Below are 142,413 nucleotides of genomic sequence, written 5' to 3'. Positions count from 1 at the left end.
TCTTCTTCGAGTGATAAATCAAAGAAATTGCAGAAATAAAAAGTGGGGACCGAAAGTGCTGCCATCTATTGTTTCTACTCATTTTTGTTCGTGATTTCAGCTGAATTTATCATTCAGTTTTTAGCACTTGGGATTGCGGTAGGGAAATAATATCAAATTTACCTCTTAAACATTAAGAGTTCACTCATTGCTAAAGAAATAAGAGCTATCCTTTGCTCCTTTCTAAGTGTTGACGTTAGAAGCTTGGCCTACGGCAAAAATATTAACTATTGAACTAAGACAGATAGATTTTTGTTTTTGAAGGCAGTCGTTAGCTCTTAATTAGCTGATCAAAGCATAGGTCATCCATTTTTTGGTAGAAAAATTCCTTCATGAGATATACCAGTTTGAAATTTTGAAGGGGTTGATAACTGCAATAGTAAGGTACACACTGAAACCAAAATTAGGCCGATACAGAAATAGTATAAAATATGCCTCTTAAACTTAAAAAGTTCTCCTATTGCTAAAGAAATTAGAGTTTATCCTTAACTTTTTTCTAAGTGATTTACGTTAGAAACTTGGCCTATTACAAAAAAGTTAATTTTGAACTAAGACAGATAGATTTTTTTGACGGCAGTCGATAGCTCTTGGTGAGTTGATCAAAGTATATGCCATCCATTTTAGGTAGAAAAATTTCTTGATTAGATATACCAGTTTGAAAGTTTAAGGGGGTTGACAACTTCAGTAGTAAGGTACACACTGAAACCAAAAATAGGCCGATACCAATTGTGAGACATATAGGGGAGCTTTAAGCAACAGTCAGCTGTTAGCTCATAATCATCTTCCACAGTGAGGGGTTCGAAGCTTTTGCTAGTTGGTATATCTAATATTTGTTTCCGGTGTATTTGAGGATAAGACCAATTTGTTTCCAGCGGTAAGACATGTAGGGGAGTTGCAAGTAATAATCGGCTGTTAGGCTAGAATCATCTTCAGCAATGAGAGGTTCGAAACTTTTTCTAATTGTAATGAGGGGTTTTCAACATTTGTGACTTGGTGTACCTAGCATTTATTTTAAGATGCTTACAGATTAACAACTTCAGCATTTAATCGAAGCGAGGAAACAAAACCAAAGTGTTGCTCTCGCAACACTTTACTCGGTAAAGCAGAAAAAAAATTGCCGCAACACCTAACGTTGCCCATGCAACGTAGATCTAGTTTAGTCTTACAATACAATCCAAGCAAAGGCGAACAGAAATACAACGTATATCCTAGCAATCCCCATTGAAATGCACACAAGCAAAGTAGGGTTTCACAGTAAATTGCACAAGGGACTTATCAATTTTCCAATTTCTTTGGCTTTTAAAATCGTATAAAATTCAGTTTTTACATATTCATATAGATTTTTTTTGGAATTTATTATTTTTCCTTTTTTATTGAGAGTAATATTCAATATAAAATACGAAAAACTTTTTGAAAAATAAGTGAATAATTAAAAATAGATGATATTCTTAGATGCAACTATACTTGGGATTCCCAAGATGGATAGAATAAAGTCAGTATTTCAAAATTCCATTGGGGGAAAAGGGAATGATTGAATGTAATCAAACTTCTACAAGGGGCTTAAACATTACATGAAGTAATAATCAATCTGATTTTGTCAGGATTCCACCATGGTATTTTAGGACTCTCTCAGAGTAACTGCCTGTGTTCCAGCGGTCAATGATCGTGAAGTCAGCTCTGTATTGTCTTTCAAATTAGAAAAGAAAAATGCTTAAGCTCTATATCGCATTCCCAGCATCAAGGAGAACTAAAGACAGGTAGGCTATAGTTTCAAAGTTATAGAACCAAATCAAAAGGTTTTTTTTCAAACTTTATTTTGATTCTGCTTCATTCAATAGTATGTTAAACTGGTGCCTAAATAAAGCTTTAAAAGGAAAATTACAAATTTGAAGTAACCTGTTTAAACAGTATTTGAATTAGGGTACCGATAAACAATTCACCAACTGATTTCATATATAATTGGAAAAATCTAGTTTTCAACGCTTCCTCTAGTATTTGATAGCAAATATACCCTTGGTAACCTAGAGGACTTAGTTGAGAATCAGGATATACTATTTAATGTCATTTTTAAGCTAATTCTAGGGGCTTGTATATAACTTAGCTTGCAAAATATACTGCTTTGATTTAAATTTACCGCCCGAGTTCCTTAATGTGTGATCCTTAAGGCTCTGGGCTTCTTATTACACTTACTTATAACTGAAATGACGCATTCAAGAATAACCAAATGACAGCGTTAAGAATAAGCCCAAATTATGTTATCAAGAAATGTTTCTTACAGGAAGAATTGCGGAGAAAATGAAACTGGTTTAAAATAATTATGTACAAAAATATTCACAAACAGGTCTAGAAATCTCTAATTTCTCTCCTGAACTACCCACATCCTCTTTCTGACCTGGGATTTTATACCCTCTTTCAAAGCTGGTAAATCTACTATTATTTATAGTTTAAATACTTTGTTATCTTAGTTTGCCTCGGCACGTACCACCTTTACAGCTTGAATCTGTTACATTATGATGTTCTGTTTTAAAATATTATTTAGGACAGATTGATCTATTTGGGTCTGTTATTTTAACTTTAAAATGTTATTTACTTTCTAGACTAACTGGCTCATTGTGAGACAGATGTTCTGAAATACTTGAGAATGTATTTAAAGTTTCTGTCTAGAAAATAAAAAAAACTCTTATCTTACTTTTTGTGGGGGAGAAGTTGTCATGGAAAGTTTAGAGAAGCCTTTTCTTTATTCGAAATAGGTTTCATTGCTCCTTTTAAGATTCAAAATTGATTTAAGGGTAAGGAGATCCATCCCCTATTATGTTCTGCTCAGCTGTTTGTCTCAGTAATATATCCAATAAATTTTGCAATTTTGTTGTGAATAGTCAAAATATCTAATATCTATGTCCCTCAGCTCTGGTACTAATGCCACTGCTGTTATTGCCATTTTGACTCTATCAAGTATTACATAAAAAAAACTAGTTTTTCTAACTGAAAGTAAGGAGCGACATTAAAACTTAAAACGAACAGAAATTACTCCGTATATGAAATGGGTTGTCCCCTCCGCAATCCCTCGCTCTTTATGCTAAAGCTTTTAATTGTTTTAAAAAGCAGAATTGTGGTAAAGAGTCAAACTTTAGCGTAAAGAGCGAAGGATTGCGGAGGGGTCAATCCATTTCATATACGGAGTAATCTCTGTTAGTTTCAAGTTTTAATGTCGCTCCTTACTTTCAGTTAGAAAAACTAGTTTTTTTATGTAATTTCTGAACGTTTTTGAATTAATGCATGTTTGATTGGCTCTCCACACATAAATTATTAAAATGAAATCTACATTTTAATTCCTTTTTTGGCTAAATGGCTTTCTCTTACTTCTGATCAGACGATTTTGAGAAATAAGGGATGGGGAAGGAGGCCTAGGTGCCATGCAATTTTTTGGTTACACAAAAAGGCAACTATAAATTTTTATTTTTAACGAATTTTTTTATTAGTAAAAAATATACGTAACTTAAGAATTAACTTACGTAACAAACTTTTATATTCTTAAATTTTTATTATGTATATGAGGGGGTTTGTACCCTCGTTAGTACCTCGCTCTTTACACTAAATCGTAAGTTTTGTGCCGATTCTTTAAGAATGACCCCTGAATCAGAAAGGCCGTAGAATAAATAGTTGAAACTACTAAAAATACTATAGCATAAGGAGAGAGGTATTTATCTCCTCCTAAGCACCTCGCTCTTTATGCTAAAGTATTTTTAGAACCCCTCATATGCGTAATAATCTCTGTTCGTTTTAAGTTTCAATGCGACTCCTTACTTTCAATTGAAAAAACTTTTCCATGTTTATTTTTTCATTGTTTTTTTATATAGTAATTTTAGAGAATCCTGCGCCCTTTTCATTGAATTTTTCTTCCCCCATGACATATTTCTCCAAGGGAAGCTTCTACCAAATTGCCCCCTTCCCTCAACCCCACCCCCAAAACCCCAAAAAAATCCCCTGAAAACAACTGTACATTTCCCAATAACCATTATTATATGTAAACACTGGTCGAAGTTTGTAACTTGCAGCCCCTCCCCCAGGGACTATGGGGGAGTAAGTCATTCCCAAAGACATAGTTATTATGGTTTTTGACTATGCGGAACAAAATGGCTATCTCAAAATTTTGATCTGTTGACTTTGGAGAAAAATGAGCGTGGGAGGGGGCCTAGGTGCCCTCCAATTTTTTGGTCACTTAAAAAGGGCACTAGAACTTTTCATCTCCGTTAGAATGAGCCCTCTTGCAACATTCTAGGACCACTTGTTCGATACGATGACCCCTGGGGAAAAGAAAAAAAAACAAACAAATAAACACGCACCCGTGATTTGTCTTCTGGCAAAAAATACGAAATTCCACATTTTTGTAGATAGGAGCTTAAAAATTTTGCTATGGGGTTCTGATACGCCGAATGCGATGGTGTGATTTTCGTTAAGATTCTGTGACTTTTAGGGGGTGTTTTCCCTATTTTCTAAAATAAGACAAATTTTCTCAGGCTCTTAACTTTTGATGACACAGACCAAATTTGATGAAACTTATATATTTAAAATCAGTATGAAAATCCGATTCTTTTGATGTATATTTTAGCATCAAAATTCCGTTATTTAGAGTTTCGTTTACTATTGAGCCGGGTCGCTCCTTACTACAGTTCGTTACCTCGAACTGTTTGATTGATATTTTTACTATTGTTACTACTTCAATTGCTGCTACTGCTACTACTACTGCCACTGAAACTTCTACTACTACTACTGCGACTAGGACTACTACTGCTACTACTTCTATTACTACTACTACTACTGTCACTAGTACTACTGCTGCTATTTCTACTTCTACTACTGCTAATACCACTGATAGTACTGCTACTACTGCTATAACTGCAACTACTACTACTTTTGCTGTTACTAGTACTACTAGTACTAATGGTAAAAGTATTGCTTGAGTATTTTCAGGGGATATTTGGCGGGATTTTGAACCAAGTCAAAACACATTTCGTGCATGCAGGGTGACAAAAGGGTGCAAAAAAATATAAGGAACGGCTGAGTGTGTTAGGTTGTAACACTTTGAATGCGTTGAAGTGGAGGGTGTTGAACAAACCAAAAAACATAATTTGCATACTGTTAGTACTACTTCTACTTTTACTAAGACTGCTCCCATTACCACCACTATTACTACCGCAACTACTACCGCTATTGCTATCAAGATTCACGGTATTAAGATAAATCGTCTAGGGAATGTAGACGAGGATGTTGCACCGAATCCAACCACTTTGTTTACATGCAATTGAGTCAAAAGACTTGTCAGCTATTTATCATGAGTGGCTTAGGGTACAAAGTTTGAAGTCCTAGGGCATGCCGAGGGGGATGCTGAACTGGCCATAGAATAATATGTACTTACTGCTACTACTTCTAATATTGCTCTACTAACCTCATTTCTTACCTTAATCACAGTATCCTCTGAAATAGCACTAGTCACTTTGGTGTATTTTTCTGGTACATCAAACAAAATAAAGCCTTCGCTAAAGCTCTTCTGACACCTGAATCAAACGCTTGATCATAATCTATAAAACTGAGGACTAAAGCTGTTTGATGGCTCAGGTATTTCCCAATCATTAAGCTAAGAGTCGAAAGTTGGTTGTCACATCCTACCTTCTACGACACCACTGTTCTTCTCTTAAGACTTTGTCTACAGCAAATCTAAATGTCAAAAATATCATCATACTAAGCAATTTACTATCTAGAGAAACCATGAATAAAGAAGGTATGAATATTAGTATATATATTGAGCTCTCAATCCACATTCATTTTTTTCAGTTATCTCTGTTATGAAGGTGATTTTTCTTCTTGTTTTCGATATACTGAGATATAAAAACACATAAATAGAAATAAGCATTGTTTTCATTAGAGTGTAAATTATGTTCTGGTTTTTAGAAGACTTGAAGAGGGTCAGCCCTAATCTTCATAATTTTCTGCTCGTTTTGTGTTTCATTCGTTTATTGATTGTAATTAATGTTCGCTTTGGGTTTCATTTATTCATTGGTGGTACTTTAAGGCAGTTTTACGCTTCAATAAATATTGGACTTTATTTCTGTTCATCTTTGATTAAATTTCACTCTTTAATTTTCTTTTAAATCTCTTTTGTGATTTTTGTTTTTTTTTACTAATTCATGGATATACTGATATCCATGGTGCAGTTCAAGTTTTTAATGTTTGTAAGAATCAGCAAACACAAAATAAAATTAGCTTCATGAGCAAGGTGCAATTTGAGATTATATTTACGGAATATTTAAAAAAAAGTTTAAAGAAAGATTTCATATTTACACATAAAATTTCTATTTTTCAAGAGAAGCCACCATAGATTGCAATAAGCAAAGAAAAAATAAAACTAAAATTTTGCTTTCTTAACACTTTTGGGTGAAGCCAACCAAAGAACGATCCAAAACTTGGCTCCATGTCAATAAAAATATGATTTTCTTTCGATAATAAAATTCAGCCTCGATTTATTTTCAACCAAAAAGGATGAAATGTAGTTTGAATCTTTTGAAAAATATCCGGTATATTCGGTAATACTCGGTAATACTATATAATATCGGTAAAACTAATAATATTCGGTAATACTCTTCAATCAGTGAAACACTAGTAACACTGTAGGTTGAAGAGTGTGGCTAAAGAAAAGGATGCCATCCCCTCCACCTCTTTTATATGCAAATTCTAACATCAGTTTTTTGATATCATTGGAAGACATCCTATTTTTCGCATTAATCTCATCATTTTCTGTAAAATTTTATATTGAAAATCGGCTCCCACGACAAATCAAAGATCTATTGATTAGTCTAGCTCAGTATCTCATATTTTATACGACTAACAGCATAATTACAATATTTCTTTTATTGCTAAGATATGATACATCATTTTATTTCACTAAAAGAAATAGTTGGAAGACCTAGCTTTTAACGGAAATACTGTTTTTTAAGATCTTTAATGTTTTAAGAAACCATTTTTTTTTATAATATCCAGGCTTTAATGAAAACTTTATTTTTCTACCACCCCCTTTTTAATATTCGCACCAAATGAGTAATTATGAACCACAATTTAAAAATAAATAGATATAGAAACAAGTGGATAGTTTTCATGTTCGTTTGGATTGAAATGCACAAAAAACACCCGATGTATAGTAAATATATCGTAATGTATCTTTTAGTAATCTTTTAGTATCTTTTATGTTATGTTTTAGTAAAAATGTTATGCGTTTCAAATCAATTAAATGTCCTTTATTTCTTGATATATTTATTTTAGAGAAGGTAAAATAAAATAAAATGAAATTCAATTGTTAAACGAATTCGGATTAATTGAAGACACAATTTTACAAAGTATATGAGCAGTCACAGAAACAATATTTACATTGATAGTTAAATATTGCATAATAGCTAATACAAAGAAAGGCGTCATTAATGAATTAAAATTCTTTATTATCTAAATATGCTGATAAAGCTGTGAGGCTAAGCATTAACTTAAAAGTTCTTTTATCTACGAATAATGATCAATATTACTGAGAAAGTGTGAGCTAGATTATGAAAAAATATTTTATTCCAAGGGCGTTACTATAGGCTTAAGGAGGAACGAGGATAAAAGGGATTAACAGCAATTTAGTGTTTTTTATTCTTAATTTTCTCGACTATTTGTACTGAAGGTAAACAAAAATAGGTTTTATCCTTTGGATTGACAAAACGGATGGTTCTACAAAATTTTTCGAAAGGTAGTGTGAGAACATTTGCGACATTTTTAAAATATTAAAATTCATAGACTGGGGGAAGCAGATTTCATAATGAGTGTACAGAAAGGATTAGATTGGAGACACGCTTAAGCAGTCACCAAACACTGTTTCATAAACACCAAGTTGAATCCTCTGATGATCAGACTATAATATCATTTCTCATACTTTACCTAAGACCTCACCTCTCACCCCTAAAAAAAAAGCTTCCCCCGATAAATGAATATTGATAATAAATTAATGAATAACCGAGAATGTCATCAAAAGCGTGACGTATCGTGGGCTTCGCGAATAAGTACATTTGGAGTAACCCTACCAATAAGCGAAGGGGGTTGGCAAGTTAGTAAAGCATATATATATATATATATATATATATATATATATATATATATATATATATATATATATATATATCTATATAAAAATAAGTTGTCTGTCTGTCTGTGGATGTGTGGATCAGGTGACGTCACCTGAAAAAACTGGATCAGGTGACGTCAAAACTGAAAAAACTAAAAAAAGGCAAAAACTACAAAAAAAACTAAAAACTAATAAAAAAAATAAAAAAGCTAAAAAACTAAAAAAACTAAAAAAAGGCAAAAACTGCAAAAAAAAACTAAAAACTAATAAAAAAGCTAAAAAACTAAAAAAAGGCAAAAACTACAAAAAAAACTAAAAACTAATAAAAAAAATAAAAAAGCTAAAAAACTAAAAAAACTAAAAAAACTAAAAAAAGGTAAAAAACTAAAAAAACTAAAAACTAAAAAAAACTAAAAAAAAAGGAAAAAACTGAAAAATAAGCTAAAATAAAGGTAAAAACCAATAAAAAACTAAAAAAAAAATGAAAAAACTAAAAAAAGGCAAACACTACAAAAAAAACTAAAAACTAATAAAAAAAGTAAAAAAGCTAAAAAACTAAAAAAACTAAAAAAAGGTAAAAAACTAAAAAAAATAAAAAATAAAAAAAAAACTAAAAAAAAGGAAAAAACTGAAAAATAAGCTAAAATAAAGGTAAAAACCAATAAAAAACTAAAAAGAAAAAAAGGAAAAAACTAAAAAAAAATTTCATCTAAAAAACTAAAAAAAAACTAAAAAAGGTAAAAACTAAAAGAACTAAAAAAGAAAAAAATAAATGACGACACTCAAAGAGAAAGCGACCAGGACAAAAGGAATGTTCGATTAGCAATCAACAAAGCACCGGGACACAGGGAGTATAAATGACGACCAGGACATAAGTAAAAAAAAAAACTAACAAAACTAAAAAGAAGGTAAAAACTAAAAAAAAGCTAAAAAGAAAAAAAAAACTAAAAACTAATAAAAAAACTAAAAAATCTAAAAATCTAAATAAACTAAAAAAGAAAAAAAAGGAAAAAAATAAAGGAGAAAAACAAAACTAAAAAACGAATGTATATACAGACCGGGACACCGGGATACAAATGACGACCGGGACACAGGGAATATAAATGACGACCGGGACACAGGGACGCAACTACAACGGGGACACCGGGGGAAACAGGGGGATATAAATGACGACCGGGACACCGGGACAGGGAATGGTCGATTAGCAATCACCATCAACAAAGCTCAAGGGCAATCATTAGAATCATGAGGTATAGATCTGAATACAGATTGTTTTCCCATGGACCATTATATGTTGCATGTTCAAGAGTCGGTAAACCTGACAATCTATTTATATGCAAAGACCATGGGACAGCAAAGAATGTTGTATATTCGCAAGTTTTACGTAGTTAAAACCATATATATATATATATATATATATATATATATATATATATATATATATATATATATATATATATATATATATATATATATATATATATATCACAGGTGGGGCATAGGGACACAACTACAATGGCGCGTAACTATTATGGCGCGTAACGACTTACGCGAAGCGCCCCCACCAACTAGGTGTTGGGGTGGCGCGAAGCGCCACCCCAACAGCTAGTATATATATATATCTATCTTCTATATATATAAAAATAAGTTGTCTGTCTGTCTGTGGATGGATCAGGTGACGTCACCTGAAAAAACTGGATCAGGTGACGTCAAAACTGAAAAAACTAAAAAAAGGCAAAAACTACAAAAAAAACTAAAAACTAATAAAAAAAATAAAAAAGCTAAAAAACTAAAAAAACTAAAAAAAGGCAAAAACTACAAAAAAAACTAAAAACTAATAAAAAAGCTAAAAAACTAAAAAAACTAAAAAAAAGGCAAAAACTACAAAAAAAACTAAAAACTAATAAAAAAAATAAAAAAGCTAAAAAACTAAAAAAACTAAAAAAACTAAAAAAAGGTAAAAAACTAAAAAAACTAAAAACTAAAAAAAACTAAAAAAAAGGAAAGAACTGAAAAATAAGCTAAAATAAAGGTAAAAACCAATAAAAAACTAAAAAAAAAAACTGAAAAAACTAAAAAAAGGCAAAAACTACAAAAAAAAACTAAAAACTAATAAAAAAAGTAAAAAAGCTAAAAAACTAAAAAAACTAAAAAAACTAAAAAAAGGTAAAAAACTAAAAAAAATAAAAAATAAAAAAAAACTAAAAAAAAGGAAAAAACTGAAAAATAAGCTAAAATAAAGGTAAAAACCAATAAAAAACTAAAAAGAAAAAAAGGAAAAAACTAAAAAAAATTTTCATCTAAAAAACTAAAAAAAACTAAAAAAGGTAAAAACTAAAAGAACTAAAAAAGAAAAAAATAAATGACGAAACTCAAAGAGAAAGCGACCAGGACAAAAGGAATGTTCGATTAGCAATCAACAAAGCACCGGGACACAGGGAGTATAAATGACGACCAGGACATAAGTAAAAAAAAAATTAACAAAACTAAAAAGAAGGTAAAAACTACAAAAAAACTAAAAAGAAAAAAAACTAAAAACTAATAAAAAAACTAAAAAATCTAAAAATCTAAATAAACTAAAAAAGAAAAAAAAAGGAAAAAAATAAAGGAGAAAAACAAAACTAAAAAACGAATGTATATACAGACCGGTACACCGGGATACAAATGACGACCGGGACACAGGGAATATAAATGACGACCGGGACACAGGGACACAACTACAACGGGGACACCGGGGGAAACAGGGGGATGTAAATGACGACCGGGACAGGGAATGGTCGATTAGCAATCACCATCAACAAAGCTCAAGGGCAATCATTAGAATCATGAGGTATAGATCTGAATACAGATTGTTTTCCCATGGACCATTATATGTTGCATGTTCAAGAGTCGGTAAACCTGACAATCTATTTATATGCAAAGACAATGGGACAGCAAAGAATGTTGTATATTCGCAAGTTTTACGTAGTTAAAACCATATATATATATATATATATATATATATATATATATATATATATATATATATATATATATATATATATATATATATATATATATATATATATATCTATATTCACAGGTGGGACATAGGGACACAACTACAATGGCGCGTAACTATTATGGCGCGTAACGACTTACGCGCGCGGGGGGGCTTGGGGGGGGGGGGGCGCGAAGCGCCCTCACCAACTAGGTGTTGGGGTGGCGCTATATATATATATATATATATATATATATATATATATATATATATATATATCTATATTCACAGGTGGGACATAGGGACACAACTACAATGGCGCGTAACTAATATGGCGCGTAACGACTTACGCGCGCGGGGGGGCTTGGGGGGGGGGGGCGCGAAGCGCCCCCACCAACTAGGTGTTGGGGTGGTGCGAAGCGCCACCCCAACAGCTATATATATATATATATATATATATATATATATATATATATATATATATATATATATATATATATATATATATATATATATATATATATATATATATAAATATATATAATATCTTTATAAACAACCAATAATTGTATATTTATTTATATAGGTACATATATATTTTATTCTCGAAAACGGCTTCATATTTTCCTGGGTAAATTGGCATCTTGGTATATTGCCTGCCTAAAAAACGATTTAGACAGGTCAAAAGTTTGAGAAAAATCGTCAAGAGCCTTAATTTCTGAACAAAAGACTGTATATGTGAGTAACATATTACAATAATGTTGTCATATCTGTCACACTTATGCGGAAATATTGAAGATTTCATATAAATTGCCTAAATAACAAAAACTGGGTATTGCAAAATTATTTGTGTATATTTCAACAAGGAATTACAACAATTTCAAAACCTTAAAAAAGAAAACCAAAAGTTTGAAGCTTAGTAGAAATCACTTTTTGAAATCGGACTTGATGTAGTAACCAAATATATTTGAATAGACTGCACTATGAAAAGAGATTAAATTGCGGAAAAAGCAAAAAAAACAGATAATTGCAGAAACAGTTGTCGATATTTTAACAAGGGATTACAACAGTTCAAAAAACTTTAAGAAAGAAAAACAAAAGATTGATGAATTATATTATTCCCCCCCCCCATCACATGAGTGAATAAGTCGTAATTATATCTATGATGCATACGACTTTTCAAATTGATAGTATTTAATACATGAAAAAAAGTTGAAATTTTTTAAGTTCAGTTCAGAATCACTAAAGTTATTATATAAATCACAATTTTTAGTTTACATTTTGTCCTCTAGACATTATGAAACTGCTTCAAACGCCTTCTTTGTTCTTCACTATCATATTTTTATTCTTTATGGTCCTCCTTCTTGCGTGTCTTTAAACCGCATATTTCTTTGTTCTTCGCTGTGATTTTTGACTCATTGTAATTTTTGCTACCACTTATCTTTTAACCGCATAGTTCTTTGTTCTTCACTTTCGGTTTTGACATTTGTAACTGTAGTTTTCTCAAATATTCAAACCGCATATTTCTTTGTCCTTTATTTTTGTTTATCATTACTTCAGACATTTTTTCAATACCTTTTGCCTTAGCTGCTTGGAACTGTTTTGCCATATTTGGGAGGCACTGTTTACTTTCTGGAAGACACCCCTGGAAACTACCCCGCGGAAAATACCCCCTTGGGAAAAAATGTGAAAACCCTTAAAAATCAAGCCTAGAAAATGCTCCTCGTAGAAAATATCCCCCCACGGAAAATATATCTCTACTAAAATATCTCTACTGAAAATGCCCCCTCGGAATATGCCCCCTGAAAATGACTGGCTGGTTTTAAGTCACTTTGGCTTTTAAAAAAAAGGACTTAAACTCTCAATATCTGATCTAATAATCACCCTCCAAAGTTTTTGCGACCAAGGAGAGGAGGTATAGACGAGGAAGTGGGAGCTTCCGTCCTATACAAAGAAATTCTGCTTCTTTTGGAGTTTTATGTCACTCTTTACTTTTATAATAGTAGTTTAGACCAGAAATATTTCCAGAAATTATGAGGGAGTAAAAATCAATTTTAAGTTTGTGATATTTTTCTAAAATAAAATTTACCCACTCTCCCCCAGTAACAAAGGCCCTGGCCACGGCCCTTTGGATTATAGATCAGTTTCTACATCAACCTTCCTCTGGTCTTTCCCTTAGAACTAATTCTGTATTTCTATGAAGGCTTAATGAGAGCTGGGGCTTTTATGGCATTAGAATGCATCCTTCGAGGTATACCCTTTCCTTTCTAACTACAAAAAAATCATAGAAACCCATTGTAGAAGTTTTAGTGTCTTTTTAAGTTTCGTTTTTTGTCCATTGCTTACAGTTAGTATTTGCTATTGGGAAAACATAATTTCATTAGGAAACACACATTTACTATTAGGAAACATTTTTTGCAGTGGAATTTTGAGCAGGGCGAGGGGGATTGTCAGGGGTAACTTTCAACGAGGAAAAAATTTTGGGAAGAATTTCTTTTCAGTGTGGATCAAATTCACTGGAAATATTTTTTCATTAAAAACTGTGGGTATTGACCCCACATCCAGGGTTGTAACCAGAACTGTTTTTGAGGGGTTACAAAAGGACTTTTGAGGGGTTACAAAAACGCATCAAAAATGTGAAATAAATCCTTAATTACTATTTTTAAGCTCTCTTGACTTAGGAGAATATTTTTGGTCTAAGCCTTATCAGAAATGTAAAGAATAGCATTTAAAATCCCAAATTAGCAGAATTTATTCTGTATAGGAGGGTGGCTGTCCCTTCCTCATTCCCACATCCACATCATGATCGCCAAAACTTTGGGGGCTTCTCATTACATCAGAAACTGAGAGCTATAGTCACTATTATAAATCAAAAGTAAATGGAGACCAGTCTGCCACAAGGAGTAATTTCTTGGGAGGGGGAGTTGTATTTTCCGTAGAAGTCTTTTCCACAGGGGGTACCTTCATTGGGGGTATTTTTCAGAAGGGTTTTTTCCTAGGGGAGAGTGGGAATTTCCAACGGGTAGGTATTTTCTGGTGGAGGTATTATCCGCGGGGAGAATGCGTTATTTTCCTGGGAGTATTTTTCTAGGATGGGTTTTTTCTATGGTGGGACATTTTCCGGGGGGGGGGACCTGACCCCTTGATAGTGTAGGCTGTTCATTTTTCACCTGTTGTAAATTTACACTAATCAGAAATATTTGTACGACTCGGGGGTCAAAGAAATTACAACAAAGCTTCTAGGTTCTCAAGTCAAAACAATTGAAAATTGTTGCACAATTTTTATTCAAACAAATCGCAACAAACCTACGTTTCTGATAAGTAGATAGCGATGGGAAGAGTGGTGAATATAGGAGGGGTTTGAGGTCGATTCATACTTCCGACACTAGAGGATGAAAATCATTGGGAGTTTTTGCTTAAACATTTCTGCCTTTCTATCTATATATGAAACCTTTTTGGGAGGGAGCAGGAGGGAGGACATCCAAAAAACTACATATTTTTTTTGTGTTTTCAATGATACTACGTGAAAATATGTGTATAGTTTTGGTTCAGACAAGGTGTTGCCTACCTACAATACCATTTCAATTGAATTACAGAGAAAGATAGAGAGAGGGTTGGTAGAGAGGCCATTGGCCAATTTTAGTCATACAGTCCTGTAGTTGAAAATATTTTTGTTATTCTGCTAGTATTTCCACCTCTATCTGCCCTTACAGTATGGGGAGTAGGTGTAATTTTGGAACTTTTAGCCCGCTTTGGTTTTTTTATTCTACAGTTTTAAAACGCTTATTTTATTTTGGTATAGAAAGATGAAACATTTTTATCTTTTTGAAAAGAGCTGTGACGGGAGGAGTGGCGGTTGGAGGAAAGAGGTAAAAACTGAAGGGCTGACCTTGTGGCTCTTGCTTATATTGCACCAAACCGCAAACTGGGTAATTATTTGGTCCTTGCACCAAATATTTACCCAGCTTTTTATCACGGTTTTCTCTTATGCTTCCAACCAAAAACTAGGCCTATGTGCAAGCCAGGGGTGGCGAGGGCTCCCAAACCGTATAGTTTTCGTGTTGCTCCGCGAAACTCCCATGTTTTGTATGCATAATTCGATTGTTCTTTTTTGCTATTTTATCCGTTTTCTTTTGGACTCATCCAGGTTTTGGATTTTGCTGCAATAATTACCCCGACAGGTTTAGGGGTGCTAATTAAGGGGGCAGGTGTATTTATACCCTATTTTCTTACCTTCTCCCCGAAGAAGAAAAAAAATTCTAAGTACTTTCACTGAAAAATGCCTTTTCGGCATTTTCATTGGAGAGACAGAAAAATCAACAAATTAGCCCCCACCCCCATCCCCCCTCCTAGACTTTTGTGAAACGATTCAATTAATAAAGATAAAGAATAAAAAAATTTGATCATGTTTGAGCACTCACGAAGATAAATCAGTGAAGCGAAAGCACATTTTTAACATAGAATTATAGGGAAGAAATTTCTCTTTTTCTGTTTGATACACTGCGACTGATATAATTTATTCAAAGAGACTGTATATTTTAAGTTTAATTGAACTTATTAAACCAAGTCTCTGAAAAAAGATGTTTACAATCTTGGTTCCCTGTAATATCTTCAACGAGATTATCCTAACCTTAACGTTACATACATAAAGTTTATCTTAAGCTTTTAGGATTTTCCTGTTAGTGTTCTTATCTTCTTTTTTTTCAAATTAATAAATCAAAAAGATCAGATAGTGAGGAAGTTTCGTAATTTAGGAATTGTTGGACAGTTAAAAGTAAACAGGTGATAATCATAAAAAAATAAAATAGTGGTTATCAAGTATCTCTTGATTATGCATGATTGATCTTTTCGTGAGATGTGAGATTATTTTCATTGGTTTATACTATTTTATGTTTAGATTAGTCTTGTCTTAAAATTGTAAAAGGGTCTCAGTCTTTTGAAACATATTGATTTATTTCTCGCTAAAGCCTTTTTTTTAGAAGGTCCTCTGTCTTCTCTGCAAAGGTATCCCAAATAAAGGTAATATCTTCACAAAGGGGAACCCTTAAATCTTCATTTGGGGAAGCTTAAATTTCAAGGAGCAATAAAGGTTCCAATTACTGCATCATCAGTTCCATTTTAAAAGATTTTTGCACCACTTTTTCAAAATGTAACTAATTTATTGTATTTTTTTTTTATCTATCGACTACTTTATTGTATTTTCAACTCCATTTCCTGCATTTTTGGGGATACTTGTATTTTGGTATTCACATTGACAGTTAAGGTCACGAAAAGTTGCTTCATTTTATACCTTTTTTATACGCAAGATTTTTTTTTTTAACAGAAACCTTTTTTTGTAAGCTCAGATCTATTTTGTGGATTTTTGTTCATCTTTGTTGGAACTGCTAGTAATAATTCCAACTTTTTCGGGCCCATTTCTGTTGACACAGCTTTTTCTTAAACAAGTGTGGTTCTGTCTTCTCTTTTTCACTTTTACCGAGATTCTCGACTACTTTTCTTGCAATCTAGGCTCCATTTTATGGATCCTGGTGACACCTCTTGGAACGCTCGGTGAAAATTCTTGTTATCTTTGCTCAATGAGTGCAACCTTGAACAAGCCAATTTTCACATTGGGAACGTTTTGGAATTTTAGCTTGATCTATTTTTTATGCATATAAAGATTCCAAAGTTGTCATTATCGGACACAAATAGTGGAATCTCAGTCCCCCTAACAAATGTCTTCAAAATAGCAATTTTGCCGGGAGAATTTAATAAAAAATCTCGTTCCCATCAAGCCAAGGCTAATCAAACAGTTCGTGGTAACGAACTGTAAGTAAGCAGCAACCCGGTTTAATAGTAACCGAAGGTCTAAAAATGGAATTTGAATACCAATACTTATATCAAAACAATTGGCTTATTATAATGTTTTTAAATTTTCATTAAGTTTAGTCTCACCAGTTACGGCTACGAGCATGAGAAATTTTGCATGATTTTCGAATAAAGGGGGAATCACCCCGCCTAAAATCGTAGAATCGCAATGAAAATCACAACATCAGATTTAGCATGTCAAAAACCCCTACTGCAGAGGTTTCAAGCTCCTTTGTACAAAAATGTGGAATTTTGTATTTTTGCCAGAAAAGAGATCGCGGATGCTTGTTTATTTGTTGTTTTTTTTCCAGGATGATCTTATCAACCTAATAGTACTAAATATCGTGAGAACCCTAATTCAAACGGAAATTAAGGGTTCAAGTGCTCTTTTTAAGGTGCTGAAAAGATTGGAGGGCAACTAGGCCCAACCCCCGCACTTTTTCTCCAAAATCGTCCAATCAAAATTCTGAGACATCCATTTTGTTCATCATAGTTGAAAGGCCAAATAACTATGTCTTTGGCTATAGAATGACCCTCTCTCGCACAGCCCCAGAGAAAATGTCTTAAGTTATAAGATTTGCCCATTGTTTGCGCATAGTATTTGTTATTGGAAAGCATGCATACATTTTATTTTGGGAGGGGACGGATTTTTCGCTGAGTGTTTTTCCACGGGGGAATTTCCCATGGGGAGAGAAGCTTCTAGGGGGCGAACTTGCCAGTGGAAATTATCCACAGGGGGAATTTGCAAGAATTCCAATTCAAAATTCTTGTTATATGTCTTGCTTTCTCTTTTCCGTCTCAACTTTCCGCGTGGAGTTGCTAAGGGTAATTGCCCAGGGCAGATTTTCTTCGGGACTTAATTTTTTAGAGGATATTTCTGTGGGGAGGGTATTTCTCTGTAGAGATGGGCCAGCTTTTCTGGAATTATTTAAAAAAAGATCAGCGATTAAATATAAAACAACAAGTTTTTCAACAGAAAGTAAAGAGCAACATTGAAACTTAAAACGAAGAGAAATTAATACGCATATGAAGGGGGTTCCCTCCTCCTCAATACCTCATTCTTGTTTTCCACTAGAGTCTGAATTTTGTCCCAATTCTTAAAGAACGACTCCTGAAATACAAGGGTCGTTTAACTATAACAATAAGAAGCTTTTTTAAAAGTACTGGAGAACTTTAGCGTAACAAGTGAGGTGTTGAGGAGGAGGCAACCCCCTTTATATCCAAAATAATATCTCTTTGTTTTAAGTTTTAATATTGCTCCTTAATTTTAGTGGAAAAAAATCCAGCAATCCTGAAATGCTGGCATAAGCCCTTTTCAGGATTGCTTAAAAATGATGTCATTTGCACTTGTTGATAAATAGTCTTTCATCCATCCATTTATCCACCCTAGGGCAAAACTATGGTAGATAGTCATAGAACTAAGGGATGATCGAGATTTTTGGGTTGACTCCTGACCATGTCTCAGGGGTGGATAAAGAAATAAATATTGGCGGGATACTGGACCAAGGACGCTATTGTAATTCTAAATTCTTGCTTCAACCTGCCGAAGACCATAGGTAGGCGTGCCTTATTTACCTCTCATTCCAGGCAATCTAACGGTCCTCTATAAATTTTAATTCTTGGTCAACCTGCCTGAGACTCTTGGTGGGTGTGCCTTTCTAATACATAGCAAACAAGTATTGGCTCAATAAGAGAGTCATACTTACTCCCACAGCCATTAAACCATTTAACCCTACACTTGGAAAACTATAGGTTCTATGACTATCTTAGTTCTATGAATACCCACCTTAGTTCTTCTGCCCAGGGAATGACGCATGGACGGATAATAGATAGACTAATCTGTTAACAAATGAACCAACATCATTTTTATACAATCCTAATACGGGGATTAATACCAGATTTGCCTCTCACTCAATCGGACTATCAGTTTTGGTTTTTTCTACGATGAGCCATGGCTTGATGCCCACAAATACTTGATTTTAATTCAGTTTTTTCTGACACTTATTGCGGATGGGCCCAATTTGACTTTAGCCGCTTTTCTTCTATCATTCGGAGCAAGTTTACGGTCCTATGTCAATTCTAAATTCTTGGCTCAACCTGCCTAAGACCACAGATAGGTGTGCCTTGTTTACCTCTCATTCCAGGTAATCTAACGGTCCTGTGTCAATTTTTAATTCTTGGTCAACCTACCTAAGACTCTGCGCAGGCGTGCCTTTCTAAAAGCTAAGAGACAAGTATTGGTCCAATAAGAGAGTTATACTTATTCCCACCGATTATCCTTGCCATTTAACCAAACACTTGGAAAACTATATGTTCTATGAATATCTTAGTTTTTTGACTATCTGCCATATTTTATTATGTCCTAGGAATGACGCTTGGACGGATAGTAGATAAACATATCTATTAACAAATGAAATAACATAATTTTTTGTAATCCTAATAAGGGGATTGATGCTAGATTTGCCACTCACTCAATAGAAGTATCTATCTTGGCTTTTTTCTATAATTAACCATGGCTTGACGCCCACAACTGCTTGATTTTATTTCAATGAGGTGTGAAAAATCGAACAAAAAGAAAAGAAAACACCATACTAGAGCACCTGAGTCATTCTCCGAGATTTTCTCATGGCAAAAGAATTTATTACATCTTCTGTTTTCGGCAGTTCGTCCTTGTATACTTGCATAAACAACAGCGCCTCTAACCTCTCCTCTGATGTTGTGCTTCTGAGTGCAGAATACGTTATTTCGACCTTGGAGAAAATTCTTTCTGCCTCGCAGGTTGAAACTGGAAGCGTTGTAAGGATTTTGAGCAATGCAAAGATTGTCGGGAAAATCTGTTCCTGACTGCTGTTGAAAGCCAAAATGGCCGTCTTCGGCTTCTCCGTTGCTATTTTCGGCCAGTGGCTCTTCCAGATCTGGAATTCCATTTTTAAATTTGTAAGTTTGCCACTTGGAAGGTCCTTGTACTTCTCGTACCCTTTCTTTCGATCGTTCCAATTCTTGCTACGGACAATGGTCGGAATAAGTAATAAAAGTTTAGCCGCATTAGCATAATGGGAGCTATATCTTTCCGAGAAATCAAGGAGAATGGCATCCACGTTAGGGATGAATACCACGATCTTGTAGTGGATCTCTGGATCCAGATTCGGTACTCCCGTTCGGTGCACAGAGCACGAGACTATGCGTGGTTGGACGACTTTCATGGCAACATCAATTTTTTTGCCATGTTCTTGACCTCCTTACAGGGAGACTGGAACTCGGTTTCTGCTCGGGCTCATATTTTCTCTAATGTTGTTTTGACGCTGCTTATAAGTTCTAAGGTTCTCAAAAGATCACCGTCCTTTTTTTGAAGTGACTCTGTCAATGATTTCATTAGAGAAGTAAAATTCAAGCAGATCAGTCTAATCATAGTGTCTGATTTCTCAATGGAAGAAAATAGTAGGTAAGGTTTACTGCTGGTCTCTCGGTCCAGCCAGACTTCTATTTCATTTCATTCAGAGTGGAAATAATAGACGAAAAGGAATCCCATAACCAACTAATTGCCTCATACCACTCTACAAATCTTGTGGTACAAAGACCAATGAAGGTCTCAGCTCTATCGATATTTGACATTACGTGTTTCTTCAGGAGCCTTCGTCGTTTGGCAATCGAGCTGAAATGGGAGATGATTTCTCGTATGACATCTTGCCTATTCCGTAGAATTGGGGCAGAAACTCTCTTTGAGCACCGAAAATTAGTGGCATGGCTTACACAATGAAAATAATCTGCACGTTGGTAACTGCGTTTTATTTCGCCAGCAGCCCAATTTACCAAAATTGACATGCTAGTGGCATTCTTTTAAACTTGGCCGATGCACCTTGTGATGTCTAAGCTGGATTTGGTGACCTAACTTAGAAGTAGTCTGCCGAGGCTTTTGCTGTCTAGCCTTTCAACGAAAATTTTGGCTGGTGTTGGCCTTTTCCTCTTCACCGAGCCTCGACAAGGTTTGAAAGGTGTCAACTACGGTAATATGATCTTCTGGGATAACAAACAAATACAACGTAGAAACAATAGGGAAAGTTTTTTCAAGACAATGGAAATTATTTATGTAGATATTTCGGCCCTATGTCCAAGGGCCGTCTTCAGCACAATACAATACTATATATATATATAAAAGAACTTACATCAAATTGTGAGAATTAAAACTGAATATAAAAACACTTATTAAAACAATTTTTTTTTAAAAATATAGCCCTAGCATCCTTACTTCAGCGAAGTTCAACCAGGACTGGCGAAAAGAATGAAATGAAGAAATATAAACTCATTCAAACTAAAGAGAATAAAATGATTAGATGCAATTTCTTAAAGCTAATCTTGCTTGTTTAGCAGCCTGTCTCAAAGGCCTTTTCGTAGTTGGTTCAGTACTATTATAAATTGGTTTAGTAAAATATTTTGTTAGATCATTTTTAATTAAATTTGAGTATAAAGAATTTAGTGAGTATTCCCCCAAGTCCCTGTTCAAAGAAATATTTTTATTGATTTTGAGATTAATTTCAATTGATTCTCGAACCACCTTTTTTATTCCCAAATCATTACTAATGAGTGAAGAGTTTTCAAAAAGTATCATGTGGGACGGATTATTAAAAATATGCCAACCTAGAGCAGAATCAAAGGAATTGTTGGAACCATTTGAAATTAAGGCCTTGTCTATGTCATTTTTTTGCTGATGTAACCTTTTGTCTAGATTCTGATGGGTCCTGCCGACATAGTATTTTCCGCAATCACAGGGTATTTGATAGACCCCTCTTTGGCGAGTAACTGGGGTCTTATCTTTACCCGAATTTAAGAAATTGATGATTTTAAAATTATTAGTAAAAACTACGTACAGATTATTTTTTGTGCAAATATTTTTTAATTTTGTTGTAATCTTTGGGATATACGGAAGATAGACAATATTTGAGGGCTTATCAATAGCCTCACATTGTGAAGTATCTTCTTCGATTTTACAAGAATGTCTTTTTATTCTACGGCTAATTATTTTATTTACAAAAGGAATGGGGTATCCATTACCAAAAAGAATATCTCTGATAAAATTTATTTCTGCATTTATATATGAATGGGAGCAAATATTTAGGGCACGATCAATGAGGGAAATTACAACTGCACTTTTAACTTGTGGGGGGTGATTTGAATTAAAGTGAAGATATCTATTGTTTTGTGTTGGCTTTCGATATATAGTAAAATCCAGTTCATCAGCTTTACGAATAATTAATACATCTAAAAACGGTAGTTTATTTTCAATTTCAACTTCAAGGGTGAACTGCAAATTTCGGTCATAAGTGTTAAGATGATCTAAGAAGCCCCGAAGTTCAGCTTCCCCATAATTCCAAAGTGAAATTACGTCATCCATATAACGACCCCAATAGACATGTTTTAGAAAATAAGAATTCAATGCCCAATTCTCAAGATTCTCGACGTAAATATTTGCTAGTAGCCCAGATAAAGGTGCCCCCATGGGTAATCCATTTTTTTGCTGATAAAAAGAATCGCGAAATTGAAAATACATAGAAAACTTATTACAAATTTTAACAAGAGTCATTAAAACTTCACAATCAATTCCTGTCGCTGAAGTCTCGATCAAGTGGTAATAACGTAAACCTTTTCCGATTTGTAAACATAACGACCTGCAACTACCATGAGTCCCCTTGTCTGTCTATCACTAGATTCTTGCGTTTCCAGATACATTATCTATAAGCCTTTGAAGCAGTAAATCACCCCCATGAGCACGATACCGAAGTAGCTGACGGAAATTACCATCATTTTCTGCTGCGACTACATTAGGGCCCAGATTACCGAGCTTGCCATCGTCCCGGTGGCCGCAAAGGGTTATATTCTTTCAGAGTTTCATTTTCTCAGTGTCCAAGGCATTCATGACATCTTGATGGTCTTGCTTGAACAAAGCTAAAAGTGCTTCAGTTCTAGACTGGTAATTGATATGATACTGTGACTTTGAATGTTGTGTAAGTGCACCATCTTTTTCAGTCAGATTTGAGTAGTCCTTCAGTGGTTTTAAGACGAGCCGACGAATTTTTTGCCCACCACTCCAACTCCCAAACACATCCGACCACCCTCTGTTGCTACTGAAGATTCTTGTTATGACACGAAGACTACACCAAAGTCCCTCGTGTTCTTGGTGACGGCTCACCGCAAGCCAGAAAAACCGGGCAAGAAGCTCAATGTTAAGTCAATGAGTAAAAGATAAACGGAAAAGATAAAGTTCCAAGAAATATACAACAGGGGGTATACAAAATTCCATGCTCTTGTGGTAAATTTTATGTAGGTAGAACACAGCAGAATTTAAAAAATAGGCTACAGCAACACAAATATGCGATAGATTGCTCGCTAAGACAAAATAAAAAACCTGATACTTTTGAATCCGCTATAGCTGGTCACGTGTATAAATTTCCTCATCATAGTATTTTATTTGATCAGACAAAAATTATTGATAAGTCTGTGGGACTTTTACAAAGTTTCAGAGAAATTATAGAAATAAAAAAGATTATCTCTGGGGGTATTAGTATCGATAGAGATGAGGGGGAATTTAAAATAAATTCAATTTATAATAGTTTAATTAAAGACCAGTCAAAAACTTCAATGAGTATTGATTTGCATAATTGTCCTGAAACAAGTAATAACCTTGCGAACGGAGGTCAAAGCATGGTCAATGCTGTAAGAAGTCAACGGACGGCAGCTAAAATAGCAAATGAAAAAATCCATTCAATTTATAATTCATAATTGTGTTTCATTAACCTGTAAGATTTTGATTGGATTTGGGGGTTGGGTGACCTCTTTTTCGTATTGTTACAAGTATTTATATTTTTCATTTTTGATAGATCCCCATTTATACAGCGATTGTGGCAGAGGAAAGTGCCAATAGAAACAATTATTGCAGTTTTTTCTAAAGTTACAGTCAATTGCGGGAGTGTTTGTTTTAAAAATGTGAGTTCTTGTTTCTTTTATATTTGATTGTTTATATTTTTAGTTTGGTTTAGTTGTCGTGGCATTTTTAAAATGTCTTAAAAATAGTCTTAAATTGTTGTAATTTTTTCCCTTTTTGTTTTTTTTTTCCCGTTGAGAAAGGCTCCCGGAGGTGGGGCCGAAATTTTCGGAGTATTTTTATTTTTTGTTAGTTAAAGTATAGTTTTTATTTTATTTTGTTGTCACTGCTTTATTTAAAAAAATTAAACCCGTTTTTTCTTCAATTATTTGTTTCGTATATTTGCCATTTAATTAGTCATAAAACTAAAATTAATAATTTATTTGAGGGAGAGGGGGTAGGGGCCGTACAAATAATCCCCTTCGCATAAATTAATGTTGTAAATTACCTCATCATACCCCAATCAATAACGCCTAGAAACCGTTTCCTAAATTGACGGGAAATTAAGAAAAAAAATAAAGAAAAAATCTGCCAAAAAAAGAAACAAAGAAAACACAATCTGAATATGAAGATTATATGATTCATTATATGTGATTCATTTTTCCCAAAAAACAAGGTTTATCTTATAATTTTATGACGAAATGATTCAAGCAGTTTTATGTCTAAATCTCTATCAGATCAAAAGCAAAATCTTGGACGCGGAGGCCATTGGATCAAGGGTAAAAACGTGACTCGAGGTGGGCACCAAATTGACAAGTTTATTTTGGAGAAGATTAAAAAGAATAAAATAAGGGTGCCAGAAGTATCTTGAGGGGAGGGTCACCCCCGGTGCCAGAAGTATCTTGAGGGGAGGGTCACCCCCCCCTCCGACTCCGTGGGTCTGTTCCTGGCCTAGATTGCTTTTAACTCTTTCATTCATTTAATTTCAACCAAATTAGCTATATAATTAAAATAAATAGATAAATATATTTTTTCACACAAAAGCACTATTGGGCCATTCACTATTTAATTAGTCACAAAACTAAAGCTAAGGAGTTTTTTGAGGGGAGAGGGGATTTATTATTAGTCGACATTTACCTTTCGATTTCTGGATATTTTACTAAAATATCGGGTAATATGCTTCGATCTCCTTCCACATTCAGCCATCATTCTTCGTCTCTTATCCATTCTATGTTCGTTTCCAGATTTTTTTTCTTTTTATTCATATTTAACTTTTAGCTACAAAGATACTTTTCAATTTAACTTCAGATCGTAAATTGACAAATAACTATAACTTCTGGTGTTACTGTTCGTTTATCTGGCAATAAGAAGAAAAACTGATTAATCAAAACATGAGTTTCTATGTTCATAAAATAAAGGGAAGCTAGTAGCAATCAATGATCTTTATGCCAATTTTGCAGATTTATACTGAACCGGCTGAATATTAATAATTTTTGATCGTTTTAAATTTCAACTTTACTCTTTACGTTCATAAAAAAGTTTGTTTTTTTGTTGTTAATTGGGTAAGTAAGCTACGAATAATTGACCAACTTGACAAGTTTACTTAAAAAAAGAGTAAAAAACAGAAAAAAGAACGGAATGGGAATGAGGGTGCCATAAAAGCAGGACACTCCCCTGGATCCGCCCTCGCAATGTCTACTGAACCTATGCAAAACGTGGGGCTGAATTCACTTGGAGTCACAGGCAAACAATTGAACTAAGCTTAATAAGCTTGCTCACTTAGAGTCTCAGGCGGACTACTGTGTTTTAGGATTATCGAAAGGAAGGGGGAGGGAGAATTTTTCAATGCAGGAATTTCAGGGCTGGTTCTTAACGTAATACCTTAAGCTAGGTATTCGCTGCATATGTGATCAAAATATCTGTAGTTTTGTACCTTTTTTTACTATCTAAATAAATGGATTTATCCCCATTTGAAAATTTATTTGTTCAGGGCTGGGAGAATTAGCCAGACATTGTGCAATGCAATCTTGGCGATAATTGTGAATTCTGGACTTGGACCAAAAAAGGTCCAAACGTGAAAAAATAGACCGCCTATCAGCAACAAGTTTGCTAATAGAAGACTGTCCTTCTCTGCGAAGGGCTATAGATAAAAGTAAGAACTATAAGGACCAAAACTTTCTCCTTTTGGCTTTTTTTTCAATTGTGACTCGAAGAATTCACAAGACAAAAGCAACAAGAAAGTAAAAAAACCGAGTTTTTGGCTTTGATTCTATCGGTGCAAACTCTAATGATTGCAATATATACAATTTTATATTTGACATAGTCATGATACTTTTTACTTTGATCTTTACGGGCAAAAATCATGTCAAACAAGAAAATAAAGTACTTGTCGAATTGGCAATATACTGAAAGGCTATATATGTTACTTTTCAACTTTTATTTTACCTTTCAAACTTAGTATAACATTTCTGATTCCTCTATTTTGAGAAAATTATCAGCCTAAATATTTTTCCATTCGTTAACCTCGCAATTACAACCTATAGCATACTTTCCAATGGTAAAACTTATGTATCCATGGACAAAGACTTTTTGTTATCTCCGATTGACTGTGGAAGAAAGTAGGCTTGAATATAAAAAAATAAAGTATCACAGAAAATAATATACAATAAAAATGTTGTTTTTTTATACTGTTCTTAAATGTCACTGCTAGTGAATTGGTCTGATGTATCATGGTATCTTTGAGTTTCTTTATATTTCGATGGACTGATTTCCCCTTAAGTCCTTTTACAAATTATATTGAATACTAGGTGATGAAAACTATGTTAAAAATAACACACACAAGATAAAACCATAATCACTACAATAAATGACCTAAATATCCCAATCTAACACGTAAAATCCAAACAAATTATCAACAACCGTAAAGCTATATCAACTGTTCTTTTGGCCAAAAAAGTGTTTAAACTCGTGAGTTTCATTTACGAAAAAAAACAAGTACTAAAGGTTCTAATCGTAAAACTTGGTGACCCATAAAAAGACTCATCTAAAACTGATATCATGGTTTTTCCTTGACCTGTTTTGCTCAGAGACAAGGACAAACTTCAAATGACCCTATAGCCCTAAAGCTACAAAAGGAACTTGGATGGGAAAACTTTGAGCTGACTATAGTGCTGACTTTCCGCAAATTGACTTCCATCTCTTTGTCGAATTCAAAGTTACCCTTACGAGCAGACTTGCAAACTTACAGGAGAAGTTCTTTATCAATTGGCAAGTTCTGTCTCATGTATAGTATGCAAGCCCCCTCGATTATGACCAGTTATTAAATCTTACCCCTATTTTACAAAATAAACACCTGGGAATGGTAGAACTTTCCTAGTTATTTTCTGGAGAAGAAACTAACATTCTTGGGTCAATTTGAACCTTTCATTTTTAGCTAGTCATCTATATTAAGACCCATTTCTGTAATTTATGTCAAATTCCTTATCTTGTCTGGAAAAGACTCTTTGAGGATGATTTACAAAAAAAAAATATTCTTATCTTATTTATTATCGTTTTAATGTCAAATATGTAGCTCCTACTATTAATTTTATGATTCAAGATAAGAGGCAAAAAAAGTGATAAATAGCAATAGCTTGTTAGTCGATTTTTTTGAATTCTTGAAATATGTCAACAATATACAAACTGTTGATAATATTTGGCTTCCTAGTTTATGTTGCCTTGTGCAAAAAGAATAAAATATCGATTGTAAATGGTGGCTATAAGGATGTTATTATTAGCATTGCAGATAATGTTGTAGTTTCTGATGAGGAAAATTTCATCGAACAGCTAAAGGTATTTTGTTTTCCTATTTTTTTCTCAAGAGATTAACAGTGCTGCCTTGATAATAAACCCAATTTGGTGATAATATTGTTTATAATATCAAACAGGTGGAAAGTTTTGTTTTTTTGTTCAACGATGTTCTTAGGAAAGGAGTTTGGAAAGAACGGTTCGTGAAACATGCATAGTATGTGTAGTATTTTAGTATGACTCAATGCTATTTATTATATCTTAAAATTTAGCACATTTTTTGGTTTGCAAGCAAATTTATTGTTTGATTTTTTTTGTATAAAATAAGAAATAAAGATTGTTTCAAACTTAACAAAACGTGGAACCTTGAGTTTGAGACTAAACGGTTTATAAAGTACTTGTAACTTTAAACTGGAGCCTTTATTCACATTGCCATGCTTAGGACCACCACCACTCGAACATGCATAGGGCGGCAAATCGTAGATCGAAAGCTTAATCTGCCTTTTCCCTACAGCCAAAGTTCTCTCCCAAAGATCCCACCAGCTTTCACTCCTTCTCAAGGATTCAGTCAAAGTTATTTTAGCCTTCCTGACTTGCAAGAGCCATGGGGAACTCAGCTGCACACATCATGTAGCTGCCTGCCATCACCCAGTTGCACCATGTGACCTCAGTACGTCCAGCGCCGTCTGGGGATATTTTCTAGAATAGGTGTTTAGTTAGTACCGCTGCATATTTCCTTGTTGGTGATTTTTCTGTCCAGTGTGAAGTCAACCTTGCACATGAATATTTTATGGAAAAATCTACCTGTTTTTACTTAAAAATCAAACATCAAAATTTCACCTTTTTCTAACTCCTGGAGTAATAAACACCGGTAAAATAATACACTGAAATAGAAAGATGTTCAAGATAAGTACAAATAAAAGTGTTTTGTCCGTCCGTCTGTTTCTCTCTCTCTCTCTCTCTCTCTCTCTCTCTCTCTCTCTCTCTCTCTCTCTCTCTCTCTCTCTCTCTCTCTCTCTCACTTTCTCTCTCTTTCTCTCTCTCTCTCTTTCTTTTTTCTTTCTTTCTTCCTTTGTCTCTTTCTCTCCGTCTCTTCCTCTCTTTCTTTTTTTCTCTCTCTCTCGCTTTCTCCTTCCCGTTTTACTATATCACTCCCTCTGTCTTTTGATAATTACAATTGTAAAATTTAAACAACAATCTTTGTTTTTCTGTCTTCTTTTCTGTTATTATGTAAAAATTTTCAAAAGAGTGTTGCAAAAAAGTATAGAGCAAAATCAAAACATGAAGCAGTTAGATATAAATCATACGATAAGTCAAACTAAAAATCAACAGATATTACCATGCTTGAATAAGTGAAACTCAGACGAACAGAAATTATAACAAATAATCAACCAGAATGTACAATTATAACGTATTATTATATAAGTCACAGGCAACGCAGTAGCGTTGCCTCTAGTAAAGGCCACAAGGCTCCGATGTCTTTCATTTATTTATTTAGTGTTTTTCCCAGAGGCACTTCATATGGAAGGGGTGGTCTTATAATTTTCGAAGGAGGCTCATTTGATTTAAAATTGGAAGTTCTAGTGCCATTTTTAAGAGTCAAAAGTGATCGGAGGGCAACTAGCCGTCCCGTGCCCTTTTTTCCCCAAATGCTTCTGATAAAAATTTTGGGATAGAAATTTTGTTAAAAATATTCAAAGATCACATGTAAAAAAAACTCCAAGGACTAAACAACTCCCTAAAACCCGGGGTTATTCGTTACAAGTTTTGCTCTGGGGATATATATATGGTTATTATACAAAGGATGCACGTAGAAACTTCAAAAGGGGCTCATTTGAATGGAAATTGAAAGTTTTAGTTCACTTTTTAAGAATCAAAAGAGATTGGAGGGCAACAACCCCCAGAGTGATGTAAATTTGGCCCGTTGGTATCTTAAGTTTTTATGGAGGGGGGTTTAAACCTAAAGGGGGATCACTTGATTGGAAATTGAAAGTATAGTTCCTTTTTAAGAGTGAATGGAGGGCATCTACACCCCATCTACCCTTTTTTCCCCAAATGCATCCGATCAAAAATTTTAGATAGCCATTTTATTTGAAATAGTGAAACGAACAGACAACAAAAACTTCGGGGTCAGCATAACCTCCCATAGCCCGGGGGAAGGGTTGTAACTTATATCCAAAGGGCTTACAAGTTTCTTATGGAAGAGGTTGTCGCATAAGCTTCGGAGGAGACTCAAATGATTAGAAATTGAAAGTTCTAGTTTTCTTTTTGTGAGTCAAAAGTGATCGGATGGCAACTAGCCCCCTCCCCTCGTTCTTTTATCTCCAAATGCATCTGATAAAAATTTCAGATAGTCATTTTGCTCAAAATACACCAAAGATCATATAGCGAAAATTCTGGGGTTAAAACCCAAACACAAACCCAGGGCTATTGTTGTAAATTATGTTCCTGGGGCAAATATATGTGGAAGATGTGGTCGTATAAACTTTGAAGGCAGCTTATTCGATTTGAAATTGATAGCTCTTGTCACATTTTTAAGAATCACAAGGACCTGGAGGAAAACTAGCCCCTCCCCCTGCCCTTTTTTCCCCAAAATCCGTCCGATTGAAATTTTTAGATATCCATTTTGTTAAAATAAGTTCAAAATCAGATAACAAAATTCCAAGGTCAACAGAACCCTCAAGAACCACGGGGTAAGTGTTTTAAGCTATTCCCAGGGGGCATTTAAGGTTTTTATGATAGTGTTTTTAAAATAGTTAAAAAATCAGATAAGCTTTACTCCCACCCTACTAGATAAAAAGACACTAACGAAATTTTATTTCAAAGCTTATGGGAGATTTCCCTTTGTTCTTCCATTGCCTGATACCGCTTTGTTGAAAAACCGTATCAACGGTAAATCATAGCAGCTGACCCTGGTCCTTCCTGTCCGCCCCCCCCCCCTCACTGAATTGTTTTCAACCGATATTTGATTCCAAAATATGGGAGTTGATCTCTGGCCATCACTTTATCTTCCCTCCCCCAACAAAAAAAATACTTATCAACGATTCTTTATTCCAAAATAATCAGAGCTGACCCCCTGTTCTCTCTCCATGGCCCTACCACTCCCTCCAAAAAATTAACTTATCAGTGATCTTTTATTCTGAAAATAATAGGAGCTAATTCCTGGCCCTTCCTCCGTGGCCCAGCCCCCCACAAAAAGAACACTTATTGATGATATTTTATTCAAAATTTATGGAAATTCACCCCTGGCCCTCCATTGCCCCACCATACCTCCTATAAAAACTATAAGAGATACTTTATTCTAAAACTTATGGGACCTGACCCCTGACCCTCCATGGCCAGATCCTTCTCCTCCCAAAAAAATTATCGATGATAAATCATGGGAGTCAACCCCTAGTCCTCCTTTTATGGGCCGACCCTCTCCCCCCAAAAAATAGAGATATTTTAAACCAAATAGAGGAGCTGACCCTTGACTCTCCCTCTACCCTCCCCCCCCAAAAAAAACTTATTAACGATATTCTATTCCAAAGATTTTGGGAGCTGACCTCTCACCCTTTATGGCCCGATCAACCTCCTCTAACAAAAATATCAATGATAAATCAAGGGAGCTAACCCCTAGTCCTCCCTTTATGGTCCGACCTCCCACCCCCCTAAGAAAATTGTAGAAAAAATTGGTGATGTGTTATCCTGAAAATCATGGAAGCTGACCCCTGGCCTAACTTCCATGGACTAACCCCCTCCCCCTACCCCCCCCAAAATTCATTTACCAATAAAATTTTGCAAAACAAGCGAAATTTAAATATAGGAGAGTTATATTTTTTCTCCTTCTCTCACTGTAAGTCAAACATCTAGTGCGTCATTGGCGCTCCACCGAAAACACACTATATTACAAGGATTTTCTTTTGTACTTATTACAACATTGAAATAACAGCAAAATTGTATTAAAATTAAATTTCGCACTAATGAGCTTTCCGCAATTAATATCATAATTTATCAAATGTTCAGTTTAATTTTATTAGTTTTTCCCATGGCTCTTAAACCCAAATGTAGTTTCATTGTAAACAAGAGTAGATACTGCCCCCTTCCCTAATGGTAAAAGTATCAAGTCTACTGCATCATTGGTGCTTCACTGAAAACGAATGGTATGACGAACATTTCATTTTCAGTTATTACAGCATTGAAAATGAAAATAAAAATTACACTGAAATAAAATCTTGAACTGATAATCTTTCAACAGATGATACATTATCTGTAAAATATTCAGTTTGATTCTATTAGTACATTCCAAGACTGTTCAAAACTCGTACAATTTTCAATAAAGCACTAACGACACAGTAAATTTTAGACTTTTACAGTGAGAGAAGGAGGCAATCCCCAAATTCTTCTTTGTAGTGATTCTTGTCCGTTTCAAGCTTGATTTGCATATTCAATTTAAAATTCATTCTTTCTATGATTTATATATTCATTTCTACTGACGCTAATTGAATGTTTGTTTGCTATGATATTTATTTAATTTCTGGTCGTTTTAAGTTTAATTTATGCTTCAATACCAAAATATGCTTGTTTGTTTTAAGCTTGATCTGCCTATTTAAATTAAGCTTTACCCGTTTCAAGATTTATTTATTCATTTATATTAGTACCCGTTGTATGTTCTTTTACTATGATTGTTTATTTAATTTCTGTTCGTTTTGGTTTTTATTTATTCTTTAGTAGTAATATCTGATAGTTTCAGTTTTGAATTTTCGATGGTTTCTATTTTTTCCGATCTTAAGTTTATGATGGCTTTTACTATTCTTTGAAAAACTTCTTTTTCGGAATTTTTTTTTTTTTAGAAATATAATAAAAGGGCAGCTACCGCCTCTTTCAGCTATCAAGAGGTTAGGGCGTAGTTTTGTGTGTTTTAGCGAAAACGATATTTATTTCAAATATATGGCTTAGTTCTTAAGAACATCAACAAAAATAAAAATACAAGAAAATCGTATTGCCAATCAAGGCTAAAAAACAGAAAAGGAATTTCTCCATAACATATAGGTTTAAGACTATTAATAATTTTGAAGGAATACAAGTGAAAGGAAGAAGTCACTGAATTGTCATAGCTAAATTTTGAGCTAATGAGACTGTATTGCTTGTCAAAATATACAATTACATAATAATGTAAACTGTGTAGTGTAGACTATGAGTCTATATGTAGACTATGTAGAATATAATGTAGACTATGAGTTTCAAGAAGTCATTTCTTGACAAAAATTGAAAAACCCAAAAAAACTTTAAAACACGAGTTCGTAATAAAATGAATTTCAAGCTGATCAAAAAAGGAATGACCCATCTAGAGGTTGAATTTTTAAAATACCTGTTCCCGTAGCTTGTTCTAGCAGTTTAGAAACCTCAAGGGATGCCCTTCCGCCCAGGTCCTCCTGAGTGTAAATTTTAAGGAATTCAGAAAGAAAAAACATTTTTTTTTTGTTTTCGGAAAAAAACTTTTTTCTTTTAAACCAGGTTAAATGGCTCAAGGAATTAAGAATGTAAGCTTCAAGCTGAAACAAAAATAAAATAAAACTTGGGTCCCTATCAGAGTCTCTCGAGTAAAAGCTGTGAGCATCTTTAACCACGCTTTCTTCAGATATTTTTGGAATGCTGTCCAAATAAAAATGTTACCTATATTTTATTAAGGTTAATCAATATCCTAAGTAAATACTTTCCTTTACTTAAAGAAATGAATGATTACCAAATGGGAAAACGTTCAGTAATCCCATCACATAAGATCAAATAAATGCGAAGAGCATGGAGAGATGGGTGCTTCCGACTTAAGTTTGTACCCTTCTATATTTTTTTAGTATCCTTGTTGGTAAAAGGTGACGAATGGTTAAATTTCGCAGGCTAGTTTCCTCGATAGCAAGGGGAAATGTTCTCGAGGCAGGGATGATCTCAGTGAGGTCATCATGGTTGAAGCCACAAATTCGTTCTAGGTCAGATTTAATGCTATCAAGCCGGGATTTCGTATGGCTGCAACGGCGCCTTGCCATCTAAGGGACTTACATAAGACAGTTTCAGACAAAAGTATCAGGCGGTCATCAATATGTGCTTCCCTACCTTAAGAGATGGCAAAGGTGGCTGATGGTGCCTCATGCATATAGGGTCAGAAGAATTGAGCGGTCGAAATGTAGTTTTCTTTTAACCGATTAATTTACTGTTATATTTGTAAAATGCCAAACAACAACACAGTATAACAGAAAAGAAGTAATATGTTGCTCTTAGGGTGTAACGGGTTTAGATGTGTCATCGTCCCTTTATTGTCACGAGGTTGGACAAATAAATAATATCAGTGACCAATCAAAGGCAACAACTGGTCAACTACTTAATCCCTTCCGGCTGTTTATGTATCGACTTTAGATGATCTCATGCAAATTTTACTGATACTTGCTTTACAAAAAAAAGGCGAATAAAGATGTGAAATTTAACGGTAAATGGAACATTTGATATTTATAAAAAGAATACACAAGTATATTTATTGCATTCTGTTGGCAAACTCGTTCTTTCATCTTTGGTCCAATGCAAGGTAGAAAAAAAATAGTTAACACTCGTTTATATATTTTATACTTAACTTCACGATTTCGCTACGTAACGCAAGATGTCACTGGGTTTTTTTCTCGGGGACAGACTTTAGCCTATTTTTATGAGCTTAAACTTCACCTACAAATTTACAAATGAGAGTGCTGAATTGCTTTCATCAAGTACGTAGTAAGCATCTGTCAAATTAAAATTACAAAACAAAAAACAATGTGCGAAAGGGAAGGAGACACAAACAGAAGATTTACACAATGAATGTTCAGTGAATATTATGAATTGTAGAAGCTATTAGCAGATCATTGTGCAAAGAATCGTGAATTAATCATTCCAATTTTTGCTGTATTAAAAGCAAAATGTCTAAATGCTAAAGCCCTTTTGTCAGGCATTGTAGTCATTCTCATGACGCTTACCTTTTTTTGACGGAAATCATTTGCATCGTAAACATTCTTTAACATACACATCTTTTGTTCTTACAGGGATTAATAGGAAGTGCTTCAGAAAAACTGAACAAGGCAACACAAAATCAAGTATATTTTGACGAGATCACTATTTCTTTACCACCGAATTGGAGCCTCGGATCAAACAATACTGCGTCCAGCGCGTAAGTTGCTACCAATTAACGGCTACACACGTAGTAAATTTTTTTCTGGAGGGAGCCTGAGATGGAGGGAGAAATTTGCAAAATTTAAAACATACAAAATTGATAAAACCTAAGAAAAATTATGAAGAAAACGAACACGTTTGGATGTTTTAGAGACAGTTCTGATCACTTGCCCCCCCCCCTAAACTGTGTATAACCAACAAATGCACATAAAACTGAATTAGTGCTTCAGTTGCTATTTAAACAAAATCAGCTATTGTTCGTTTCAACACATTCAGAAAATATTTTAAAGCCAGCTACAAATTTGTATGGACTTGGTATTGCCAAAGCTTAGAGTTTTTTTTTTTTTTTTAATACTTTTTGTCCAAACCAACATCCCTTTTTTGAGCAGTCTTTCATAAAGAATCAGAACAAAAATTTAAACTTTAGCGTAGAGAAGGAGGGAGGAGGAGGGGGCAGACCCCCTCATATGCATAATATTTATATCTGTTTTAAGTTTTAATGCTCCTTGCTTTGTCTAAGAGGGTAAGGGTTCGAATCCTAATTTACCAAATTATTTAGTTTGGGAAGGGGGTCAGTGACGTGACTCTGTAAGCCTAGCCAGAGTCGACCCAGCTCTAAATAGGTACCTGGAGGAATCTGGGGAAGGTAAACAGGAAGGGTGTGCGAAAGCAAAGGATGGTTGGCCCCCATCCCCCAATTGCACTTCCCAGTTGAAGGGCCAAGAAACGGAGATCAGAACCACCGGTAGGGACTATAAAGTCTAATGCCGCATTCTTCTCCTTTTTTTTTAATGTTGCTCCTTGCTTTCAGTTGAAAATTTTGTTATTTAGTTTCTGACTGTTTTTAAATCATTCCCTTCCCTACCACCTCCGCTTAGCATTTCCTCTGTAAAGCTTCCCCAGAAAATTTTCTCTTCAATTTAAATTCTCCCTGTGGAAAAGCTTCCCCCGCCCTGCAAAAATACCCAAAAATCATCATATGTTTTCTAATAACAAATGCTGTATGTAGACAATATGGACAATTTGCGTAGCTACAGCCTTTTCTCAGGGACTTTTGAGGGTCATCTCATAACCAAATGGTATATTTATTGAACTTTTCGACTATGTTGTATCAAATAGTCATCTTAAAAATTTTAGCAGATATCTTTGAAAAAAAAAAACACGCGAGTGAGGGGGGCTAGTTGCCTTCCATTCTATTTGGTCACTTAAAAAGGGAAATACAATTTTGATTTCCGTTCAAATGAGCTACTTGTCGATATTCGATGACCATTGGTGCGGCACGGTAACCCCTGGGAAAAAAACAACAAATAAACACGCATTCTTAATTTTTCTTTTGGAAAAAAACACAAAATTACGCATTTTTGTGTATTGGAGATCGACATCTCTTGAGTAGCGTTATCTAATATGCTGAATCTAATGGGGTAATTTTCATTAAGCTATCTAAAAATTTTGGAGGGTCTCCCCCTTTTTCGAAAACCCGACAAATTTTCTCACGTTCGTAACTTTTGTAGGTAATCTAAAGTTATATATTCGGGATCAGTACAAAAAGACAATTTCATTGGTGTATCTATTGTGATCAAAATTCCGTTACTTAGTGTTTAGATTGCTATTGGGCAGAGTCGCACGCTAACAGTCTGTTACCACGGACTGTTTGATTATAGTCTGAAAAAATAGCTATAACGTTCTTTCAATTGATCAGGAATATTTTTATGTTAGAGAATCTTAAATAGGTTCTTTTCCTTAAGAGCAATGAAAGATACAAAAAATGTAATAAATGCTAGATATTTTAGATGGGTTTAAGAAACCCTAAGATATTCTACATTTAGTGTAAAAGAATTTCAAAAATTAAAACGGAGAGACTACAGGAACTACTTTTGGGCATTTTCTCTGAATTGGTGAACCAAATTTTTTGAAAAAACTTGGTAAATTTCAGGGAAATCTCTGAAATCCAAGGCAAATCTGAAATATTGATTGAATTATTGGTAATTTTTGCAATTATTTTAGTCCAAACCTGTTATCAATAAATATTTAGATAGTAATTTCAGCGTAGTTAAGGTAAGACAATTAGAGTATCTGTTTAGATATTCTAGGCTAGGACTTTTATAATTTGAACAAAAATTGTACCTATTGCTGACTTCAAAATATTAAGGGACCAATAAAATCTAGTTATTAGAAATAGGTAATATAAAGTAGATAATACTATACAATTGACTAAAGTCTAGGTTATACTGTGACACTGCGAGTCAGTCTTCGTACGGCAGCACCACGAAAAATGATGCAAAAAGAACCTTGAAATACTAATCGCACTTATTTAATGAGAGAGGGAAATAAAAAAAAGACAGAAGATTTCCATCAGTGAAGTTTCTTTCAAATAATCTTGTGGCTTAATAGCTTTCGGGTTTTTACTGTCTAAGAACTTCGCACAGGAACTAGGGAGAGCCAATCAGGTTTCAAAAGAAGGGTTTATTTGACATCTATATCAGACATGTACTTTAGGTTTAATTTGAAAGACTTTCAAACACACATGTCAATACAATACAATGCACAAATACAATGTCACAGATGTTAGCCAATGAAATCGAAGCAGTTTTGCAATATATTTATAAATTTTTACTATCTCTTTTTCTATACAGACTCAGCAAACTAATGCTTATCTGTCCTTAATTAAAGTGACTGTTCAGCATACGCAAACTAAAGCAAACATTTAATTTGTTATGTTACCTTTGCCTTAAGTTATTAAGAAACATTTTTTGATGCCCTCTTTTAGAACCGAATTTGAAAATGCCAATATTCGGGTCGTCAATGCTGAAGACAGTCCGCTTGGTGATGGTCCCTGGACTTCACATTCTGGACTCTGTGGAATGCAAGGGGATTACATATCAATGACGAAGGAATTTGTTGAAGGAGATGATCAATTTGTTCAGACATTTGGGAGTAAAGGTATGATCCCTGTTTTAGTTTTTTTATTGGTCATACATTCTTTCAAACACTACTTTATGATACTGCTCTATATCTTTAATTAAAAAAAGAAAAGAAACATGTTTTTTGGTAAATACAAAGATAACTTTTATTATTTTTATTATTATTTTAGAAAAGTAACAAAAAGAAAAACAGGGAAAATTCGTTGGTTTAAAATAAAGTAAATTTTTCAAATAAATTGACTTACCAATCTTTGAATGGATGTCTAAATTTTAAGAACACATGTCATAATATATTCTAAATGTGATTTTTCAAATGACATAATATACAGATTTATAGGTTGTAAAACCGGGTATTTGGCCAAAATGCCTTTGCAAAAAAACTACTGAAACAAAAATAATAAAAAAAGATGAACAATACGCTTGAATGAAAAAAGAATTACACCTATAAAGGTTGGATAGTTATAGCATTTAAAAATTTAAAGCAAGCATTCATTACCAAATATTCGAACGCTAAGTTCGATGGCTTATGGCCATTGAATAAAAAAAGAAATTCTCAAATAGAAAGTAAAGCGAAACTTAAACGATCAGAAAGTATTCTGTTTGTGAGGGGGATGTCCCTCCTCAGCCCCCAATTCTTATGCTAAAAATTTAGCTATTGGCCCAATTCCCAAAGCCTATTGATCTGGACACAAATTATTTTTAAAAAACTTAAGAGCAAGGGATTGAGGAGGTGGCCTCCTCCATTTATGGAATCATTTGTGGTTTATTTCAAGTTGTAATGTTGCAACTTACCTTGCATTTGAGAAAACTATTTTTTTTTATTTAACTTCTATTCTTTTCAATAGTATACCCAGGGTTAACCTAAATTTGACCGACTCAAGCCCGACTCCTTAAATAGAAATTTTACTTTCCTCGGAAACATTTCTGTCCCCCTCTCCCCAATACAAAAAAAAATCATATTCCATATTTTTCTCAAGCCTCAATGAGAGTTAATAAGTTTGGGCATTAAAATGCACTCGTTGATGCATCAAGCACCTCCCCCTACCAACACAATGACCAATCACCCAACATTCATAATAGCTGATACACATTCATACATCAGTGTACATGAATTTTATAAAGCATGAAGCAAAGCAATTTAGTATGACGTCCAAAAATAAATGTCAGAGACATGTATCTACTGTAAGAAGGGTGTAATCACCCCACAGCACTCTTATTCAAGCTTAGTCTAAATAAAAGGAGGTTAGAGATTATTTACTATCGTCCCCACACCCATTTTTGTACTTCTCTGGAGGCTCAAAGAAAGTTGAAGAATTTGGATGTGGAAATTTTGGTTAAAAATAAATAAATAAGCATGCATCCGTGATTTTTTCTTCTGTAAAAAATGCTAAATTCCATGTTTTGTATAAAAAAATATTGTGACCTCTGTAATAGAGTTCAATGATATGATGAATTTTATGGTTTACTTTCCATCAAAATCACATGCCTTTTGAGTGATCTTACCCTTTTTTTGAAAATCTAGTAAATTTTCTCAGTTTCGTAGCTGTTGTTTGGCGGATTTATACTTCATAAATTTTAAGTTTTTAAACTTCGCCTAAAAAGCCAATTCTTTGGATTTATTAACTGCTCTGAAAATTATTTTATTGGACTTAGGCGTGCAGTGTCAACACCTTTGTATTTAGATTATATTTTTAGCTTAATTTAGCTTATGTGACCTAACATAACCTCCTGACGTTTACTCGCGTCAAGAGATTCTTAACCAAACCTAACCTGGCAACTTGATTTTAATTCCATATAACCTTGATTTTAAACCTAACTTAACTATAAGGCTTTGGCCACTTGTTTGCTTATCATTCTAAGCGATTCAATGATTCTGTGTCGATCTTAAATCCTTCGTCAACCTGCCAGAGACTCTAGGTGGGCATGTCTTTCCAAAAGCTGACACACAAGTATCTGTCCAATAAGAGAATTTTACTTACTCCTGTTGTTTACCCCTGCCATTCAACAAAGCACCTGGAAAACTATAGGTCTCGCCGTTCGCCTGCGAGTCCAGGGAACTTGTTGGTTATGTGTCAATCTCATGACACGGTGTTCCACCAGAGATTACAAGTGGCCAAGCCTATTAGGGTTAAGTCACTTGTTCACCTGTGAGTCCAAGCAAATTCAGTCCCCTATTTTGCATACAAGTCCAGTGGACATTGTCCGTCACGAGTCAACCCTAAATCAATTCGATCTTTTATCCCTTAGTTTTATAACTATCTACCTTTGTTCTGCCCTAGGAATGATGTATGGACGGATGGATGATAGACCTAACCTAACCTCACAGGGACTATCTACCTTGTCTTTTTCTAGAATCAGAAATGTCTTGATGAAAGCAACTACTCAATTTCAATTAAATCTACTTGATTTTAATTTAACTGGGTTAGGCTTATCGTTAGGTTTAACTTTTATGTGATATGTATGATCTTTTCTCAGAATACCATATGTATTTTTGAGAATAAATAAACAAGAGCAACTTCATACTTTATATCGAATTAGGTGGTGGAAAAGAGTTTTTTCTAAAAATCGCTTGTTTTATTGAAATCATGATAGAGGAGTTCAAAGATACTGGAGATGAATGTTACATAGAAATCATTGGGCATTGTGAATGTCTTCAGCAGCAATCACAGAATCAAAATCAGTGTTGTTTCCTAGCCAACGAACCAGCAACTGTCTGTTACCCCTGTGAGTTTGACTATTTAATATCTTTTCAATCTGATACATTCCATCGTTTTTAACTTATTGTAATTTATACTCATAACAAGAGCTAAGAGCTAGTATGGCACTTGTGACGAGGCCAGAAGAGCCAAGAGCTCGTATGGTATGAGCTCTAATAAAATTCTAAGAATCAATAGTTTGACCTAAAAGGAAAATCAGAGGCTTAATGTCGATTGGGATTTAAAATAAGAGCTTTGAGTCATGATGTTTTTCTAAATATCAAAACTTGTGATGATCAGGTGATCTGATTAAGATCCGATCACCCACTCGTGTGTTATAAATACCTCAATTTTTCTAATTTTTCCTCTCCCTTCAGCCCCCCCCCCCCGATGGTTGAATCAGGGAAATCGACTCTATCAAGTCAATTTGTACAGCTCCCTGACACGCCTACCAATTTGCATCGTCCTAGCACGTCCAAAAGCACCAAACTCGCCAAACCACTGAACCCCACCCCCTAACTCCCCCCGAGAGAGTGAATCCAGTACGGTTACGTTAATTACGTATCTATGACATTTGCTTTTTCTACCCACCAAGCTTCATCCTGATTCCTCTATTCTAAGCGTTTTCCGAGATTTCCGATTTCTTCCTCCAGCTCCCTCCAATTTCAACAGATCTGGTCGGGATTTGAAATAAGAGCTCTGAGACATGAGCTCCTTCTAAATATCAAATTTCATTAAGATCCGGTACGTTCTTAAGTTAAAAATAGCTCAATTTTTTTATTTTTTCCAAATTAACATCCCCAGCTCCTCCAAAGAGAACGGATCCGCTCCAATTATGTCATTCACGTATCTAGAACTTTTGCTTATTCTTCCCATTAAGTTTCATCCCAATCTCTCTACTCTAAGCGTTTTCCAAGATTTCTGTTTCCCCCCTCCAAAATCTTATGTCCCCGGATCCAATTCAAGTCGAAAATGGAGTATTTGAAACATAAGATATTTCTATATATTAAAGATCCGATTACCTATTCGTAAGATAAAGATACCCCAATTTTCAAGCTTTCCAAGAATTCCGGGTTCCCCCTCCAACTCCCCCCAATGTCACAGGATCTGATCGAAAGTTAAAATAAAAACTCTAAAGCACAAGATTCTTCTAAATATCAAATTTTATTAAGATCCCATCACCCGTTCGTAAGTTACAAATACCTCATTTTTTCTAATTTTCCCAAATTATTCCCCCCCCCCCGCCCAAAGACAGTGGAACCGGTCCAGTTATGTCAGTCACGTACCTTGGACTGCTTTTTATTCTTCCCACCCAGTTTCATCCTGATCTCTCCGCTTTAAGCAATTTTCCAAGAATTCCGGTTCCCCCAGCTGCCCCCTCCCCAATGAAGCTGGATCCAGTCGAAATTAAAATAAGAGATCTGAGTTACGAGACCCTTCTAAATATTAAGTTTCATTAAGATCCGATCACTTCTTCGTAAGTTAAAAATACGTCTATTTTTCTTTTTTTCAGAATTAAGCCCCCCCCCCAATTACCCCAAATGGAGCGGATACATTCCAATTATTTCAATCACGTATATAGGACTTCTGCTTATTTTTCCCACCAAGTTCAAACCCGATTCCTCCAGTCTAAGTGTTTTCCAAGATTTTAGGCTCCCTCTCCTAAACTCCACCCAATTTCACCAGATCTAGTTGGGATTTAAAATAAGAGCTTTGAGACACAATATCCTTCTCAATATCAAATTTCAATGAGATCCGATTGCCCGTTCGTAAGTTAAAAATGCCTCATTTTTACCAATTTTTCAGAACTAGCCCTCCCCCCCCAGTTTCCCAAAACAGAGCATATATGTTCCGGTTATATCAATTACGTATCTAGGGCTTCTGCTTATTTTTCCCATTAAGTTTCATTCTGATCACTCTACTCTAAGCGTTTTGCAAGATTTTTGGTTCTCCCCCCTCCAACTCCCCCCAATGTCACCGGATCTGGTCAAGATTTAAAATAAGACCTCTGAGACACAGTATCCCTCCAAATCTTAAATTTCATTAAGATCCCATTCCCTTTTCGTAAGTTAAAAATACTTCATTTTTTCTATTTTTCCGAATAAACTAGCCCCCTACTCCCCCCCCCAGATTGTCAAGTTTAGAAAAAGACTATGTCTAATTTAATTTGGACTGGTTCCTGATACGCCTGACAAATTCCATCATCCTAACTTACCTGGAAGTGCCTAAAGTAGCAACACCGGGACAGATCGACAGACCGATAGACAGACCGACAGAATTTGCGATCGCTATATGTCACTTGGCTAATACCAAGTGCCATAAAAACCACCAAGAATCTCTTTTCTTTCATATCACGTACAAGATACATTACAGAATCAGTGTCTAAGACTTTTGACACACTAAAAAGCTCATCAGACCATAAATAATTCTCTTTTTAAAAGATATTAATAGTTAAATTTATTCAAACTGTATCATCAACATTGAATTTCTTCATTTTCACTTGCCTTTCAGGGAAATATTGTTTAAGAAAAACTTCAAGTGTATCATGGTCCCCCGATGAACTACCAGAGAACTAATATTGGACAGAGATTGATGAGGACGCTGATTATTAATTAATATGATCCTATATAAATCATGAATAAAAGCAGCAGTATTTTTCAATGCAGGATGTTTTGAGATTCAGAGTTGAACAGTTCTCATCAATCGTTCAGCCTATCCGCCTTTATTGTACGATGACTATGATAGAGCACAGTATTATATTTCATTATAACCTTTTTTGCATGTGGATTAACAAGTCCACTACCTTGATCTTTTTGAGTTTTCATATAATAATCTTGTTCAAAGATAAATTCAAGAGCAATAGAAACTTCATCACCTTTCTAGAGTCTTTGACTCTAGAACCACGTCTAGAGTCAAAAGATCTGCTTGTAATGTATGCAATGGGAAAGAGGCTTTAGTTATTCGATAATGGCTACCGAGAACTCTATGATCCCGTTGAAAAGTGTAACTTGGTTACCTCTGTAAATGCTCTCTTTCTAGCTTATTTTGAAGCCCAGTGAATTTAGCCAGTGTTGTAACAGAGCTTTAGCTTCCAGATTCACTAATTTCGTAAACTCTCATAAGCTCGTTTCAAAAATTGAGCCATTTTGAACAGAAACACGTAGTGAAGTGTCAACTACCCTTTTGGATACTAACAGGTTATGCACTGGTATTAAGACGACTTCTCTTGGAGCTTTTTAATAACGAGTCATCATCGACACATGGTGTGCTAGTATTTTCTGAAAATGAATTAAAATCATCTTTTGATATTTGACTATGTTCCTTTAATCGAAATAAAGTATATTAATTGACAATAAGACTTGTTGGCAAATTTAATGAGTTTAAATATTTATAAAATGACTGTCAAATGATGCAAGTCTCTTACGATTTGCAATCAAATCCGATATCAAACCAATCAGATTGTATGTCTTGCCTTGGATTATATCCTCATCCTTTTTACCATCATTTTGTACATGTTCGCTGGGTGCGACATAGGTCTAGAGTCTTATACGCTGCTCACGATACGATTGTGGTAATCGGTTTGCAACACTTCCCAAAACCTTAGACAATGACAAATCTTCTTTTTCTTGTTTTGGTTGTGATGTTGGCTATAAATTTTGAAGTTGGAAACGATCAATGAAATTCACTTTGAGAAGTCTTTCTTGGTAGGGCTTATACCTGTTTACACCTCGAAGGGTAACTTGAAGCAAAAGCGATTTTTCGTCGTCAGCAATTTTAATAAATTATTAATCATTATTAATAAATTTACTAAGAATGTTTTCAAAGTGCTCTATTGGTGAAAGGATGAGTTCTATTGGTGTCAGCTTGCAGGGTTTAACCATTTTTAGAAAATAATTTTTACGTGTTCCGGAATTATTGGCAGTAACAACTTAAAAAAAAATCTACTGCCAACGTGATGAACCTCTTCTCATATAAAACTCTTCCCCTTATTTTTGAATCCCAGGGCACATACAAGGAACGATCTTGCCATGTCTGCTGCTCAACTGCTTTTGGTAGTTGTATATTGCCTTCAGTTAAATTTAAACAAACCTCTGATAGTAGACTTTTGTTTTAGTTTGGTAGTGTGCCGAGAGTAGAAACTTAGATTCACCGGGATATACTTGTTCGTTTAAAGTTATGAGGGAAGTTGAATCATGAACAGCCCTGTTGATGGTATACTAATTAGAAATCAAAGCTAGTGTTCTCATATATTTGCTCCAACAAAAGAGATTGTGAAGAATGATGGACGCGGAAATTTTTTCATGATGAGATAGAGCTGTGAAAAACTGTAAAATCTCCCGAGACCATTCTTCAATACATTGAGCTAAATCCTCTATAATCAACCACAGGTTCGGTTCAATAATGTTAAACATGTCAAGTCTCTGTATGAATTTTGAGTCTGGTAGAAATAGGCTTTATTTTATTATAGGACTAATGTGACATGCTATAGCAATAGTAGATATTTTTCGGATTTTCTAAAAATTTTATTACGATTTTGAATTATTTTCGTTAAAAGTTTCGTTGTGCCAGAAATTGATGGCCCGCAAAGAAACTTTCAGAAATGGTTTTAAGTTGATACACATTACTCTTCTCGTTGTCAAAATTCGACTAACCTAAATTAACCTCAATTTGTTGAATAAATACTAATTCCCCATGTTCAAAAACACAAAAAATAAAATACATGTTTTCTATAATTACAATAAATGCAAAACATTTTTTAAACAGCATGTGTACATAAGCACTGGATAAACAACATATTTGCATAAAATAATCACTAGAGAATTAAACATTAGAAGCACTGGAAAAACCAAAACAATACATTTACAAAAATAGGCACTTAAGTATTAAAAGCACTTACAAAAAAGTCATCCTCAACCACTGTGGGTGGTGGTGGCCACTGCGGTGGTTGAAGGTCGGTTTCCGGTCCGGTCTGGTTGTGGCGGGCACAGGATGCAAGTAAATTCATAGTACATTATTGGATACTTTATAAAACAGCAACGATTCCGACTTGCGCCAAAATATAAAAACACCGCTGAGATAGGGACTGACAACAACCTTTTGGGATGGACCCTCCTCCCACCAACTATTAAATTTTCTCCAGATCGAAATATTTTGCTTTTACAAAGAACAAATTCGGAGCATCAAGCAAACCGTGGGAAATCAAGTCCCTCCTCGTCTTAGATTTTAGAAATAATAACTTATTTGGGGCCTGGCACTTCACTAGCTCTGGATAAATGGACTCAGTACCAATTGGTTTAGTCAATTCGAGAGCTAATATACATACCATTTTCCAAATCGTTCAACAGATTTTCTGTCATGACTTTTAACAGGAATGAAGCAGTGTATGCATAATACACTTGTACTTTCCCCTCCCCTGGCCAATGGAGCTTACAAACATTGTAGTTAGATTCCAACATGAGTTTCTTTGAAATTTTCAAAACAACCCAGCCAGCAGCAATGTTTTATTTAAAAAGACACTTCTCTTTTTCGTATGTAAAAGGACCATATTGGAATCTATGATGGTGAACGATGTAAAGTTCGAATCGGCAAAGATTCGAGCATATTCTCTTGGGTTGGTTACAATGTCACAACGACTCCTATTGCACACACTCCTCCAAATTTTACCGAAGGCTCAATTTCAAATAAGTTTAAAGATCTCCTTTTCAATCTTTGTCTTTGCTTCAGAATGTTTGCTGACAAAGGTATCATAAGTGTTTTTATACAGGGCTTTTGGTCGAACTGAGGGGCTTTATAAATCTTTTTGACCCTGAAACCATTGGCTACAATCCACCGAAAAAGAAAGTGGTGTAAAATAGTATTCTGTTTTCGGATAAATGTAGGTAATAAGCTTTTTTTGGTAAAGCTTTACTTTCGTCAAAAGGTTTCGAAAATGCGTATTACTGCATATAGCAGGAATTTTATAATCGTAAATTGTTTCTTTGTCATTATTACAGAAGCGCGTCCAGCTTTCTAAAATCCCTCTTCATCGAAACTAAAAATGTGTAAAGTGGGCAGGATTTAGAAGCCGAGGTAAATGTTGGGGATGGGTAATATGAATTAATAATGACATAAAAACAATATGCAATCGTCAGAATCTAGCTATATGCAGTAATTAACCCTCCCCTTATTTATCTCTACAAATAAGCAAAGATCCACGTCAGTAATCAGACCTATTTTCTCTTCACTGATCTTAAGGATTGAATCCATCACCAAACGAGGTGTTGAAAGATAATACCCCACATCCATGCCAAATTCCTCATAGATTATGTTCATTTTTATACATACAAAGTTCTACTACGTCAGTACATCACTTGCGACGTAGGTTTTCAATAATAACCCCCCCCCCCAATTTTACACCCTCTTAGCACAAACTTTCTTAGAAAATTCATAATCGGCAGTGGCGCATTGACAGTCGTAAAGTGAATCAATAAAACCTCCGATGCGTGGGAATTTTTCCTCACTTCGCCTCGAGGTAGAGTTGTTGTACTCATACAGGTATTTTTCCATACAATTCAATCTATCATATATTTCATGATCTAAAAAGCGCTGTTTCAGGAGTGAGAAACTGTAAAAATTGTCATTTTTCTCTACTTGAAATAATTGACTTTGGGGTCTGGGGAAAAAACTATAGGAGTCTGAAAAACAGATCTTATTTATACACGTATTACTATTAGTACTTGTTTTCCATCTGAAATCTATGATTTACAGCTTTTCAGATGATTTAGGTATGATAAAAGCAAAAAAAAACATCTGCCCATGCGCTATCTACAACTTCACCTTTCTACAAACGTGAAAACACTGGTAGTATGAATTTCAAATCTTAGTTGGAATCGAGGATGTAAACCGGTAGAAAATATTGCTAAAAATTTTATAGAAAATATAAAACTACAAGATTTATGGGCCAGTCCATGAAAGATACTATCCCCCGAAGAAATTGGATTCTTAAATAGTCGTGATTGCGGACTGGCAATCATTTTTTCACTACCCTCAGCAAATTTTTCCTTACAAATCCAAAATGTTTCCTTATTTTTGATATTCAACTCATCCTTTGGTGATAGACAAACTGGATAGGTTATATTGTTAAGTCGTAAAATTTTCTTATTAGCAGTTTTAATTATTGCGAATATGGATATTATTAACATCTCTTTGTACATTTTCGAAAGAGATTGCATTGGCTTCGTGTTCTTTAAAGCGATTCAAGTTCAATGGATCGCACATGTCTGTGAGTTTGGATTCTATACCCAAAGTTACCTTGTCACTCTGCAATTGTGACTGTTTAATCTTCTTGAACCGAAAGATGGCTTTCTGAACCGAAACCTTCTCCATAGACTGGTACCTATGGCGCTTACAGTGCTTCAAGTGATATTTTAATGTTGATTCTGTATGGAATCTAAACAGACACATTGGACATTAAAAGCAAGTACCTCGAATGTGTTTTATCCCCACGTAGAACTCAAATAATTTTTGTTATCACCAAAAAATATCCAATTGAATCAGGTTCACAACCAGGCTTGTAAAAAAGCAATACCCAATGTTTTCGCAATTCAATGGACGAAGCCTTCACTGAATATATTAAGCCCTTTTTATTTGTATGTGCTCTTTCTTCAAATACCGTATCATACTGCAACACTGAAACATCAATCTTTAAATGCTCGTTAGCCTTCTCAAAAGTTTCTATTCCTTTAAGTGTTACAGGATATTTTCCCTTTAAACGGTTAAAATCCACTTAAGGAAACTCTGTCCCCTCCATAGGTCCATTAACTGCCAAATTTTCCGATATAGTAACTAACGTATACTAGAAGTACTCTAGGCTCGTGTCGAAAAATTATTTTGTACTCTTAGACCCCTTTTAATCTGCATTATATTTTTTCAACTCCTTTTCTCGCCTCTCTAAACAAAATTCCATTTTAACTTTAGCTAGTTAACATCTAAACTTTTAATAAATAAAACCACGGAACCACTCCCTTTTTCATTATAATTTTCTACTTTATTTGAATTGCTGCCCAACCATTCTGAAAAGACACCCTTAAAACTATGTAAATCTGGGCAAATTGTATGCCTTTCGGATTTATATAGTGCAGGTACACTTCAACGGACTTTTTATTAAAATGAAAAAATGCTGTATGACAGATGCCTTAATGCTAGGAATCCTAGAGTCCAGGAGTCGTTCAACCAAGAGTCATGGTTGAACTTCCCTGATGTAAAGATGCTAAGATTATTTTGACAATATTTTAGTTTCAAATATTGTATTTTAATGTGAGTTCTTTTTTATTCTTTTTCGCATTTTTTTTTCTAAGGACGCCACTTGGTTTTAGAGTGGAAACATTCATTTAAATTTGCATTCCACTGTCTTATAAAAAACCTTATTGTTCTACCTGTTTACGATGGAAAAGCAGTGTATTCTTCGTCACTATTTACGATTTTATTTAGTCAACTAACTATTGGACCCCCCCCCCCCATTTATTCGGTATCTATGAGTCTTAAATAATTACAATTTTACTTACAGGAAGGGTACTGTTATTTTTGTCCATGTTCAGGGTGCTGCTTCTTCGATATCGAAATCCTCAAACAATTGGTCAACTCAACCAGAATCATTTTTGTTCAGTTCGGCTGCCATTTAAATTGGAGCCTTTAAAATGAATAACCGCTTATTATTCCCTTGAAATGGTTTGGTTTTAAACTGTAAAAAAGGAAAATATTAGCCTGTAAAGATAAACTGAAAACATAAGGTATAGCTATATTTTGAGAATTAATCCCCCCCCCCTCCAAGAACTATCCAGTTTTTTTGCTGAAAGAGAAATCTATATCTTTATTTTCGAGTGGTAGGCCCCCCTTTTCATAGGCGCAATTTTGATATTTTTACTATTGATGGGATTCAAATAATTGTAATTTTACTTACGAGGAATTATACATTTGTGGGCATCCATTTCTAGGCTTGCAGAGGGAACACAAAAGCGGTTACATCTTCACCACTTTGCAGGGGGTCACAGAAGTGGTCGTCGATTCGCAGCTTTGTAAGATTGGAGCACCTCCTACCCTTGGCTGCCTGGCGGGGGAACTTCTTCTTGACTGAGATTCTGCTGACATAGAAATTAAATTTTTTTTACAAATTCCCTGACCATAAAAAATTTTTAATTTCAACCTTTTTTTACGTTTCCTGTTAAATCCACCTCCAATAAATCATCCCCTTTGCCCTCATATCCCACGCTCTCCATCAGAATTCCTGAAAAAATCATTTTAGTTTTTGTAATCGCTTACAGATGGTCTCTACCCTCCCTTCCCAAAATTACCTTACCTTACCATAGACCTTAGATCCTCCAGAGCCAGGGGTGGCTCATAGGGCGTCTATAAAACCTCGCCAGACATCTCGGAGCTGAGCTGCAGCCATGACGTCCTCCCACTGTGGTTGAAGAGACAACTCCGCATAAAAAAATGTTTCTTTATTGTAAACTTATCTCCCGAGTTAATAGTATCAAAGCCGTAATGTACTTTTACTGAAAAAACGTCTATTTGCCAGACTAAAGCAACCCTAAACACCCCTAAAGTATTACAACCTTAAAGTATAACGAAAAACACCCGTAAAGTATTACTTAACAACCAGGTGTACATAATAGATCAATAGTCAATAGCACCTGCATCTTAAGGGGCTATCAACTTCAGGTACACCCCATATGTTTGTTGTAGAAGTATTGCATAGTTGACTACTCTTATCGAAAATATAACAGTTCAAAATTGGGATGAAACCTTTTATTGGAAATATCCAGTCAAAAATTTTTATATTTATTTCACTGTCAATTAAAAGGTTTCATCCCTATTTTGAACTGTTATATTTTCGTCATGGAATTGCAGTGTATACTTCGACGTTATTTACTACTCTTATGTTCTCTAGCATGGTATACAACACTTGCTATTAGATTCGTTTATTTGCCAATAGATTTACTGATGGCTTTCATAGTATTTCTCCCATTGGGTCCTTCTAACGTCTCTTATATTTAGTTTTTATTATTCATTTATTTTCAGAAAAGGCAATTATTCACGAATGGGCTCACTTTCGTTGGGGTGTTTTTGAAGAGTATGGCTTTCCTGGTGATTCCAGATTTCCGTATTTCTACTTCCCACCTGAAAAAACCGAACAGGTTGCTGTGTATTCTGCTAAAGATGACCTCGATGGTGTATACCAAACGTTTGTATTTCATACTATCCTCAAAAATGCTTTAAAATAAACCAATGCTTCTACAAATTCATCATTTTACGCTAAACTTCCCATAAGACATATAAGAGTTGATAATCATAAATTTATTTAACATTATTTTTAGTGTCCTTAATGAACTATTTTTCTCGTCCAATTTTTGACTTAGAGCCACTAGGCCATTAGCGGTCTTAGCAATCCTGATCTAACATTTCTCACTAATATTTACAACTAGTAAAAACTACTCGACCATTATTTACGAAAAGAAAAAAATTGACAGGACTGTTGAGCAGTGAATCCAGGACGCTAGTAAATGATAGTTGTTGGTTAAAGGCTCCCAGAACTAAATTTAAACTATTATTCTGATGGTCTTTAACAAACTGCAAATATTAGCATTGTATTTATTTTGAAAATCTATATTCATATCATGTAAAAAGAAATTTACTAAACCCTATAATTTTATAAATGATAACCATCTTCTACAACCATTTTGTCGAGAAAAGTTGATAGGACACTTCCATTGGATACTCGAAACAGAAAAATTTCTCTGTTTAATACTTGCTGGGTTGCAAATAACTGTCCCAAAGCTTTCCAGGCTATTAAAAAATAATAAATAAGTATGCGCTCTGCATTAACACATTTTCTAAAAGTAAGCAAAACGTCTTTGAACACACTAAGCTGTATTATTATCAATAGGCCTTTTAGCCTTAATTCCTTTTTTTCATAGGCCACAATTTCAGTTTTCTTTTTTTTCACTTTGCAAGAAAGGGTGTAATCAACGGGACTTCTGTGTCATCGATTACAAATTCGAATTTTTAGTGCCATTTTTACGAGTCTAAAGGATCTAAGTGTGATCAACCCTAACCCATTGCCCTTTTTGTTACTTCCCCTCTATAAATGTCAAAGATAGACATTTGAAGTTTTGACATTGTTATTTCGTTTGTAATAACCGAAAGATGCAGTAAATGTTCCTCCTGGGGTGACTTGGAACTTATAGACTCTGGGTCAAGAACGGTAAATAATATAAAATGGCAATTGTTTAAACTTGGGTTTTACGATGGAAAAAAGAAACTTGTTTGATCTTAGTTCTGTTATTGGTTCAAGACTGTCAGAGATTCTGTTGGCTGAAAGATTCAAATTTTTCCTTGTCTCTCCTTTATTTTACCACCGCGCCCTTTTCACACAACCCTGCCCTCTTAAATAATGTCACCGAAAAACAGCCAAGCAGCCTGTTTTTCCTGGTCGGCACAACCCTTCTATCATTTACTCGTCTAATTAAAGAGACTTCATTGGAGAAGGAATAATCAAAAAGCTACTGACTCTCCACTAAACTGGACTAATGAAGGCCCTGAAAGGGCCAGTAAAGGTGTTCCCTTGCCAACTCTCAAGGGAGGTTCAGAGTAGAAATCTGGAAGGTTTTTTTAAGGTCATGACAAATAAAAACATACAACTGGGTAAAAAATTATTTCATTAGTGTACAATTTCTGTTTTTTTTCTTTGTCTGTTTATTGATTCTAATCCATGTTCGTTGAACGCTTGAATTATTATTGGAATTTATTGCTATAGGTCTTTAGTTTAGTGTAGCCTTTTTTCTATTGAGAAACTGTTTTTATTGAAAAGGTCATTTTTGATTAGTCATAAATTCATGATATAAATTAAATCAACAAACATGCTATATCTGCAGCTATTGAAAACCATTTTGAAAACCAGCCATTAAAAGCCATTTGTGCTCTGATTTAGTCACTTTTTCGATTTTGTTAAGACTACTTCCAAAGGCTAGTTTTCTTGTGTTTTTTAAAGATGTGTTCTTTTTGATGATCGAATGGACACAGTGGCCTTAGAATATTGGAAAAGGGATTATTAGAACAAAAACTTAAATTTATAGTACCCATTTTAAGTGCCAGAAAAGATTGGAGGGCAGCTAGGCCCCCTCCCACACCCCACTTTTTTCAAAATCGTCTGATCAAAATTTTGCGATGGCCATTTTGTTTTTCGAATTTGAAAAGCCAATAACTATGCTTTTGGAGATATCATGACCCCCACAGCCCCTGGAGCAAGGTCTTTTAAGTTATAAAATTTGTTGATTGTTTACGTATAGTACTTTTTATTGGAAAGTATGCATACATTTTTTGGTGGGACGAATCATCTTCTGTGGGGATTTTCCACGGGGAAAATCTTACATGGGGAGGTAAATTTCCAGGAGGTGAATTTTCCAAGAGAAATTTTATTCAGGAGGAATTTGCCAGGATTCCTATACAAAATTCTTCTTATGTCGTGGTTTCTCTTTGCCGGCTCAATTTTACACGAATATATGTTAAAGGCAATTGTTCGAGGTAAATTTTCACCAGGAGTGAATTATCTAGAGAATAAATTTGTGGAGATGAGGGCTTTTTCTGTGGAGACGGAGCCAGATTTCTTTGCGCTATTTAGAAAAACGATCTGGAATTAAATTTTTTAAACACATGTTTTTTAACTTAAACAAAGATTAAATCTTAAACAAACAAAAATTATCACATATATGAGGGGGGTCGCTCCTCCTCGCTCTTTACGCTAAAGTTTAAATTTTGTCCTAGTTCCTTAAGAACACCTCCTGAAACACAAGGTTCGTTAAATTAGAACAATAAAAAGCTTTTTTTAACTACTAAAAAACTTTAGCGTATAGAGCGAGGTGTTGATGATAAGCAGCCCCCCTCATAAGCGTAATAATTTTCAATTGTCTTAAGTTTCAATTTTCGTCCTTACTTTTGGGTTGCAAAAACTTGTTTTTTTTTATATCTGATTTACTAAGTGACGAACCTTTGCACACCTGTTATGTAATTAGTGCTGTCATATTTCACCCAAGCAAAACTAGACAAACTGTTAGGTTAGGAAGCCTAAGTCTGGATTAACTTTTAAAGTTTCGTATAGAATACTTTTAAAGCCCCCTCCCACCCAAAAATTGCTGGTTCATTAGACGTGAGCATGTTGAGAATCTCACAGTAGCTAATCTTCTTATTTGTAGTCAAATTATTTCTAAAGTCTATTGCTGAGTTTTAAGATATAAGATATATTTCAACCAAACAAAAACAACTCAATAACACAATCGCAAGGCCCCCCTCCCACAAAGGCTGTATGGCCTATAAAAGAGGGGGCATTTACTGTTAAGTAGATTATTATAACTACTGTCGAGGTCCAATTACGCCTCCTATTGAATAATTTACTCCTCGCTATAAAGTGCGACTGCGCTATCTGAATCCTAGGTCTTTTAACCATGATTTCTTTTATTTTAAGTACTTTTTCATTACCAACAACACTGGCTGCACTTAAAGCTTTTATCTTCTAGCCATAACTCGTATTATAATTTTAAAAAATATTTCTATGTCCTTATTTTTTTTTCTGTTACAAGGATTGACGGTGCTACCTGCACAACGAGCGAAGCTGGTGTTTATGATGCTGACTGCCGGTTTTTCCCGAATGAAGACAATGCTACATCAGTTTCACTCATGTCTTTCCATTATCTTCCAAGCGTAAGTTTTTATTTGTTTTTAAACTATTTCATTACATCATCAAAAGAAAATCATGAATAGAAAAAACCTCATCATAGTCTGCTCTTTTCTTGAGAGCAGAAAAAATTATTAAACTGTCAATAAAACAACTGATAGAGAGGGAAATTTTATCTAACACTTCTTCTGGGGTTAATCGTACCGTAAAGTCACACTAAATATCTGCTATATATCATTGGAGGGGAATGCAGTAAAAACTTAACCACTTCAAAATATATTGAACGCGGACCTGATTTTCTTGCTTAAGCTAAAACGTGTTAAAATGGACTATACTTTTATGACAATCTATTTTGACTTAACCATATCTCTATTATTTAATTAGCACCATGTCATTTAGACTCAAAATTTGCAAAAGTTCAGTCCACACACAGGGTAAGCAAGAAAAAGGATTCACAAATAAAATAGATTGTTTCGTTTGTGTACACTTAAAAGCCTTTTTCTAGCAACGAAAGCACATCTAGAACTTGGAGGTGTCAAGTCTTTTGAATCAGAATAAGTGACAATATAAATCTAATTTTTCAAATATTTTTCTGTTTTTAATCTAGCTTCTTTGTTATGTAAACCATGTCCATCAAAATTCTTGATTTAAAATCTGTTTTACTTATTAATTTTTACCCACTAACTAGCATCGTAGAAGATTTTTTAAATGAGATAAATTTCAATTTTTTACAGAAAGAGGAGGAGAAATATAGTTTATAATTTCCTTCCTTAAAATGTCAAGATTTAATTCTTGAAATATGAAAATATGTTCTCTTTATCGAAATATCAAGAAAAGTGACAAAATCTCAATTAGAGCAGGGGAATATATATTTCAGATGAGAAACATGGTTAAAGGTCAATTATGTGGAAATAAGGATTCTAGGGCTGGCCTACTCCTAAGGTTTGTTTCATATATAACAAACTTGTACTTTTCAATGGTGTAAAAATATTCCATATTGTCCTTAGAACCTCACTGTTTTAACATAATCCTTTATGTTATGTCTCCTTCTCTTTACAGTTTTATAAAGGGTTTCTAAGCTTGTGCAGCTATAAGCTTTGAAACAGATTTTAAAGGCTTTCAATTTAAGATTATTTAAGTAGCAACACTTGTGGTATCTTCGCAATATACTCCCGGAACCAAAGAATTTTCTGCCTAAAACTTGTTTTACTGCTAAACTAAATATTTCTTAGGCTATCTGTGTACAAGCTGCTATCTCTTCTAATATCCTGATGTACTTTTTTACTTTATTACTTTTCTAAACTGCCCAAGCTTTCACTGACTTCCAAAGGGTAGTACGGCACTAGAAATTATGTACAACTCTATTATATTCCAGGCTCTAGAATTTGACGATACACTTTATCACAGAAAAGCAGTTCCCTCAAAGCAAAATCAGCTCTGCAATTATGAATCCGTATGGGAAACCATGATGAAAAATAGTGAAGATTTTCCAAGCAGCAGCACCGTTACCAAGCCAACAACTTTTAAAATAGTTAAAAGAATTTCATCACCTGTGATATTTGCTATTTTTGATGCTGGACTATCAACTAATCCAGATGCAGACATTGAAGTTATAAAAAGTCACCTTCTTAGTGCCTCTGAGTCATTTATTGGTAAACATTTTGGGTTTGCAACATATTCTAGTGCAACAACTATTAAATTTGATGTAAGACTTCCAATTACTTACTTAGAAGATTCTAGTGCTGTTGGAAGTGCTTTAAATTCTGTAACTCAAAGTACTGACACTTCCTCAACCTTTTCTTATCCTATTGACAAAGCCATTCGGATAGTATTGGATTACGGTGCTCCTGCTGGAGCAGTGGTGTACGTCATAGGCCACGCAGGCAACGATTATCGAACTGGTTTTTTGGAGCCCCATGTCATATCTTTAGCGTCCGAAAATGGAATCAAAATAATTAGTCAAGAGTCGGGTATTTTAACTACAGCGAATCAGCTACAACGCATATCAAATTTGACAAACGGTGCTCATTTCCAATTTTCAGGAGCTTTTTCAACGGAAGAGCTTGATGCAAACTTGGAGGGGATACTGTCCGAATTTGAATCTGTAAAACAAGGTCTAAGAGTCGTAAGTGGATTTTTTGTCTTGAATTTTCTTGAGCTATAAAGAAGAGTAAACTTGGATGAGAAAACTGGTAACACATAACTTGAAAGTTTGATCATAATATGAGCATACAAGCGAAAGTTTTCTTTTCGCTTGAAGTTTTGCATTTTTGAAAGTGTTTGAATTTATTGCAAGTGCTTTACCAGAAGATAAATATTTGATTTATAGTGATTCACTGTCAGTACTGAATTATTTGATGTTTGGTCGCAGGCCAGCAAGAAAACCAGGGCGTGAAATTAGGTGAGATTATATGCATGAGATTGTAGCAACCTGGGTACCAGTACGTGTTGGTATTAGGAAAAATGAACAGGCGGATAAGCTAGCATAATGGGGTGCTAGGTATAAGGAGAATTTAGTATGTCAGTATTTAGTGAATGATCTCTTATGTTATTGAGAAGTCATGAATAGAAAAGCAGAGAGAGGATTTTTTCAGAGGACTCAGAACAAGATCATTAAATTGTATAATTATGGTACCCAACCTTCGGATCTATGCCTTCTAGTCAGGCACCTGGCTATCAGTATATTAAGTCTTAGAACAGGCCATGCTCGAATTAGGAGTGTTTCGTTTAAATGGAAGTCAGTAGATTATACATTATGTGAGGTTTGTAAAGTGGAATAGGATGTTAGGCATATATTAATGTACTATAAAAACTATGAAACACAGAGACTGCCCACTGGAAAAAGATTGCTTAATTTATTTTGATGCATTTCCACTCAGAAGTATCCTGGGTCATGCAAAGACACCACCATGGACTAGGAATTATCTGTGGAGTAGAGAGGAATTATCTTAAATTGGGCACTAGAGCTTTGAATTATCAATCCAATGAGCCCCTCCAAAATTTATACTATCACCCTTTATATATAAACCTCAAATTCCCCCAGAGCATAACTTACAACCCTTGATCTGGGGGATGTAGGGGAGGGGGTTGTCTTCCTCAAAGACATAACTTCCGGATCTTTCAACAATGTTGAACAAAATGGCTATTTAAAAATGTGAATTGAATTATTTTGGGGTAATGGTAAGCGTGGGAGGAGGGTTATTTGTCCCCCAATAACTTTCGACTATTGAAAATTACAGAATTCCTTTCAGTTCACAATCGAATGACTCCTTTCCGAAGTATACACGAGTACTTCTACGATACGAAGTGCCATGGTCTAAACAAAAAAAAATAATAAAAAAATAAATAATGCACTGTGCCCACATTGCTCTTTACTTAGGCAGCTCACTGCCTATGATTTCAGTTCGTTTTGAGTTTCATTTATTTGTTGATAGCTATTTGTGATAGTTTTATGCTTCGAAGATTATTTGCCTTTATTTCTGCTTAGTCATAGCTTAAGGGAGCTGTTTAATTTTCTTTAAAAAATATGTTTTGTGGAAAAAGTTTTTTAAATTAATTTATATCTTTTTTAACTGACAGAGTCTTTTTCATTGAAAAAATTATATCATAGATATTTTCGTTTTTTTTCTATAAGAATCATTAGTATGGGTTGCTGTTTGTATCTCGGTGAAACTTTTTCAAGAATTTTAAATCCTGACACAAACAAAATTTTTAACTTAATCTTATAGCTTCTGAAGTTGATCTGAAAAATAAAACTTAATGTCCTTCCGAGAAGATTCTATTTATGCTTTTTGACCACCTGGATTCACTTACGCTCTTTCTATTTATTGACAGAACAAGAGCAGAAGTAGTAAAAGTAGTATCCCCAAAGGTTTTAACTTAATAGTCCTAGTCGTTATCGATGTATTGCTGAGGTGTCTTATTGGCAACCATACACACAATGCCTTTTCATTTATTATAAAGCAACATTTAGTTTCAACGTATATTGGGCCAACTGCGTAATTGTGGGGGTTGACGTGCGTAATATCTCTAAAGACGTAGTTGCTTGAGCGTTCTACTATACTGAACAAAATGATCATCTCAAAGTTTTGACTGGATAAGTTTGGAAAAGGAATGGTCTTGAGAGAAGGGCTGCTTGCCCTCCAACCTCTTTTTATTCTTAAAAAGGTCACCATATCTTTTAATTTTGAATCAAATAAGCTCCTTTAAAAGTTTAAATGATATTTCTAACTATTATAAAGTGGTGCTTCTTATGATATTGCTTATATGCCCTTTTGTGTCAAAGTGATCACTTTTGAGTCCAAGTAATCGGGGGGCTGCCTCCGATCACTTCCGACTCTTAAAAAGGGAACTAGAACATCTGATTCCATATCCAATGAGCCCCCTCCAGATCTTATACGATCATCTTTACCATAAAAAATTTATATGCCCTCAGGGCATAGCTTACAACCCTTATGCTGATGGCTGTTGAGGGGGGGGGGGGGGGGGTGTCATCCTCAAAGACATAATTTCCTAACCTTTCCAATACGCTGAATAAAATGGGCACCTAAAAGTTTGTGTTAGATGTATTTTAGGGATTGATGGGCGTGGGGGGGCTTCTTGCCCTCCAATCACGTTTGACCATTAAAAAAGACCCTTTCAATTTCTGATCGAATGAGCCTTGTTTGAAGTTTCTACGAACAACAAATGGCTATTCCAAAATATCTATCGGATGCATTTTGGGTAAATAAACGGTTTGGGGGGGGGGGGGCTATCCACCCTTCGATCGATTTGGATCCTAAAAGAGGTACTAAAACTCTTGATAACCATTTCCCCTTCAAAGTTCATACGAACATCCTGTCTATAAAAAACTTATAGGCTATCCCCCCAGTGCATAACTTACAACCCTTGCCCTGAGGGCTGTCCGGGGGAGGGTCTGTAATCCTCAAAGACATAATTCCCGGACCATTTAACTACGCTTAACAAAATTGCTACCTCAAAATTTTTATTGGATGTATTTGGAGAAACGGTGTGCGTGGGAGAAGGGCTAGCTGCCCTTCAATCACATTCGACTATTAAAAGAGACGCAAGCCCCTTCAGTTTCTAATCAAATGAGCCTTTTTAATATTTCTAAGCCAACAAATGGCCATTTTAAAATTTCTATCAGATACATTTCGGGAAAATACGATGTGTGGTTTGGTATCCACACTCCGATCACTCCAAATCTTAAACAGAGCAGTAGAGCTTCTGATTACCAATCCAATAAGATTGATTACCAGTCCCTCCGACGTTCGAACGATCACTCTTTCTATACAAACCTTATATGCACCAGGTTATAACCTATAATCCTTGCCTAGAGGGCTGTGGGGGGGGTGTCATCCTCAAAGACATAATTATCGGACCTTTCAACTACGTTGAGCAAAATAGCATCCCCAAATTCTTATTGTATGTGTTTGGGGAAATTCAACTCCCTCGATAAGAAGTGTTCTAGTTTAAAAGAAACCAAAACAAAAAAAAAATACATTGTGCCCACATCGCTCTTTACTTAAGCAACGCTATTTTGCTGCCTATGGTTTGATCGGGTCTCAATTAGTAACAAGGAAACTGTTATGGGGAGATAAGTAGAATATTTTTAGAACACATTTAAATCTTGGTAAAATTTTAGTTAATGATGAAAAAAAAAATATGTAAAAGAAAAGATTTATTCTTGGAGGATTATTTTACATAGTAAAAAACTATCCAATGGAAAAGATTTATTATCTGAGGGAAAGTAAGAGGCAATATTAAAATGAATGAAAAATATTCTAAGATCTTCTAGTCATGATAGCTTTGTAGTGTGGAAATATGACAGTTGGGAAGTTAGAGGTAAGACACGGAAGACTATGGGTGCGATTTTTGAAGTGAAGGGAGTACCTTGTTATTCAGAGGAAAATATAAATAGCCTCCTTATAAAGAAAATTGCTAAAAGAAGGTTTAGAGTATATAAGGGTGTTATTTTGGTTTCCGTAAGAAGCAGATTACATAGTGAGATACACTAATTAAACTAAAAGTTAATGTACCTAAACTTTGTTTGAATTTTTTATATAACGTTTCAGTTGAACAACAAGGGGGTGTTAGGGAACAGAACACTTTGAGTGTTTTAAGTGTTTAGGGAACACTTTAAGCAATTTCTCACTCATAGATTAATGATTGAATTTAAAGCCGAATAGTTGTGGGCATCAAGTCATGGCTAATTGTAGAAATAGCCAAGACAGATAGTCCAATTGAGTGAGAGGCAATTATTGCATTAAACCCTCCTTATTGGGATTGTATAAAGATGATGTTAGTTCATTTATTAATAGATAGATATGTCTGTATATTATCCGTCCGTGCGTCAATCTAGGGTAGTAGAACTAAGGTAGATAGTCATAGTGCTAAGATAGTCATAGAACCTATAGTTTTCCAAGTTTTTGTTTAAATGGTGCGGATAAACGGTGGGAGTAAGTGTGCCCTCTCTTATTGGACCAATTACTTGTTTGTTGTCTTTTAGCAAGCCAAGCCTGCCTAGAGTCTCAGGCAGGTTGCCAAGGTTTTAAAATTGATATAGGACCATTAGATCGCCTTGAATGAGAGGTAAACAAGGCCCACCTACCTATGGTCTTAAACCAAGAACCAAGAATTTAGAATTGACACAGGACCTTTAATTTGCGTGGAATGACTGGCAAACAAGCGTCTAAAGTCAACCACTTCATCTCTCTGTTTTGTAAATTATGACCAGGCATATTATTCCGCTGCTAGAAAAGCTATGGTGAGCATCCTTCATTGTAAAGTAAATCATTTAAGCATACAAATGAGATCAGTATTCCTTCCAAGAATTCTGTCGATATAATGTATCATTAGAGTGTATACGGTATATCATTTCAGAATTATGCAGGAAGTGAAATAGCTGGTTCGGTTTGGTTTTTACGAGTTAAGAAGGGTTTTGTCCTAGCCTCGGTTATATGGGTTGTTTGGTGAGCTATCTATCCTAGAAACACGGCAAAGGTAGTGGAAGAACTTGCTTTCTAATGAAAAGTAGAACACTCCAAAACTTACATTATACACATGATTTGAGCATCTTAAAAAGGGGAGAGGAGCTAATGAAGATTTTAGTGTTTGAGGTTCAGGGTTCAAAAATAGTTTCGAAAATAATTTTAAGAATCGATGTCAATTAAGCTAAGACTACATAATGTTGAAGAGGTGATTTTAGGTGTAAGAAATTCAGTCAAATGGATAGATTTGCTTATCTTGGTAGTACTTTCAGTAAAGACGAGGGACTCAGTAAACATATAAAAAGTAAATAATCCAGTAGGCCAACAGGATATTTTAATAGTTAAAAAAATGGGAAGAATAACAGAATGCCTTTCCAATAAGGTTTGGGGGGGGGGGGTGACAGCCTCTGTCATACTTTGGATCATTCTTTTTTTTGTTAAAGAATAATTAAACAAAGGATCAGTTTTCTCAGGGTTTTGTAATATCAAAGTTATACTTTGAGAGAAAAAGAACCTAAATCTTAGGTAAACAATTATACTGACATGACACCCCCTCCATATTTAAAATGGGTTTGAATTAAATTTTAAAAATGACAGATATCAAATAAACGAATTTTGAATGTAAAGAGCAAGATTTGTCCTGAAAAAATAAATTTATCCTACACGTAAGGAGGTTGTTGCTCCTTAATCCTTAAAGGTAAAATGCTGTAATAATACATCAAATACCCAATAGTATGATTGTTTTGCCTTAAAGAAATGAAATCGTGAATTCTTTGTATCGGATTAATAATCTCATTATTCATAAAAATAATACACTTTTATAATCATATTCTGCTATATAAAACTAAAGTGCTGGTTTCAATATCGTAAAACAATAAGATTAGTAACTAACATACTAACAATTGTGTTTGCGTAAAAGAATACAAAACTGCTATAAACAATTATAAGCGAAAATATTTGGACAGTTCGAAACATTTTTTGAGGAAATATCGGTTGATATTAAATGAAAAATTCAAAATAACTTGCAAATTCATTAACTTAAAAAATAATCGTTGACAATCTGTGTGTTTTAGACTTTTTCGGAGTTTGAAATCCCACCTATTTAATTTTTGTAATTCATTATTTTGTTTTGAACTTCCTGACAAATTAATATTTAGCAGCAAAAACTGTTCAGCGGTAATTGTTAAGAAGAATCGGGAGGGTGGGAAAAAGCCTTAAGTTTAGCCAAGATCTTTACTTTCCTTTTTACATTGGGAAGAATATTCTCTGTCTCAAAAGTTCATCAATAAGAAAGTGATAGTTTTTATTTATGTTTTTTCCTTCTTCTTGACATTTATTAGGTGGTCTCAGAAGCTGTGATTGCTGTGCAAGAGTCTACTTTATCATTCACGTTAGATGCTCTTATGACTGATGAGCTATATTTTTTTGTCACTGGTAATAGATTTGGTGCTGGAAATCTTGGAACTTGTTCCTCTAAAGTGGCAGACCCAACTGGTGTTGAAACAGATTCAATTTTTCAAGCAAATTGGGGAAGAGAAGGCAATCAAAATGCTATACTTTTTTCAGCAGTAACAGTGAGTTTATTTTAATTAAAATCAGTTGCATAGACCGTATTTTTGATGCTCTTTGTTATAAAAAACAAGATATATCCATTATAACTTAGTTAGAACGAAATTAAAATAGAATAAATAAGAAAAAGGAAAAAACACAAATAAAATGCGCTTAAATTGTAAGGCTACCATAGTATGCATAAGAACAACATTGAAATCAGAGCATTAGATTAAAAGGTAAGAGCACAAAGCTTGGATTGCCTCGAGAGGTTTTTGCAGTAATCTACGTCAGCATTTCTGAAAATTGTTTACCATGGACTAGTGTGAGATTAAAATTTTTTCTGACCCATATTATTGGGGAAAGGCTATTTATTTGCAAAACTAATTTATTTTTGATTATAATAATTTTTTATTTGCCTATTTCAAACCTTATAATTTGAAAATCCTTGTGTACAAAAGGTGTGAGTAATCAAAAGAATAATAGTCATGAGGATTTGCAATTTCAAAAAGTGAAGTAAATTTGCTTCCACGGTTTTGTTTTGAGTGTGAAAGACGTTGTTGTTTGTCATCGCGTTTAGATTTGAAGTGAAGGATACAAATTTTGTTCTCGAATTAGGATCAACATCAGATCTGTTTCAACACTTATTTTTCAGTATATTAAGGCTGAGAATGCTGATTCGTGGTGATAATAGTGAACAAAAGTTGTAATTTTTTTATTCATGCATATTTTTGTAGTGCATCGAAAAATGTCTTGTTTGCTCAGTTTTAAACGCTTTTTTATATCAGTTTGACGCATAGCTATTCAGCTATTTGTTCACTGAAGTTAAACTTTTTTTCAATGTTAAAAGAAAAGGGATCTTTAACCCACATATCATGCAAGTAATATCCGAAAAGTCGTCCTTTGGAATTCAATGCAACAAATGAAGTAAAATCTGTTGCACAAATATGTAGCTTTTTTAAGCACTGCCAATTGTAGAATCTGTAAAGAAAAAATAAAATAAAAATGAGATGGCGGATGTTCCTTCAAAACAGCAAATATTTGTCATTCAGCTCACATAGATGTTTTAAACGACTCTTCTTTAAGGTTGCTGTGAATTAAAACACTAAAGGAGGTGTTTATCATCCCTCCCTGCTTCCTTGTATCTTTTAATGCCAGGTATTACTTATAGTATATTAGAATACCCACACACAATCATTGGACAACTCCTGAGTCGGTTTAAACAGACCTTTGTGGCAGTCGGGTATTGCATGTGCTCAATCATTGCTTAGACTAGTGCACGCCGTCAAATCAACACTGTACCAAGAAACAAAATCATCCTTACATGCTTAGATCTCACCGCCAAGTGAAGTTGGCTGTAAAATGATAATCTATATAAAAAAGTATATATTCCAACTTCCCTTTATTCCCTTTCCCCGATTGATATATAATTTTGTAAATAATTATATGCATTTACACTGTTTTGTGATCCGACGAAGTTTCTTTCGTCAGATTTTCTATCGGGTTGCGGCCAACTCTTTGGAGGAAGTCGGTGCAAATCAGAGGCAACGCATTAGTATTGCCTCTGATTTGCTGTCTAAAATCTACTACATCATTGGTACTTTACTGGAAACAAACAATGTTACTATTATTTTCTTTTGTACTTAATATTGTAAATAAATATTAAATTCACACTAAAATTTGAACACATGATCTTTAAGTAATTAATATCACTATACATCAAATATTAACTTTGATTTTAATAGTTTTTACCAAGACTGTTCAAGACAAATATAGTTTCACTACAAACAAGAGTTTGGATACTGCCCCCTTCCTGAAGTGTAAAAACCTAAAGCCTACTGCGTCATTGGCACTTCACTGAAAACGAATTGTTTTGCAAATATTTTCTTTTCCAGTTATTACAACGTCGAAATAAAAATAAATATTACAATTAAATAAATCTTGAACTGATGATCTTTCAACAATTATTATCATTATATATCAAATATTCAATTTGATTTTATTTGTACTTTCCAAGATTGTTCAAGACACAAATAGTTTTAGGTAAAGCGCCAATGGCAGAGTAGGTTTTAAACTTTGACAGTGAGAGAAGAAAGCAATACCCAAATTCTTGTTTTAGTGAATTTTCTTCGTTTCAAACTTGATTTTCATATTCAATTTAAGTTCCACTCGTCTTAAGAAATATTTATTCATTTATATTAGTATCTATTGTATGTCTGTTTGCATTGATTGCTTATCTAGTTTCTGTTCGTTTTGGGTTTCATTTATACTTCATTATCAAAATATTTTTTTTTCGTTTTAAGCTTTATTTGCATTGTCAATTTAAGCATTAATCGTTTTAAGATTTATTCGTTCATTTGAATTAGTAATTGTTCTATTTGTTATTATTATTTATTTAATTTCTGTTTGTGTTGGGTTTCATTTGCTCTTTAGTAGTAATTCCTGATCGTTTTGAGTTTGAATTTGATCAGGTGTTTGTATCTTCTGATCTTAGGCATAACATGGCCTTTACTTTTCTTAGAGAAACTTCTTTTTCTGAAAGTGTTTTTCTTTAATTAATATATAAAATAGGGTACTAGCTATTAGTTTCTATTATGTAGGGAGTGATTCTGATAAGATGTAAAAAACTAGGAAAAGAAAATATAAAATATTTTGTATGAACACATGATGATATTGTGCTATACGAAGTTTTAATCAAAATGACTTCTTTTTTATTGTTGAATTTACAAGTCTAATTTTAGGCATCTTCTGGAAATTGGACCGTTAAAACCACATGTACTACCACCTCAAATTTCTGGGTTGATGTTATACTAAAAACTGATAATATTGATTCTGTACAAATCAAATTGTGGTCTTCTGCTGTTTCACCCGAAAATGTATCTCCACCTTTACGAATCTTTGCGAAACCAATGATTGGTCAATTTAATGCTGGTAACTTGAAACTGAAAGCCCACATAAGAGATGTGAACTCAGTTCCCATGCGACCTTCTCAGTATTTTACTATAAATCTAGGCGATGATGGTTTCGGCGGTAAGAAGTAATTCTTTGTTTTTGTCTTGTTTTATATGTGAATAACTGTTGTAACCCCCATCACTGCCTCATGCTTGACACTCCTGTTGCAACCTAAAAAAGAACAAGTTCTAGAAAATAGCAACCTAAATTTCAAATCTTATTTAAGAAAAACATAAATCTAGGCGATGACGGTTTCGGTGTTAAAAGTAATTTTTTGTTTTTGTCGTATTTTAGATATGAAGAATGGTTGTGACCTTCACCGCCACCTCTTACTTGCCATCCCTGTTGCAACCTAAAAAATACAGGGTCTAGAAAGTAGCAACCTAAATTTAAAATGTTTGTTGAGAAAAAGATTCATGTGAGAAAGAATTGCCGTTTGAAGCTGATTTAGGAATAGGAAATATTATTTTGATTAATTTCCATTGTATGAGATTATTACAAGAGTAAATTTACAAGCATTTTAAATAATTGCCTACAATCCCTTCAAATTGCCTCAGGTCAAAAAAAAATTGCATTATTGGAATCATCGTAATCGAAAACCCCGCTTCGGAGTATTACAGAACCCCATCATGAGCAAAAAGGAAAACCATAATTTTGCATTGGAAGCAGGAATGTGTCTATTTTCGGGTTCCTCTTTTGTTCCTGCTTCCTGTTTTTTGATTGCCACTAGTTGGGCCTTGAAACATAATACAGATACGTTAACTGGTAGATTTAAAAGCAAATTTTTGTAACCATGGGTTTTTTGTAGGTATATTGACTAAGAACTACTGATTTGAAAAAGAACCTTGACTCTCTTTAGAACTTATTAGTGTAAAACTTCAAAATCTGGATAGATCACGCAAGTCAAACCAGGAAACAGTAGAGTTAAACATGGCAAAGTAAAGGTTTCAACAAGACACCTTCAAAATGGACCAAAACGCATAGAAAGTTCAAACAACGAAACAATACTTTGCCAATTTTTCACTCTCCCAATCATTAAGCTTAATTGTAAACTTTAAAAAAATTGGATATTTTTTCAGTTTTATCTTTACCCGTACATATTCAGCATGTTTTTTGGATAAAATTTTTTTTGATAAAATGTTTGGATAAAAATGTGTTTCTTGAATTTCCAACAAAGCTAAAGGAATGATGTCTTCTTAATTGACAATTCAGCAAAGAAATTCAGTGATTTCAGAAATTCAGATTTCAATGAATTGACAATTCAGTGAAAAGATTTTTGGTCAGCCAGAAGAAGCTCGCCAGAAAAAATTAAAAATTGAGTTGCTACAAGATTTATCACGAGCTAATGACACTATTAGTCATTTTGAAACCCAGATTATACCTATCACTGGTGGACAAAAAAACTTCAATAGTATGAAGATGACACTGAACTGTCCAGTAACCACAAAAAATCTATTTCTTTGGCCGCATAATTAAAAATTCAAGAAAAAAGATGTCTTAGCAAAAGAAAAAGAAATAAACCATTTACATGCGAGACCTTCAGAAATTTCACATTTTCCTACCTCTAAAGCTTATACCTATAAAATTTGTGGCAAATCATTTTCAAATTTCTATTTTGTAGATTCATTTTAGACTTCTTACAGGAGAAAAGCCTTATACTTGCATCACTTTTATTAAACTATTTTTTCATAGTTTCATTATTTCTTATTATACTGTCCGTAGGTTTCATTAAAGTTGTGACATTCCATGTGTAGTTTCGGTAATTCTCTCTGTTTTCTCTCATGGCTAAAGAATAGTGACGAAACTTTCTTAGATCCTTTCTTGGGGGACTTAAAATTGTATGTTTGGTGAAAGAAGGTCAAATATTTTTTTTTCTTTGGTCCTCAGAAAGAGTGTGCTACGTTTTTTTCCCCTTTTTTTCATGCCTTTTGTTTGGTGTCCTCTCTAAGCAAAAGTACTATATAAATCAAGGCCGTATTCAGGGGAAATACGGTCATCATTTTCTCAGAATATACAAGCATATAAAGCTTAATGGACAAATCACCACCAATAAACAAAAGGCGGAAGTTTAGACCCCCTTGACAATCAATTTTTTCAGCATGATTTTGTAACATTGAACGTATATATTACCTTTTTTGTACTATGATCTAATTTCATCTTCTTGGTTTCAGTCTTACACCTTTTAAATAGCAAGGTTAAGTGTTTATTGAAAGTTTGAGAAAAGTTTTGAAGGAAACACATAAACGTATCCTTAACAGAAGCTTTAGAAAAGTCAGAAACACACAAATAAAAATTTCATCGAGAAAAAACCTTTAGCAGAAATTTCCATCAGGAAAAATATCCCGTAGCAAAATTTTCAAAGAGGAAAAAACTCTTTCGCAGAACATGCAGACGAGTAAAAAACCCTTTAGCATAAATTTCAAATGACAAAGAAACCTTTGCTAGATATTCAAACAAGGTAAAACAATTTCACAGAAGATTTCAAAAAGTTGAAAACACACATAAGGAATTCTCAAATACGCGTTTAAATCAAATGAAAAAACAGGGAACATTCTAAAATAATTCCTGAACAAATAATTTTTTAAATTCAAGAAATGACGAATCCAAGAATTCAAAAAAGGTCTTATACACGCACTCGTGCCAGCAAAAAGATCCTCACCACAGTGGTTGGTGGAATGATGAGACACCCCGACGTCATGGCAGCCTCAGAGTATCTTTGTGCATCATTGTTTGTTGCTCCCGAACGTTGAAGCATCGACCGGGGTCTATTGTGGTAGTTTGCATCGGCAAGGGACCCCAGCAACTTCTTTTTACTTGCACATGTTTGTATGTCACACGTTTCCTTAATCCTTGAGTTAATGATTTGTTGAACTCAAGAAACTCCAAATTCATTTAGTATTTTCCCTTTTTTTAGTTTTTGTACAAACACATTTGAGATTTCCTTCTGCATGTTTTTGAATTTCTGAAATTTCTGCTGTATGAATTTTTATTGTTTAAAACTTTTGCTAAAGGAGTTTTTCTAGTTTGAAATTAATGCGTCCTTTTTCTTTTGAAGTTTCTGGTAAAAGATTTTTTGATTTTTAATTTCATAATTTCTTTCATTTTTAGGATTTTTTTTTATTTGAATTTTTGCTAGGGGATGCTTCTCATTTTAAATTTCTTTTCAAGTGTTAGTGACTTTTTTCAAGTTCCTATTGAAGTTTTTGACCATATGTTTCGTTTAAAGACTTTCTTATGCTTTAATTAAGCGCTTAACATGTCTAAATCATAGATGTACGATCAAAATAAAGAAAATAAAGATAATACAAGACTATTATACAAAAAAAATTAATATGTTCATTGTGCTAAAACATGTTAAAAAAATATTTTCTAGGTTTCTGTATTTGCTCTTTCTGTTTAAACTTTAGCGTAAAGAGCAGGGCGTTGATGAGGAAGCAGCCCCTTTCATATACGAAGTAATTTCTGTTCGTTTTAAGTTTTAATGTCGCTCCTTACTTTCAGTTAAAACAACTTTTTTTTTATTTAATTTCTGAAAGTTTTTGAATCAATGCATGTTTTGATTTTGGCTCTCCGCAGAGGAATAATTAAAATGAAATTTGCATTTTTTTTTTTTTTTGCTAAATGGCTTTCTCATAATTTTGATCGAATGATTTTGAGAAAAAAAGAGCGGGAGAGGAAGCCTAGTTGCCCTCCGATTTTTGGTTAATTAAAAAGGCAATACGTAACTTATAAATTAGCTTACGTAAAGAACTTTTGTATTCTCATGTTCTTATTACATATTTGAGGGGGTTCGCCCCCTCGTCAGTACCTTGCACTTTACACTAAAGCTTAAATTGTGTCCCAATTCATTAAGAATGACCACTGAATCACAAAAGCCGTAGAATAAATAGTTGAAACTACTAAAAATACTTTAGCGTAAAGAGCAAGGTATTAGGAGGAGGTAACCCCCTCATATGAGTAATAATTTCTGTTTGTTTTAAGTTTTAATGCTGCTCCTTACTTCCAGCTGAAAAAAAACTTTTTCATATTTATTTTTTCGTTGTTTTTTTTTAAATAATGCTAGTAAATCCTGCGCTCCCTTCATGGAAATTTTCTTCCCTCATGACAAATTCCTCGATGGAAAGTTCCCCAAGCATATCCCCCTCTTTGCAACCCCTCCCCCAACCAAAAAATCCTTCTGAAAACGCCTGTACACTTCCCAATAACCATTACTATATGTAAGCTGGTCAAAGTTTGTAACTTGTTGCCCCTCCCACGGGGACTGTGGGGGAGTAAGTCGTCCCAAAAGACATAGTTATAAGGTTTTTCGACTACGCTGAATAAAATGACTATCTCAGAATTTTGATCCGTTGACTTTGGGAAAATAATTAGCGTGGGAGGGTTAATAAAAATTAACTTTTTATTTCCGTCAGAATGAGCCCTCTCGCAACATTCTAGGACAACTGGGTCGATACGATCACCCCTGGGAAAAAAAATAAAACAAAAACAAACAAACAAATAAACACGCATCTGTTATCTGCCTTCTGGCAAAAAATACAAAATTCCACATTTTTGTAGATAGGCGCTTGAAACTGTCCTGTGGTGGTGCAGTGGATTTGACCTTAGCTAGGGAAAACAATCCGTATTCAGATCTATACCTCATTATTCTAATGATTGCCCCTGAGCTTTGTTGATGGTGATTGCTAATCGAACATTCCCTGTGTCCCCATCGTCATTTATATATCCCCCTGTGCCCCCCCCCCGCGTCCCCATTGTAGTTGTGTCCCTGTGTCCAGGTGGTCATTTATGTTCCCTTTTTCCTTTTTTTAAAAATTTTTAAAAAATTATTTATTTTTTCCTTATTTTTTTCCTTTTTTAAATTTTTTCTTTTTAGGTTTTTTCTTTTTTTTAGCTTTTTTCGCGCCATATTAGCTACGTGCCATGGTAGTTGTGTCCCTGTGTCCCACCTGTGAATATAGATAGATATATATATATATATATATATATATATATATATATATATATATATATATATATATATATATATATATATATATATATATATATATATATATATATATATGTTTGTAAAACTTGCGAATATACAACATTCTTTGCTGTCCCATTGTCTGTGCATATAAATAGATTGTCTGGTTTACCGACTCTTGAACATGCAACATATAATTGTCCATGGGAAAAACAATCCATATTCAGATCTATACCTCATTATTATAATGATTGCCCTTGAGCTTTGTTGATGCTTATTGCTAATTGAACATTCCCTGTGTCCCGGTCGTCATTTATATATCTTCCCTGTGCCCCCGGCGTCCCCCTTGTAGTTGTGTACCTGTGTCCCGGTCTTCATTTATATTCCCTGCGTCCCGGTTATTATTTGTGCCCCCGTGTCCCAGTCTGTAATTTTTCTTTGAGTGTCCCGGTCGTCATTTGTGTCCCGGTCTGTAATTTCGTCAGTCGACAAACATGACTTCAGTTGACAAACAACTTCATGACGGCATAATGCTCAATCCTTTTAATAACGTTAGTCGACACACAAACATGACGTCAGTCAACAAACAAACAAACAACTTATTTATATATATATATATATATATATATATATATATATATATATATATATATATATATATATATATATATATATATATATATATATATACATATATATATATATATATATATATATATATATATATATATATATATATATATATATATATATATATATATATATATATATATATATATATATATATATACATATATATATATATATATATATATATATATAGTCAATCAACTAAATATTCTAGCGTGCAATCTTCTAAATTGCAAAGGCAAGTTATCCTAGGGGACTAGGGGACAAGTTATCCTAGGGACTATAACTTAGAAGAAAAAAGATTTAATGCTAGTTTTAAGCTTAAATTAAGTATACCAGAAATACTTATAATATATATATATATATATATATATATATATATATATATATATATATATATATATTTATATATAAACAAATAATAAGTTAAAACTTTTAATTGGAATACATTTTTTTCTTAACTTTATTTCTAAATTCTTCAAACCTTATTTGTCATTAATTGTCTTTTCATTACTATTCCATAATTTTATTCCTCGGTAAATAAAGAAGAATTTAGACCTTGTATGGCAATTGGAGTAGACAGCACCTTGCTTTTTCAAGTATTATGATTATGGCAATAACACCTAACCTGAAACATACCTGAGAAGCATAAAGGCAGAATGTAATTATGATACTTGAACATAAATAACTTGTGATAAAAATCTCGTAAGCCATCAGCTGGTAAAAAAATTTTTGTCTTCCATACTCCAATATCACAAGATCACTATAAGATTTATTGCAGAGTAAACAGATTATTTTAGAGAACTCAGATTTTGATTCAAAAGCGACGGAAATATCCCTCACCATACCGAAGAGCAATATAAAGTATACTGATGTATTATAGAGCAATACAACAACCTTAAAATGCAATGAGGGACAGAGTGCGTGAGTTTTCTAAGGATTTTGATGCTCCATAATAAAATCGCTGTCATGTTCCCAGCATGATTCCTGTGCGACAAAGTTTCATCCAATGTATTACCTAAATACTTGACACAAGACTTCCTTTCAATCATACCATAACTGTATTTTAATCGAGAAATCCATGGATAATATTTAGCTGCTCTCGAGGATATAATAAAACTATTCTTAGTCTTTTGAACTTTTAGTTTATTTACGCTTCTCCAAGTTGAAATTATGTCTAACGATTGTTTACTTAGTTCAAGTAATCCCTTGTTAGTTCTTGCAAGACAAACAAGCGACGCGTCATCGGCAAACATCGATTCTGTCGCTTCTTGTGGATCATGGAATTCACTGAAATTGTTTTTGATGTTAAACATGGCTTGACTTTGGTCATTTACATAAATTAAGAATAATATTGGTTCAAGAACAGAGCCTTGTGGAACTACACTTGTATTAGGATAGCTTCATGAATGCTTTGAGTCAGTATTAACATACTATAGCCACCCTGCTAAAAATGCACATAGAAAGTTAAGCCCCTGACTTCTTATGTGATAAAACTTAAACTTTAGAAGCAGAAGATCATGATCTACTGTGTCGAAAGCTTTAATCATATCTAAAAGTATTGCTTTTGACCCTGTAACCTTTATTCAGTGCTTTATTGACTACGCTGCTTAAATAGGCAGCCGCTTGTCCGGTTGTAAAACCATGTCGAGATCTGAGTTAGATAGGATTTAACAAATTGCGATGCTCTAAGTGTGCATAAGACGGGCAGCAAAGCACTTCTCTAAAACATATGATGGTACAGGAAGAACAGAAATTGACCTATAATTGCTTAAATTTTTTTGTCTCGCCACCCTTATCAACAGGTGTCACACGAACCACTTTACAACAAGACGGGAAGAAACTCTCTTTTAAAGCAGAATTAATTAGGGACAAGGGTGGCTTCTGGATTTGTTGCAGATTAAATTTAACCGATCTTACCGATTTGACACCATTACCAGAGGCATTATTTTTATTTTGCAGGTGACCTGTTTCATCTCACTTAATGATACAGGTTCTGAATACCTCAGATCCAAAACCAGATCATGGGAAACCTCAGATCCAAAATGACCAAGGTAGTCAAAAACACTTGGATTATATAACATCGGATAGATTCCTTCAACAACACGCTTTCCTATCGCTGAGAAGTAATTTCTGAATACGTCTGAGACATCATCGGTACTTTTTGGCATTTCCCCTTCTTGGTTAACTATTTCAAGTGGGATTGTTTTCGTTGGCTGCTGAAGTACTTCTTTAATCATGCGCCATGTTTTTGCCGGGTATTCCAATGCTTCCTCAAATTTCCTTGAGTAAAACAATATCTTTGTTTTACTTAATAATCGATTAAGAGCATTGCGTACAGATGATGCAGTTGGTACAAAAACCTAGAAAATCATTTTTTTTAACATGTCTGTGCACAATGAACATAATAATTTCTTGTTTGTATAATCGATTTTTTTTTTTTAATTTTTTTATTTTGATCGTACATCTTTGATTTAGATGGATTAAGCGCTGAATTAAAGCATGAGAAAGCAAACTTAAAAAAGTCACAAACACATGGAAAGAAATTTACCCTTAGCTAAAATTCAAATCAAGAGAGAAATCCTTTAGCAGACATTAAAAATCAGAAAAATCTTTTACCAGAAACTTCAAAAGAAAAAATTGCAGAAATTTCAAACGAAAAAAACTCCTTTAGCAGAACTTCTAAACAATAAACAAAATTATACAGCAGAAATTTCAAAAATTCAAAAACATATAGAGGAAATTTTCAAATGTGTTTGTACAAAAATAAAAAAAAGGGGAAAATACTAAATGAATTTTGAGTTTCTTGAGTTCAACAAATCTTCGAACTCAAGGATCAAGGAATGTTAAACACACAAACATGTGCAAGTGAAAAGAAGCTTTCGGGTTTCTTTGCTGCTTCGAACCACCACAATGGATCCCTGCCGGTGCTTCAATGGTTGGGCGTCCCTCTGAAACTGCCACAACGTTGGGATGTCACATCATTCCGCCCACTACTTTGGTGAGGTCTTTTTTCTTGGGAAAGTGTGTTTATAACACCTTTTTTGAATTCTTCCATTCATAATTTATTCAAGTTCAAGAAATCAATATTTCAAGAATTATTTTCGTATGTTCTCTGTTGTTTCGTTTGACTTACAAGTGTAGTTAAGAATTCCCTTATTACGTTTTCAATTTTTAAAATTTCCGCTAAGTGATGTTATCTTGTTTAAATTTATGCTAAAGGTTTCTTTTTCGTTTGAAATTTCTGCTAAAGGTTTTTACTCGTCTGCGTTTTCTGCGAAAGGGCTCTTAAATTTTTGAAAATTTCTTTCCTGGTTGAAATTTCTGCTAAAGGCTATCTTGTTTGAAATTTTTATTCGTATTGTTATTTGTATGTTTCTGTTAAGGATTTGGGCATGTGTTTCCCTCAAAGCTTTTCTCATACTTTAAATAAACACTGCCGAACTAATTAAAAGGTGTAAGATTGAAACCAATAAAATGAATATATTATAAAATCATAGTACAAAAAAGGTAATATATAAGTTCACTCTTACAAAATCATGCTGAAAAATTGATTATCTAGGGGTCTATGGTTGCTTCTCCAATGATGTTATATTTTAAAAATATGATGCGGTATGTTTAGTTGTGGTTTTTCATGGTTTCATTTATTGGTGCTTACCATATCTATTCAAATCTTGGCTTGTTTGAAAGTTATGACTTCATATGATTAGTTTTGCTGTTTCGTGTTTAAGTTGCCTCTGCTGGCTTTCTTAACATTCTGAAGTTGCCTTTCTTGAAAGGTTCGACAAGTTTAATTATGTTATTTCATAGTTTCTGTGGTAGATATCTTCAGAGGCACCATTTGGGCCAAATCTTGGGGTGGCCATGAACTCCTTCTGCCCCCCCCCCCGATTCACTTTGTGTCGCGTAAGAAAAATCTTGGTTTTGGCAGCACATTGATCGAATATTCTAAGTAAAAATGCATTTTCAGCCCCCGTGTGTTGCTTGGAAACGTATTGTAACCAAATGTGGAACTCATCCACGCTGACCTCTAAGATTAATTATAACAATGAAGAATACAATCAACGAGGTTAAGTGATTAAACTGAAAGTGGAAAATTCAACCAGACTACAGGCTGGCATTCCTCAGAGAGAAACTTTCTTATTTAAGTAAATAATATGTCGGTGAAAGTAACCTTCATTGTTATGCTGAGGGTTGTAACCAAAATCTCAGTGTCCCTTCAGCAGAAATCTTTCAGATCAAATATATTTACAAAAAGGAAAAACATAACAAGAAAAAAAATAACAACATTCAAGGTAACAAGGGGAACCGCCGAGCTTTCATCTCTGCAAAATCGTCAACAAGCTGGTTGTAGTCCAATTTCTTTACTAAATCCTTCTCTGCAAATATCAAAAGGAGGTGACTGAGACGATCATTTCCTGTTGTAGACCTTACGTAGTTTTTCGCTATTTCTAGGCTAGAAAACAAACGCTTATTGCTCGCTGTTGTCTCAGGAAGTGTGGCAGCAATGCAAAGTACTTAATTACATCTGAGTAAGCCACTGGTAATGCCTGAAGATGGTCGACAATGTATAGAAAGTTTTCCGGCTTTTTCTCCTCATTGAGCAAGAAACACTTGGCAATACCAGCTTGAGATTCGAGAAAAATGCTGTAGATATCCAGCTCGCCATAAAGAGAAGAGAAAAGCTTGAGCAGCTCTGTGTCCATAAACTTGGTTGAGCTTGGATCCAAGGCTTCGAGCGTACTCATCACTGGCAAGTTATCTGTGAACATTCTGTCAAATTCGACTAGTAGACGGTCAGAAGTTTTGAAGTATTCTTGCTTCATTTCATCCACCAAAGTAGTAGTCAAATTACCAGATTCGATGAAATTTATTCCTAGCGTCAAAGTTGTCGCAAATTGTTTCCGATGCTTGGTTATCCTTCGAATTCTTCAAGGTCGTCCTTTCTGACCAACACAGGAGGGTCTAGTCATGGATCCATTCACAGCAGGTGCTTCAATTTCGAGTTCTGTTGCAAACTCTTTAGCCTTCTTGAAAAGCGATACAAATGAAGCATCTGAACGCAGGTCGGTGAGTTTGCTTCTTGTGGCTTGAATCAGGGTGCGCGATCGAGAAATGACCAAGTCGACGGTGACGGCATGGAGTTGCTGAGACAGTGATTTTGTCGCTCGCATAATTGCTTCTATGTAGTGTGATTGGAAGATAACAAGGAATGATTCCATCAAGAAATGATAGGCCAGGAACTGACCTATTTTAGTCCATCAACTTAGAGGAATTACTGCAAATATTCAGAATTTATAATATTAATATAATCATCAAGGAAACGAGCATTTGCCAGAACTTGAGAGTTAGATTATGTATCTAACCCGCTTTCAAAGTTTACAATGGTTAAAAGCAAATAGTTGTATTATTATGGCCGGCAAAGGACCCTTTTTGGTGGAAGCTTGGGCCCCCTGGAAAATCTGGGGTGGGCATTTGTTCAGAGGCAAAGCTATAGCGCTGCCAATAGTAAAGGCCATGTGGCTTCATTGTTATTTTTTTTTATCAGAGGTACTTTATATGGAAGGAGTGGTCACATAAATTTCGGAGGGGAGTCAACCCCTTTTATGCTATATCTTTATTGTATTATTATAAGTCAAGTTTCCAGATTTTCATAGTTTTTAAGACGTATGTGATTTTTGAAAGTTTTCACTTAACCAATTTAACAAATCAACTTTCACTTTTGCCGTTATTAGTGCTTTGTTGCATTATAATCTAACAGTTTCAGTTAATAATTTATAGACAAAACATAGGGGTTTAACTAGCTTTTCAATTGAAAGTAAGGAGCAACATTAAAACTTCAAATGAATAGGAATTACTTCGTACAGGATGGAGGTCCATCCTGTCTTCAACATATCGCTCTTTACACTTTTGGGGGATGCTTACTCCCCACTCTGAAAACAAGGTACATTCTTTCAGGCTCATGCTTTTGGTGGGTAAAAGTAAGTTTTCTCAATGTTCCGTTCTTGGAATCATTATCAAAAGACAATTCTTTTTATATATATTTTTTTCAAAATTCCGTTTTTCGGAGTTTTGGTTACTATTGGGATGAGATGCTTCTTAAATAGAGTTTGTTACCATGAACTGTTGGATGTAATAATACTCAGAAGACTACCTGGAACTTTAAGCAATTTAATTGAAAAACCTTTAGCACATTTATGTTCTATATTCGACTAGTCAGGACTTATTGCTGCCCCTTCAGTTTTCTTTATTTTTGTCTAAATTAAATCAATACCACACCGTATAATAGTATCTTCCAGAACATCAGTAATTTATCTACAGATTTTTTCTCAAATATCTTTAATTAATTCTCTTTAAAAGCCACCTTCGCTTTCACTACTTCCCTCTAGTTCTCATGGGACGAATAAAATAGGTCGCGTTTGTTTTTACTTAACCTGTATTTATATGTTATATTTGTAGACCCTGACACTTTTGAAGATGGAATTTATTCTGGCGTATTGATACCACCAAGTGGCTCATTATCAAGCGGAACATATTCAATAGGAATTGAAGCATTATCAGAGGAAAACAGCTGGTTAATCGCAAGTGGAGAAAAATCTATTTCAGCCGACCAAAGTAAGAAAAAATCCACTTTGCTAACCACAGTATCAAAAGAGATACTATTTAGAAAATTAGATGCTGTATTAGTGACCATTAATGATCATAAATACCGATAGTGCCATGCAACACTAATCCTGTTCCCCTCTTTTGGTTCCATTCGTGTAACAAGGCCCAGCGCACAGAATTTGGTCAGTGAGAAACAAAAAAAGAACAATAAAAGACATTATTGCAACTCTATCATTAAAAGTCAACCTCAGTATTTAAAAAAAATGAATTTGTGAAATAATAATTCGGATAATGAAGAAAAATATAAAGAAAAACATAAAAGGAAAATTTAAAACCAGGTGCATAATATTTATTCCTTGTAAAAACTAGGAACAAAAAGATGGAATATACTATAAATGAGCTAGAGCACACAAACAACTGACAGTGAGTTATTGATACAATTGAGAAGACACAACTTCTTTTCGTTTTGGTTTATATTCAATTTATTCACAATGTGATTTCAAATGACAGACTTTGAATTTCATACAATGGGTTCATTATATAAAACAAATCATGAACTTGAATAAATATTTAAAGTACCTACAGCTGTCATTTACCACGCCCGGAAAAAATCTGGTTTACTTTATTTCTCTAGATTTTCTAACCCACTTCGTACAAAAAAAAAAAAAAAAAAAAAAAAAAAAAAAAAAAAAAAAAAAAAAAAAAAAAAAAAGGAGTTGGCTAGTGTTTGCTCCTGGAATCTGAACAAAATGCTATCGTAAAATAAATTATTTTCTTGCAATGCAAAAAAAAACTGATGAGGTTTTCTAATTTTAGATGTTTATTTACTTTTTGCACCATGTCGTGGTAGATTATTGACATAACCATACATCTACCTAAAATTGTCACTAAAATTTTTCTCTTCATGAAATTGAGAAGCCAAAGGGGAACAAAGGTAATTAAAAGGATTGAGGAAAAATAATGGATTTTGAAACACTCTACCTAAATAAATGTAGAATATGTGGTAAAACCAAACAATTCGTGGTAAAACTTTGGACTTGGGCCAAAAGTAGCCCAAATTCTAGAAAAAGGAATTGAATTTTTATGCTAAAAAAAGGTAACTTCATAAAAAAAAATGCTACACAAAAAGTCGCTTCTATATACATTACAAAAGGCTGGAAAACGTTCTCACGAAATCGGAAGGATTTTTTGAATCCCAAGCATATCACCTATATCTACTTTTCAAACCACCTGCGTTAAAAGCCCAGATAAATAAGAACCTTCCAGCCAGGTCCTTCAATTAATCATGTTTGAGTTAGACAGCTTGTTGTTGACAATTAAAACTAGGTTTTTTTTTTAATATTGTACTTCAATGTAATATAAGAGATGTTTTGTCGGAAGACATATTTCTTGTCCCACTGAGAACTAAATTTGGAGGAATAGCTTTCCAACACCACAAAGGGATGATTGCCAACAACCAAATTACCAAATTTTAACTGCCTAATTTTCTTAAAATTGGTCCAATTCTGTCCCTCCTCTCTAAAGCCTTGCTGTGTGCCTCTTCTTTACTTGTTCCAAAAGAAAAGGTAAAAGTCTTCTTTATATTAATTGACCTTCTTTTACTTAAATTTTACTACTAACTTTTAATTTTTTTTTCTTCACATTCTTTTTATTTTTAGAGTTTTACAATTTATTCCATTACCCTTTCAAAATTGTTACCATGCAACATATTATTTTTAGACCAAATATTTAAATTCTATAGTGAGTTTAACAAAGTTGCTTTTCTAGATGTTTTCAAAATTGGGCTGACCTCCCCTTCCTCCCCCCTAAAAAACATTAACATTAATTGGGTAAACATTCTTTCAAATTAATAATAGTCTACTCTTTCACAAAGAATGCACAAAGCCTTCTTTTTGATGATTTTACACCATTTTTTTATATTTCTCGCTGACTTTGAATTTTTTATATTCTATTTATTTTCTGGTAAACTTATAATATATTCTACAGTCAGAAAAATGCCCCCTCTTCACTCTCTTTTTTCATGCAGTGTCAAATATTGTTCTTTCTGTGATTTGCTTAAAAACCACATAAAATTTTCAGTTGCGTTTCATTTTTCATTTTCATTTGAGTCTCAGACTTCCGTTGAGGGACTGGAATTCTCCAGAGGCTACTACTATATTATTTGATAAGCTTCAAAACACCACCATCCTCCTATATCTTTTTTATACCTAACTGTAGCTTTCAACATAGTTCCTTTGGTGAATCTCTCAAAAAACTCATAGCCGTGGTCTTGAATAAGAATCTTATGAGGAATCAATATTATTTTTAACTTATTCCTTTCCTAAGGCATAATATATGTATCCACCTAAATTTGAGAGGTTGTCACTTGTGGAGCGTTTTTCTGTTTGCCAATCTCGGATACCTATGCTACAGGAGGGGCTAGACACTGCTAAAGGAACTTCACGAGAGCTAACTCTAAAATGCCATGATAAATCTGGAATCTATGAGGCTATGGTTTAGTGTAGTGAGGCAAACTTGTTTCAAAGTGACGTATAATACTCAAAAAGAAATTTGTAAGACTTCTTGGTCGTACTGAACAAATAATGTCGAAGAACTGTCCAAAAACAAATAAAAAAAACCTGTATTCACAGGTGGTAGGAGACATGGTAGCCAAATATCAACTTACCTGAACCTCTTTACTCTCTGGATACAATTTTTCATCTTACTAGAACCTTCAATGATTTTCTTTCAACAGCCTTATCTGCCCTTTCCAATGAAGCTGTCAACCCTGCACAAGCATGAAAACAGGTTTCTTAACCCCTTAAAAATTAAAAATGGAAAGCATAGATTTGAAGGTGATTGTCCCGTTTCTCTTACTCCTACATTCTCGAAACTTTATGCAGGATTCCTTGCAGACTGGGTTACGTAACAAAGCACCCTTAACGACCAGGCACAATTCTTGAACTTTAAATCCACTTCCCATTCCCTTTTTAGTTTTGTGGATACCATTGGAGAAGCTTTTAGAAAACCTATTACTGGTCTAAATTTAACTTTCATTGATCTCCAAAATATAGTTTATCTTCCTAATCACACAATATTAGCGGAAAAGCTTGTCAATCAAAATAACATAAATTCTTCCCTGGCGACATTTGATGCATACTTCTCAAATAGATTATAACTTTGAATCATTACTCCAATCATTTCCTTGCCCACAAAAGAGTACTCCAATGTACTCTCCTATGATCTTTTCTCAGTCATGATTAAGAACCTGGATAAGGCATTTCTTAACAGGTATGACTTTTTGACAACCTTACGTCCATTGAAACTTGCTACAGAAATTTATTGGATTAACTCATGAGCATCCTCAATGACATTGCACAAAATGTCTCGAACTTTGACATGACAGCAACCCTTCTAAATAATGCCAATTTTTTTCCTTAAATATCTTTCCCGTTGTATTCATCCCTTTCCTCTTGAAATTTCTTTGTACTCATTTATATTACTTGACGTCACAATCTCTTCTAACTTAAAGTATGGTGCTCATGTTAAGAATATAATCCACATTGCTGATGCATCTGTCCCCCTCCTTAAGTTTCCACACCCCTTTCCATTCTTTAAGAATTTTCAATTCCTTTGTCTGTCTTAGTCTTGAATTGACTTGTCCAGTTTGGTACTCTAACATTTACAGGGAAGAGTTTGATAAAATTAAATATATCCAAAAAACTACGAATAATTTTCTAGTAATTTGAAGTCTCATACTCTCCTCAAAAACTCTGCTTTTGAAAAAAAAAAAAACTATGTCAGAAACGCTTGCGTACGGGAGAGGTATAATGTACTCGGTTTCTTTAATTTGCATCGACAAACCATCGCACAGAGCAAATTGTTTATAAAGTCCCCCTTCCTTCCCCCTCCCCAAGAATATGTCCTCTTTGGGCCGTTTTCAAGTATGTTCCTACGTAGGCTGTCTAATTATTGTTTTGTTTACTTGGTTTTTTCTTTCTTTTCAATGTTTACTTTAAATTATTTAATTTATATTTATTCAATTTTTATAGTGTTTTAACTGTATCATCAATTTAAAATGTTAGGACTAATATCAGTTAAATTATGACTAATGCAATGAATTTTTAGTTGTTTTTGTTTAATGGGATATTCTTCTACCAGTCTTTTAGTGTTTTTGCTTCTCATGATTTTTCTTAGCGTGGTTTTATTTATTGACCCAGATTTCCAAATCCGGCCCTTCGAGGTTTGTGATAGAATTTCTTGATATAAATGTCTTATCCTGTCTAATAGGCTCTGTCTGAGCTTTATGAAGAATTTATTATAAGTATTCTTTTTACAGAAGACTTTATATTTCGGATATGTAGAAATTATTGTCATTCTTTTAAATTTGTTCTGGTTCTACAGGACACTTAGACTAGATTTTGGGCTCTGTATACCTGAATTCGGCTGCAGTGACCACGTACTTCTAATTTTACAGGTCAGATATGCTGTGGCTCATCATTCCCAACCAGCAGTTCAGTTTTGCCTTCTGGATATCGAAGGTACTTTCCTGACCTATGGACATTTACCGTATCCTCGTTTACTGCCAAGGTTTGTCATCAAACACATTTTGCTTTTTCAGATTACATAAAAATCTAGTTTTTTTAACTGAAAGTAAGGAGCGACATTAAAACTTAAAACGAACAGAAATTACTCCGTATATGAAATGTTGTCCCCTCCGCAATCCCTCGCTCTTTATGCTAAAGCTTTTAATTGTTTTAAAAAGCAGAATTGTAGTAAAGAGTCAAACTTTAGCGTAAAGAGCGAGGGATTGCGGAGGGGACAACCCATTTCATATACGGAGTAATTTCTGTTCGTTTTAATTTTTAATGTCACTCCTTACTTTCAGTTAAAAAAACTAGTTTTTTTTATGTAATTTCTGAACGTTTTTGAATTAATGCATGTTTGATTTTGGCTCTCCACACATAAATTATTAAAATGAAACTTGCGTATTAATTTCTTTTTTGGCTAAATGGCTTTCTCTTAGTTTTGATCAGACGATTTTGAGAAATAAGGTATGGGGATGGAGGCCTAGTTGCCATGCAATTTTTCGGTTACATAAAAAGGCAACTATAAATTTTAATTTTTAACGAATTTTTATTAGTAAAAAATATACGTAACCTAAGAATTAACTTACGTAACAAACTTTTATATTCTTAAATCTTTATTATGTATATGAGGGGGTTTGTACCCTCGTTAATACCTCGCTCTGTACACTAAATCGTAAGTTTTGTGCCAAGTCTTTAAGAATGACCCCTGAATCAGAAAGGCCGTAGAATAAATAGTTGAAATTACTAAAAATACTATAGCATAAAGAGCGAGATATTTATTTCCTCCTAAATACCTCGCTCTTTATGCTAAAGTATTTTTAGAACCCCTCATATGCGTAATAATCTCTGTTCGTTTTAATTTTCAATGCTACTCCTTACTTTCAATTGAAAAAACTTTTCCATGTTTATTTTTTCATTGTTTTTTTTTTATAGTAATTGTAGAAAATCCTGCGCCCTTTTCATTGAATTTCTGTTCCCCCCTGACATATTTCTCCACGGAAAGATCCTCCCACATAGCCAACTCCCCTCAACCCCACCCCCAAAACCAAAAAAAAAATCCCCTGAAAACGACTTTACACTTCCCATTGACCATTATTATATGTAAACACTGGTCGAAGTTTGTAACTTGCAGCCCCTCCCCCAGGGAGTCTGGGGGAGTAAGTCATTCCCAAAGACATAGTTATTAGGGTTTATGACTATGCGAAACAAAATGGCTATCTCAAAATTTTGATTTGTTGACTTTGGAGAAACAATGAGCGCGGGAGGGGGCCTAGGTGCCCTCCATTTTTTTTGGTCACTTAAAAAGGGCACTAGAACTTTTCATTTCCGTTAGAATGAGCCCTCTTGCGACATTCTAGGACCACTTGGTCGATACGATGACCCCTGGGTAAAAGAAAAACAAAAACAAAAAACAAATAAACACGCACCCGTGATTTGTCTTCTGGCAAAAAATACGAAATTCCACATTTTTGTAGATAGGAGCTTGAAAATTTTGCTAATGGGTTCTCTGATACGCCGAATGCGATGGTGTGATTTTCGTTAAGATTCTGTGACTTTTAGGGGGTGTTTTCCCCTATTTTCTAAAATAAGACAAATTTTCTCCGGCTCGGAACTTTTGATGACAAAGACTAAATTTAATGAAATTTATATATTTAAAATCAGCATGAAAATCCGATTCTTTTGATGTATATTTTAGCATCAAAATTCCGTTTTTTAGAGTTTCGTTTACTATTGAGCCGGGTCGCTCCTTACTACAGTTTGTTACCACGAACTGTTTGACATATTTTAATGAGGTGTTTTCGTCGTTCAAGTTAACATGGGCTTGGTATAGCGTAATCTAGTGGAAAGTGTACTAATCCCAAGTTATTGCAGCACAAAGCCACCAGGGCCCAACATAACAAAAAGCTAAATCCGTTTCTCGGCTTTTCCTCAATGGTCATTATTCCTTGAGAGAAAAGACATTGCGACAGGTCAGTTTAAGCAAAAGTACCCCAAGATTTCAAGTCTGTTCATTTTGACTCAGAAGGGACAATCATTATTATATGCATTAATACCGCCTCTTGTGTTCTTCTATTCATGATGTTTTTAGCTTCCCAAATTTACAACCATGTACAGAATGAAAAGATGTATTCCAAAGACAAAATTACACAAATCTGAACATGAAATAAAAGTTGTTTCGATAATTTAAAAGAAAATTATATAAGATACTAAGGACCTCAAAATAAAAATGATTTTGCCTCCTGAAGCGTGCTTTATCCAGGTCTGAAAACAACAATGTTCTAAGATTCTTCTTGGTTGTTTTCAAAATTAAAGCCCTAGTAGGGCAGTAAGACATTTTTTTTTAATATTGGCAAGTTGAACTGAGAAAAAAGATAAGCAAAACTAAGTTTTTTATATTGACCATACTTTTCGTCCAAAAGAAACCATACATTACAAAAGTCGCTTGAGTTTCAAAGACAACTAAACCTTCTAATGAAAGCTACTCTTTCTTATGTTGTTTGGTTTAATGTGTTTTGAGCTTATTTTTTCTGGTTAAAGGGACGAACCTTCTTAAATTAATTTCTTACCTGATGCTACCAAAAGCCACATAAATAAAAAGAGAGGTCTTTTTTCATTGCCAATTCGATGTTTGAGCTTTCTTAATAACTTAAGACGCATAAGGTTGTGTAGTTTTCAATTCTAATAAATAAAACAATCAAATTTTATTTTCATTGTCCTTGGTACTTTAAAGACTTTAAGCTATAGTGCTGAAAAGAAAAAAAAACGAAGCTATTTTCAGTTTAATGACTAATTTGTTGATTAGTGTCATTATTAGAATTATTTAAACAGTCCGAAGTTTTCTCACTCTTAACTTTCCTTGAACAAAACCTTGCATTGTACCCACTTATTCTAATACACCTTTGGTTGGGAGAGTAGCTATTGTTTTTAAATGTGAACTTTTGTAATTTAAAATTTCAAAATTAGGCGAAATTCGTATAGATTTGGCACTAGAGGTCTAAACATATGCTCAAAAATACAAGTTTTTTCTTTTGTTTTTTTTTTCTACTGCAAAATTCTAGTTCAGGTAAACATAGAGGTATTGTTACAATTTAGTACCCATTTTAACTATTTTGTGCCAAAAAAAGGGGCCAAACTAATTTCAAGTTCAGTATTCTTCCACATACTAGGTAACTGGGGTTCTGGTACCATAATGATCATAAAGTATTAGGCTGGTGTATGCTAGCGTATGTCATTCAGACTATAGGAATTATTATTACCAACAGTTTGCAGACTTCATTGTACTAATCTGAGCGATTAGAATTTTCTTTTGTTTATGTTCTATATTCTGTAGTTAGACAGCAAGCGCCAGAAAGAGGGCAAGTTGAGCTTACACTTGAGGGTATGAAGATATCTAAATATTCAAGCGTGTATTCTTAGATTAATTCTTCATAGAAGGATGATGATATTATACTAGGTGGCAAAAGTTATAAAGACATCTTTGAAAATATTTCTTTGAAAATATGAGGCATTATGCCTATTAAGTTACTTAAGCTGAAAGCTGTTATTATTTCAAGATGTTGTTTATTTTTCTTTCTTTTTTCCTCATGCTACTTCATACGAAAGAAGTAGTCATAGAAAACTTTGAAGGGGGATAATTTAGCTGTAAATGGAAAGTTTTGGTGTCCTTTTTAAGAGTTCAAACGTTATTTGAGGTCATTCAGAATCCCCCCGTGTCTTTTCTAGCAGCTCAACTCCCCCTTGACCCTCTGATGACATCAAACCAAAATTTGAGAGATTCAGTTTGTTCAAAATTGTCAAAAAGTCCAATAGATGTTTCTCTAAGGATGAAATAACGCAATTAATTACAATCGTAAAAGCTATAAATTAAAAAAAAAATGCCCATTGCTTAGAAAGAATGGTTGTGAATAAGGGATTGGTGCAGAAACTTAGTAGGCCACTTATTTGCATGGAAATGAAAAGTTTTTTTTATTTTTTGTAAGTTAGAAGTTATAAGGAAGATACATATTTTCTAATCAAAGAATTTTTTTTCGGCTTATATGTATATAAAGAGGGTCAAAATACCTAGGAATGGATATTCCAAGAGAGTCAACCGATTTTTTATTGTTTAAAACCTGAACCAAGAGATTCAGCCCCCCTCCTCCATCTTAAGAAACACCTCAACAATATGTGAATAAAACTCAATGACTTGACGAGGACACTGCAGTGAAATCCATGATCAATAATAAATTTTAGTAAGATCAGTAATTAGCTTTGTCTTTTCCTTGTAATTCTAGGTTGATGATTTGTAGATGTTTCATTATGGCCACTAAGAACATAGTCATTAATCCATTTATTCTCTTTCATTCCAGGTTAAATGAAAAAAAAATTATCCAGTTGAATTTATTAAGCACCTTTAAACTTAAAACGAACAGAAATTATTTCGTATATGAGGGGGGCTGCCCCCTCCTTAATACCTCAATCTTCATGATAAAGTTGATTAGTATTTTAAAAAAACCTTCTTATTATAAATGAACCGTCCTTTTGTTTAGTAGTCATTCTTATAGGATTTGGACAAAAATCACACATTTGTGGAAAGAGCAAGGGTTTGATAAGAACCCGCCCTATACATGGAATAATTCCTGTTCGTTATAAGGTGTAATTCTTCACACGTAAATTTGAGTTGCCAAAGAGGTATTAAGACAAATAAAAAGAATTTCGGATGAAAATTCTAATAAATTTTACCGTGTAAGAATTCCCCTGGAACGTTCACCCCTCCTTAAACTGTCCTCTGTAGAAAACCCTGCCTTTCTGAAATCCCCTCGCATAAAATGTATGCGTTTGTCCTAGAAACAAAAACTATGTGTAGACATTTGACAAATTTTATAACTTACAGTCTTTCCCTAAGGGGCCCTCGGGATCATGTTTAGTTATTGTGCCTTCCAACTATATTAAAGAATTGGTTATCTCAAAGTTTAAATCGGATGACTTTGGGGGAAAAGGGCATGGAAGAAGGGCTAGTTGCCCTCCAATATTTTTGTCACATAAAAAGGACACTATAACTATTAATTTACGGTCAAATGAGCCCTCTCCCGATCTTCCAGTACCGTTGGTTCGATACGATCACCCCTGGGAAAACAAGAGCTAAGAGCTTATATGGCTTTTTTGACAAGGCAAGAAGAGCTAAGAGATCATATGGTGTGAGCTCTAGCAAAATTCTGTGAATCAATAGATTGATTTAAAAGGAAAATAAGAGGCTTAATGCCGGTCAGGATTTAAAATAAGAGCTCTGAGTCACGACGTCCTTCTAAATATCAAAATTTATTAAGATCCGATCACCCACTCGAATGTTATAAATACCTAATTTTTTCTAATTTTTCCTCTCCCTTTAGCCGCCTAGATGGTCGAATCTGGGAAAATGACTTTATCAAGTCAATTTGTGCAGCTCCCTGACACGCCTACCAATTTTTATCGTCCTAGCACGTCCAGAAGCACCAAACTCGCCAAATCACTGAACCCCTCCCCCCAACTCCCCCAAAGAGAGCGAATCCAGTACGGTTCTGTCAATCACGTATCAAGGACATTTGTTTATCCTATCCACCAAGCTTCATCTCGATTCCTACACTCCAAGTGTTTTCTAAGATTTCCTCCTCCAACTCCCCCCAGTGTCAGAAGATCTGGTCGGGATTTGAAATACGAGCTCTGAGACATGAATTCCATCTAAATATCAAATTTCATTAAGATCCATCACCTATGCGTAAGATAAAAATGTCCCAATTTTCACGTTTTCCAAGAATTCCGGTTTACCCCTCCAGGTCCCCCCAATGTCACAAGATCTGGTCGGAATTTAAAATTAGAGCTTTAAAGCGCAAGATCCTTCTAAATATCAAATTTCATTAAGATCTGGTAATCCTTTCGTAAGTTACAAATACCTCAACTTTCAAAATTATCCCCCCCCCCCCAAACTCCACAAAAGAGAGCAGATCCGGTCCGGTTATGTCAGTCACGTGTCTTAGACAGGTTTTTATTCTTCCCATCCAGTTTCATCCTGATCTCACCGCTTTAAGTATTTTCTAAGGTTTCCGGTTCCCCCCAACTGCCCCCCCTCAATTACGCTGGATCCGGTTGAGATTTAAAATAAGAGATCTGAGTCACGAGTTCCTTCTAAATATGAAGTTTCATGAAGATCCGATCACTCCTTTGTAAGTTAAAAATACGTCATTTTTCTAATTTTTCAGAACTAACCCCCCACCTCCCCAATAGAGCGGATCCGTTCCAATTATGTAAATCACGTATCTAAGACTTCTGCTTATTTTTCCCACCAAGTTTCATCCTGATCCCTCCAATCTAAGCGTTTTCCATGATTTTAGGTTCCCCCACCCCAAGATCCCCTCAGTGTCACCAGATCCGGTCGGGACTTAAAATAACAGCTTTGAGACACGATATCCTTCTAAATATCAAATTTCATTGAGATCCGATCACCCGTTTGTAAGTTAAAAATACCTCATTTTTTCTAATTTTTCAGAATTAGCCCCTCCCCCCCAACTACCCCTAAGGGAGTGGATCCGTTCCGGTTATGTCAATCATGTACCTAGGACTTGTGCATTTTTTCCACCAAGTTTCATCCTGATCCCTCCACTCTAAGTGTTTTCCAAGTTTTAGGTTTCCCCTCCCAACCCCCCCCCCCCCAAAGTCATCTGACCTGTTTAGGATTTAAAATAAGAGCTCTGAGACACGATATCCTTCTAAATATAAAATTTCATTGAGATCCGATCGCCCGTTGTTAAGTTAAAAATACCTCATTTTTCTAATTTTTCAGAATTAACCCCTCCCCCCCCTTAACTACCCCAAACAGAGCGGATCCGTTCCGGTTTTGTCAATCATGTATCTAGGACTTATGATTATTTTCTCCACCAAGTTTCATCCCGATCCCTCCGCTTTAAGTGTTTTCCAATATTTTAGGTTTCCCCCTCCCAACTCCCCCCAATGTCACCAGATCCGGTCGGGATTTAAAATAACAGCTCTGAGACACGATATCCTTCCAAACATCAAATTTCATTAAGATCTGATCAATCGTTCGTAAGTTAAAAATACTTCAATTATTCTGTTTTTTCAGAATTAACGGGCCCAAGACCCCCCCCCCCAGATGGACAAATTGGGAAAACGATTATTTCTAATTTAATATTGTCCGGTCCCTGATACGCTTGCCAAATTTCATCGTCCTAGCTTACCTGAAAGTGCCTAAAATAGCAAAACCGGGACCGACAGACCGACAGAATTTGCGATTGCTATATGTCATTTGTTTAATACCAAGTGCCATAAAAAATGGGCATCCGTGATGCCAAAAGGGAGAGACTCAACAATGACTGGGGATATTAAGTTGAAAGTTTCAGTGGATGGCGAGGGGGATGATCAATTGACCAGAGCACATTTGGGGGATGTTTAGCCAAAAGTTACCACTATTGCTGCTATTATGACTGATATGACTGCAACTTCTACTTATGTTAAGGATATTTAGGTGAACCTTTTAGGGAGCATTTAGGGGATGGTGAAGTAAATAAAAAAATATTTTGCGCATTCGGTTTACCAAAAGGATACATGAACAATTTCTCAGGAATAGTTTAGATCACTAAGTTGGAACTTTTAGGGCATGTTGAGAGAGATTTTTAACTATCCATAAGGCACTCTCAGCATACTTCTACTACTACTACTGTTGTTACTTCTGCTATTATTACCATTATTGCTACAACTACTACAACTGAGGCAGGGGTAAGAAGAGCTACAACTGAGGCACGGGTAAGAAGAGCTACAACTGAGGCAGGGCAGGTGAAAAGTGTGGTGTACTTTACTGAAAACAAATACAGTTTAAGTGTTTTTACTTTTCAACTTAAATAACTCCAAAGGTATTAAGACTTTAAGAAGTAAATATTTGTGTCTCTGTGTGTGTGTTAAACTTTCAATCCTCGTTCATTTGTTGTTTTGTCCTATAACTAAATAAAAACACACGTTTTTTAACTGGAAGTAAGAATCAACGTTAAAACTTAAACAAACAGAAATTAATCCGAACATGAAAGAGACTTTCCCCTCATCAATTCCCCTCTCTTTACGCTAAAATTTTTTAGTACTGTTGAAATGATTATAATTCTATTTGTACGGCCCTTGTGTTTTAGGAATCGTTCTTAAGGAATTAGGACAAAAGGTCAATCTTTGGAGAGAACAAAAAATAAAATAAATAGACAAGCATCCATGATCTTTCTTCTGGTAAAGAAAAATCCACATTTTTGCAGATGGGAGCTTAAAACCTATGCAGTTGGGATCTCTGATATGGTTTTTTGTTTTACTTTTATTTTCATAATAAACAAAAATATAAACTGTTTCAGATATAAATCACAACGCTAGGGAAAAATTTTAATTTTGCTAACGTGTAGGATTAACAATATAAACATTCTTAAAAGCATCCTAAATCAATAATAATAATAAAGAAACAACATAAATGTTCCTAGACGCATACTACACTAATTAAAACAATAATGAAAAAAAGAAAAAAGACAATGACCTTCTCTCAAACACCCCCAGGGTAACAACCATCACCCACTCTATAGAATGTCAGTAACAATGTTTTCTTTACATTCACGCACAGCAAACTTAAACTAGTAAATAGCTCCAATCTTTTGAAAGCATCACTAGCTTTTCAAACAGTTCGTGGTAACGAACTGTAGTAAGGAGCGATCCGGCTCAATAGTAACCAAAACTCTAAAAATTGAATTTTGATATCAATAGCTACATCAAAAGAATCGCATTTTAATGCTGATTTCAAATATATAAGTTTCATCAAGTTTAGTCTTAGCCATCAAAAGTTACGAGCCTGAGAAAATTTGCCTTATTTAGGAAAATAGGGGGAAACACCCCCTAAAAGTCGTAGGATTGTTTGACTCTGCCACAATTCTACTTTTTAAAACAATTTAAAGCTTTAGCGTAAAGAGCGAGGGATTGCGGAGGGGACAACTCATTTCATATACGGAGTAATTTCTGTTCGTTTTAAGTTTTAATGTCGCTCCTTACTTTCAGCTAAAAAAATTGGTTTTTTTTATTTAATTACATATAATAATGGTTATTGGAAAGTGTACAGACGTTTTCAGGGGGATTTTTTTGGTTTTGGGGGTAGGGTTGAGGGAGGGGGCTATGTGGGAGGATCTTTCCTTGGAGAAATATGCCATGGGGGAAAAAAATTCAATGAAAAGGGTGCAGGACGAATCTGGTCACGTTAGAAAAAAACGTCAAATTAAGAGCTTAATATACAATGCTGGGTGTTCGGAGCCTCTCTATTATGGAGTATAATTTGAAAATAACACAACTATACGAGCGATAAAACATATATACCACAACCATAACTCAACTAACGAAAGAACTGCTAAGAGATAACACAACTATAAAGCGAAAACAGATGAAGACTAACGGGAAAATAAACGAACTAAGAGGTGGAAGGGGCCCAGAGAAAAAATATAATCCTTTTTCAATTTTGAGCCTAACTTCCGCAAAGGAGTAATAATGTCAGAAGCCCCGAAATACCGAATTATTTTCTTTTCAAACAGTTCGTGGTAAGGAACTGTAGTAAGGGGCGACCCGGCTCAATAGTAAACGAAACTCTAAAAAACGGAATTTTGATGCTAAAAGATACATCAAAAGATTCGAATTTTTAAGCTGATTCTAAATATTAAGTTTCAATTAATTTAGTCTTTGTCATCAAAAGTTACGAGCCTGAGGAAATTTGCCCTATTTTGGAAAAAACGGGGAAACATCCATTAAAAGTCACAGAATCTTAACGAAAATCACACTATCGCATTCGGTATATCAGAGAACTCTATAGCAAAAATTTCAAGCTCCTATCTAAAAAATGTGGAATTTTGTATTTTTTGCCAGAAGACAAATCACGGGTGCGTGTTTATTTATTTATTTTTTTTTTTTTTTTTTTTTTCCCAGGGGTCATCTTATCGACCAAGTGGTCCTAGGATGTCGCGAGAGGGCTCATTCTAACGGAAATGAAAAGTTCTAGTGCCCTTTTTAAATGACCAAAAAATTGGAGGGCAAATAGGCCCCCTCCCATGCTCATTTTTTTCCAAAAGTCAACAGATTAAAATTTTAAGATAGCCATTTTGTTCAGCATAGTTGAAAACCATAATAACTATGTCTTTGGGAATGACTTACTCCCCCACAATCCCTGAGGGAGGGGCTGCAAGTTACAAACTTTGACCAGTGTTTACATATAGTAATGGTTATTGGGAAGTGTACAGACGTTTTCATGGGGATTTTTTGGTTTGGGGGGTGGGGTTGATGGGAGAGGGCTTTGTGGGAGGATCTTTCCTTTGAGGAATATGTCACGGGGGAAGAAAAATTCAATGAAAAGGGCGCAGGATTTTCTAGCATTACTATAAAAAAAAACAATGAAAAAATAAACATGAAAACGTTTTTTCAAATGAAAGTAAGGAATAGCATTGAAATTTAAAACGAACAGAGATTATTACGCATATGAGGGGTTCTAAAAATACTTTAGCATAAAGAGCGAGGTATTTAGGAGGAGATAGATACCTCGCTCTTGATGCTAAAATATTTTTAGTGATTTCAACTATTTATTCTACGGCCTTTTTGATTCAGGGGTCATTCTTAAAGAATTGGGACAAAACTTACGATTTAGTGTAAAGAGCGAGGTATTAACGAGGGTACAAACCCCCTCGTACACATAATAAAAATATAAGAATATAAAAGTTTGTTACGTAAGTTAATTCTTAAGTTACGTATATTTTTTACTAATAAAAACGTTCGTTGAATATTAAAAGTTCTAGTAGCATTTTTAAGTAACCGAAAAATTGGAGGGCAGCTAGGCCTCCTTCCCCACCCCTTATTTCTCAAAATCGTCTGATCAAAACTAAGAGAAAGCCATTTAGCCAAAAAAAATTAATATACTGATTTCATTTCAATAATTTATGTGCGGAGAGCCAAAATCAAACATGCATTAATTCAAAAACGTTCAGAAATTAAATAAAAAAAACTAGTTTTTTTAACTGAAAGTAAGGAGCGACATTAAAACTTAAAACTAACAGAAATTACTCCGTATATGAAATGGGTTGTCCCCTCCGCAGTCCCACCCTCTTTACGCTAAAGTTTTTAATTGTTTTAAAAAGTAGAATTGTGGCAAAGAGTCAAACTTTAGCGTAAAGAGCGAGGGACTGCGGAGGGGACAACCCATTTCATATACGGAGTAATTTCTGTTTTAAGTTTTAATGTTGCTCCTTACTTTCAGTTAAAAAAACTAGTTTTTTTTATTTAATACTATTAAAGCATCGACTGATTTTGCAAATACTAAGCACAGCGTCATCCACAAAAGAAGTAATACATCTTGCAGATAAAAGCGCATCATATCCACGTAAACCAGATAAAGTAAATTGCCCAGCACAGAACTTTGAGGTACACCATACTTCACAGGAAAAGACGATGATACTACATCATTTAAAACGACTTTAATAGACCTACCGTAAAGATAGCTCTCAAAACATCGTAGACAAACCCCATTTATTTTAAGATTTCTCATTCGATGAAGCAATACTTGGTAGTCAACCGTGTCAAACGTTTTTTTAATGCCAATGAAAATAGACACAGGTACGTTACCTGAGTTTAATGCACAGTTAACACTTTGAACCAGGTGTTGTAATGCGTACGCAAGATTGTGTAATTTTTTATAAGATCCTTTGATTCCTAGGGGATATTTCCCCATTTTTTGAAAATCAGGCAAATTTTCTCAGGCTCTCAGGTTTTGAAGGGTAAACTTAACGAATATTGCATACTTGGTATCAGCATATAAGCCAATTTTTTTTATATATCTATTGTTTTAAAATTCAGTTTTTTAGAGTTTCAGTCACTATTGGGCCGAGTCACTCCTTGCTTAAAATTTGCTGCCACGAACGCTTTGATCTTGGTTATGACACTTTTTTTTCGATATTAACAGAATAAGAGCGCTCAGCCCGAATGTTTTCGATAAAATAATTAATGTGTGTTGGTCTTCAGGGGGTTTGGAGGGTACTCATTTTAGTTTCTGCTCATTTTTAGCTTTTCTTGGTTATAATTTCTATTTTTTTTTACTTTCGCTTATTTATTGATGGTGATTTGTGTTATTTTTACGCTTGAAAAATTAATTGACTTTATTTCTGCTTATTTTTGGTTTAGTGTAGCTCTTTATTTTCAAAAATTTATTTTGTGAAAAATTTAATATTGATTAGGAAAATAGGCTTAATCAAGGGGCAAAACTTGGAGTAGCTAGCAATGGTAGGGCAGGTATTTTTGTCTTAATTAAAGTATCTTCCCTTGGAAAACTACCTCAGAAGGTAGTGTAATGCTAATCCCAAACGAAAAATAATTATCTCCTCCCTCCTCCTTGGGTAACCACATATTCCCAAGGAATAATAAATACTTTCTCAGGTGCATACTTTAAGGAATGAAAAACAACGACGCAACATTCGGGTTATGATAAATTACTTTCAGTAATAAAAGGAAATTAAACTTAGAAAACGATTCAATCTATCATATGGAGATAGAAAGTGACTTAAAACTTAAAATGAACAAACAAAAGCATGATAGGGGGTCCCAACCCTCGTCTCAGCAAATGTAATTAGCGAATAATTACCATTAAGTTCTCACTATCTAATTCATCTAAAATAAATATGATAAATATATCCTTTTGCCCTGGACACAATGAAGTTTTCTGTATGACTTTTTCTTGCGGCGTTTGGTGAGATATAATTTAATGCTTAGATTTTTGCAAAAGACAAGCAGTCTTAGATTTTGAAGGATTTTCTGCCAGTTTTATTCTATATCATTCTAGTTCAAGCCACCGAAGATAATTATTTCAAGTTTGACAGTAGAAAACGCTGCCAAGTCTGATTTACAAGTAACGATGGAATGGATATCCCCCAGAGGGAGTGCGACCGATGATACAACAGCAGGTACTTCCCCTTTCTTCTTTCTATATATAAAAAATTAATTATTTTCTAAGTGAAGTTGGCTATGGAAAAAAAACATCCAACCCATACGCACATTGACTTGATCATTAAAGATATCAGTTACAAATGCCTACTGCACTAAAAAACGGTTTTATTATATTTTGAAGAATTTTCGCACCAAATTCATAACAAATATTTTAAATTTCGCTTAACCCCAAAAATATAGACATTAGCTTAAGCTGGAACAAGAAACAATTGAAATATAATAACTAGTGTTTAATCTACCTAGGAATTTATCTCTGAGGGAGGATTTAACTACGGAAGATCTTTTTTTAGAATTTAGCATTTGATACCATTTTGAGTCTTTTTTAGTTTTTAAATTCTAAAGATACGAAAATTTCATATAAACCCAAATCCTTCTCCCCCAAATTCTTAGTTAGGTACCTTAAATAAGATGGCAGCGAAGAAATATATAATAGCAATTTTGTGTGGACTTAGATTAATCATAGGGAGGGCATTTGGACGGTATATGGATAAAAGAGCTTTATATGGTAAGAAGGCCTATTGTTTCTTGAAGCTATTTAAAAACATTAGTTTTGCAATACGTAATCGAATAGTCGGGCTATCTTTCCTTTTTTTTGCGAAACTATGTTATCTCCAAATAAATCTTGTCTGTTTGTACGTTACCAGGATTGTTGCCACTAATCTACCTTTACCTTAGAAAAAGGTTGTTTTACCACTAATGAGGTTAATTTACAAGACTGATGCTTATCTACCCAAGTTAGCAGGGTAAATACGCGGCAAAATATAATTATATACAAACTTCCGAAAAGGTAACAAAAATAATTAAAAAACAGTTTATTCCTCGGGACTAAGCCTATCAGAGGCAATTTATTCTACGGCCTTTGTGATTCAGAGTTCATTCTTAAGAAATTGGGACAAAATTTAAGCTTTAGAGTAAAGAGCAAGGTATTGACGAGTGGGTGAACCCCCTCATATGCGTAATAAAAACTTACGAATGTAAGTGTGTTATGTAAGTTAATTCGTAAGTTACGTGTATTTTTTACAAATAAAAACGTTCGTAAAAATTTTAAAGTTCTAGTTGCCTTCTTAAGTAATCAAAAAATTGGAGGGCAACTAGGCTTCCTCCCCCGCTCCTTTTTTCTCAAAATCTTCCGATTAAAACTATGAGAAAGCCATTTAGCCAAAAAAATAATAATATGTAAATATCGTTTTAATTATTTATGTGCGGAGAGCCAAACCAAAACATGCAATAATTCAAAAATTTTTCAGAAATTAAATTTAAAAAAAAACAAGTTTTTTTAACTGAAAGTAAGGAGCGACATTAAAACTTAAAACGAACAGATATTACTCCGTATGTGAAAGGGGCTTTTCCCCCTCAACGCCCCACTCTTTACGCTAAAGTTTTTTACTGTTTTAAAAAGTAGAGTTAAGAGAAAGAGTCAAACTTTAACGTAAAAAGCTGGGCGTTGAGGAGGAAAAGCCACTCTCATATACGGAGTAATTTCTATTCGTTTTCAGTTTTAATGTCGCTCCTTACTTTCAGTTAAAAAACTTGTTTTTTTTTATTAAATAAAGAACGATCAAGAATTAAATAAAAAAAGACAAGTTTCTTTAATTGAAAGTAAGGAGCAACATTAATACTTAGAGCGAACAGAAATTATTCCGTATATGAAAGGGACTGTCTCCTCCTTAATGCTCCGCTCTTTACGCCAAAGTTTTACTCTTTCTCTCAAGTCTGATTTTAAAAAAGATTAAAAACTTTAGCGTAAAGAGAAGAGTATTGAGGAGGGGACAGCCCTTTTATATACGGAATAATTTCTGTTTGTTTTAAGTTTTAATGTCGCTCCTTACTTTCAGTTAAAAACAATTGTTTTTTTTTATTTAATTTGAACTATTAAAGAATATTTGCTATTTTTATTCGTGGAGCAAAAGAGTCTCAATTACTTTTCTTTCTTGATACGCATATCATTAATATAGGTTAAAACGGGTTGAGCTTCGAAAATCTAGTTTTCTTTCCTTTTTTTAGCCTTTATGAAAAAAAAATATAAAAATGAAAAAATTTCAATATTGTTTTTGGTCACGAATGTACCGTTCTGTATAGGTTCAGTTGTCTGTCTATTATAACAAACGTTGTTTTACACGCTGATTTCACCCCCTAGTTATTAGTATATGATATAACTTAGATATTCACTTTGCTGTTTGTATTGTTTTTGAAGCATGTCTTTGCAAGCTTAGCCTTTGGAATGCTGTTGATCAGTTTTTCTGTTTTTTTATTTTAGCGAAAAATTTTCTTACTGACACAAATAGGTCAACATTAAGATCTAATTTCGATTCTTAAAATCTTAAATCAAGAGTTAGTGCTTGCCAATTTTGCCAAGCTTCTAAAATACCTTTACACTAGGTAATGAATCATTAAAATAGATAGCATTTGCCAGTTTCTTCTCTGAAAATTAACTAATTTAGTTAATAGAATTATATTCTTTCAAATTATTAGATTTCGTTCTAAGTAGTTGGTTCTTTTGGGAATGTTTCACTCTTTTTTGCTTTTTTTCTTGATTCAAGTTTTATCGCAAAATATTTTTTATTATTATTGTTATCACTTCACATTTTGATTCTTAGAGGATTATGGGGTTTGTATATCAACGTACACTGATTTTCCAATCTCCAGCCGTTCATGTAATTGGCTAAAAGTTTTTAGTACAACAGTTTTAGCACGATTGTTCCTGTTGGCACCCTTCAAATATAGAAATAGTGTCAAACCAACTTCACTGCCAAATTGAGTTTCTTGAGAACCAAATTTATTAATATCCATCCCTGCATTTAATTTTCTAAGTTTCTCAAGTATCAAAATCTATGAGCTGCTGCCAAAATTTTACATCCAAAAGGGATGTATGTCAAGGTACCGAAGAACTAAGTTTGGCTTTACTGGTCTTATAAATTTACAAAGCCGCTGAGGAACATAACAGTTGATTGCATTGAAGAAGCACACCCTTTCACTTATGTGAAAAGTAACAAACAGTGCTGTTTTTAGTTTTTGGGTTTTTTAATCAAGTGCTTAGCCTTGATGAGTTGCGCTGGTTTCACGAATTTCATATGACAAAAATTATCTTTAGGGCTACAATAGTATATGTTAACGTATCCAGGTTGGCAACAGGGTATAAACTCTGTCATATATGTGAAAAGCAACAAACGGTGCTGTTTTTTTTTTTTTTTTTTTTTTTTTTTTGTTATTTTTTTTAATCAAGTGCTTAGACTTGACGAGTTGCGCTTGTTTAAAAATTTCATATGGCAAAAATGATCTTTAGGGCTGCAACAGTGTTTTGTTAACGTATTCAGGTTCTTACTAATTATCTTACTAATTATCATTCTATAGTTTCTAGCTATGAGGTTCGCTATTCGAGCAGAATTGAGTCAATACTGGAGGGAGACTTTGCAGTTGTTGATGAGTTCACTGAATGCAGTCCAGTTTCCCCAGGAAATATACAAACATGTCGTTTCACTATCTCCAACTTTACAGAGGTCACTGCATTTTTTCGTGTTGCTGCAGCAGTAGAAACAGAAATGGTAATTTTAATTCTTACAGTTATGGAACTTTTTTTCTAGCATATAGCATAAGGAATGGGAACTTCCTAAGAGGGTGTAAAGAGGGGGCTTTTTATGGAATAGGATGAAGGAGGAGCGTGCATAGCTGTGTCGGATTCAAGCGGCTTGGTGCTAAAGTGACTTGTTAGTTGTAGTAGCAGTAGTAGCGTTGCATCATCATTGTGTCATTTTACTGTGAATATTTTGAATTTTGAATAATTGTCTATTTGAATCACTGAATCTTAAACTTCAATAAATAGAGAAAATATTTATTATATGGTAAACTTCATTATTCCTGAGCAAAAAAAACGTTTAAAAAGGAAACCGAATATCTGGAAGAGAATGTTCGAGTCTGACGAGACGGTAGGGAGGACACTTAGAGTATGCAGGCAATTTTCCAAGAATTTTAGAAATTCAATAAGAAAAGCACACAAATACAAGAACAAACAAAGTAGTGCTATGATAATACTTGTTAATATACTCTTTTGAATCCTCCATTTGAATGTATAGTTCTACCCATGCTCACTCTGCATTTATTCCAAGGAATCGGTAACCCTCTTATAAAGGTGAAGTTCTGTTGCTGGGTCGTATCAGGCTACTGTATTATTTTATACTAATTTGTGAAAATATCCAAATTTTATTCAGGGACAGAATATATGAAGATGCAGTGCCGTATCTAGGTTTTTTTTTCTGTTTTTTTTTTACAGAAGGATTTTTTGGGGGAGGGGGAGCACAAAAAACTCAAAAAACACATAAGACATTTGTCTATATCCATTTTTTAAAGTTTTCACGACTCAGCCAAACATTCAAAGGGGGGGAGGGTTCAAACTTCGTATCCTGCCTGGATACGGCCTTGTGAAGATGAAACATCAATTTCCTATTGGAGTGCCTACTTCTATCGTGATTGGCTCTTTTTATGAAGTATTTCCATTTATTTATCTTTCCAACAAACATCTACAAATACCTTTGCAAGCCAAGGTCAAAACTTTTAGAACTTGCAGCTATTTCAACGATAAACTACGTATCCTCTTCATCAAACAGTTCGTGATAACGGACTGTAAGTAAGGAGCAACCCGGCTCAGTAATAACTGAAACTCTGGAAAACAGAATTTTGATACCAATATATACATAAAAAGAATTGGATTCAAATGCATAACTATGACTAAAGGTCATAGAATCCTAATGAAAATCACACCATCAGATTCAGCTTATCTAAGAATTCCACCGTAGAGGTTTCAAGCTCCTATCTGAAAAAATGTGGAATTTTACAATTTTTTGCCAGAAGAAAGATCACTGAAACATGTTTATTTGTTTTTTTTTTATTTCCAGGGGTAATCGTATCGACTCAGGGGTCCTAGAGCACCAGGAGAGGGCTACTTCAAAAGGAAATTGAAAGTTCTAGTGCCCTTTTCAGTGAACAAAGACTGAAGGGCAACTAGGCCCCCTCCCACGCTCAGTTTTTCCCAAAGTCAAACGATAAAAATTTTGAGAAGGGCATTTTGTTCAGCATAGTCGAAAAATCTGATAATTATGTCTTTGAGGATGGTTTAACCCCTCAGTCCCCGGGGGAAGGGCCACAAGTTATGAACTTTGCCCATTATTTATGTATATTATTGGGAAAAACTTATTGGGAGAATTTTATTGGGAAAAACTTAATGCTTCCTTCCAATCAACATTGTGCCTTTGTTACTTATTTCCATGTGGTAGTAGAGGTTTTCAGCTAACTTTTCGTTTAACATGGGAAAATGCTGCGTACAACATGCCATGATTAAAGACAGGTGTACAGAAGTCAACGCATGATGTACACCCTCATCAAGAGCCAAATTATAGCTATAGGATAAGTATTTTGTGTCTCTGGTTTTGTTAATCTCCTTCTCCAGTTATAATCCATAAATTCTGATAAATAGTTGTACAAAATGGTCTCATACGAGTGGTCATGGCTCTTTATGTGTGTTTTTTTAGCTTTTTGTGATATTATTTATGCCTTTTATTTTACAGGGAGACTTTTCACCTGTGGTTTGGTCCCAGCCGTTAAGAGAGCCTTCAACGGAAATAACAACCGAAATAACTACTTCAGAGTATACAAATACTACAGTTAATACTTCAACAACACAAACAACGGTCATCTCTTCTACTTTATTGACTACTGAAGCAACAACATCAACTACTGAAGAGTTGACAACAGAAAGTACTTCTATGACAGAAATTACAACCCCTTCAATCTCACAAACTTCCACAATAGAGACAACTTCTACTGCCGAAACAATATCCCCTACAACGACAGGAGTAACTTCCACTACATCATTGACAACCCCAACGACTCCAGAAACTTCTACAACACTGACAGCCTCTACCACAGAGGAAATAGTTACTACAGACCTTTCAACTCCAGCAACAACAGAATCAACTTCTAGCACAGAAACGACAACCCCAACAGTAACACAAACTTCAACAACAGAGACAACTGTTACCACGGATATAACACCCGTCACAACCACAAGGGTGACTTTTACTACAGAAGAAATCACAACTGTAAGGACGCCAGAGACCAGTTCTTCTACAGAAACAACGACCCCAACGACACCACAAACTTCTGAAACTGGGGCAACCTCTACGATAGAAATAACGTCCCCCAAAACCACTGAGACCACCTTAACTACACAAACAACATCCCCAGCGACTCCACAAAACCCAACTACCACAGAAATAATAACCTTTACAAGCTCCCAAACTGAAGCCACAACTGATTCTACCAGTGAATTGACCACAGTCACTATTGTATCAACTACAAAATCCTCCTCAGAAACGACAGATTCTTCAGTTACGTTCACTGTTTCTCAAAGTAGGTTATTTTTCCATCCATAATGTGATCCTAAGTCACCTCATTTCATGCTTAAACAAAGATTCTCTCATGTTAAACATCTATAAGTGATGCTTCATTCTTTTTTTCATTTTCATCAAGGTACTGAGATTGACTCTTTATAGTAAATAATAAAAAAAAAAACTATCTGAAAACTTTTCCATCAAATTGAATATTCAAATCAAACCAAATCGGGCAAAAATTACTACAAACAAGAGTTTACCTACTTCTCTGTACCTCTCTCCTAACCATAAAAGTTCTTTTTTATCATTCGCATTTTATTGAAAACCATACGTATTTTGGACTGTAAAAAACAAATGAAAATGAACAGAATATTTATTATCTGGTATTAATTCCTGATAATAAGAATCCTGATAATAATATGAGCCTAATAATAATGAGAATCCTGATAATAAGAACCTTGATCAAAAGTATTATAATGAGAATGATAATAATTTTTGCAAATATCAGCAATTCAAGATCTCATTTTTTAATCTTTCTTTCAATGTTATAAATATAACTTTATAGTTTTATATAGTTTTTATATATACCTCCGAATTTCCTTTTGGGGATAGAGACGAAGGAAGGAGTAGTAGTAGGAGTTGTGATAGTAGTAGTAGTAGCAGTAGTAGCAGTAGTAGTAGGAGTAATAGTAGTAGGAGTAGTAGTAGTAGTAGTAGTAGTAGGAGCAGTAGACGGAGAAAGGAACTTTTGACAGAACAGAAAACTCCAAACCACCTCAAAACACCGGAAGAGCTCCAATCTTTTGAACTTAGCCTGTCCTTATCAGTGCATTTGTCAAAATAGGTGTAGACTCAGTGAATGAAGCTAGTCGATCATGAAAATGTGAAAATTTCACAGCAGTTATCGGGGATCCTATCAATAAGTCGGTCAGGTCTAGCTTCACAGCTTTACAGCTTCAAAGAATCAATCGACAAAACTTGTCGTCGTTTTTGCAGGTGAAAGTAACTCAGAGGCGAGAATCCTTACGTTTATGGGGAAACTTCCGCTTCAGATCCGATTATATATTATTTCCAACATATCTTGAAGTCCATAGCCTTCCTCAATCTGTCCAACAGCCCCAACGTAACTCACGAGGGTTTGGATGCCATCCAGCAGCTAGACAATTTTTTTGACAAGCCTTGCATTTGTATTAACAATAATGATAAGAGGTCTCCAGTAAAGTAGCTGATCGGAGGTCAGTACCAGAGTCGCACCGTATCTAGGACACCGCATCTAGAAGCGTGTGGGTTAGATACAATTGGGATCACCTGGTCTCATATCTGCCATTTGTATGAAGAGAATAGACGTTTTTCCTGTCTATGAGCCTGACTGCGTATCAATACACATCTCGCTCATAGCTTCCTGCCAGCTTAACAAGGGTGCAGGAAAAAGTAAAGATATATTCCATAGCAAGTCGCAATATTTTTAGGGATTCAGAATAAAAAATCAGGGCAGCGGATCGTACAGAAGGTTAGGTTTTCCTAGTGTCTTTCTGAGATACACTAGGGGAACTTGGTTCGGTTCAGTTATCAGTCTTGACAAAACAAACATTCTCCTCTCATGTAATGTTGAAAACCTAAACAGCGGTGTCAACAGCGGTTCTGGACGTTGTGGTCCGTGTTACCAGCTATCTGCTCCCATGAAAATGTTCCATCCAGTCCTTCAATATTATTTTTTGTTAAAAAACAAAGCGTTATGCTCCAAGAGCTTCGTCTCTTAATATGATGAGCTGGCATCCATAGCACTAAGCATGTCAATTAGAATAGAATAGAATATATTTATTCACTACAGCAGCCGGAGCTAGCGTTAGCATGTCATGACAAAAATAATTTATACCTTCAAAAACACTCACAGGAAAACTTAAACAAACATTATATTAATCAAACACATATTAATCAAACATTATATATTAGTCGCGTCAATATTATTAAAATGACGGGTAAAATATGGAACAAAAGATTTGCTATATCTCTCAGTACTATAGGCTGAGCAAGTCAGTAACTTTGGACAATTCTTTTTTATTTGTCGGAGTCTAGTAACTGGTCCTTCAGTTGGGGAGCTCTCAAGGTTGGGTAGTAGACGACAATGAGTTGGGAAAATTCAAACAATTTAGTCCAAATCTATATGTTAAGCCATGTCTACGACTATCAAGTGAGTCCAAATTGAGTTGTTTCAGTGCATCCTCATAAGTTGAGTAGTTTTGTCCAAGTTTAATTTTTATAGCTCTTTTTTGTATCGTCTCAAGTCTATCTGTTTGATCTTTTGTAAATCTCAGATGCCAAGCAGGGCATGCATACTCAAGAGAAGGTCTAACATAGCTGCAGTACACAGACTTTAAAACCTCAGTTGGTGTACCAAATCTTTTTAGGTTGGAAAATGAATGTAAAAGCGAGGCGCCTTTTTTAGTCAGATAGTCAACGTGCGAATTCCATCTTAAATCATCGTCCATAAGAATCCCAAATATTTTAACAGTTTTCTTTGTTGGCAGTATGGAATTATGAGAAGAGTGGTTGTTTAGGTTATTTATTTAATTTTAATTGTTGTGATTTTGTGTTGGTGGGAGATGGTGTGGACTTGGATTTGGATTTCGAGGACAAAGTGGTAAGTAAAAATAACACAAAGTTATTTAATTGAATTTCTTGTTTTTTTAAGAAGAGACTCTTTATTTGGTATTTATTTTTTGTAGGAAGGAAAACGTCATATAAGAGCTCTTAGTTTCACTGACCGTCAGTTTTACCTTTCTTAATTCAGCTTTTAGATCATGATAGATTTTGATCAAGTCAGACTGTTCAGTAGTCGAAGGGCTTAATCGCAGTGATAAAAGAGTTAAATCATCAGCAAATTTAAAACGTTCACGAATTGTTGTTAAAATACGGTTAAAAACAATAAGAAAAGAAAGCGGGCCTAATTTAGTCCCTTGTGGCGAACCACATAAAATATTTACAAATTCAGATGACTCATGATCAGGAAGTTGGACACACTGAGATCTTTCAAAAGAAAACTAGCGAGCATTCATACAACAAATGGACGGGCACCCAAAGCCTTTGCTTCTTCCACAGCTACATTATGATCAAGACTATCAAAAGCCTTAACTATGTCTGCAAATAATGCATCAACATAGGCCCCATTATTTTCTAAGTGCTTAAGAATAGTATCCAACAATGCAACCAAATAATGAACAGTACTATGTCCGGATCTAAATCCAAATTGTTGGGGATCAATATTATCATTTATGTCCTCAAATAAACAATCAAAAATAAAACTTTCAAATACTTTTGAGAGAGCTGGAGTTTTCGAAATCGGCCTTATTTCGGTTATATCTTTAGGTGCCTTGCATTTGGGGATTGGCGTTACATACACCTGTTTAAAAATACATGGGAAAACACCATCAATCAAACACTGGTTAAAAATTTCCATTAAAGGAGTAGATAAAAGATCAGCACACTCAATAATCAATTTAATTGGTATCTCACTAGGATAACTAGATTTACGAGAATCAAGTGCCTTCAACTTTTTAGCAACTAAAATCTCTAGTATAGGGATTTTTGAAACTGAATCATTCGGTGGTAATTTTCTTAGTTGCGGATGAATTTTACAAATTGATGCAAAAAAGTCATTAATTTCACTAGGTAACAGGGGTTTATCATTGACATCTTTCACTTCAACTCTGGTTACTTTTTTGCCAATAATGTTCTGAACTAAGTCATGGAACTTCCTTGGATTGGATTTATATATTTTGCTTATTATTTTAGACCCATACTGCTTACGTGAACATTTTATTTTATATACAATTAAATTTCTTACTCTTTTGAAATCTTTTACAGGTCCAGTTAAATGCAATTCGTTTCTCACTCTTATCAGATTCCGAATCTCTTGAGTAACCCATGGTTTATCATTAGATTTCACAGATTTTTTTTTTGTGGGAAAATTTCACAGTATTTTTCGAACAGTTCCTTACAGAATAAACTTGCCATTTTGTCACCGTCAGACAATGAGAGAATATCACGCCAGTCACGATTTGTGTGCCATTTCTTGTAGAGATTTACTAGTTCAGGTGTGAAAGGCCTGTACACCACACTATTTATTTGTCTATTTGGGATAAAATGATTGGGTGTCCAAGCAACACACAGGTGATCGCTCAAACATAATGGGGGTAATGTAACTGGAGTATTAATAGTAATTAATTTCAAGGTTGGAACGAGAGACTTTGAAAATACACTAAGAGATGTGAGCATATGTGAATAAAACGTACTCAAACAAATAATGGAACAATAATTAATATACGAATGAACAAGAGAAAAATAGATTGATTTTAAAGCATAAAAAGGAAGGAAAAATTTAAGACGATGTATTACACCTATGTTCCTTCCTAACTTAAGCCTTAGGCTAGTGATATGAGCTTTCCAGCTTAAATTCTGATCAACAATGACTCCAAGATACCGAGTTGTTTGCACTCGATTTATTTTAATTACTCGACCTCTAAATGTGACTTCAACCTCTTGTAACGATGGTACTGCAGTAGAAGTTCTTGAAAAAACCATAAAAAGAGTCTTTGAAGTGTTGACAACTAATTTGTTACAATGGAACCAGTGAAGCATCTTCCTCAGTGATAATTCGAGATTTGATTTTAGAGATGATGGTCTATGTCGCAGGTAGAGTTGGCTGTATCATCAGCGAAAAGTAAACTGAGATCCACATCAGTCCTATGGCAGGTTAGGCTTAGCAGGTTGGGGGTTCCATACCTGAGGAACCCCCACAGCATTAGATAGATTTTCCTCATCTGAAATGTAGCCATTGGCATCCAATTTTTGTTTTCTGTCCTTGAGGTAAGATTCAATTAGGAGACTCACTTGTCCTCTAACACTGCAATTATGTAGCTTAGATAGTAGAACTTTATGAGAAATAGTGTCGAAAGCTTTTTTTATGTCAACAAATATTTTTGCAGGTAGCAGACCTTTATCCATGGCATCATTCAAAAACTGGGTTAGCTTTAATATTGCATGTTCCGTTGAGTATGAAGACCTCAATCCAAATTGAAATGGGCTGAAAAAATTTCTTTTCTTCAAAAAAACTGTTCAACCTGTTATATATACACTTTTCAATAACTTTACTAAAAGCGGACAAAATGGAAATTGGTCGACAATTGGATGGATCTTGCTTGTTTCCTCCTTTATATAGGGGAATAACTCGAGCAGTTTTCATCACTTCAGGGAAAGATCCGTGTTTGAAGCATAGATTGACCAGATGAACCAGCACTTGAGCATAGCATCCAATGGTTTGTTTCAGTAGATAAGTAGATGAGCAATCGGTTCCTTCAGAATGTCCGTTTTTCGTGATTTTTACCAGATTCTTGAGTTCCACTTCAGTCACGGGAGAGAGAAATATGGAAGAATCGACGGAATGTGGTAGAAAGTCGCGAAATCCAGATTCCATATCCAAGCAGTCATTCAAATTACTGTTTACGGTGGCCTCTCCAATCCTAGCAAAGTACTGGTTCATTTCCTCGGCTACCTTTTGCTTACCATTCACTGTTGATCCATCCAATATATTCATTGATTCGGGAAGCCCTTGACTTTTCCTTTTGTTAAGACACTCGTTAATTATTGTCCGGGTCTTTTTGGAGATCCTTCAGCTTCGAGAAATAGTTTCTCAAAATGAATCTTCTTCGCCCGTCTTGTAAGATGGTTTTTATAAGATTTGAATGTAGTTTCATTATTTGATGTGGGAGAATTTATGTATTCAGCGTAAAGTCGATTTTTTTTTCCTCAATACTCTTAAGCAAGCCTCTTGTTATCCATGGCTTTTCAAGCACCTGGTACTTTTTACACCTTTTCTTCACAAGAGGGCAAGTTTCATTTAAAGCATTCTGAAATGTTTCAGTTAACGCCCTGGATACAAATTCAACATCATCTGACTTCAAGCATTGCGACCAATCACTACAAAATAACTTGGCATTTAATACCTTAACCGAACCTTGACTCATCCTTCTAGATTTTTTTATTTGACCTTTTTCACCGGAATACCTTAGAAACTCGATCATAAGAATAAAATGATCAGACACATCCGTAAGTATTATGTCACACGACCCAACAGGGAAATTTACAAGTTGATTATCAATAATAGATGCATTTTGATTTGTAATCCGAGTTAGAATCCAGAAGGATGGAACAAAGCCAGCAGCCAATGATGTTGTAAGGAAGTCTGTAGCCAGAGTGCTCGAAGGCGCAGAAGTACTTGAGGCATGACTTACTGAAGAAGTGTCAATGTTAAAGTCTCCCATAAGAATGATTTTTCTTTTCTTGGAACTGACCATCTTAGCAAATTCATCAAATATATCCAAATATTTCTTGGTGCTAGAACTAGGAGGGCGGTAGAACATGCATAAAAGAACCTTTTCAGATGCTATGGTGACTTCGATAACCAGAAATTCGAACAGCATTTCCTCATATAGAGAGTCGAAATCTTTAGTTTCTTCAAAATACAAAGAAGTATGGATGTAGAATGCAAGTCCTCCTTTCTGATTATTCAATCTGTTTTTCTGAAGTATTTGGTATCCTTGAATATTTGCCGCATTCAGGGTATTTGCATTCAAAAAAGTCTCACAAAGCCCCATAACTCCTATCCCATTACCAGGAAGGAACGTAGATGAAAAATCTAGGCTAGAAAGCACCCCACAACAATTCCAACTCGCAAGTCTAAAAAGGCCATTATTAACAGGAATAATTTCTTCAGGTAAAAGATACCTGTTATGGGGTAAATTATCAACAAGAGAGTCTTGGGCTAGATCATCACCTATATTTATTGAATTTAATATTTTACTCAACTCAGTAGTGTATCTCTCAAACCGTTTCAGTCTATCAGACATATCAACAAAATTACTTAACAAATTGCTTTTAAATTACTTGCCAAATAGTATCCAAAAGCATGAGACATAGTGAAAAGCGCACAACATACCGGATCCTCTGGTGATGGACATAAAGATCAAACGCTCAATACCAAACAATGATGCTGTAAAAGAGAAGCAGCAGAAAAAGAACTTTGCATTTTTAAAGATAGATAAAAAAGAAAAGAGAAAAAGAAAGTACACTGAAACAAAACGAGAAACAGCGGAATAGGGCACATGGAAAACAATTCGCGGAGACAAACAATAAACTTTACTCGTCCAATGCAATTAACTGAAGATACTAAAACAAAGAGACACTAATTAAACACGAGACCAAGAAGATGCAGTAGAAACTTTTGTTTCGAGCCAAACATCAGTCCCTTTGTGGCGCACTCTGGAAGATACGATTTCACCTTTTGATTTCATTTTTTTTTTGCCACCCCAAGCCATCCACTTGTTCGAGAATTCAATACGGGTGGCAGATCCGTACATATAACAATACCACTAGATTTGAGTTTGCCGACTTTTGACATAATCGACTGCAGTTCTCTCTCATAGCGGACTGAGATCAAAACAGGCTTCGTTTGCTGTTTAGACTTGTTACCGCGTTGACGCGAATCAGTAACATTTGACGACCGAGGAGTGATGCGAAAGCGTTTCATCAGATTGATAGGTTCAGTGACTTCAAGTTTGTTTCTAATAAAGTTTGAAACTGAAACTTCCATCTTTTCGGAAACTTTTTCTTCGGGAAGCCCGTGAATGAGTAGATTAAGCTTTTTTTCTTTTACTTCAAAGGCTAGCAGCCACTTTTCCAACGAATCTGATTGGGTCTTTTGGTCATCTAAGGTTAACTCAAGCTCAAAAATTTTAGGGTCTCGCAACACAGCCTCATCCTTTAGAATTTTAATTTCTGCCGAAATTGAGTCTAGCTTTGTAGAAACTTGAGCTTGTGCCGTTAGCATTTTGTCCAACTTTTCATTGATCAGCTTCTTGAATTGCTCAAAGGACGACTGGGTGACTATTAACATTGTAAAATTTCAGCTATAATCAGCGAAAAATGAACAGTATTAGTCTTCCATTATTGTCTTCCGTACACAAAATAACAAGCACTTTTCTTGAATATGGGCAGACCCACGATAGAAGTGGCAATCACCGTTGGAAAGGTGGCCCAGTGGAACGGGAATTGCGGGACACGGTACACCTTTATAATTATATTCCAATGCCACTGAATTAAAGCCAAAGTTTGTTCAAATAACTCGTAAAAAATTTACAATTTTCATAAATGGAAATAAATATTGTGTGGTCACCAGTGTTGACGCTTGCGACGGGGGAACTGTCCCTCTCCTGCTTGCACATTAGGGTTACATTAATGTCTTATTATACCGCTTTACGTCTACACTATTTGAATGCTCAAAGATAATAATATTTCTTAATGTCTTGCTGTACTCAATTTCACTAGTTGCGCAATCCAATTAGATTCAGAGTTAAATCCAGTTTATGTCCTCACAGTTCAAAGACCAAATCAATGCTGAACTGTAGAAGAAAGCTATCGTCTGAGTTCATGGTGGGAGGACCTTTTTTGGATATAACCTATTGCTGAAGGATTATAGTCTCTACCAGACCTACAGCTAATATTCAATTCAGTAACCAAGGGATTATATTTTGAATAAGCGGATTATTTTTCTTCTTGAGTGAAAATTCCCTTGGGAACTTTGATTAACATCATCTGGTGTGAGGCTCCATGCGAAAACCTTCTTTGGGTAGGAAATTTTCTGGGGTTGAGCTTTCCAGGGAAAATTTAACACTGGAAGAAATTACCAGAATTCCTAAACGATATTCTCTTTTTTTGTCTTATTTTCTGTTTGCTGACTCAATTTTACATGTAAAGATATTAAGGAGGATTGTCCAGGGTATTTTCAGTGAGGTTAGAATAATCTGGAGGATTATATCATGGGGAGGGGGATTTTCCTCGGGAAAATTCTCCATGAGGAATTTTCCGCCGGAGAAAATGTCCCTTGGGGAATGTGTTCCGGGAGAAACTTTACACGGGGGGGGGGAGGATTTCCGTGAAAAATCTTTCAAAGAGGGAGAATTCCCTGCTTGATTTGAAAAACGATTAGAAATGCGAGTTTTTCTTCCGAATGTGCTAAGGAGAATTTTACAGGCGTAATCGTCCGCAAGAAATTTTGCAGAGGGAATTTTCAGTGAGGGTAGCATTTTCCTGGGGGAATCATTGGGGGGGGGGGTTAAAGTTTACTTGGGAGGAACTTCCATAGGAGAATTATACAGGGGAATGGAATTTTCCGTGTTTACCATGTTCCATGTCTCCATGATAGGAAATTTTCTGGGGTTGAGCTTTCCAGGGAAAATTTAACTCTGGAAGAAATTACCAGAATTCCTAAAAGAAATTCCCAAACGAAGGGGGATTTTCCTCGGGAAAATTCTCCATGAGGAATTTTCCGACGGAGAAATTGTCCCTTGGGGAATATGTTGTGGGAGAAACTTTTCAGGGGGGTTGATCTCCGTGAAAATACTTTCAAAGAGGGAGAATTCCTGGCTTGATTTGAAAAACGATCAGAAATCCGAGTTTTTTTTTCGAATGTGCTAAGGAGAATTTTACAGGCGTAATTGTCCGCAAGAATTTTGCAGAGCGAAGTTTCAGTGAGGGTAGAATTTTCCTGGGGGAATCATTGGGGGGGGGGTTAAAGTTTACTTAGGAGGAACTTTCATGGGAGAATTATATAGGGGAACAGAAATTTCCGTGTTTACCATGACGAAAGTAAAACAGTTCAAAATAGGGAAGATACCTTTTTATTGACAGTGAAATTTTAAAACAGTTCTATTTTGAACTGTTTTACTATCGTCATGGAAAGGCAGTGTGGTCTTCGAAGTTATCTACGTGTTTACCATGTTCCATGCCTCCATGATTCATAATTCCATGGAATTTCTTTATTTGAAAAACGATCAAAGATTTTTGTTCTGCTGAAAGTATCGAGTAACAGTAAACATTAAGACGAACATAAATTATTCTGTATGTGAGGGGGATTGCCTCCGCCATAATAACTCCCCTTTTAAGCTAAAGTTTCACTTTTTGTCCCATTTCTTTAAAACGACTCCTGAAACATAATTCGAATAATAAGAAGCTTTTTTATAGCATTAAAAACTTTAATGTGGAGTGATTTCTTTAGGGGGCGAAACCCCTAAAATACGGAATAATTTTTGCACGTTCAGGTTTTAATGTTGATCCTTAATTTCACTTAAGAAAACTCCTGGGTGTAAAAAATATTATAACTTTGTAAGAACGCAAATTTATCACCTGATAAGTTTGTATCAAGTTTTCAGTATTATACAGTTCTATCCTACTATCAACTATCAGGTTTTATATATTTCTAGAAGATATATACATATATATATATATATATATATATATATCAAGTTTTCAAGTATATTTCACGTTTTATATATTTCTTAAGGTTTTATTATAATGTTTGTGTACTGCTCCAGAAATGTATTTTCGAGATTTGGAGGACCAGGCAAATGCCTTGTAATATAATGAGAACTAATTCAGCAAATTATTCAAAGAAATTATCAATTAGGAAATGATATATGATAGTCTTATAAGGAAATTATAATCTTTTTTTAAGGAGTATGATCGAACTAGATTTTTTAAGGTTTTTCATACCCGGTCTTCCACTTTCTAGGATCCTCGATTTTCCGCGGACCCTGTACACAAAATTTTGGCCTATCCAACTCTGCATTTCTATTATTGAAAATCTAGAATGCCTACTATATGGAAAACAGGCGTTAGTAAAAAATAATTAACAGAATTGTAAGGAAATCACAATTTTCAAATAATTGGTATGATTGAGCTACATTTTCTTAACCTTTTTTCATACCCGGCCTTCCACCCTCTAGGATCCGAGATTTTTCTTGTGACCTATATAGAAAAATTTGTCTTGGGAATACAGTTGTTGCATTCATCCTCATGCTGAGGAAATATTTCATGAGCGTACAGTAGTTACAGATCAATCTTAGATGCTAATTTAAAAGAGTTCTTTGCTTAAATCATCAGCATAATCTAAGTCCAGGAGAGTTTTTCCTCTCGATTTGATTCCATGGTCTCCAATTGCCTTTCCTATGCTCCTTAAGACGAATTCCATCAAAATGGTCCATATAAAGGGGGATAGAACACAACCTTGCTTAACTCCTGATTTAATACAAAAACATTTGCTAACCTCATTTCCTACCCTAACCGCAGCAGTATCATTCTCGTACATAGCACAAATCACTTTAATTTATTTGTCTGGTATACCATATATCAAACATATAGAAAAGAACTTGAATCTGACTCGACATTAATATTATTTGAAATATAAAAATTTGTTTTAAAGGCAGGGTTTTGAAATTTGTAGACTGAAAATCTAAAATTAAAGAACCAAATGTTAAACGTAATTTTGAAATATAGATAAGGGACATTTGAAAATTTAAAGAGCAAAATACTGAAACACCAGTAAATAATTTGCGGATTTCTGAGGAGCAAGAGAAGACCCACAAACGATAGTGAAACTAGATCGGAAAACAATCAAATCGGAAAACTAGATTAATCACATTTAATCAAATTCTAGTTACTCAGTGTCTTTGTCTATCTTTAGCTTCTATGCAACTACTTAACTTCTTTTGATCTTTTCTCATTAAATCGATTTTGATTCTTTATCACTACATGTTGATTTTCTTTTGCTTTATTTTGATTTATGTTTCAAAGTTAAGCCAAGCTTACCATGTGCCACCTGGTGTAGGCTACTTGATTGCTTAGAGTGGAGCTAATTTGGGGGGAATGGGTGATGAAGAATATTTTTGCACCCGTTAGATGTTTCCCCCCATCCGTTCTACCTGAATTTTGAAAAAGCATGATTTTTTTCCAATTTTCATTTCAAATTTCATTTTTTTCAATTCAGTTTTCAAATACTGTTTTCGTTAAATAAATTGAAAGAAAAATTTTCCCTCCATTTTTTTATAGATTCATATTTGCCTCCTCTCCCAATTTCTCTAATATTTTTCAATTAGTACCACTATCGAGTTGCTAAAAAAACGTGTCAGTACCAGAAAAGTTCTTTTATGCAGCAATTCCAGTGTGATTTCAACACTTGACATTTTTACAATTTTATCTGATAATCTTGGATTAGGGTTTGCTACTTTAGATCTATATTGCTGTTTTTCTTGTAGCTGCAATTTTTGTCACCCTGGCTTTTGAGCTATATTTTATTTATCTGATTTTGTTTTAAATATTGACATGCTAAGGTTAGCTAAAATCTAAAGCAGTAAATAAAAAATATTTGATTTTAATTTTATACCGAATAGATCCTCCTTATTCTCAGAAGCAAAAAAAAAGAGTTTCAAGTTGAATTTAAATGGTTATTATAATTATTGGCTTATATAAACAATTCATATTAATTATATTTTACCAGGTGTGGAATCATCAGCGTCAGCTATTCCCACAGAAGAGACTACGATAACCTCCACTCAAGAACCCACCAGTGGTTCCCCTGAGCCTCCCTGTACCGACGTGACGTGTGAACCGTGGTTTCTACCTGTAGTAATAGTAGTACCTATTGCATCTCTTATTATCATTGCAGTGATAGTATATTTTTCATGCTTCAAAAAAGCAAAAACATCTTCCACTTTGATGAATAATCAGTCGGAGTCTTCATCTCCAAGGTAAGTTAAATTTCACCACATATCAAAGACAAAGCCAGATGGACCTCAAAGCCAGAAATTCAATTCGTATTTAAAGATAGAGCTTGGAAATTACTGTGTTCATCTCCACCCCTTAGATATCCCCCTCTCAGAAGATGCACGTGTGACATTGTATAGAAATTTAGAAATATTTTGAGAAATTTACTCATTTCAAGAGATAATGCCAAATATATGGTTACGTTGGACATTCTATAAGGAATCTTTACAGGCAACACAATAGTACTGTCCAAGCAAAGAGCTAAGTTTGCTTAGTGTATTTGAAACTTTGATTTTTTAAATTTTTTACCAAGGCACTTTGTACTGGAGGAGTTATCGTGAAAACTTCTTCTGGGGTTAGCCAATTGAAATTTCTAAGTTTTGGTGCCTTTTTAAGAGTAAGAAGTGATTGAAGGACAAACAGCCGACCTTCATCATATCTTATATCTCTAAAGAGAACCATTAAAAATTTTGAGATAAGCATTATGGTCAGTATATTTGAAAGGTCTAATTTCTGTGGCTCTGGGAATGACAGCCCCCTCACACAGCCTTTGGCTAAGGGTTGTAAGCTGTACAATTGGCCTGTCTTTTTCTTATAGTTTTGTCATTGAGGGACGTGGTTTTTTTTTATCCTTGGTGTGTAAAAAGGCTAAGGGTATTAAGGCAAAGCTTTCAGAGACTGTTGAGGAGATGATAAAATAAATCAAAGGGCAATATGTGCATGACGTTGTAAAAAGAGCTTCTGTCGGAATCGGCTTAGAGTGTTAAGTCGGAACTTTCAGGGAAGAATGGGGGGATGGCAATCGGCTGATCAAAAGAAAATCCGTACACACTGCTACTACTACGACTACTACTCCCGCTAACACTACTACGACTACCACTACTAATAATATTACGATTACTACAAATGGTAATTGTAATACGACTACAGCTAAGCCTATGGGTATTGTGGTGAAATTTTCAGGGATGTAAAGGGGAAAATTGAACTAAATCTACACAAAATATACGTACAGGTTAACAAAAGGGCATATCAGCAATGTTCTAGGAACCGCTTAGAGAATCCAGTTAAAACCTTCATGGTATGATGAGGGAGATGATCAAATGACCAAAAGACAATATTTCCATAATAATTCTGTTGCTAGTACTACTACTGCTACAATTATTACTCCTACTATTACTACTAATACTACTGCTGCTACTGCTACTACCACTGCTACTACTACTGCTACTGCTACTACTACTTCTAGTACTACTTGTGCTACCACTACTATAACTACTACTACTACTGCTATTCCTAATGCTAATGCAACGACTACTACTACTATGACTAAGGATACTAAAGATAAAAATCCACAGGAATATTGACGGTGAGGTTGGTCTAAATCAAAACACAATGTGTGTAGGCTACCAAATATCATAGTACAATTATTATTGAAAATTATTGAAATTTTGTTCAACATATGTTGAACATGATTTGACCCTGATTGATCATTGCCACTGATGCCCGGATAAAACACCCCGCTCTGGTATTATAAGACATGTTTCCGATGAGGTCTCGCTGAACGATTTATAATCAATGATTAGGAATTGCATTAAAGACGAGAGAATTCGACAAACTCGTTCATACAAGCCTGTCTTTGAAAGAAGGGACGATTTACAAGCTTAGCAATGAGCAGCCCTATAACTTTGGGCTTTGAGCGCTTCCGATTATGCATGTGTTAGTATTTGCCAACGAGGTGTTTTCAGTACCAAGAAGACTGCTAGGGACTGTAAAAATGCTATTTACTGTTCCCGTTGCATTGGCAATCATGCAAACAATAAAGACAAACCCTGCAATTCTGCAATGAAGTATGCTCTTTGTAAGCAGACATACCATCCTTGCTACAGTGTTAAGTGTCCCGTAGCCAGAAAGCTCATGACGAAGCCATGACCAACTCTTAGCTAAAAGTGTCTTTGTGGAATTTGAATGGTGGTACAATCAATAAACTCCACTGATTGAAAGCTTGATGTCTTGCAACGACGTTTCGTGTATACAAGAATATTTAATTTCAGCCGACTCGCTTTCCCTATTAAAATTGAATGACAAAAATCGCCTTTTCACGTTGCCAGCTAAGAATTCGGGAGAGGAAGTCCAACCTTCCGGAATACTGATAATAATAATCAGCTCTTACCTTTCGGCATCAGCATTTGTCAAGAACGAGTGTTTCCTTGACATAAAAGTTGCAAATCTGATGGTATATTGCTGCTAAATACTGACTGATTACAAGAACTTAGCTTGAAAAGAAAAGTTCTCCCGTGCAACAATAAAGCATTCTAAATCTCTGCAGCAGTGTGCCTGTGCATCTCATCGTGTTATCCTTGCCGGGGACGTAAACCATGACCTTTCAGTGCCAGATCACTCAAGATCTTAAATACTTCTGTCTGTCATATCCAATCTGCATGTTTCCTAAATAAACATTTATATACGTATGTTCAATATTCAGTGCAGTCGTTGAACAATTCAGATCTATCCATTCTTTTAAAAAGGATTAATCTTAGTTTCAAACCAGTTGTTGGTAAAGGACTTTTATTCTGATTTAAAAAGACACTGAATTCTTTCAGTAGTTACGAAATAGTGAGAACAATTTTACGTCTTACAAACTACTAGCTGTTGGGGTGGCGCTTCGAACCACCCAAACACCTAGTTGGTGGGGGCGCCTCGCAACCCACCCTCCAAGCCCCCCCCCCCGCGCGTAAGTCGTTACGTGCCATATTAGTTACGCGCCATTGTAGTTGTGTCCCTGTGTACCACCTATGAATATAGAGAGATTTATATATGTGTTTTGAACTACGTAAAACTTGCGAATATACAACATTCTTGGCTTTCCCATTGTCTGTGCATATACAAAGCCTTATGTACTTATAATGACGTCATATCCAAACGCTCTTTTTAAAAACAAACAAACATGCATACACACAACTCGTTTTTATATAGATAGATAGATAGATAGATAGATACAATACAAATTAACTGCATAAAACTTGCAAATATACAACATTCTTCGCTGTCCAATTGTCGTTGCATATAAATAGATTGTCAGGTTTACCGACCCTCGAACATGCAACGTACAATTGTCCATGGGAAAAACAACCAGTATTAAGATCTATACCACATTTTTCTAATGATTGACCTTGAGCTTTGTTGATGGTGATTGCAAATGCTAATCGAATTGGGAATTGCAATCTTTTAAATTGAAAAGGCAGATCCGTTGGAATCATGGGAATGCGAGGAATAGGAACAGCCTCACCCTCAAAAGGCCCTGTCAAGATTGTGGCCTCTATTACGTTTTCCATTGTTTTTTTTACGGCGAGTCGCGTGCCATTGCAAAGCTTTGGTGGGTTGATATTTCTTAACAGTATTATTGGTACGCCTATTTTTAGTTGTAGCACGTGTGGTGGAAACCCTGAAAGATCCACGGAATTTAAAAATTCAGATGGATAATTAACCGCCTCATTTGGTTCCAAAACTGTGTCGACTGACTTGTAAAGGACTGCCTGGTCCCGAATCTTGGTTAAAACAATATTGTTGATTTCGTTGACGTCTATATTTTTGGGTGCAAGAATCGCTCTTTTACTTAGCTATTTGTTATTTTTATAATTGTTTAGAATATTCGGAAATACTTTTTCAATCAATTCATTTTTGGACGTCACTAAATTACAGAATTCAGCAGGTAGTTGCATACGTCCTGAAATTGAGTCTACTGGGAGCTTTCCGTTTCCAATTGCCAGCAATTGATCTGAAAATATTTGACCAGAGTCATCATTTTGCAATCGGACACGCATATTTGTAGTTAATTTTAATGTTTTTACGTTAGCCCATAAATTAGAATTTTTCAGGCAAGCATTCATTTCGTCTGCAGGGGTTGATCTAGGTATTATAGGTAATGTTTGCCTGAAATCTCCCGCAATGCCAGAATCAGTTTTATCACAAACGTTTTACCAGTACCTCCTGGCGCATCCAAAAAGAAAATTTCTCCAACGTAGTTATCGACACAATGCATTATCGTATCATAAACGTCTTTTTGTTCCGACGTTAACTTTGAAATGTTATTTTGTACATACGACAATAGATCACTCGTACTGTAACTTTGTTCACGATCCAATTCTTCACATGTCGAAACAGCAGCGGTACGATTAGGTGAAGGCATTCCCAAATCCTGAAGAGGTTTGTTTGCCATACATACGCACAAATCTATCTATATAAAAATAAGTTGTTTGTGTGTTATGTCTGTTACACTATGTCTGTTATGCCAGATTATATCTTCTAAATATAAAAAAGAAAACAAACTAAAATGTAAAAACTGGGAATTGCATAAATATTTCGAAATATTTTGACAATAGATTAAAGTAATTCGAAAACCTTAAAGCAGATACTTAAAATATTGAGGTTTATTATAAATTGTTGAGCTTTAGCAAGCTTGGCACGTGAAGAGGAATTTTTAGTATAGATCTTAAAATGACAGAAGAAACAGCCGAGGAAGCTGCTCAAATAGTTAATTAAAAGAGAAATTTTAGTGTAATTCCTACAATGGCAGAAGAAACAGCCAAGGAATCTGCTCAAAGGGTTAATGCCAAAAGGCTTGCGGCTAAAGAAATCAAAACCGCGCAGTTAGATAAAAATCCACCTGGACAGCGAGAGTCAAAACGTATCAAAACTGAAAATGATAGCGATGATGATTGGGTTTGGGATTTTGACTTGGATCAAGGTTCGGCGATATGTATTTACGTCTGAAAAATAAAGAAGAAAAAGAAAACTGAAAAAAGAAAAACGGTAAAAAACTAAAAAAAAACTAAAAAGTAAAAACTAAAAAAAAATAAAAAATAAAAAAAAATTAAAAAAGAGAAAACCTAAAAAGAAAAAACGTAAAAAAAATAAAAAACTAAAAAGAAAAAAACTAAAAAAAGCTAAAAAACTAAAAAAAGAAAAAACTAAAAAAACTGGGAATTGCACAAATATTTCAATATATTTTGACAATAGATTAAAGTAATTCGTAAACCTTAAAACAGATACCCAATTATGATGTTTATTATAAATTGTTGGAGCTTTAGCATGCTTGGCACGTAAAGATTTTTCCAAGTGTCAATGTTAGAATGAACATTGACAAATTGAAGAAAACAAATCAATAAAAAGAAGATACTAAAAAAAAGAAAAACTAAAAAAGAAAAAAACTAAGAAAAGAAAAACTAAAAAAGAAAAAAAAACTAAAAAAGAAACTGTATCTATATATATATATATATATAAAAATAAGTTGTGTATATGCATTTTTGTTTGTTTGTGGGTTTGCATTTAACGTCATTATAAGTATATAAGGCTTTGTATATGACGTCATTATAAGATGACACTACAGACCGGGACACCGGGACACAAATGACGACCGGGACACAGGGAATATAAATGACGACCGGGACACTCAAAGAGAAATTACAGACCGGGACACCGGGACACAAATGACGACCGGGACACCGGGACAGAGGGAATATAAATGACGACCGGGACACTCAAAGAGAGACTACAGACTGGGATACCGGGACACAAATGACGACCGGGGCACAGGGAATATAAATGACAGCCAGGACACAGGGACACAACTACAACGGGGACGCCGGGGGGTCATTCTCTAATAAATTCAGAGCTTGGCATGCTCTGTAACGGTAAGTGTCATGTATAGTACTGTTTACAGTTCTCAAATACTCAAAGGACGTCGGACCGGGTACATTCACCAAAAGCAGGCGTAGAAAGAAGCATTTATGTTGATTGGGGTGAACGGTGTAGAGTCTTCATATTGTGGTATCTTTGAAGATGGTAGGTTGGCCGTCGACTGACTTACCCTGTTTTCGACGTTCAAATACTTTATATTTAGTATTCCACGTGTAATACGAAGGCACTTTTTTGCAGTTTTTTTGCAAAAGAATCATTTTTGCATAGGGAAAAGAAACCAGTTAACTTTGTATCCGGTGGATTCAGGGCTCTTTGTTGCACGTTGGATTCCGAAAAATAAACACGTTGACCATTCTGTAAATGTACCGCTAAGTGAACAACAGCTGGACTTCGTTCATGTATCGGAAATGAAAGAATTCGCCAAACAGCTTCATTACTGCTTATGTATCTTCCAGCCTGATATTGTACGATTTCGTCGATATCTTTGATTTCGGACTGCAAGCCAAAAACTGCCATGTCACTGCCTTTGTTGACGTATTTACATATGTATTTGATTGCCTTTACGAAGTTACAGTATTCAACGTTTATGTGTGCATTAAATGTTTTTGATAATAATGGGGAATATAGAAACAACCCACTGGTTATCTACTTCGATGGTGGTACCGTTACGCTTCTTTATTATTGCTGTTTTACCACCATCTTCAGTAGATGTTCTTCTATATTGTGGGTAACCATCATTGCCAGTAATTGTGTTGGGTACTAAAAGTCGAGGATATTGCTTTGTGCACCTTCCTTTGGCCATGCATGGTGAATTTTCGTTCAGTGCACCGCAAGGTTGCTCTTGTGATTCCTCGGCACGCTTTCTTTTGGTGATTTCTCTTTGAGACGCAAGCCTAATTTCACGCTGTTGTTGTGATTCCTCGGCACGCTTTCTTTTCTTACTTTCTCTATCAGCCACAAGCCTGTTTTCTTGCTGTTCTTGTGATTCCTCGGCAAGCCTTCTTTTTTCACTTTCTCTTTTAGCAACAAGTCTGGTTTCGCGTTGCTCTGGTAGTTCCTCGGCACGCTTTCTGTTCTTACTTTCTCTATCAGCTGCAAGCCTCTTTTCTTGCTGTTCTTGTGATTCATCGAAACGCTTTATTTTCTTACTTTCTCTATCAGCAGCAAGTTTTTTTTAGTAGACTCTTTGAGCAGCTTCCTCAGCTGTTGCCATTGTAGGTTCTTCAGTCATTTTACATTTAAACATTTTACCGATAACGAATGTCTTAAATACCTTTAATGACGTCATCGTCATAACAAACATGACGACAACTAACTTCATGACGACATGACATGATTACATTACGTCAGTCGACAGACACACAGACAACTTACTTTTATATATATACTAGCTGTTGGGGTGGCGCTTCGCGCCACCCCAACACCTAGTTGGTGGGGCGCTTCGCGCCCCCCCAAGCCCCCCCGCGCGCGTAAGTCGTTACGCGCCATATTAGTTATGCGCCATTGTAGTTGTGTCCCTGTGTCCCACCTGTGAATATAGATAGATTTATATATGTGTTTCAAACTACGTAAAAATTGCGAATAAACAACATTCTTGGCTTTCCCATTGTCTTTGCATATACAAAGCCGTATTTACTAATAATGACGTCATATGCAAACGCTCTTTTTACAAACAAACAAACATGCATCCACACAACTCGTTTTTATATAGATAGATAGATAGATAGATACAATACAAATTAACTGCGTAAAACTTGCGAATATACAACATTCTTCGCTGTCCAATTGTCGCTGCATATAAATACATTGTCAGGTTTACCGACCCTCGAACATGCAACGTACAATTGTCCATGGGAAAAACAATCAGTATTAAGATCTATACCACATTTTTCTAATGATTGACCTTGAGCTTTGTTAATGGTGATTGCAAATACTAATCGAATTGGGAATTGCAATCTTTTAAATTGAAAAAGCAGATCCGTTGGAATCATGGGAATGCGAGGAATAAGAACAGCCTCACCCTCATAAGGCCCTGTCAAGATTATGGCCTCTATTAGGTTTTCCATTGTTTTTTTTACGGCAAGTCGCGTGCCATTGCAAAGCTTTGGTGGGTTGATATTTCTTAAAAGTATTATTGGTACGCCTATTTTTAGTTGTAGCACGTGTGGTGGAAACCCTGAAGGATCTATGGAATTTAAAAATTCAGATGGATAATTAACCGCTTCATTTGGTTCTAAAACTGTGTCGACTGACTTGTAAAGGACTGCCTGGTCTCGAATCTTGGTCAAAACAATATTGTTGATTTCGTGGACGTCTATATTTTTGGGTGCGAGAATCGCTCTTTCACTTAGCCATTTATTATTTTTATAATTTTTTAGAATATTCGGAAATACTTTTTCAATCAATTCATTTTTGGACGTCACTAAATTACAGAAATCAGCAGGTAGTTGTATACGTCCTGAAATTGAGTCTACTGTTTGACCAGAGTCATCGTTTTGCAATCGGACCCGCATATTTGTAGTTAATTTTAATATTTTTACGTGTGCCCAAAAATTAGAATTTTTTAGGCAAGCATTCATTTCGTCTGCAGGAGTTAAACTACGTAAAAATTGCGAATATACAACATTCTTGGCTTTCCCATTGTCTGTCCATATACAAAGCCGTATGTACAAATAATGACGTCATATGCAAACGCTCTTTTTACAAACAAACAAACATGCATACACACAACTCGTTTTTATATAGATAGATAGATAGATAGATACAATACAAATTAACTACGTAAAACTTGTGAATATACAACAGTCTTCGCTGTCCCATTGTCTGTGCGTATAAATAGATTGTCAGGTTTACCGACCCTCAAAGATGCAACATACAATTGTACATTGGTAAAGCAATCTGTATTAAGATCTATACCGCATTGGTAAAGCAATCTGTATTAAGATCTATACCGCATTTTTCTAGTGATTGCCCTTGAGCTTTGTTGATGGTGGTTGCAAATGCTAATCGAATTGGGAATTGCAATCTTTTAAATTGAAAAAGCAGATCCGTTGGAATCATGGGAATGCGAGGAATAAGAACAGCCTCACCCTCATAAGGCCCTGTCAAGATTGTGGCCTCTATTAGGTTTTCCATTGTTTTTTTTTACGGCAAGTCGCGTGCCATTGCAAAGCTTTGGTGGGTTGATATTTCTTAAAAGTATTATTGGTACGCCTATTTTTAGTTGTAGCACGTGTGGTGGAAACCCTGAAGGATCTATAGAATTTAAAAATTCAGATGGATAATTAACCGCTTCATTTGGTTCCAAAATACAAATTAACTGCGTAAAACTTGCGAATATACAACATTCTTTGCTGTCCAATTGTCGCTGCATATAAATAGATTGTCAGGTTTACCAACCCTCGAACATGCAACGTACAATTGTCCATGGGAAAAACAATCAGTATTAAGATCTATACCACATTTTTCTAATGATTGACCTTGAGCTTTGTTAATGGTGATTGCAAATGCTAATCGAATTGGGAATTGCAATCTTTTAAATTGAAAAGGCAGATCCGTTGGAATCATGGGAATGCGAGGAATAAGAACAGCCTCACCCTCAAAAGGCCCTGTCAAGATTGTGGCCTCTATTAGGTTTTCCATTGTTTTTTTTACGGCAAGTCGAGTGCCATTGCAAAGCTTTGGTGGGTTTATATTTCTTAAAAGTATTAAAACAATATTGTTGATTTCGTAGACGTCTATATTTTTGGGTGCGAGAATCGCTCTTTCACTTAGCCATTTATTATTTTTATAATTTTTTAGAATATTCGGAAATACTTTTTCAATCAATTCATTTTTGGACGTCACTAAATTACAGAAATCAGCAGGTAGTTGTATACGTCCTGAAATTGAGTCTACTGGGAGCTTTCCGTTTCCCATTGCCAGCAATTGATTTGAAAATGTTTGACCAGAGTCATCGTTTTGCAATCGGACACGCTTATTTGTAGTTAATTTTAATGTTTTTACGTGTGCCCATAAATTAGAATTTTTCAGGCAAGCATTCATTTCGTCTGCAGGAGTTGATTTAGGTATTATAGGTAATGTTTGCCTGAAATCTCCCGCAAGCAATATTAATGTGCTGCCTAAGGGTTTCGACTTCCCTCGCAAATCTTTCAAGCATTGATCCAGAGCCTCGAGCGATTTTTTGTGTGCCATTGTGCACTCATCCCAAATAATAAGTTTGCATTGCTGCAATACTTTACCCATCCCAGATGATTTGGAAATATTGCACGTGGGAGTTTCTGTAGAATGCAAGTTCAGAGGCAATTTCAAAGCGGAATGAGCAGTTCTTCCACCAGGCAGCAATGTTGCGGCTATTCCGGACGACGCAACTGCCAACGCTATATCACTTTTTGATCGAAATGATGCCAGAATCAGTTTTATCACAAACGTTTTACCAGTACCTCCTGGCGCATCCAAAAAGAAAATTTCTCCAACGTTGTTATCGACACAATGCATTATCGAATCATAAATGTCTTTTTGTTCCGACGTTAACTTGGAAATGTTATTTTGTACATACGACAATAGATCACTCGTACTGTAACTTTGTTCACGATCCAATTCTACACATGTCGAAACAGCAGCGATACGGTTAGGTGAAGGCATTCCCAAATCCTGAAGAGGTTTGTTTGCCATACGTACGCACAAATCTTCTATAACAACTAAAGTGTAGTTATAAATTTCTGATGTAAAATCAAAAGTCATATCTGACGTCTCTAACTGTTTTCGATGGAGTATATCTTCGGACATGACGTCAGTCAACACAGAAACATGACGTCACCTGATCCACAGACAGACACACAGACAGACAACTCATTTTTATATATATAGATAGATAGAAGAAGATATAGATTAAAACATTTATTCAGTATCTGTAATCAAGTGGAATATCTGACGTCACTGAATAAATAGAATTCACTGAAGTTTTTGTCCGCTGCATAAGTCGAACTTTTGGCATTATTAAATAAGATAATTTCATACAAAATCAAAGAGCGGTATGTCAGTTTCGCAAGAATGTGGATTATAGCGGCACATAATTGCATTCGTTTTGGCAAGACCTGTGAAAAGCAAAGCTTTTAATGTGTTCATTTTATTCCAAGGAATGTTTACACAAGACCAGAATCTAGGGGATAGCCATATCTCTAACGATGCTGAATCTCGAAGGGTGGCGATGCTCGCCCTAATGAATGGTCAGTTAGCAAAAATAGACCCAATCTCATCAGAAATAGCGGGAATAAATGGGGTACTAGCCCAGTTATCAACTAAGTTGGAAGAAGTGATCGCTGAAGTTAAGGCAGAAAATATGGATACGCAGCGAGAAATGGATTCTCTGAGAACTGAACTGGAGAAGACGCGACTTAAAATGAGTAATATGGATGCTGATTCGAAAAGAACAAATGTGATTTTGTATTACTTCGATCCGTCAAGACGAGCACAGACATTACTTGAAGATGTAGTTGCCACTTATAACCAGTTTATTCCACACGCCTCGATACATCTTAGGGACATAAAAGACGTTTTCCGTATTGGTTGTAATCAAAACCCCTGCCCCGTCTTGGTTAAATTTACGTGCGCTTTTTTGCCACGATCTTGTTCTGGAATCAGGTCAACATTTTAAACACGCAAAAATTTGGATTACGCCTGACTACACAACACGAGAATTACTTGCGAGAGAGAAAATGAAATTTACCCTTGAGACAGCGAGATCAGCGGGAAAAGGAGCGAAGTTGCGTGGTATGAAATTGTTTGTAGAGAACATATTATTTTCTGTAATTAATTACAGAAAATAATCTAATTGAAAATAAAAGAAAAATAGGAACGAATAAAAACAAGCCCAATCCCAAAAGAACTACAAGATTAGCTGCAGTGAAGGCAAATATTGCAATAAGAAATTATTCCAATTTCTAATAAATACAGTTAGTTCAATGAATGAACCTTTTTAACTTGTAAAATGTTAGCTTTTATCACAAAGTTTTGGCTGAACTTTTCGTTAAGTAGTAATGAAATACTTTTATTGTAAGTGTTTTATTGTTTATTATTTTTTTTTTTGCTGAAGACGGCCCTTAGATATAGGGCCGAAACATAAAAATAGGTTTTGTTGGTTCACTGTCTTGAGGAAAAAAGAGTCCCCATTATTCTCTCTTCTGTAGTTGAACTAAAGACTAGCGTCAGCCTACGGATTAACTGAGCTACTAACTGTGGCTGAGTAGCGTCGTGGTCGCTATTTTTCTAGGCCTGACAGTACAGACAGCCTCCATCCTGCTATGTGTTAGTAGAAATATTTGAACGTATTCTCGGTAGTATAATTTTCTTTGCGAGTATGTTCTTCTTTTTTTTTTTTTCTTTTTTTTTTACTTCTCACCTATTCCATATTGAACCCTTGGATGTTGTTTTTAGCAATAAACATATTGATTGATTGTTTAGTATCAATAATAAGTCAAAATCTGAATTCTTACAGAGAAAAATCGAAAAGACTTAAGATATAAAAAGACTTAAATATGCGTCCGATTTTTGAAAAAGTGGCCAAATATAATCAATTTCGCAGGTAACCTGGATGGAAGTTACACCCTCAAATTCTGGATACCATGGAAAATGTTTTCAAAAGGTTTTAAGTCCCTGTATACAGAAAAACAAAATTGTGCTGTTTTCAAAAAGAATAATCACAGAATCGTGTTTGTTTGGTTTGTGTCTAGGGAAGATTCTGTCATTTAATAAAAAGAAAATAAAAACAACAAACCATGAAACGACCTTGATTTTCAAATACTTTAAAACGTTGAAGGTGAAAACACAGAGTAGATATTTCAGTTAAAGTCACCACTAAGTTGTTCTCAGTGCTCAACACAGGTATTCCGACAAAGATCATCACTAAGTTGTTCTTAGCGCTCAAAACAGAAATAAAAACACAACTCTTTAGAATTTAACTACGGCAAGCCAGAGGAAAGACTAAAACGAACGAACAGGAAGACAGTTCAAAATTAGATGGGGAAAGAATTTTGTCCCCAGCGAACCTGATTTTTGTTAATAGGGTCAAAGGGAATTGGTTTAACACAAGAAGTAATATTAACATAGAAAACAAACACTACCCTATAGAAGCTAACTACGGCAAGAAAGAGTAAAGACTAAAACGAACGAACAGGAAGATAGTTCAAGACTAGATGAGGCAAGAATTTTGTCCCAGCGAACCTGATTTTTGTTAATAGGGTAAATGGGAATTTTTTCAGTTCAGTTCAGTTTATTAACATCAAAATAAATGGACAACAATAACTCTCTACCCCTACAAGGCCCCATGGCCCGTTACATAGGGGTTAAAACAAAAAATAAATACCAAATAAAGAGTCTCTTCTTAAAAAAACAAGAAATCCAATTAAATAACTTGGTGTTATTTTTACTTACCACTTTGTCCTCGAAATCCAAATCCAAGTCCACACCATCTCCCACCAACACAAAATCACAACAATTAAAATTAAATAATTAAACGTGCTCAAGCCTAGCAACTAGGGATGTCGCCCTACCCTCAATATTCAACATAATATTAAACAAATAACAATATTAATTCAAATCAATTCAAAAATAAATTTATTGTCAAATTTATTCCCCATTATATTTATCAACCAAAAATATTTTTAGTCGGGTTTTAAAGACATCAAACGAATGAATGCCACGGACATTATCAGCAAGACTGTTCCATACTTTACTACATGCTATTCGGGGACTAAAATCTGATCTGACAGTCTCTTAGTTTGAGGTAATAGTAGGTGGTCTTTATTGCGTAGATTATAAGAGCTCCTTGAATTAACTAAATCGGGAAAGAAAGAATTGAAACAGCGAGGCAGTTCACCATAAAGATACTTGAAAATCATTAAAGAGCAAGAGACAACATAGAGTGCATAAGTATTCAAAAGCACCCTTCGATGACCTTTATTAAATTCGTTAACTAACTGGCGAGCCTTTTGATGAATTACTTTAATCGGATGGAGCAGAGACTGGAAAGTAGACATCCAAATCGAGTTGCAGTAAGTTAAATACGGCTGAATGAGTGATTCTCTTTGTATTAAAAGATCGTAAATTGGGCTTGTATAAATATTCTCAGTATCTCTATTTATAGTGAGGTCTTAATATATCTCAATTGCCCTTTTATTTTAATTACCTCCCTAAATGAATGTAGTTAACCATTTGATGTAGAAATTAAAGCTATGTTACCAAAAAGAACTAAATGATCTGCCTGTTTAAGTGCTTTCAGAGCCAAACCAGAGTCAAACTCATCTTTTTACTTTTAGACTTAGGAGATTTTTATGTTGAAAGCTTTGTATATGTGTAGTTATGCTCTAAACTGAATTATGTGAGTGCAGAGCTTCTAGCAGGAACATGGAACCCTTTTAACTTCACTCCCAGGCATAAGATCAGTTTTACATTTCTAGTTATTGAAAAACATTCGACCTGTTCGTTTTGGACGAGACGGAGAGATTATGTTTCTGTAAAAAAAAAATTCTAAGCGTAACCAGATTCTAGGAATATGTGATAAAATTCCGAAATTTTTAGTTTTACTTATAGATTTGGCTAAGGAAAAGGGGATGGGTTCGTTATTGCTTTGTTTGTCCCTTTTTAATCTTCTATTAATAATTTTCCTAATAAGCTTAACGGTTAACCATTGCAGAATGAAATTTCTTTACTTAACGTGGTTCAAATACTGTACAATTATTTGCAAGGGTTTTGAAACTTTTTCAACTTAAGAGATGACCACGCCTCTTTTAACAGAGGGAGGATGATTTGACAAGAAATGAAAATACCAATAATTGTGGTTGGGTATCCTATAGACAGAAAATTCAATATTTGGACGCTTTTTAGGATTATAACATCCAAGAAAGAAAGCTTCCCTGAATCCTCCACCTCTAACGTAAATCGAATACTTGAATCAAAAGAGTTTAAATGTACAACCAATTAGAGAATTATACCCATGTTCACGAATAGACAAAACATCATCAACAAAATAAGACCAGAAAGAGTTTTTCAAGGGAAATTACCTAAAGCAGAATTTGTGTTATAAATCCATGCAGAAAGATGCCAAACAGGGAGATAAAATGGTTTTCGTCAATAAAACCATAATTTGTAAGATAAATATTGCCCCTGAACCTGAACTCCAAGGAAGGTTTGTTGCATAGGTTGACAAGGGTCATTTTAGCGTAAATTTCTAAATTCTATAGGTTTTATAATTCTACTATGGGAATTGTCCTCCTATTGTTGTTTTAAGACTTGTTTTATTCATGTTGGCTTCAGGGGAGGATTCAGGGAACTTCATTTCTTGGAAATCTAGTTTCTGAAAAATCTTGTAGTATCTGAACTACATTAAGTAAAAGATATTGTAAATTTTTTTAGGATATCTTAAATTGAACATAAAAATATATATTCGTAAATTTGGAAATAAGTTTTGAAAGATTTTTGAGAAATATAATTCCTCCGGCTCCTTCAAAAATGAACTAAATGTTGAAGGTTTTTTCATTTCTGGGAAAGGTAAACTGACCCTATAAGTGAGAGTGGTATTTACAGAGCCCATAGTTCCTATGAGAAACTCTTCGATCGCAGAATCCGTCAACAGTTAGGTGAAAAACTACTCAAACACAAGCTTTCAATAAATAAATCTCTCGTGCCTAAAAGTGAAAATGAGTTTGAATCTCATCAAACCACTAATACTCGTCATACTTTTGAACATTCCATTTAGTAGCAACCATTTAGTTGTTTTTTGTTTGTTTTTTTTCTTTTTTCTTTTTTTTTTGGCTAGGCAACTTTAGTTTCCACATCTAATGATTTACCACAGCTTTTTAGGGAGGCAATCGAAAAAAAACCATATATGAAGACCTATATATATATATATATATATATATATATATATATATATATATATATATATATATATATATATATATATATATATATATATATATGTATATATATGTATATATATATATATATATATATATATATATATATATATATATATATATATATATATATAAAAGGTAAAGGTAAAGGATACGGCATTAGACTTTACAGTCCCTACCGGCGGTGCTGATCTCCGTTTCTTGGCCCTTCAGCCAGGAAGTGCAATGGGGGGTTGGGGGCCAGCCATCCTGTGCTTTCACACACCCTTCCTGTTTACCTTCCCCAGATTTCTCCAGGTACCCATTTAGAGCTGGGTCGACTCTGGCTAAGCTTACAGAGTCACGCCACTGACCCCCGTCCCAACTGAAGAATTGGGTACACTGGGATTCGAACCCGCGTCCTCTCAGACAAAGGATCCCGAATCCAGCGCACCAACCAACTCGGCCAGGACGGCAATATATATATATATATATATATAAAATCATGTATATATATATATATATATATATATATATATATATATATATATATATATATATATATATATATATATATATATTTCTATAAGCCAAATTTACGATCGTTTTATGCAGAGAGACGCATTCAATAATCTTTCTCATTCAGAACCTAATTTAATCCCCGTATCATCTAAAATCATGTTTTTATACATACTGCGTTGATCACTAGGGAACGAATTATGGCCCAATGCAACTGTGATTAATCTTTCGTTTGCTCGTGTGAGTTTCAATGTCTTGTTGTGAACAACTTCTAAAGTTGGTGTTTTTTCATTTTTCTTGTTTTTGCTGTCTCTTTTTTGTGTGTTGAGCACTGAGGACAGGCTTGGTGGAGTTCCTTGCCGGAATATCTGCTGCCTTTTCGCTTGTACTTTTTATTCAAATGGCTCTCCGTGCCCCTCCCCCCGTGTCGTGTTCCTTTTCTATATTTTTTCAATCAAACGTCATGCATGGCCCGTGTGGTTTTAAAATGTATTTTAAGATGATTGTGCTAAACGTGTTGTGCCTGAAAATTGAAAAAGCCATATTCAGACTGAAGTTAAAAGTTCCAGTGACCTTATTCATTAGGATAAAGAATTTGTCGCAGCCTTTCTGAGGCAGAAAGCAATAATTTTGGCCCAAAGAGGGAGACAAAGCTATCGACTAGAAACCTTACGAGGGCCCATCGACTGAGATTGAAAGACTTTGATCCGTACATCGATGTAAATACAGTAGAGGGTCTCCAACTTTTTCTTTGGTTCCAGATGAAATGTCAAAAAGTACAAATTCCAGCAGTATCTCATTCTTCATACTTAAAGTATGGCCTTTTTATTGTTATACCTGTAAAATGCAGGATTGAAAAAGAATTGGTTGCAAAAAAAGGGACTTACTGTTTTTAAATCAATTTCAAATAGTTGAGAGATTTGTGATTTCCAAATCCTCATGAGTTGTTATAGTAATTTGCCAAGTAGTCTAATCCAAACGTCTAGAATTCAGTTAATTTGTGTCACAATTTGAAAATATAGGCTACCATTGGTACCTTTATATTGATACCATTGGTACCTTATCTCACTGAAAAGTGAAGTATGCTTATTGTGAACTTGCGTAAATACTGGTTATTACTTTTTTCACTAGGTATATTATTACGAAAAAATAGCCACGCTACTGTACCATGGCTATTTTTGAATATTTGTCCAAAGTTGTTCCAAAACAAAATTCTGGGACTACTTGCCCTCAATAGTTGTGGAATGCTTAGATTTAAACTACAGTGAAAATCGTAAGTGCTCATGTTGCTGATTTAGCCGTTGCTTTTAATTAATTGCTTTAAACATCCCTAAATATTAGCTATTGTGAGAATTAAAACAATTTGTATTATGGCTATATCTGTAAGTGGCAGCATAACAATTCTAAAAAGCATCGGACGTCTTGGCCAGTTTTTGCCAGATAAGTAGGGCCTTGAACTCCATCCGATTTGGTGTAAAAAGAGTCATAATCATTTTACATCTTAGAAAGTGTTAGAAAGGATTACAAGGACCAGATTTTGTCTTGTATTAATTCATGCATAAAATGATAAATAGACATACTTTTGTCTTCTTCATTCTTTTGTCCTTTTCTTTTCTTATTTCTCCTTTTTGTTGTCAAAACGAACGCATCTTTTCTCTCTTTCTTGGGTCCACCTATTAATAGAAAAAAGAAGAGCATTATTAACTAAGCTGCCCTATCCTTCTGAACCAATAATCTTTTGAATTTCAGGGTGGAATACGAGTGACGGATCAGTGAATATAATATCATGCGATAGAGGTTTTATGGGATTAAGAAGCTTTTGGATGATTGTGGGTGCAGTATGATAAACTTCTCTGTAACTTAATTTCTCTGTAACTCATAATTTATTTTATCCACATCATTTTCTGTAACTTATTTATGATTTAATTTACATTTAACGGTTCGTCTTTGTTTATAATTTGTATGCTGTTATATTTTTGTATTCACCATGACCCATAGAAGCTTTTAGCAATAATAAATATCATATCATTAAGAAAAAAATATTGCATTTAACTTTGGTGCTATTTGAACTATTTATTTATTTTTGATATTACCCAAAGAGAATATCTCTATTACCATTTTTTGGCAATTAAGACGGACCTTTACTTTACCCGAATAAAACTAATACCTTTGAAGATTGCTGAGCTTAAGCAGGGCCATTGTAATAAAGCTCGATAAAGAAACGACAGTAAAATTATAAACGCAGATTCTAACTTACGATATTTTATTTTCAGTGGACCACAGACAGACGACTTTTCAGAAAGGCCTCCTTCGTATCAGCCACCTCAACAAAAGCCAAACCTAAAAGAAGCACCGTCTAATGTTTCAATTGTATCCGAAAAGCCCACTCAAATGCGACTGAAGAACATAAACGACCTCAATTCAATTGGTTTAGGTGAAACTATAGAAGATGAAGATCTAACACTTACAGCTCTTTGATTAATTTAGGAAGAATAGATTGCCTATTTTTGTATTTTACTGACTGGTTCCAGTATATATCCTCTATTTGTTTCTCCATTATTTTCTAAGAGCCATCACGTCTGAATCTTTTATGACGAACCTACTGAACTTATGTAGGTACCGACAACGTAATGTATTTATTCGCAATAATCCCCGTCTCGCCAGCAAAAAAGTGTCAGTCGCAAAATAGAAAGTGGCTAGATTAACGAATTAAGAAGTCAGTTGTTTAAAAACTAACCACGCTTCATTGTCATGATCGAATTTTATTGATAAACTAGCGTTAATATTGGGTCTCAAGTCATGATTTTGCAATGTTTTTCCTTGAAAGTTTTTTGTAAGGTTTTTCCTTGAGAAACGAATATACTATTCATTTATATAAAAAAAAATAAGTCATATGTGTAAAATGAAGGAAGTAGTTACAATCAGAAGCTTTATTAAACTTATAAGTGCAATAGTTTGAATTTAGGATTAAAAATCACTTGCCAGAGACACTTTTAACAATTCAGCTAGATTTACTTTCCAAGTCAAGCCAAAATTTTTCCCCGAATAACTGTCTAGAGAAAATGTATATCCTGTCTGCTCTCAGCTAGACTTGACTAATGAAAACAGACAATGGAAAGCCGATCTGGCTTCACTCTAAAGTTATAGAATAAAGGCAAATAAAAAATGGCCGGGGAGTCTGATAAAAAATGAAAGCATCAAAATAGGCTAATACAAAATGAAATAGAAGAATTCTGGAAAACAACAACAGTATAGTAACCAACCCTTGGCCGAAAAAATGTTTTTTTTTTTTATTTTTGTTACATACTTGAGCTTAAACTTTTTGAACTGTAGATTATTACATGTAGCTGTCAGAATGCAGCAAGATACAGGGCGCCGAAAAAGGATATACTTTTCTCTCTTGCAATAAGATTAATTAAACAGTAATGCCGGATGACATTGTGTCATTTGGACTTGTTTTTGGACGTAGCTGCACAAAGGATTCTCAAAAAATCCAATGGGAAATCACCGTTGGTCTACTTTGTTTGAAAGCTGTACTTTTAGTATCAAATCGCTTTCATGGCTGCACCATTTTAAGCAGCTTAAGATGTAATACTGTCGTGTTCACGACCTACACCCCTTTCCAAAACCTGTCTTCAGTGAATCAGTTTATTCAAAGAAATTTGAGTTCAGTTCCTCCTTCCTGTTTGTACATTAGTAGGAGCGTCTTTTGCAGGGGGAGGGGGCTAGGGGGACAGCTTTCAACCCAATAATCTGGAAAAAAAAATCAATATATATCCCATACCCCTTGAATATCCAGATATGGACCCTTCTTGCGCCCCCTTCCTAATAAAATGGTGGGGATTCATCCAAGTCCACCAGAGACGCTATAATTACGTATTCCTTCATTCCATCATCCCTCAGAAGAACTGTAGCGAAGACCCTTTCTTACTATGGTAAGACAAAGAGCCTTTGGATTTTTCTAAGAGTGGATAGTAATTAAAGAACCCAAGGAAATCCGAAAGTGAAATAAGTCATATATGCACCATGCCCCAGAGGAGCAACTTCTCAAAAGCTACTTATGTTCTATTCTTTTGCCAAGCTTGTTTCATCATCGTCCAAGAGTGAAACAAGTGCCACCATCCCATTTTAAGTTTGTAATGTTTGGGCCTAGATCCACGTAAATTGATTTCAGATGAAATGCTTCTTATAACTTTTTTCGTAGGGCTTCCAATCGTCTCTGAATTTCATTCTAAGCCTTTCATTTTATCTTCTAAATTATTCAAGATTAAATTATGAAAAGAATATACTGAGCTAGTGGTCTCTAAGAGGGGTAGGATGTCAAGTGTGGAGAAGGATGTCAAGTGTGGAGAAGGATGTCAAGTGTGGAGAAGCACCTTCAGCTAATCCTAAATTGAATGACATAAAACGGTATTAAACAGAGAAAAGAAACACAATAAGACTAGAGAAAATAGAAAATGTACACTTAAGAACATCTAATTACAAATAGCAAATAGATAAATGATCAAGCTGAAACAGTACTTTTTGGATGCCAGAAAGAGTGTACCATATAACCATTCTAAAGGGACAAAAAACTGTCCTGTCCTAATAAATCTCAATTCTAACTGAGTATACTTTGTGTAGCTTGACCAAAAAATAGGAATATCAACATCACTTATATAATAATTAACCTCCATCATGCACAGTAGTTAGGCCTTTTTGAATCCTATGACACCCATAGGGGATATATTATTGAAGCTACTTACCCCTCAAGACGTTATCGCGTGCACATGAACCTTACGCAACACTATAGCACAGCTCTAACAGTATAGTATATCTGTATGTTACGCAATATGGTTTGTGTTCTAAGAGATGCAGATGTTTGTTACGTAATAGGACTTGTTTGCTTCAGGATTTCTTTGGGTTTTTTGTACATCAGGATTTCTTTGTTAGTTACTTAATAGGTATTGTGTTGCTACTTAATACTTAATGGGGCACCTGCAAGAGATGTGGGTGATAACTACTTTAAAAAAGCCAAGGTCCAGAAATCATGTTCTCTTTGGTTGTTAAGTAATAAGAAACGGTTTCTTCACAAGATTTCAAGATGTTCTTCAGACATTTTTCTTTAATATATTTTTCAAGACGGTTCAAGACATTCCAAGGTGTTTTTTAAGGCATTTTTCTTCGAGACATTTCAAGACTTTTTTACGATATTTTTCCTCCAGCCGTTTCTCAAGACGTTTTAAGACATTTACATAGATTTTTTAAGACATTCTCCTTCAAGACATTTTTCAAGATGTTTCGAAACATTTTAAACGTTTTCAAGTCACTTTTATTTAAGACGTTATTCAAAATGTTTAAAGACATTTCAACAAGTGTTTTAAGACACTTTTTAAAGATATTTTTTAAGACATTTCAAGACATTTTTTTACAAGGCGTTTGTTAAGACGTTTAAAGACACTTCAAAACGTTTCGAAGACATTTTTTCTTCAGGACGTTCCATGACGTTTCTTTGCATATCTTTCTCCAAGGCGCTTTTCAAGGCATTTCAAGACGTTTTTAAGACATTTTTCTTCAAGTATTTTTCAATACATTTCAAAACATTTCAAGACATTTTTAAGTCATTTTTCTCAAGATGTTTTTCTTCAAGATTCCTTTGGTTCTTACGTAATAGGAAATGTTTGCCTGTGTTTAGGATAACATAATTATTTCTTCAGGAGAATCTGGAAGAATCTCCGCTTGTAACTGAGGAGGGCACACACGTGGATGTTACGTAATATCTATGCACATGTGGGATGTTACATAATACTTTAAGAGATTTCATTTTCTTTCAATGCGTTTCTTTTTTTCTCAGGGAACATTCATAATCCAAATATTTTTATCTGCTTTAGGATTCGAAAGAGTTTTCTCCTCAACAGAATGGAGCGCTAGACACCTGGACGAGGAAGCCCTTTCTATTATTGTAATTCGGGGAATATTTTCCACGTGATAATCGATTCAACACACGGAGAAATTGATGTCGCGCTTTCTAGAATGATTGAATGGATCACATGTTTTCAACCCTATCCATATGAGAGCATGCAAGTACGCCAATGCTATTGATTTTAGATTTCTTAAGCGCACCTGTCTGTTACAGCGTTATTAATTTTCTAACTTGACCAAGACAGGTCAAGTTAGCTAATGAATCAGTGAGATGTTATATGTCAATAGCTTTAGATATTTTATTGCGTGAATGATTACGTATTGAAGATTCGTCCTGGAACATGAAATCTAAAAAATGTACACTTTTTTGTACATTTAAGTCTTATTAACAATAAAAACAAAAAAAGTATTTTTAAAACTATAAACTTTGAAATAAAACCTTTCAAACCTAAAACTTTTGAAATAGAAGAATTAAGATCTAAACTTTAAATCTGGTGATTTGATACTAAGAACTTCATATCTAAAACTTTATAATTAAAACTTTTAAACCAAAACCTTTAAAACTAAAACTTTAAAACTCTATGCGTAAAACTTATAAATGAAAAAATCTTTTAAAACTACCTTTTAAATTAAGACTAAATGAAAATTAGGCTTAAAAACCGATAATTAAAACTTAAAATTTTATATATAAACTTTAAAACAGAAAATTTAAAACAAAAACTTTAAAAGTGACAATTTAAAACCAAAACTTCGAAAACTAACTTGAACTGAAAATTTAAAACTAAAACTTTAAACTGAAAATTTAATGCAAAAACAAACTATTCGCAAAACCTTAAAACTAAAACTGCAAAACCAAAAACAAAAATAAAAGCTTATAACATAAATTTGGAAGCCAGAATAAACATTAAAACTATGATTTTAAGGTTAAAACTTAAAATCAGAAGCTTTTAAAAATCATTGCTTTAAATTTAAAAAAAATAAAAATCAACCTTCAAAAACGATAACTATGATATTCAATAAAAAAAGTTTAATTCAAAAATTTTTAATTGAAGAAACACTAAGGCCTAAAGTTTAAAACTGGTAATTTAAAACTCTTCAAACTAGAGTATTAATACTGAAACTTTTGGAAAAAGTTTCAAAGCTGAAAGTTGGGAAAATAAAAGAATTCAAGTCCTGTACTTTAAAATTGACAATTTGAATCCATAAACTTTGTGACTGTAACCTTAAAGCCAACACTTTTAAAATTAGAACCCTTAAAATTAAAACTTTAAAACTGAAACTTGAAAATTAAAGTTTCAAACTAATACTTAAGAAATAAAAAATTTAAATATTAAAGATAAGTCTTTAAAACGTTTACTTAAAAACAAAACTCTTTAAAGCTATTACTTTAAAAATAAAAACTTTTAAAAATGTTAGTTCAAATTTAAAACTTCAAAAGTAAAACTTTAAGGAAAAACTCTTAAAACAAAAACTTTTAAATTGAAAGAATCTCAACCTTAAGATCTAAACTTTAAAATTAAAATCTTTACAACAATAAGCTTTAAAATGAAATCTTCTAAAACTAAAACTTTTCAAGAAAAAGAATTTAGATTTGAAATTTAAATCTGATAAGTTGAAACCAAAAGCTGTGGGCCTGAAACTATAAAACTAAAACTTCAAAACAGAACCTTTAACATTGAAACTTTAAGCTTATAACCTTATATATGAAAAAACTTTTAAAACTACCTTTTAAATTAAGGGGAAATGAAACATGGACTTTAAAACTGACAATTCACAACTTAAAACTGTAAAATTAAGCTTTAAAATGGAAACTTTAGAACAAAAATATTAAAACTTTAAAAGTGGCAATTTGAAACTAAAACCTCTAAATCTAACTTTAAAATTGAAGCTGAAAAATTAAAACTAATTAAAATTAAAATTAAAAATGAAAAAAAAATCTTAAGACCTTAAAACTAAAATAGAAAACCAAAACTGCATAATAACAGTTTACAACAAAACTTTAAAAGCAGAAAAAAAGAAACTGTACATCTAAACGAAATCAATGTATTTAAAGCATATCTTTTTATAATGAAAATATCTGAAAAATGTCTTTGGGATGATGAAGGGTGCCAGAGGGTGCCATTTGCCATCCATAGCTTGTGATGATGACATGAATGGCCTTAACTAACATGTTTTATAGCTTAAAGTTAACCTGGGGGGGGTCTGTTGAAAGAATTCTTTCGACCCAAGGGGACTGACATCTAACACTCAGTTAAAGAAACAGGGCATATTCGTTAAAAACTCAAAAATATCTCTTAATGTGGGTTAAATTAACATCTAATAATAACCCATCCTCCCTGGAATCACTTGCTAGAGCAGACCAGCCACATACTGTCAGGGTATCGTGAATATAAATAGTCTTCACTCGAAGAAACGTGGCTTTTTCACTAAAACCTCCCAATACAAACACAAACAATATAAAAAACGTATTTGCATTAAGACCTCCCAGAAATATCTCTTAATTTGACTTAAACTTACCTATTATAATAACCGTCCTTCCATACAATTGGTTTCTATGGCCCTCACCTTGGCTGCTTATATTTTATTCTATATCCGGTTTTTCACGTTTTGTTTTTTGAGTTTTAGTTGCTTTTTCGGTGGTTACACGTGATTTTACGGTGGTTTTTATTTCTAAGACTTATATTTACAAAAAACCTCCATTCTTTGAATTTCTTGTTCCAGGTCCAATCTTCAATACGTAATAATTTACGAAATGTAATATCACAACGCGATACTATGTAATATCTCAATTATTCAATAGCTAATTTAACCTATCTAGGTCACGTTATTAATAATCTAGGTCACGTTACTATATTAATAACACTGTAACAGGCAGGTGCCCTTACCGAATCAAAAGTCAATAGCATTGGCATTCTTGCGTGCTCTCATAAGGTTATGAAACATGCAATCCATTTAATCATTCTGACAAGTGGGACAGGGAATTCTCTGTCTGTAGAATAGGTTATCATATAGAAAGTATTCTCCGAATAATAATATTAGAAAGGGTTTATAGGTCAAGGCGTCTAGTGTTCCATTGAGGAAAAATTTCTGTCAAATCTTAATGTGGACAAAATCTTGGATCATAGATATTCCCTGAGAAGAAAAAAGAAAAGAAACGTATTGAAAGAAAATAGAATCTCTTGAACTATTATGTAACATCCTGTATGTGCATAGACATTACGTAACATGAATGTGTTGTCCTCTTCAGTTACAAGTTGGGATTCTCCACGGGCCCAAAGAAACAAGTCACGTTAGAATTCGCCGTCCTGAAGACAGGTAGATATTCCCTATTACGTAAGAATAAAAAAATCTTGAAAAAAAAACACCTTGAAAAAAATGTCTTAAACAATGTCTTGAAACGACTTGAGAAAAAAACCTTGAAGAAAAATATGTTAATAACGACTGGAAATGTGTTGAAAAGCGTTTTGAAGAAGTGCCACAAGAAACGTGTCTTGGAATGTCTTGAGACGTCTTAAAAAACATCTTGAAGAAAAATATCTTAAAAACTTCTTGAAATGTCTTGAAAAACGTCTTGAAGATAAATGTCTTACAAATTTCTTGAAAATGTCGAAGAAAAGTATCTTAAAACGTCTGGAAATGTCTTGAAACGTCTTGAAAAAAGCCTTGATGAAAAATGTTTTAAAAAATGTATTGAAATGTCTGTAAAAATTTCTTGAAGAGAAATGTCTTGGAAACGTCTTGAAATGTCTTGAAACGTCCTTTTGGGAACTTAAACGACCATTTCTGCTCTAGATCCAACAGTTTGGTCTATACCTGGTAATTTTAAACCTCGACCTTTCAATAAAGTCTCCGGTAATGTTAAACCTTCACCTTTAGCGTTTGAAGATTCAGAAATTGTATCAACAATTTTCTTTCCAGCATATGAACCTAGTTCAGCTGCACTACTTGTTAGAGCAGGTTTACCTATTGGAGCTGCTAATGGTATTAAAAATAGAAGTAACCCTCCATTTCGAAGTTACTGATTATAGGATATAATTATAAAGACATCTTTATCCTTTATTTTTCCTTGCTCAACTTGTTTAATTTGTTTTCTCTTAAGCAATAATTTAACAAGTTCTTTGTCAGTAATAATATTTTCTATTTGAATTCGGCAATTTTCTTTTCTTTAAACATTTGTTTACTTTTACTTTTTGAAGAGGGAAGAAATGAATTCTGTATTCATTGTGTATGCTTTTTTATTGCTTTCAAATTTTTCAAAAACAGGTAAGAACGATAATCTTGGATAATTTTGGAGTACTTTTTTGTAGAATAAATCAATATCGCATAAATTATTTTATTTTTATATTTTTCAATCTTAGTCACCTTTATTGTATGAAGAAATAGTTTAAGAGGTTCTCATTCATTCACTTTCTTATGCGTTACACGCACTGTACATTTTGTTTTGCATCGAAACACGTTTTAGTTTTTTTTTTTCTGAAATTATGATCAATAAATTGTATACTCTTCCATTTTTTTAGAGAATTTTTCTTATGGATAAAATTTTAAGCTAGATTTCCTTAATACTCTTTTCAAAAAACTTTATAGACGTTTACTTCAACATTCCTTTCATTCTCTTTTAAAATTTTTCGTTGGGATTTTTTCAAGTATATTTGTTATAACATTTTCGAAATTGTCAAAACTTTCAGTTAACAGCATAGAGCCCTTCGAGTATACCAATAAAGTTGAAAAATTAACTGCATCTGAACCATTTTTTGGGTTTGCAACATTTCTAATTCTTCTATTTTCTGCATTAATATCTTCGTTTGTTACTTTTAAGGTATTTTTTACTAATAGTCATCAACTCTAGTCAATATATTAATTTGAAATTTTAGATAAATTTTTGTTAGTGTATTAGTATCTTCAATTAAGTACTCATTTGTAAGAATTTGTTGGTTAACAACTTCATCCTTGAAATCGTTTAAAATAATTGCCATATTTTGTAAATTCATTGCATCGTTCTCTGATTTTTGATCACCTAGATTAGTTAATCGTTTAAATTGTGAAAAACAGCCCATAGTAACCAAAAGTTTCAAATTGTATTTTATAAGGAAGTTTGAAGTAAGAAATATTCCAAACAAACGGTTACTTCGAAACAAAGAATGTAATTCAGCTTTAGCAGAATTTTCATTTATAATTATAAACAATTTCTCCAAAAATTGGAAAAATATCCCGAAACACCTAAAACCTATTCACCTTAAGATCTGTACTTATAACCATAAGAAAACACAGTGAAAATATAATAATAATAATAGTAATAAAAAAAGAGCAAATCAAACTCATATGTTTATTTTTGTGGTGTACCCATCTAACTGGGAGGAAATAAATCTTCCTCCGTCAAGATTCCCTAGATGGTAGCAGTAAACGAAGTAGATACATTGAACTGTTATCCCTATCAACTTCTTTCTGAGGACAAAAGTTTAATTCAGGTTGCAAAGTCTGGAGAGGAGCTATTTTTCCTAAAAAGGCTGTGTTTTCTGCTTAATTGCTTGTCAGAAGTGTTTTTGAGTCACCATAGTAAGGTGAAATCTTGTTTTTACCGTTGGAATCTGTAGCTCTTTCCCTCAAGCCTACCATTCGTAGTTCCATGAAGACTCTTATTATCGTAAGAAAATACAGCAAAGATCACAAAAATCCATTATCAACAATATTAACCTTGTCTTAAAATCAATATTCCTTAAATATCAGAGTTGATAAGAAAAATATATTTTCTTAGATAAGAAAACAATGGATTTGATATTAGTCGATTGCGTTAGTCAAACTCTAATTTCTCTTAAGAATCTAGAAATAGTTTTAGTAAAATCCTCCCGTTTTAGACTTTTTAAGTCCTGGTTTTGTTTTCAACACTTAATTAACAAGTAAACTATCAGAATTTATTGTTATCAATTTATTGTTGGCTCAGAAAAAT

The 142,413-nt window shown here is 34.4% G+C and overlaps 1 protein-coding gene across 1 annotated transcript; it reads left to right on the top strand.

Moving 5' to 3' along the window:
• The first annotated feature begins 27,507 nt into the window (after positions 1 to 27,507).
• On the top strand, positions 27,508 to 133,118 carry LOC136041409 (mucin-2-like). Its single transcript, XM_065726064.1, has 15 exons — positions 27,508 to 27,699; positions 34,698 to 34,822; positions 37,592 to 37,764; positions 50,501 to 50,663; positions 54,055 to 54,175; positions 55,525 to 56,274; positions 62,479 to 62,712; positions 65,428 to 65,716; positions 77,694 to 77,849; positions 82,297 to 82,409; positions 95,259 to 95,379; positions 98,774 to 98,964; positions 100,981 to 101,824; positions 114,194 to 114,443; positions 132,842 to 133,118. The coding sequence occupies exons 1-15, from the start codon at positions 27,532 to 27,534 to the stop codon at positions 133,044 to 133,046; spliced, it is 3,903 nt and encodes a 1,300-aa protein (XP_065582136.1). The 5' UTR covers positions 27,508 to 27,531; the 3' UTR covers positions 133,047 to 133,118.
• The last annotated feature ends 9,295 nt before the right edge of the window (positions 133,119 to 142,413 follow it).

This window comes from Artemia franciscana, unplaced genomic scaffold, assembly GCF_032884065.1.
Source record: "Artemia franciscana unplaced genomic scaffold, ASM3288406v1 PGA_scaffold_218, whole genome shotgun sequence".
Taxonomy (NCBI): Eukaryota; Metazoa; Arthropoda; class Branchiopoda; order Anostraca; family Artemiidae; genus Artemia; species Artemia franciscana.
This window is presented reverse-complemented; position numbering and strand designations above follow the sequence as displayed.

Bases quoted from the DNA above. Each gene is read 5' to 3' on its own strand.
- LOC136041409 (XM_065726064.1), top strand. From the start codon at position 27,532: ATGTCAACAATATACAAACTGTTGATAATATTTGGCTTCCTAGTTTAT. The intron at 56,275-62,478 runs GTAAGTGGATTT...GACATTTATTAG, and splicing joins TAAAACAAGGTCTAAGAGTC to GTGGTCTCAGAAGCTGTGAT. The intron at 82,410-95,258 runs GTTTGTCATCAA...ATATCATTCTAG, and splicing joins TATCCTCGTTTACTGCCAAG to TTCAAGCCACCGAAGATAAT.